Source organism: Gymnodraco acuticeps, unplaced genomic scaffold, assembly GCF_902827175.1.
Source record: "Gymnodraco acuticeps unplaced genomic scaffold, fGymAcu1.1, whole genome shotgun sequence".
NCBI classification, from domain to species: Eukaryota; Metazoa; Chordata; class Actinopteri; order Perciformes; family Bathydraconidae; genus Gymnodraco; species Gymnodraco acuticeps.
In genome coordinates, this window is record NW_022989947.1 from 2851123 (window position 1) to 2954548 (window position 103426).

General features: G+C 39.7%; 7 protein-coding genes and 4 non-coding genes across 14 annotated transcripts; 8 read left to right on the forward strand and 3 right to left on the reverse strand.

Moving 5' to 3' along the window:
* The first annotated feature begins 13183 nt into the window (after positions 1 to 13183).
* On the forward strand, positions 13184 to 34482 carry cratb (carnitine O-acetyltransferase b). 2 transcript variants are annotated; one of them, XM_034210318.1, is made up of 15 exons: positions 13184 to 13816; positions 14747 to 14968; positions 15481 to 15599; positions 16032 to 16085; positions 16459 to 16624; positions 17492 to 17666; positions 17798 to 17888; positions 18980 to 19067; positions 19143 to 19243; positions 30514 to 30633; positions 30872 to 30994; positions 32134 to 32269; positions 32381 to 32443; positions 32529 to 32666; positions 33570 to 34482. In XM_034210318.1, exons 1-15 carry the CDS (start codon positions 13766 to 13768, stop codon positions 33771 to 33773), a joined length of 1851 nt encoding a protein of 616 aa, XP_034066209.1. In that variant the 5' UTR covers positions 13184 to 13765; the 3' UTR covers positions 33774 to 34482. The 2 variants fall into 2 exon arrangements, with proteins under 2 accessions (XP_034066209.1, XP_034066210.1); XM_034210319.1 differs by lacking the exons at positions 13184 to 13816; positions 14747 to 14968; positions 15481 to 15599 and adding an exon at positions 15638 to 15937 and having other exon boundaries at positions 15983 to 16085.
* A 577-nt stretch (positions 34483 to 35059) lies between these two features.
* Positions 35060 to 41873, forward strand: ppt2b (palmitoyl-protein thioesterase 2b). Its single transcript, XM_034210320.1, has 8 exons — positions 35060 to 35519; positions 36462 to 36615; positions 37514 to 37609; positions 38157 to 38264; positions 38382 to 38465; positions 38854 to 38938; positions 39434 to 39488; positions 39860 to 41873. The coding sequence occupies exons 1-8, from the start codon at positions 35331 to 35333 to the stop codon at positions 40001 to 40003; spliced, it is 915 nt and encodes a 304-aa protein (XP_034066211.1). The 5' UTR covers positions 35060 to 35330; the 3' UTR covers positions 40004 to 41873.
* Positions 41874 to 42635: 762 nt separating this feature from the next.
* Positions 42636 to 46611, forward strand: rps5 (ribosomal protein S5). Its single transcript, XM_034210403.1, has 6 exons — positions 42636 to 42848; positions 43709 to 43812; positions 44138 to 44347; positions 44921 to 45049; positions 45721 to 45819; positions 46499 to 46611. Coding segments are annotated over exons 1-6 (612 nt in total). The 5' UTR covers positions 42636 to 42847; the 3' UTR covers positions 46568 to 46611.
* LOC117542697 lies at positions 43923 to 44054 on the forward strand. The gene has a single exon (XR_004568473.1). It is a non-coding gene; the product is annotated as a small nucleolar RNA SNORA3/SNORA45 family (small nucleolar RNA).
* On the forward strand, positions 44588 to 44718 carry LOC117542693. Its single transcript, XR_004568469.1, has one exon. It is a non-coding gene; the product is annotated as a small nucleolar RNA SNORA3/SNORA45 family (small nucleolar RNA).
* On the forward strand, positions 45521 to 45651 carry LOC117542696. The gene has a single exon (XR_004568472.1). It is a non-coding gene; the product is annotated as a small nucleolar RNA SNORA3/SNORA45 family (small nucleolar RNA).
* On the forward strand, positions 46180 to 46310 carry LOC117542695. The gene has a single exon (XR_004568471.1). It is a non-coding gene; the product is annotated as a small nucleolar RNA SNORA3/SNORA45 family (small nucleolar RNA).
* A 76-nt stretch (positions 46612 to 46687) lies between the features above and the next one.
* On the reverse strand, positions 46688 to 51774 carry ddah2 (dimethylarginine dimethylaminohydrolase 2). Its single transcript, XM_034210402.1, has 6 exons — positions 51641 to 51774; positions 50260 to 50711; positions 49307 to 49495; positions 48137 to 48256; positions 47529 to 47672; positions 46688 to 47328 (listed from the first exon to the last, which is right to left on the reverse strand). Exons 2-6 carry the CDS (start codon positions 50557 to 50559, stop codon positions 47209 to 47211), a joined length of 873 nt encoding a protein of 290 aa, XP_034066293.1. The 5' UTR covers positions 50560 to 50711; positions 51641 to 51774; the 3' UTR covers positions 46688 to 47208.
* A 4848-nt stretch (positions 51775 to 56622) lies between these two features.
* Positions 56623 to 64408, forward strand: LOC117542624 (prostate stem cell antigen-like). Its single transcript, XM_034210407.1, has 4 exons — positions 56623 to 56852; positions 57058 to 57117; positions 57847 to 57966; positions 63304 to 64408. The coding sequence occupies exons 1-4, from the start codon at positions 56801 to 56803 to the stop codon at positions 63513 to 63515; spliced, it is 444 nt and encodes a 147-aa protein (XP_034066298.1). The 5' UTR covers positions 56623 to 56800; the 3' UTR covers positions 63516 to 64408.
* A 174-nt stretch (positions 64409 to 64582) lies between these two features.
* clic1 (chloride intracellular channel 1) lies at positions 64583 to 72009 on the reverse strand. The gene is made up of 7 exons (XM_034210406.1): positions 71919 to 72009; positions 71609 to 71674; positions 69654 to 69763; positions 68833 to 68958; positions 67967 to 68073; positions 67446 to 67627; positions 64583 to 67316 (listed from the first exon to the last, which is right to left on the reverse strand). The coding sequence occupies exons 2-7, from the start codon at positions 71648 to 71650 to the stop codon at positions 67155 to 67157; spliced, it is 729 nt and encodes a 242-aa protein (XP_034066297.1). The 5' UTR covers positions 71651 to 71674; positions 71919 to 72009; the 3' UTR covers positions 64583 to 67154.
* A 7982-nt stretch (positions 72010 to 79991) lies between these two features.
* On the reverse strand, positions 79992 to 84362 carry LOC117542542 (protein Bouncer-like). Of its 3 annotated transcripts, none has more exons than XM_034210262.1 (4): positions 84311 to 84362; positions 83925 to 84016; positions 81032 to 81139; positions 79992 to 80403 (listed from the first exon to the last, which is right to left on the reverse strand). In XM_034210262.1, exons 1-4 carry the CDS (start codon positions 84349 to 84351, stop codon positions 80186 to 80188), a joined length of 459 nt encoding a protein of 152 aa, XP_034066153.1. In that variant the 5' UTR covers positions 84352 to 84362; the 3' UTR covers positions 79992 to 80185. The 3 variants fall into 3 exon arrangements, with proteins under 3 accessions (XP_034066153.1, XP_034066154.1, XP_034066155.1); XM_034210263.1 differs by having other exon boundaries at positions 84104 to 84328; XM_034210264.1 differs by lacking the exons at positions 83925 to 84016; positions 84311 to 84362 and adding an exon at positions 82285 to 82510.
* Between the last annotated feature and the right edge of the window lie 19064 nt (positions 84363 to 103426).

Below are 103426 nucleotides of genomic sequence, written 5' to 3' on the forward strand. Positions count from 1 at the left end.
CAGAGTTAGTTCAGAGGGCATCACCTGGTTGTCAAGCAGAATCCTCTCTCTATCTAGAGAACATCCCTTTTGATTGAGAAGTACAATCACAGACACCGACCTAAGCCAGTTAAAGCCTTATCACGCACGGCATCTTGATTCTTAGCCATACAATCCTAGAGTGATCTGCTTTGCCATTTGCATCTGAGGTCTGGTTATTTGCAGACTTTTTACTTTTACCCTATGATTAAAAAAAATAGGGTAAAAGTAAAAACAATTATACCAACTTATACATGTAATGGAAGCTTAAACATGTATTGGCAGCAACAATACCTCCATATTTCCTGAGGTTTATAGGTTATATTCTGTCACTCAAAACCTAAGAAAGAAAGTGAAAGCAAACTGCTTGTTGCTTTGTTTTCCAGAATGAGGGTAACTATGAATGCAAACAACAGAAAAGTGTTAAATAAAGCACCCCTTAGTTTGTTTAAGTCAGATCAATGTTCCTTCCATTATTTTTTTGCGTTTTGCCTACATAACATCACATGCTTGTCTGTGTGGATTGGTTCATGCAAAGACCAGTATTTTTAAATGAATCTTAATGAGTCACAGTTCAGATTTGGACTTTCTATTTCCTCCTTTTTAACTTTTACCTGAATGCAATCCTTGTTTGCGGATGAGTGGATGAGGAACTCTTATGTAACAGAGGGAGCAGAGCGGAAATATAATTTTGTTCTGTTCTTTCTTAAACCACCTTGTGTTGATGAATCCAACTGTATTCATGTGTTACTGCACCTGAAGAATGATAGTGTTTTTTAATTGATATTTTTCCTTTTAACAGTGGTTAAACTGCTGGTTAGTTCAGTCTAGAACTGAGTGTGTTGTGTTTCCTTGTTCCCTTGTACCAGTTCTACCAATTTTGTTGAGTCAGCTCTCCCTTCCTCAGACAAATCTGTCTTTGTATCTACATGGCTGCTTCCTAGAGGTGTTTGGTTTGTTAGACTGCAGTCTTGGCAAAGGATTTTTTGACCACACTGACCCTCACCAGTATTGACGCCAGGCTGCCAACTCTTAGTTGGGGAAGAATGTAAAGAGAAAGAAGTGAAACAGCATTATGCTAAAATAACTTTAGGTCTCAAGAAAATTACAGTTTGACAGTCATACTGCGAGGAATTGAAGGCGTTGGAATGCTTCTCATTGGGTCTAACCAAAACTCCCTGTCACACTGTATTTTTTTGCTCACTTCCTCTTTCTAATTTCTTTACTTCCTCCAAACGAGACTCAGAAAGACACGAGGAAGTGATTATGGTGTTCACTTTTAAATGGCAAAATGCAACACAGATACTAAGCCTATGTCAACACAAGAGTCAAACTAGAATTAGTGTGGTTCTCTGCAAACTAATATCTCTTGACTGGCCTTTCATTGTGACCTCTAATTCAATAAACAAACATGTGTCTCTAAGCACAGGCCTCTTTAGCGGCAGTGAACACGTTACGGCGTTGAATCCCTGACCACCTGTCGCTCTCTCGGTGATGTCCTTCACACTGTTTGACATTAGGCCTCCTCCTCTCCCCCATCCACGCCATCATGTCACAGAGGGGGGTGACCTGCCTGCTCCTCACCTTCCTCCTCCTTTGAGTTTGTATGTTTTTTATTTTCTTGGACTTTCTTTACATCAAAGTCGTCCTTTGCTCTCTTGATTCAGGCTCCTCAATTATGGCTTTTTTTCTTGTTGGAAATGTAAGAAACGTTCACATTTCTGTCACAATCTTATCATCGTCTGCATTTAGTTTATTTCAAGCAATCGTGTGCATGCTTTTGAAAGGATTTTAATGTTTTTTTCTTAATCTAAAAAGGCATGGATCAGTCCTATTTTTAAAATGTTTTCTGAACAGATGGAAAGTTCAACTTAAAGCATTACTAAACACGCAGTATTGAACCTATAAACAGTGGTGGCCAAACGTATACCAACTTCCTGCTATGGAAAATGTCCTTGTTATGTATATACTCTCTCAGGCTTCTGTCTCTCACCCGGTGCCTCTGCTGTCCTGCTGTGTTAGCCCTAGTTAATCGGGTTCAGGGAGGGAGGATTAGCCTGCTGTGCCTTAGCATGATTTGACCAGCCTCACTAATGCAGAGCTATTATCTGCACTCTTCTGCAGACAGCCGCTGTCAGGATGAAGCAGCGGAAACTTGTGTAGTGTGGATTCTGTAGGCTTCATCCAGATCATGTCTGCACCTCTGGGTGTGTTTACAACTGTACACGCCGAGTACACGAATGCGTGTGCTATGCTTTACTCAGACCAATGGGTCACCATTGGTCTGTGTCCTGTTTACACCACGCTGACCTTTGAGTAAACATACGCTGGCAAGGACAAGCTAAACATATCCTTTATCTCCTTTCCTTACAAACAAGGTGTAACTCGGTTTTCTCTCAGTCTGTTCCTAAAGAATCAATAAGTTAGTGCATGAAGTCCAAGTCAGTAAGTACTCTACTGAGAGAGTATTGATTCTGTGCTAAGCCTCTTGCTGTCAGTTAACATTACAATGACAGATTACTAACATCTCACAGACGCAGGCTGAGACTCTCCTCAGCGCCTGTGTTCACACTCTTTTCCTTACTTCACAACGTTATAACTTTATTCTCATGTTATCATATTTTATCTGCAGCTCAAATTTCAAGGGTTCTGATGTGTCAGATGACAGTCAGTGTTGGTAAAGAACGAATACCGCCTTTTGCTGCTGCAAAACCTGACAAACCATAATATAAACACAAAACATGCTAAATCAATGTTGTATTCTAAGGAAAAATGCTATGTCTAAATGGTTTATGCAATGTTGTGAATATTGTGTGAATGGATGTTGGATGTCCTGCTAGCTGTTGACATAAATGTAAAATAAAAGAATCCCCTTTACTTTTGTCGACAGGGAAATGTGTGTTTTGACGAGGACCAGCTGGAGCAGGTGTATGAGTACCCATCAGAGACCTCCATGCTGGCCTGCACACCCTACCCTCAGGACCCATGGAGGATGGAGAAGCAGCAGGGAGAAGAGGTGCAGGAGGAGGAGGCTGAGATGGAAGAAATAGCAATCGTATCCAAAAGCACGAGGAACGTGGGGATGGTAACAGGAGGGGCTCTTAGAGTGGGTCAGTGTCAACCCCTTCTCAAAAAACACAACGTGTAATGAGTGGGGTTATGGGTTTAAAAAAAAATGTTTGGTCTCACTGTGAAACTCTCCATGGGTTTGGACTTTACTCCGGCTAAAAAAGCCATTTATTTCACTGTGTCGAACTTTCCTTAAATGATATGTCTGGCAATATTTTACTGCATAACCTTCTTATTGTCCACAAATCCCTGACGTGTTCTTTAAAAAGCCTACAAAGAACGTTGGCATTGTATTTTTACTTCAAGTCACTACTAGAACAAATATGTATTAATCTGATGCTTAAATGAATCCTCAGCTATATTGAGCTATTTTTTCAAGCTTGAGTAAAGTTAGCTAGAAACTACAGCACTGTGCTGTTTTAATTAATTACGGACCTGTTTCAAAGATAAAAACAGAACAAGTGTGATGTATTTTTAGAGACTCAATGGATCAGAGATAATGAATTGGCTTAAAACTGAATGCCACAGATTGACTATGGAGATACTAAAAGCACTAGCAAGAGAAAGTGAGAGCTAGTAAGCTTGCTATATATTAGCTAGCATAATATCACTGAGCAAGTTTGCTAGCTTAATTGCTATCACTGTTTTTTCAATACATGTGTTTGTACTATTGACTTTGTCTCATATCTGTCTACAATTTTACTTTTGTGGAGCAGTTCAGACTCTGACAGAGAAGGTTAAACTCGGTGCAATGCAGCTAAAGAGTTTCCCCTATTTTAGACTATGTGGTTCTCCATTACCTTAAAAAACATTGTGAGGTCCCTGCAAAAAGAGCCTGCTATTTGCTAATGGCACAACATTTAAAATAAAAGGTCACCAAGGTTGAAAAAATAGTTAAGCAAAGGTCCACTGATTGTCACATTGGAGTAAATATTTTGAGCTGTGAAATGTTGTTGACTTTAATCATGGTGTTGTAAACTCTTTTTGGGATTTGTTGTCAATAAGAAAAAATCTGGATAATCTCATGCTTTGATAAACAAAGTTAGAAATGTAGGCAATAAAAACAAATAACGAACATTTATACACATTTTTTTAATGCCGAAATGGTAGATTTGTTACAAAATGTATGTTATTACTGAGCGGTGGAAAGGTATGGTTGCATTTATAGTAGGCCTACCCCAGAGGCCATAAATGTCACAGCGGGTGAATGGGAAAATAAAGTAATAATAATAATCATTAATTCACCTTATTTACCTTCCATCTCGGTACTCGCCAAAATTCCCCATTTTACAAGATCACCAACAGTTTGAATGTTGTTTGTTTTGTTGATCTGTATTGTTGAAGCAATTGTTTATAATCCTTGTGGTGTTTTTATCTAGCATCAGAATGAATGAGAATAAATGTAATGTCTTCAGTTCGACTCCTGCATCGAAATATAGGAAAACATAATTTACTGGGGACATTGTTTCATCTGGTTTTATGTCCTGAGAAATATGGGGAAAAGTGTATGTCTGAGTATGGTACATTATAAACAACCATCAGGTGTGCTCTGATGGGTATTAAAAGATCACTTGTCCATGCAATATAAAAATATTTTATTTTTTAGTTAATATATTTCATAGCTTATTTTATGTTAACTCATTTATATATTTGTCTGCCTCGGCATAGAGGAGTGATGTTTGTATCATCTGGTTTAATGTGCCTGCTGGATTCGCCCATACAGATGATATGAAGATCAGATAGATGTTTTATTTTTCTTGTCTGAAGCCTCCTGTTGAATGTTGCAGGGTCGGTGCAATGTGTTAGAGAGTTAGAGGTGTGTGTATTTTTGGTTTAATTGAGCCTTACTGTTTCCAATGACAACTCAGGTTCATCAACAACAGTTTAGTTCATGAGTATGGATATAAATAAAGGTAATATTTGTTAACATTCGTCTTGTAGGAGAGGAGAGAGCTGTGTGAGTGAAAGTCCCTGAGAGGAAGTTGTGTTGAGTTGAGAACATTTATAAAAAATAACTAACATATTACAGCTGCTATCTGATGTTTGGCTGTACTATGTTTATAAAACAATATATTGTAAAAGAAGATGCAAAATTCTGAGCAAAATGTTTTTTCTATGATGGTTGGAGAAGCTGGCTTCAAGAGAAGCTGGCTTCAAGAGAAGAAAAAACAAATACATATTTCTGAAAACATTTTCGTCTCCTCTTTTATTCATAAAATGTCAAATCCACTGAAAAATAAGTATTCATTTAGGTTTTTGATTAAAATAAGGCTTTTCCTTGTTTCTTTTCCAGTACCAGACTGGATAGTGCAGTCATCTGAAATACATGCTATGATTATAATGAGATTCATTAAAAGCATGAAAATAAATTGTCAAGTCAATTTAACAACATAAGAAATAAAAAACAATAAAAAATAAAAAAAAGCTTTAAAAAATATATGCAAATGTAGCGACACCATGTGGAGGGATGCGATGGGACTTCCGGCTCTTTTTAGTGAGCCGGATCATTTGGCTCGGCTCACCAAGAAGAGCCGGTTCTTTCGGCTCCCAAATGGCTCTTCATTTTACCACATAATACCTTTTATAATTCAATCAAATGTAGCCCTGTTTGGACTAATGATTTATATGTGTACGCATATATCATTTAAATTATTCAATAGGCCTACATCCTTTGTTCTGAAGTATTCAAAAGTAAAAAATTACATTTTTAAATATAAATGATTGTGGCCATTGCGTTTACAGACCCTTGTAACTCTCTGATACCACCCAATGAATGCACTGACTTGCTTGTAAATCCGTGGATCTACCGTCCAATTGTTTTTCTTTATTAAACACGTAAACGGAAGAGCGTCTGAGAGGCCTGCATAGCTGGTCTATCCTTCAGCACACTGACACACTCTGCCACTCTTGTTGGCCTCTTATAAAGCTGCTGTCTTTTAAATATGATTATTTCTCTGCTCCTAGTTCGTTCCTCTCAGATTTTTCCTTCGGTCCCAGTCATTGCATGTCAGTCAATAGAGCTTTGAAAAATGTGTCCAATTCAACTAAATGTTTTTTTGTGAGTGAAGGCCAGAGCTAAATTATAGATTGTTTGATTGTGTAATTACAAGGTGAGAGAAAATAAATCCACATCGAAACGTATTTTATTTCCTTTTCCATGTTATACTTATACTTACTTGCATTATAACATTTGCATGTTGAACTACATGATATCTTCCCCAGCCTCAAGGAAATACAATAAAATAAATGGATTCATAATTTTTTTAAAATGATACAAATGTATAAATTAATAATGTTGTGTGCAAACATTTCAAATTTAAATATAAAATGAAAAATAAGTTTACTTTTGAAATGATTTCTCACAAAAACCTTTCTAAATTATAGTAAACTATTAAAAAGGTTTTGGTCAATAAACGTTTTTCTGCCTAAAATAGTTGAAATTGAACGTAAACTATATCAAACACCACATCCATGGCAATTAACCCATTTTTGCCCGCTATTTAAATTGACTTTGGTTAGTTAATACAGATATTGATATTATATATATATATACATAGGCTATATAATTGATGCAATCTTTCTGAACACTTTTTTTTTATTAAATACTGCAAATGAAGAATATTTGTAATGTTCTGCACAGAGAGTGCCTTAACTTCTACAGCAGTTGAAAATATTTGTGGAAGGATACATTCTTCATGAGCTTCAATGGCTCTCTAGATAAAGGGCGTTTTATGGTTGCTTGTGTTATCCTCAGATAGTGGTTTGTTTAAATAACTAGTGACATTTGAATAAATATTACAAAAAAGGGCTCCAAAAAAGGCATATATATATATATAACCTGGCCGGCTTAACCCGTCTGTAATTCTTCAAGCACCACAAGAGTTTATAAAGTACAATTCTGGACCATTGATTGTGTCATTTCTCCAAACACATACAGTAAAAATGCTTGTTTTGAAGCCTTAAAATGGTGCAGGAAAAGGACTTTACATTGTATTATACTTAAAGACAGGACTATTCAGTTAAGAGAAGAGAAAAAGGAAAGCAAATTGTTATAATGGGTGATGTGACATTAATCAAATCAAATCAAGTTTGATTTATATAGCACATTTATAAACGATTTTTGGTCGAGCCAAAGTGCTGTACATATAATAAAAATAGCCTAGAGACACTTTACAGCAAATACAACAGCACAGATTGTTCAGAATATCAGTATGAGAAAAACGACACCCTCTGTCCTTAGACCCTCTGTCCTTAGACCCTCTGTCCTCAGACCCTCTGTCCTTAGACCCTCTGTCCTCAGACCCGTCCTTAGACCCTCTGTCCTTAGACCCTCTGTCCTCAGACCCTCTGTCCTTAGACCCTCTGTCCTTAGACCCTCACATCGTACAAGGAAACACTTCCAGAGAAAACCCACAGTTTAAAGGGAACATGGGAGAAACCTCAGGGAGAGCAACAGAGGAGGGATCCCTCTCCCAGGACAGACAGACGTGCAATAGATGCCGTGTGTAAATCCAAGAGATAATACATTTTACAGCATATAGACCGAATGTTAGGAAATGCATGTGTCTGTAATAAGAAGATGAATCCATGAGGATGTCAGCTACAACAAGATTAATGACATACATAATATGAGGTCCTTGGCACTGTGTGATCATGGGGCTTCACCCTTACAGCATCAGGACAATATCACATGGAGTCAGACACTGGAAGTGTGCTGGAGGCGTTGACTGGGACTGATGGAAGGATGAGGCTGATGAGAATGAAGAATCTGCGAGGAACTAGCGGCTGAGAAATAATCATATATTAAAAGACAGCAGCATCATAAGAGGCCAACAAGAGTGACAGTGTGTCATTGTGCAGTCTACCATCCTCTTAAAATACTCTGTCCAACAATATCAGTCTCATGAAGAAAGGTTTTTTAACGCTTATTCAAAATAGCAGATAAACATGCATTCTTGTTCTCAGGAGGGGACATTGACAGAGGATTACTGGAAAAGTACACAGTAAGTACTTCATAGTACTTGTGGGGGTAGTTTCAGTAGTACTGAGTCCAACAGGATCAATCTCACGAATAACTAATGGCAACAAAAAAGAATTCCCTCATCAAACTTAGCAGAAGTGGCTTGATTTTGTTCTCAGCAGGGGACTTTGACAGAGTATTCCTCAAAAAATACACAGTAAAAGTACTTCAATGTATTGTAAGTAGGCTAATACAAAGTCAAACAGTATCAATTTCATGAAGAACTAATGGTAAAATTATATTTTTATCACTCATCAAAGATAGCAGAAAAACATGCATTATGGAGGGAACTTTGCCAGAGGATTACTCACTAAGTACACAGTAAAGTACTTCATTTTATTTCTGGTAGAAGTCAAACTAGAACCGAGTCCAACAGTGTCAGTTTCCTTAAGAATTTGTGGTAATAAATATTTGTATCACTCGTCAAATATAGCAGGAATGAAGAAGAGTATGGAAGCAAACAAGAGACAGAAGTATTTGAATTTTATTAGACACCGAATTTATAGCATTGAAAATAATTACTTTGAAAATCATGAATCTGAATTTGTTTTGCTCCGAATTTATCTATGTGAAATAAAAATGTAAAAATTCAAGTTAAAAAAATTCGAATGTTCAAATTCAGATCCTAAAAATTCAAGTGAAAAAAATTCGACGTCAAATATTTCGGTGTTTAAAATTCGATGTAAAAAAATTCGGTGTGTAAAATTCGACGTCAAAAATTGCGATGCAGCATCATCCGGGCTACTCAGACAGGATAAGCAATCGAGCCCTAATGCAATCAAACCGACTTCTGGCCTATCAGAGCCAAGCGGCAAACCCCGGGACAGTGCGGTGAAGCCCAATGCTGCAAACTGTAGGCGATGGATACAGATGGGAGCAATTCCCGTAGACCCTTTGTTAAAATGTCCAACTTAACATCAGAAAATGAACATGTTTCTAGCCTAGATCTACAAAAACATATTCTGTATATAGTTAGATTCCCCCTTCATGACAACGGGACTGCTGCTCCTAGCTCCGTTAGCTCCGTGATGCTACAGCGGCTCAGCTCATGAGGAGAACACTACTTGAACTCGGCCGTGTTTGTTGTGTTGGCTCCTGGTGGACTATTCGTCATGCAAATATAGGATTTATCTGCGGTTGAAACAGACCGTCCATGAATGCAGTTTCTTCGGTAAGTCAACCCTGCGTACTTTATGTTATGTTACTGGTGTTTTTATTAAGCTAACGTTAATGAATGTTTAGAGTTGGGTTAGCATTTGAGCAATCGTAGCTCCATCTGTGATAACGATGCTATGCGTAGCATCCAAGAGTGTAAAACATTAAGTGGGATGCTACTGTATACCAAAAGGCTTCTGTGCGAGGTTGCTAAAATAAGGTAATCCTTGTACGTTAGATAGTTAGTTTGCTAGTTAGGTTACTGTATGCATTGTTAAGGTTCGTTTAAATTCGCTATGCTCTACTATAGCATAAAATAGACTAGCTAACGTCAACGTATTTTTGAAGAGAGGCTTAGTGTATATTAAATCAACCTCACAATGAAATATGTGTATCTTTAAAATATGAACGTCACATTTCAAGATGGTCCAGAAATAACGCTCCCTTAGATATTATAATATGGTTTGTTGAACTGGAGTTATTTATTGCAGCTAACCGCCTATCCGACGAACGACCCAAACATTGTTGTTTTTAATATTATTACCAATGCCTCTTTTAATTGTATTATCATCACACTTGAGAAACAGCCTCATCGTGGCTGTAGAACAGAACATGTAACTTAATTCCTGCATTTAAGGACGATGAATAGCGTAGTCCAGGGGTGCCCAACCAGTCGATCGCGATCGACCGGTCGATCGCGGGAGATTCCCAGTCGATCGCGAGATGTGTCTAAAAATAGAACAACAATATTCTGTTTTATCGTTAATGTCCTGTAACATAATCTTCCTGTGGCAGAATAATGCACTTGAACGCATCAAAGCTTTGTGATTGGCCGGCGTGACCCCATGTGTCGGGGCGTGGCTGGTGAACAGTGGGCAGTGCACTAGTTCGCTAACGTTGTCCGTAGGAGTGACAGTCCGCACACACACAAGACCGCAATTATGGCAGAAGCAAAACATATATAATTTTCACTCCGAGTGGGAGGATGATTATTTTTGTATCTATTCCAATTCAAAGTCCATCTGTCTCATCTGCAATGTGAGCGTGGCTTTATCGAAGAAGGGTAATTTAGGAGCGGCATTTCAAAACAGTGCACAAACGCTAAGAGACGGAATTCCCTCCTAATTCTGCCCTACGCTCCAAAAGGGGAGGGGCCTGAAAGGACTGCTAAATGCACAGCAGTCCATTTTCACCAGGCCCAACAACAAGAGCAAGGCTGCTACCATAGCATCTTATCGTGTCAGTCACGTTCTTGCGAAACACATGAAGTCTTTCATTTAAGACGGCGAAGTTGTGAAAGAAGCATTCCTGGAGGCTGCCGATGCGTAATAAAAATAACAGTAGCATTTCAACAGGTTTTTGATATGATAAACACTCAAGTTAGATACCGTTATTAATCAGCTGTAAGTTTGAGTTTGTTTGAACTTATTCATTATAATTATTGTACAAAATGGTATAATAATGCAAACTTAAATTGATTATAGTCTATTATCAATTCAGGTTAAGAAACTAGTGTTGCTTGCATCCTATTTTAAAGGCATTTCTTTTTATAATCTACTAAAATGCAACAAAAAAAGGGTTTGATTCTATTCATTTTGTCTTTTTTATTGCACTGTTGCAGCAGATTCCTGTGTAGCTTCAGATCTGAGTTGTCTTATTAGTAAGCCTAATTTATACTTTTGTAGCAACACTATTTTTTATATAATGGCAAAGAAAGGGTTCAGAGTCTTTTCTTCTTTTCCTGTGTCATATGTGGCAGCACTGTTCAATGTTTTTTGAAAACATTACCCACTGTAGTATGTGACGTGTGAATAAACTCCAACTCTGTATCAACAACACTGTTGTGTAACTTCAGTTAAATACTTGTATGTGTGTAGATTAGAAAGAGGTAAGATAAAGGATCTGCAGTATTTTATGAAGTGTTAATCGTACAAAGGTCAGTTTTATACAAGTAGAAGTGTGTATTTACCTGGTAGTAGGCTGTCAGTAATGGCTACGCCTCTCTATTTGGACTGGTAGATCTCGGCAGACTGGCAACTTTAAAAGTAGCTCTCGGTTCAAAAAAGGTTGGGCACCCCTGGCGTAGTCAATGCTTTAGTGACAAGGAAATGATTTGTTTAAATATTAGATATGACGTTATCTGTGACTTCAGTGGAAATTAAGCTTATCCATTGCATTGCATTTGTTCAATAGGTTTGTGTGTTACCCTCACGTGTGTGATACATATGAATATGGCATATGAAAACAAATTAATTTGACTGACTCATGAAAACCTCGTCCAAAGTAACAGTAAAATAAAAAGGACCTACACAATAATACTCAATCAAACTGATACAGTATAAGGACTGTGATATCCAGCCATTTCTTAAGTATAACAATAAGATTATGACCTGTTTTTAAAAGAAGATAAAAAGTTGTTTGCATGGAAAGAAGTCTGTAACCCATGCATGTAACTTTACATCTGTTTGTTCAAAGTGTCCTCAAGGTGATCCAGACAGGCTGGACCAGAGGAGGAGAGACAGATCTGGAGTCCTAACAGCAGAGAACTTCAGCACGGATTCCAAGGTACACCTTTTTCATACTTTACAAAGAATGCATAAAGTAATGACTCCAATACACTGATATACATGCCATTAAACATGGTTGAATACTAGATCACCCACACATCAGTGATGTTGAGTGGACTTTCTTAGCAAAAGGTTACATTTACATTTTACCAAGCAACATCACATAGTGAGAGCTGCGACCCTTTGTCTTTCAGTGAGACAACCGAACAGAGCAAGCTTCTACAGTTGCACTAAGTTTTGATAACAGTTAAATATTATTTTAATAATACATTTATTTCAATGTTGATGAATTTAGAACGGTTGATTCATAATCTGATTATCTTTGTAGTACACTGTTGGATTTAAAAAACACATTCAAATACAAAAATCATTATATTTATGAACAAACAAACACACCTCTTTCTTAAATAACACACTTGCTCTGCAATAATATGTTTCTTGATATTTCTGTTAGGAAAGGACACGCCTGAGAGACAGGACTGCTTCACCATGTTCTCTTTCTCTGAGGGTCCAGAAGAACATCCAAGAGGGAAAGGAGAAGCTGATGTGATGAAAAACATTCAGATACATGATTTTCAAAGTAATTATTTTCAATGCTATAAATTCGGTGTCTAATAAAATTCAAATACTTCTGTCTCTTGTTTGCTTCCATAGAAGAGCAGCTGATTTGAAAAAACAAACTCGAGAGGCGGCTGAGTGACCGCAGTGCAGAACCGCTGTATAGTTGAAATCTCTTAACAATGTTGTCCATTTTAGACAGAGGCTTATTATATTTACAGCCCTTAATAACATTCATTTTCTGGGCTCAATATGTGTCTTGGCCGTTTTCGTTGTGATCGCTAAATTCCCCTTGTTTATAATAATCACCGTTCCTTCAGCAGGATACTGCAGTGATTTCAAGTGTGATTTTAGCAAACGAGTGCTTTTGTTTTGAAATCACTTCCGTGAGTTTCGCCCCGCCCCTCGCTCAAAATGCAAAATGGCCTCTCAGACGCTCTTCCGTTTACGTGTTTAATAAAGAAAAACAAATGGACGGTAGATACACGGATTCTTGTAGAACCACGCTACACAAAGCAGATAGCAACACCTGTAAAAACTTAAGCATAGACATTTAAAAAAAGGGGATACTGTATCGACATTTTAAAATTGTATTTAATTAAAGAAAAAGCCCTAACAAAACAGCAGGGCTCTGTTTCAGTATTAACTAAAGAAAAAAAGACAGCAACATGCAGCTGACATCACATATTTGCTGAGCCTAAAGATAATCATAAATAAATAACATGGTGAAAATAAATATATTGCAATGCTCAAAACAGCAGCATCCGACCGTCTCTATCATAAAAAAACATAATACAAATAAACGTATTGCAATGTGCAAAACAGCAGCATCCAACCGTCTCTAATCCTTGGATATTAGGCTACATGTCACTGCATGCATGCACGGAGCACCCGTAGCGCGGAGATCATGATATCATTCTGTCTTGTTGTATTACTTAACAACAACAAAAACACCCAAACAATTGCTCGTTCGCGGGCGCGAGCCGGCTCCCGTCGTTCACTTAAAAGAGCCGGCTCTTTGAGCCGTTCGTGACTCGGTGACGTAGATGTTTACAGCAACATTTTCACGTCAACACGTGTGCAGACTTGCAGCGTCAGTTCAGCTCAGTACGTGCATCTTTGCATGTTCGCAGTTTGAAGATACAACACTTTTCTTTTTACCACATGCATACATGCGCTGATGTTGTCAAACTAGGATCCATCGAGCGACGACTCTCTTCTGCGTCCACCATGAAGAAGAAGTAGGAGGAGGGATTTCTTCTTCTTGACTTTGACGACCTGACTGTGGAAACTGTGCAGAAAGTTATCAGAATATAAATTTAAAGCTGCCTATTGTGACACAGATGCAACAAGGGGTGGATTTCTGATTTAAGGAACCATGATTTGGAGGAAAATCCAACCAGGAACCTGCAGAGCATGGCTGTCTCGGGTGAGTCGTTTTCTGTTTTGAGAGTTAACTTAAAGAGTCATACTGTTTACATATTGGTTTATAGCTTTTAATGCAGTGTTATTAGTCGAAAAGGAGGCCGCTAATCATGTTTCTACTGTCATAACTTATACACTTCCTATTTTGATACGCCCCCTAGTCCTGCCCTGCTGTTATTGGCATTAAATCAAACCTTCATGGAAGTCATTGCACTGTGCTGACATGCAGTGAAACTGTACCAAAACGTTGGTTACTCTTATAACGTCACTATTTGGGCGTGTGCACTGAACAGCCATATCCTTAACACCCCTCCCCCCCTCATATGATATGATACGATACATATACATTTTGTAAAATATAAAGGTATTTTACCAAAATATTATAACAACAATAAATACAATGGAAAATATTACCTGAAATGTACACATGAGTGTTGCAAAGTTGAGTTGTTATACTATGTCATATTTATTTATTATTTTTATAAAACGTCTTAGAAAGGATATACTCCTTCTCCTTTGTAAGATTAGTTGATGGCCAGAAAGATAATCACCAACTATTCTGATAGTCTATTTACTATTTCAATATTTTTCCATTCAAACATTTCCATAAATTCTCTAAAAAAGGGAGATTTCCTGCTTTTCCCTTTTTGTACATCTTAATAAACTGAATATAATTGGGTGTTCGACTGACAAAATTAAACTTAGGGACATCACGTTGGACTTTCAAAAACTGGGATGGACATTTATCAGTATTCCCTGACCAAACAATAAATGATGATGAAAATAAGTGTTAGTTGCAGCCCTACTTCACTATAAAATCCATTCTTAGTGTCAAGCTCTGCACATTCTGTCATCATTGTGTACAGTGAAGCTCAAACATTAAAAAGATGGAACAAGAAGAAAAACAATCTTTAAACTTCTCCCTTTCTTCCAGGTTTCTTTGAGGCAGGAGCTGTGTTTCTCCTCAGTGCCCCCGCAGCCGGTGCCCCCTCTGGTCCAGACGCTGCAGAGTTACCTCAGGAGCCTGGAGCCCCTGCTGCCCCCCGATGAGCTCAGCCACACCCGCAGGATAGTGCAGGAGTTTGGCAGGCCCGGGGGCCTTGGTGCATGGCTGCAGGCAGGACTGGAGAAGAGAGCCAGACGCACAAAGAACTGGGTCTGTGTCCGCTGGTATCAGTGTGGGAAATGTGACAGATGTCAGGGACGGATATGGGTGTTTTTAATAAAGCACAGATAGAGCAACAGTGGTGTGTTTGAAGCACTCACAGGCAGATTTAACATCACTGCTAGGTATCAATATCAGGCTAAAGCAGTGGTGCCAAAAAGCAAAACAGCACCTTTCCTTCCACTCTTGTAGAAAGGTAGCTCTGACCCCAAACAACCACAAATAATCAATTCCAGTTTGTTTTTGTCATTGTAAGCAAAGTAACGCAATTATACATTGGACAATAGAAAAAGCACAAATTCACAACAAAAACGACATGCATCCGCCAAAAACCCTGCACAAAAATACTTATATTTCAATGCTTAAAATGTATTCAAAATGTAATATCTTTCAACTGTGATTTCTTCTTTGAAAAAAATCTGTTCCACCCAGATTCATGGAAACCTTTTACAAGAGTTAAATGTCAGTCCTATTTATGTGTGTGTGGCCTCTCTCCCCTGTAGATCTCTCCATTGTGGGTGCAGTGGGCGTACTTGGAGAGCAGGCAGCCACTGCCAGTGCATTCAAACCCGGCCATCTCTCTGCCCAGGAGAGATTATAACGGCTGGAGGAGCCAGCTAGTGTGAGTCAATGATATCATACACACACTACAGACACACTGATGAAGCAGTGTACTGCTTTTATAGAAAACTAAGATAGTGATACTTTCTGAAAGCAATTGTATTGTTTGTTGTTACATCATTGTTTCGAACTTCCCGTATTTGTCATTGCTGGAGGTTCATAAATTAAAATATCCCCCCAAAAACAATAAAATATAATAAATAAGGGTGTGCTGTGATGTCTTTGTTTCCAGTAAAAACACTGGGTCATGATGTTGCCCTTAAAAACGCATGTGTATAAGTAATCTCCAAAATGTAATTTGACTCCTCGAGCGTATGTTAATGAATGACTGTTTGTGTTGTAAATTAATTAATTTCCATCTGCATGTTAAAAAGAGATCACGTAATGTTACTGTGTTACATAATACAAACGCAACCATTCTGTCTCCATTTAGGTTTGCATCTAAACTCATTGCAGCAGTTCTAGACTTTAAGGCCATAATCAACACGTAAGTATGACATATTCAAAAAGTAATTAGTCATTTTCATGTTTTAAAGGTATTCTGATGAATAAATCGCCAAATGTACAAACACAATACCGATTCTCCACTGCATATCAAAGAAAAATAGTTTTTCACTCCACAAATTTTTACTTCAAAGCTGTAGTAAATTTGCAGATGGACATTTTACATAGCATTCACAAGCTATAACATCCATTTGTAGAGTTTTAGTCTGGTATGGGCTAATCTATAAAGTGTTGACTACACAACACAGAGAAGTGATCAGATACTTTGTATCTACAGTACAGATGGAAACATATAGCTTTTGTACTCATTATATCATACAAACATTAAGATGGATGTGTGTGCTTCTCTGTTTCAGCGGCCAGCTGCCATTGGAGCACTCGCGAGGGAAGCCTCTGTGCATGGAGCTCTACCCGCTCCTCTTCTCCTCCTGCAGGATCCCCGGCCCCAAACACGACCACATCGCTCACCATGGGCGCGCCCGACGCTCGCCGACACACATCACAGTGGTCAGGAACTACCAGGTGGGATGAAGCAGTCTGATTTAAAAATGTTTTGCTCTTTTAGTCTCTCTGATCTTTATCATCCTTATTGGATTGTAAATCATACCACAGTGCAGACATGTTGAGTCTTGTGTTATCACACCTCTGTTTGTTTTCTTTTTTATTATTTTGATTCCTTGTCTCAACCAATTACAAATGTGCAGATCATTGGGAATCACTTTAGTTTTGGCAGCAGGTCAGAGAAAGGAAACCAAACCAATCTGAACGCAGTGCTTTTAAAGCCTCATTCTCACTACCTTTAATTTACCATCTCTTTTCTATATATGAGATAAAGTTAGTTTTCATGCTAATAATGTTATTATAATAATGTAAAAATCTGCCTGTAATTGTCTTTTTAATAATTAGTAATTTTGCTGATTTTCCAGCTAACTCTATCTTGGTTAATTTTTAAATAACTACTGATAAAGGCCACAATTCATTTATTTATTTTGGCATTTTTGTAATGCACTTTTCCCACTTTTATTGAACATGTTGCACTGCAATTTTTCTTGGGATGAATTGGGAATGAATTTGATCTTATCATATCTTTATATGTTATTATTATTGAATAGTTTTCGGTCCATTTTCTGAGGATTGGCTGATCGATTAACAGAATAATTGTTGGTGCTGTTAGTGTAGTATTTGTGTTGGAAGCAGACAAAGACAAAGAAAAAAGTCCCAGAGCTTAAATAATCACAAAAAATGTGCTAACTGAGAACACAGCCCTCCTTGAGACGGTCTGTATCTTGGAAAACATTGCGTAGTGAAAGCTTAACCAATCCAACATTTCTCAATAAATCATTCATAGAAGACAGGCGTAACAAAGATGGCCTCCTGTTTTTCTTCTAGTTCTTCCAGCTGGAGGTTTACAACAGCGACGGCTCTCGGATGACGGAGAGTCAGATCCACGGACAGCTGCTGAGGATCCGCTCTCAGTCCTGGAAGACGGACAAAGAGCCGATGGGCATCCTGACCAGCGAGCACCGTCACACCTGGGGACAGGCCTACGACCGGCTGCTGAGAGGTACATCAGAGCTACATGCAGACCTAGAAAAGGGTGTATGAGGCCTTTACTGTGCATGTCACTGAATAAACCGAGACATTTATAAATACTAAGTTATTACTGTCTTTTTATTTCTTCCTTTTATGACTCAGATAAACTAAACAAGGAATCAGTGCGGCTGATAGAGACAGGACTTTTCTCTCTGTGTCTGGATTCTCCCGTCATGAGGATATCGGATGAAAAGTATGGTCACACACACACACACACACACACACACACACACACACACACTGACACGAACAAGCTGCATCTCTAACTCTTTCAGTCTGCTACCTCTGTTTCGTCCCCACTCAGGTATTTGTGTTGAGCAATCCTGTGTGTTTGTTAAGATACCATTGTGTGTTGACATCAGGTTCTTAAGCAACAGCGTACATTTGTCATTTCCTTTATTTGAAACGTTGGAGCAGTCGCTACTTATGTGCAGCTTTATAACTAAAGACATTTACATACTCAGGTTTAATGTCTGCAAAAAAAGAAATATTTCAAGGCCTTTAGACTTGTAGTGGTGGAAGAAGTACTCCGGTCCTTATAGTTAGTCCTCTTTTTTCTTCTTTTACCTTCATTTTAAGCAGGATTATTCCAATTTTGAGGCTCCAATGTTGTAATAAGTGATTAAAACAGACTTTAAAGGTGGGGTAGGTAAGTTTGAGAAACCGGCTCGAGATACACTTTTTGTTATATTGCATGGAATGCTCTTAACATCCCGATAGCAATGAATATCTTAAGTGCTTTGACAAAAAATCCATAACAAAATGTCATCTGTGGAAGCTGTAGTACTGTAAAAAGCACGACGAATCATTTTAGCCGGCCCGGCTAAAATAACTGGATGGCCTACCTGCCTGTCAGCCTTCCATCTGTGCACAAACTTATCTCGTGCCCTCATTGGTCATGTGCGCGTTCGTGTGTGTTGGAGGAGGGGCTCTGTAAGGAAGTGGCAGATTTTTTCCGGCTGTGTATTTTCAAATTCTAGCGCACTCGAGCTGGTTTCTCCAAAATTACCTACCCCACCTTTAAGATTAAAGCAATATTTATTTTACTAAATAATAGTATAAGAAATTTATTATATAAGAAACATGCAACAGACAACAAACAAACATACAAAACCATCATCAGAAATACCATTATCTGAACTTAACAAAAATAGAAATAGTCATTTAAAAGTATTCATGAATTGTACTAAAGCACAGTACTTGCCTAAATGTACTTACCACCAGTGACTTTTGATTATTTTGTTTCTTTGTGTCCATCTTGTTTTTTCCAACTTTGATTGACAGGTATGCCAGTCGCAAGGCAGCACAGATTCTGCACGGAGGTGGGACGTTCTCAAACAGCGGCAACCGCTGGTTTGATAAAACTCTGCAGGTGAGCAGCAGCAGTATTCACGTATGACAAGAAAAGCTTACATATTGATACAGCAGTCTGACTGTGTCTCAACAGTTTGTGGTGGGCGAGGACGGCTCGTGGGGTCTTCTGTATGAACCAGCCACAGCCGAGGGTCCGCCCATAGCAGAACTGCTGCATCACATCCTCGATTACTGGTGAGATAACATGAGACGAGACGAGATAATATCCTGTTCTCACTACTGTTTACTTAGTGGTATTATCTCTTTATTGTGTATTAAGTAAGTTACTTAGTTAAATGTATCTATATATATAGCGCTTACCATGCTGGACCATATTAAATGAAGACAATAGGCGCTTTCACACCGGAGTACTTTTCCCAGTAGAGTTCCGATATAGTTCCGAAAATGTGCGTTCACACCAAAAAAATCCGGAACTAGAACTTAGTTCATGAGAACCTTTCCACCCCCTTTTCAGTCCTAGAAGAGCAGGTACTTTCATGGGAGAAAAAGGTTCCCATTTCTGATTGGCTGGGCGGATTGCAAACCACGCCCCGTAAAACTCCCAAAAAGTTTTGTGAAGCCGCCATTTTATTTTCCTCGCATTAGCATTAGCCCAGCGCACAAACGCAGAGAGACTAACTTATGGCAACACAAAAGAAAACATGGGAGCGGTGGAAATGAGGAGGTGTCGGCGTTCTGGCGATTTACTCGGAAGGCGCAGCTTCTACTGAAGCCAGTCCCCAACTCCGGGGACTTCCGGCCGGGGACTTCGGGTGGCAGTATACGCCGTGAAGTTGTTTGCGGCCTGCCAGTAAACCCAAAGCAGAAGAAGAAGAAGAAGAAGAAGAAGTGACGTCAGCGGCATCATTTGACTAATCTTCCCTCACGGCCCCTACACACGGCGGCGTGCGTTGAAGCTTGCCGGCGGGCATGTCTGACACTCGACCAACAACCAATCACATGAATCTCCCGCCCCAGACACACAAGCAGCGGTTTGATTGGCTAGAGCTTGTACTGGCCTATGTTTAGAGTCGGCGAGGTCCTGATAATTTATTCCGGTAAATTACTCTGACCTACTAATTGACCTGACCGAAGTTATTGAGTCTATGTAAGTTTACTGCTTGGCTCAGATCCACCAACGTCAGCAAGATCTCACCTCTATTAACTCCCCGAAGAACCAGGTTCAATTAACTGCTGTTTCAATTCAGACAACTCTTTTTTAATCTGTTTAAGGGATCCCGAAGGATTTTGATATCAGTAAATGGAGTGTGCTCCTACCTAAGTGTGTGTGGCAGGGTGCAGTCTTACCTTTTAAGCAGGAGAGGAGAGCACAGGTGTCTTTTAAGTTATCCCAGTCCAAAAAGGTGGGATCAGTTTATTTGAAGAAAAATAGGTCCAAACTAATACAGGGTTTTTACCTTCTCTCTTTACAACATTATAATCATACTAAAAAAATGGTGCTGTGATCATGTTCAAATATGAAACTTTAATTCACAGTCTTACATTTATTACCAAAATGTTTAATTTCAACTGCCCAATTCAGTTGTGACATTTTAAAAATCTCCCGACAGAATTTAGAGGTATTTCCTCATAAAAAGACCGGTGACAATAAAAAGCGCATTCAACTTTTCATTCACCAAATCAATTCACATCAGGTTCATACCTTTTCTCCGACACAGACGGCGGGTACTAACATTCAAAAACACACACCTATCTCCCGCAGGTATTTCGGAGGAAGATCCTCACGGTGGCGGTTACTAATTACGAACACACTCCTATCTGACACAGATGGCGGGTACTAACATCCACAAACACATACCTATCTCCCGCAGGTATTTCGGAGGAAGATCCTCACGGTGGCGGTTACTAATCACAAACACATCTCCCATCAAATCATTCCACTCAGCATTCCAACCAAGAAATTCACTCAGCATTCAAAGAAATTCACTCAGCATTTCAACCAAATTCACTCAGCATTTCAACCAACAAATTCAGGAGATATTTACCAAGTTTGAGAGAACCTTACCGAGAGCTATTAACCCAGCTCTGAAGGACAAAGCCTACCGGGAGAGAGTTTACCAGGGGAAACCCCCCCTCTCTCTCGCGCTCTCTCAAAAAACCAGTCTCTTTATGCTCAAAAAACCGGATCGAAACCCCAAAAAACAAACACCTCCTCTATTCCCAACCAACATATTCTATTGGCTATGGCCTAAGACACACCTTCCCATGTTTGTGTAGAAAACAGGACATGAACAGACATATTCTATGGCTATCATAACCAACTTTTTGAGGTCTCAATGTTTTTCTCCTTCAGTCAGGAGCCCCCCTCCCTGTGAACTGCTGTCAGAGGAGAGGGAGAAAATGGCCTACTCTCTTATCAGAGACACCCATAATTCTTATAGGCCTTACACTCAACTTAACAAACCACTTGGTTTTGTTTATACTGTAACTATAGAAAAACCTAAAATATGAAGCATTTTCATTGTGGGTTATACAAGAATATAATTGATTATATTTGATTATAACTAACTTTCGTTTTAAGTATTAAACATACTATGAAAACTCTCAACACCCTCTTTTCAAAACGCAAAGTTATCAAATAGCAACAGATAAAATTGTAAGCATACATATTCAAAAACCATCAAGAAGCATTCTCATTATGGGTTTATACAAGAATATGATTGATCATATATGATTTATAATTAACTTTCGTTTTAAGTATTCACTTCATATGGAGATCTCAACACCCTCTTTTTAAAACGCAAAGTTATCAAATAGCAACAGATAAAATCGTAAAAACACATACATATTACATCCGTAAAACTTCAAGCATCAATATCATGAAAAGTTCTTCAGTATGTGTAATCAGGACGACCTTTTGATGAACCTGGTGTGAAAAACACCGAAAACATGGTACCTCACTGGAATGTTCTCGAGCGAGGGGCCCATCTGTTGTTCCAGTGTACACTCCTAAATCCATGTTGCTATCTGATGTAAATCCTTGACCCTGACCATGGAGGGGTTGCAGTTTTTCGCTGGACGACATCTCCAAACGAAAGGCCAGATAACTCGGTCGACATTTGTTATGGATTTTTTAGACCTCGTCAATAATCGCTCATGACTTTGTGACAAGGTCAATGAGGCCCCACACAATGATAGCACAAACGAGGAACCAGAGGCATATGAAACAGCTTAGCTGGCACTCGCTCATGACATCCTGTGTGTGCAGTGTGAGATTAGGTGTATGTGGTGCCAGTGTGGTGCTCGTGGTGACTTGGCACGTCACTTGTTGTCGTCTTCCGTTGGTGACTGGGACATGTCACTTGTTGTCGTCTTCCGTTGGTGACTAGGACACGTCACTTGTTGTCGTCTGTTTCTACCGTCTCTCCTGGCCTGTGACTACGACCTTGAAGTGGCTGACATGGACCCACGTGGCTCTCTCGGTGACCTTGACCACTGTCTGGGTGATGAGGAGCACCTGGTAGGGACCTTGCCAACGGTTGGATTTCCAGCTCTTTCTCCGGAAGTCCTTGACCAGCACCAAGTCGCCGGGTTGGAGATGGTGAAGTGGACCAGTGGCAGGGGGTAGGTGGGGTTGCTGCTACCTGGCGTCTGATATCTGACCATGCAGTTATCAGGTAGTCGTCATCCTTTTCTGGGAAATCCACTGCGATCTGAGTGGCTCAGCGGGTAGAGATGCAGCCTGTCCCACAGAGCTGGAAGAAACATCATCCTCCACAGGGGTACAGGTGACTCAGCCGCTGATCCATGCTGCACAGGTTTCCTGGGTCCAGGACTTGGCTTCACTTGAGGCACTGTGACTGAAGTTTCCCCGCTAGGCAGGTTCAAATCCTCTTGGTAGATTGCTGAGGTATTAATCTCAACAATATAGCTAAAATCAAGTATAAATCATTTCTCTGATTCATAAAAAGTTGTTTCAGTTAAAAAAATAAACAACTTCCCCAAGGGTTTTCTCAAGGGGGTCATATGTATTCCATATTGCTCTGGAATTTCTATATACAGCAAGGTGATTGTTTCTCCTCTTACTCAGTTGGCCTCTAACGGCAGAAAGCACTGGGCCATAATTTACTCTTATCAGTTTAACAACCTGACAGTCCTACATCTCCATGCTGTGTGAGAACCAGCAAAAAAGAAGGAGAGATGTGCTAAAAAAAAAATCAAATTTAAATGAATACTCTTTTAGGGTGTAAGCGTATATCAATTAAAATAACTGAAAAGAAAACTAATAGTGTAAAGTTAAAAAACAATGAGAAAAATAATATAAAGGTTATTTTCCATTTCCTCTTTGATACTGAGGTATTCTTCATTCAAGCTCTAATGATCCATATGCTAATAGACAGAGTTTCGTCTTGCCATCTTTCTTTGCATAATTCAATTAAGATTCTAACAGTTCTACTGCTAAATCCTTTGCATTTGAGCTATTGCTTGTTACTCAGATTTAAATTCCCTCTTTTGCTCTATCGAATATCCCTTGGTACAGAATTTACCAAGACAAATTCTAACTTATTGTGGGAAGATCCCAGAAAAAGCCATCCTCTCCTGTGGAAGAAAGCACATTAACTGCCACGTGTGTGTGTGCAAAACATGTCATGTGATGTGAGACTGATAGCATCAACAGTGGATAGGTAGGCCGCAGTCATATTCCTATCTGGATTCTAAACTCAGTTGGCTCGGGTGAACCGGTTCTCTCTTCTGGAGTGAAACTACGTTCCCAGAGATTGACTTCACTGTATCCAACCCTTCTGATTTAGTTTTAAGCTAACCCTTCTCTGGACTTCGCCCCTCTCTGGTCACCCATACACGATTTCTGAACTTAAACGGAAAAGGTGTGATAGTTAGATATGACCTGACCTTTGCCCTAGGTAGCTTTTCCATACATATAGGAATATATTCAGCCTTGTCAAATTGATTGGAATGTCCCAATTTGTTTTACAGTTTTTTATACTCCACTCTTTGGCTGCTCTAATGCCTGATACTTCTATGGTAAAGACCAGATCGGTGTGATTCCCTTTATCCTGCAAGGGTGACAAAACTTTCTCATTTTTAAAGTGAGTGACATTATCCATTCCTATTCTCTCAGTTTTAGGAAAAAATACTTATATGTTCCGCCATTTTAGCAGACACTGTGTTCCAGTTGCTCTGGTCAGAGGATAAACATGTTTATGACTCCCTCCATTATCAAAGGTCACAAGGAAATACTTATTCCCACTGGGAGTGCGGGTCAGAAAAGGACCTGCTATGTCAGCACTAAAAATGGTTAGTGGTTCTTCCTCTATTATTTTAAGATGCTCAGGATGAACTTTCTTAAACCCATCCACCTCTACACATTGAAGACATGTTGACCATGTGTGTTGTAAGTGCAATCGCAGTTTCGGTAAGAGGATTTTATGGTGGAGACACTATTTTCTCATCCGAAATAGGCCCACATGGCCTAAACTGCTGTGTAATTCACGCACAACCTAAGGAGCTTCTTCAGGTGGTACGTGAATGCTTCCACCCTTTTTCCATATTCTAGGGAATATGGCAGTCAGGTGGTTAACTCGTCCCGTGCTGTAAGCAAGGTAAAACTTCTCTATTACCCTGATAGTCAAAATTCGATCTTATCTGTATGGCTACGGACATGATTCCACTCTACATGCCTGCCTTTAACTCTGCAATAAGACCCTCAATAGATGGGCATGTGTCAGCGCTTCACCTTTCACATTTATGAACTGCCTTTGTTCCCAATTATTAAGCTCTTTTTTACCCGCTTTGTAACAATAATCACTATCAGTAACAATATGGATGTGTGTTATTTTACCTTTTTTAGCAAAAAGAAGTCCCTAAACAATGGCATTTGCCTCAGCAGTTTGTGCTGTTCCTGGTATTGTACCCCTTTGCTTGCAAAGTACTTCACCTGAATTCGTTTTTATTATAAAGGCCCAAGTGGCTGCTTGGTCACCTTTTCGCAAACTCCCCTCTGTCAACAATGTTATCTTTGGAGCAGCGGTTTCCTGTAAAGGTGTCATTATTTCCCTTTGTGGCTTACTTCCTGATGTCCTTTACACTCCACATCTGGATCAGACATCATTTTCCATTTTCCCCATCTACTCATCATTGCTTTTGCTCCCTGAACAGTTTGTTTAGTAGCTTCAGATATTGAAAAATAAAGAGTGTATATGCACATTTTGGTACCTTGAGACATTTCCCTCAGGGCTGGATAAAATCTGAATGCAAGTGCAAGATGCTTCTCTTCAGGAGAGAATTCTTCCTCTGTTCCTGATCAAGTCATGGACATGAATAACACAGATTTTCTATCACCCTGGTTCCTTATCTCCACACCTCCTCCTAAATCATTCGTGGCTAGATGAACTTCTCAAGCTTTCTTCATATCTCGCGTTGGTAGTTTCTGAGAATGGGTCTCAACATACTCTTTTGGTTTTTGATATTGATATTATTGTTCTGGTGTTAAGATCATTTTTTGAATCTCCCTCTTTTCTTAACAACTGGAGCTATGTCTATTTTAGATCCGACTTGGTTAAGAGTTGAGATGTTCATTGGTGAGAGGAACACTATTTCCCTTGTGCTGGGGTGGGGGATGGGTAGCCTACTTTTGGGAGAGTTCCTTAAAATCTCCAGATCTTCCTCTGTGCTGAGGCCATAAAACTTTTAATGGTCTTTCGTGGTCTGCTCAGATTTTCTTCCCCTCCAGAGGTCACGCCTGTCTCTGACCCTGTGTGCAGCACCTTAGGAGCAGAGAAAGGAGGAGATTTTTTTTCCAAAAGTGTAAGCTCCATTCATGAGCAAAATAGCACCACATTTTACTCTCCCTGACTTGTCTTTAAAGCGTTCTTTAAGGCTTGAATTGAGTCTTCTGTTGTGTAACGGAAAATCCCATTCCCAAAAAGGGGTCAAAAGCAAATAGTTTAGTTGATTTTGGTAAAGTATTTGAGCTTTAGCTTCGCAAAAAACGTTCGCATATTAGTTTTGAAGATATTGTTGGGGCTTGATATCTGCTGATAGTTCCCACATAGGTTTTTTCTTAAAAGTACATGCAAAACAACCGGTATTTGTGGGTCATCTGATCACCACATTGCCTTCTGACAGTTTAATAGTCCTTATCATATTATCACTCTGTGCTTGCATGCTAGGACCTATTCTCTTTGCCAGAGCTACTGCTATTTCTCCTGCATGTTTTAGCTTCCTATTAGCAGGGTTCATTAACCTGGTTTGTTGATCCAGTTTTAGGATTTTCAATATTTGACATTATTTATTTCGAACATTCCTTTTCCCTGAATATCATGTCTAACAATGTGTTTTCTTCCAGGAGTAGTAGATGAGATACTCATAAATGGCATTTGTGAGCTTTTATCCCTGTATGGTGGAGGTAGGGTCTCAGACATTATACCACCTGCTTGTTGCTCTCTGTCCAAACGGTAGTCTGACAGGAAACGTATTTTGGTCGCGGTACGCCCGTGGGTCTGGGCTAAGCTGACCAGGGCGGGCAGAAGCTCCGGATTTTGCTTCTGTGTATCCCTCCCTGTGTGGTTGGCTCCGAGTCATTAAAAACTGCGTTCTAACCTCATCCGCCATTTATTTTTTTTACATTTTTTTAAATTTTATTTAAGGGTTTACGTTCACTCTTTTATACACATGCAAGTTCCTAGGCTATTACTCACACCGGAGGATCAGTTCCGACTATACCGTCACTTGGTTCTAGGTTACTCTTTCTGGATTCAGCTAGTACATGCGGATACCTCAGTTAAGAGTGTTATGTATCGAGCTTCGAGTTTTTTCAACAGCATAGGTACCTTTAGACCTATGTTTATCTTTATTAAATCTCCCATTAACTCTTCCCCACGTTATGTTTTAACGCAAAAGTTCAAACCGCAGCTCTTTGTCAAGTCCTACCTATAAGTTTCAAAGTAATTGGACAGGTACCGAGCAGTGCTCCTACGGCTGACTTCACTACCACCAAACCTGTATTTAAAAGGACCACAGGGGCTTCTCAATTTGGCTAGGGGAAGAAGAACCTACTTTAGCTTCTTTAACAGACAGCAATATCCGATATAATATAACCCTCAGTCCGGTGCAATAGTATCAACTTAAATTACTACACTTTTAGGTTAAAATATATATTTCTAGGATTCGGGTAGGTATTTTAACAAGACTTTCAGCCTGTATTTAGCTGATTTGTACTCATCGACTTTTTTCACTAGGTCGTTTTGGTTCTTGTATTTTGACTCTGTAAAAGTATTACTTTTCACAGAGCCCCACGTTGGGCGCCATGTTTAGAGTCGGCGAGGTCCTGATAATTTATTCCGGTAAATTACTCTGACCTACTAATTGACCTGACCGAAGTTATTGAGTCTATGTAAGTTTACTGCTTGGCTCAGATCCACCAACGTCAGCAAGATCTCACCTCTATTAACTCCCCGAAGAACCAGGTTCAATTAACTGCTGTTTCAATTCAGACAACTCTTTTTTAATCTGTTTAAGGGATCCCGAAGGATTTTGATATCAGTAAATGGAGTGTGCTCCTACCTAAGTGTGTGTGGCAGGGTGCAGTCTTACCTTTTAAGCAGGAGAGGAGAGCACAGGTGTCTTTTAAGTTATCCCAGTCCAAAAAGGTGGGATCAGTTTATTTGAAGAAAAATAGGTCCAAACTAATACAGGGTTTTTACCTTCTCTCTTTACAACATTATAATCATACTAAAAAAATGGTGCTGTGATCATGTTCAAATATGAAACTTTAATTCACAGTCTTACATTTATTACCAAAATGTTTAATTTCAACTGCCCAATTCAGTTGTGACATTTTAAAAATCTCCCGATAGAATTTAGAGGTATTTCCTCATAAAAAGACCGGTGACAATAAAAAGCGCATTCAACTTTTCATTCACCAAATCAATTCACATCAGGTTCATACCTTTTCTCCGACACAGACGGCGGGTACTAACATTCAAAAACACACACCTATCTCCCGCAGGTATTTCGGAGGAAGATCCTCACGGTGGCGGTTACTAATTACGAACACACTCCTATCTGACACAGATGGCGGGTACTAAAATCCACAAACACATACCTATCTCCCGCAGGTATTTCGGACGAAGATCCTCACGGTGGCGGTTACTAATCACAAACACATCTCCCATCAAATCATTCCACTCAGCATTCCAACCAAGAAATTCACTCAGCATTCAAAGAAATTCACTCAGCATTTCAACCAACAAATTCAGGAGATATTTACCAAGTTTGAGAGAACCTTACCGAGAGCTATTAACCCAGCTTTGAAGGACAAAGCCTACCGGGAGAGAGTTTACCAGGGGAAACCCCCCTCTCTCTCGCGCTCTCTCAAAAAACCAGTCTCTTTATGCTCAAAAAACCGGATCGAAACCCCAAAAAACAAACACCTCCTCTATTCCCAACCAACATCTTCTATTGGCTATGGCCTAAGACACACCTTCCCATGTTTGTGTAGAAAACAGGACATGAACAGACATATTCTATGGCTATCATAACCAACTTTTTGAGGTCTCAATGTTTTTCTCCTTCAGTCAGGAGCCCCCCTCCCTGTGAACTGCTGTCAGAGGAGAGGGGAAAAACGGCCTACTCTCTTATCAGAGACACCCATAATTCTTATAGGCCTTACACTCAACTTAACAAACCACTTGGTTTTGTTTATACTGTAACTATAGAAAAACCTAAAATATGAAGCATTTTCATTGTGGGTTATACAAGAATATAATTGATTATATTTGATTATAACTAACTTTCGTTTTAAGTATTAAACATACTATGAAAACTCTCAACACCTATGATTCGATTGGCTGACGCTTCCGTCGAAGCTTCAAAAGTAGAACATTGCTCTACTTTTGAAGCATTAGGCGTAGGCTACATGTTTTACTTAATGCAGTTCGGCGAAGCGTGATGTCACCCCATTCAAAGTGAATGGGAAGAAGCGTTGAAGCTTCAACGCACGCCGCCATGTGGGGCCGTCAGGGACTTATAGAGAGGCGAAGTCCCGCCCTTCTACTTCCGCCCCATGGGACCTTATTTCGGAAAAATTATGTATTGAAGTCAATGGGGAGAGAAAGATTATCTCTCGATCCCGTTTGAATTATGCCACGAATTACACATATGATGTTTGTCAATCTTAAAAAATTATTTCCATGTCAAAAAAGTCAGTTTGTCGTAAAACTGTTGAAATATAAGACTATGAAAAATACGCAACTAGAAAGACTACAAATTCCAGGGTCGCCTAATGGCGCATTTCCACTGCAGCGGGTAGCCCCGTTTAAGCGTCCTTAATCGTCCTCAAGTGGCCAGGCCAGTTTTTGGTGGCCTTTCCATATAGCCTAGTACCGGCTAGCGGGTACTTTTTCCCTCTTTTTCCGGCCCCATAAAATCGTAGTTCTATCAGGCCAGGGCTGAACTAGTGACGTCAACACTCTCGACTGCTGATTGGTCAGAGAGAATCGTCACAAGATCGCACGCGAGATCATCCCTAGCGTCGCATATATATCTAGAAGCAAGCTTGCAGCATTTTTATACACAGCATTTTTTGACGTTCCTACATCTCATTGGGGATGATAAAATCCAGCGGAACAACTCGAAATGTGAAAGTGTTCCAGGATGTCTCTGCACAGATGCCCCGCCTACACTGCGTTGCTACCCCAGGTCCTAAACTATAATGGAAATGCACCACGGCCTCGGACGGCCAGCGAGGCAGCCCGAGGCCTGAGCGAGGACCCTTAGGGACGCGTAAACGGGGCTACCCCGCTGCAGTGGAAATGTGCCATAAGTGATGTCATTAACGTTACATATTACACTCGTGTTACTCAACCTAACTAACCTTGTAAAGCCGGTCCCGCATGCTGGCTCGGAACCGACTAATTCCCTTTTGTGTGTGTACAGTTCTCAACATGCCCAGACTTGTAGTGATTTTCACCTCTTTTAATACTTTTCGCCTCATTCTGAAAGAAAGAGGTGAAATGTGCGGTCTCGTGTGAACGGACACGTTTCTGGTCCCTGTTGCGTGTGGACGGAAGACTTTTTTGATAACGATTGCGGTCCCTTTGCGTTATCGTCCTCGTGTGGCTCCAGCCTTATTCCGGTGTGAACGCGATCTGCTCTTTAGTTCATCAGAACTAAAGAGTTCTGATGAACTAAGTACGGCAAAGTTCTTGGTGTGAAAGCGCCTTATGCTGACATGAAAGTACTGTCCATATGTCTTATGGTTTTTGAGGCCCAATTGTAATGCATTTCCTTAAAAAGTGTATTTAAAGAATCCTTTAAAAGCTGCTGCTAAAATTCTTATTAAAGGGTGCTTAATAACTCCAAACAACACTCACAAAGATTACCTGTGTTACTGAATAAAAGTACCCTGATTTAATCATAATATGTTATAATAAAATCCTACAAAGCTTTACATCATGCACACTTGTATGTTTTCTTGACTGTAGTGAGAAGCCAGACCCAAAGAGAGCACCGCTGGTTCCTCTACCGATGCCCAAGAAGCTTTACTTTAACATAGACCAAGAAATCAAGAGGGACATAGAGCATGCCAAGCAGAACCTCGATATGTAAGTTTCACACTATAAATGTAGAGTTCACGATGAGTGCTTGTGATGATAAGAGAAGAATGCCCTCACTACTCAGCGTAGGCTACATGTTTGCTTTGTCTTGAAAAACTAACAAAGCTGATGTGACCTTAGCCCCAGAGGTGTAAACACATTTATCAGGAAAGGAAGCTGTCATTGACCTTTGAGATCAAGGCCTTTCCTATAAGTCTGTTTGTAATGTTTTTGAAATCTCCTGCAGACTAATCAACGACCTTGACGTGAACGTGTTCAACTTCAAAAAGTTTGGCAAGGAGCTTCCTAAACAGCACAGCCTGAGTCCAAACTCCTTCATCCAGGTCGCCCTGCAGCTCGCCTACTACAGGTCCACCACATGACACACTAACACACATACACCACTAACTTTACAGATTTAAAATATAGCAACAAAGCTTTACTTTTATTTTTTATTGTCCCTAAAGGGCAGGTTGTTTTTCCCAGGTCCGCTGCAACTCTGACTACTTTTAAATCCAGTCTGAAGACTTTTATTTTTGCCGCTGCTTTTAATTGAACTATTCACATCTTAGACTGCACTGTGACTTTTATCCATGTATTTTTTCTTTTAATGTTTATTTTATTATCTTTGCTTTTTAATGACTGATTTTAAATGCCATTTTCTTAATGTCACTTTGAATTGCCTTGTGTTGAAAGGTGCTATATAAATAAACTTGCCTTGCCTCATTCATAAGAAAATTAACACAATATAAACATTGTGCAAAATAGTATAAAATCAAGTCGAATCAAGTTAGTGATTTATATGTATAACTTAAACAATAAAGGTTGACCAGGGTGATTCACTGAGAAATTAAAATACAGTTAATGAGTGAACACAACTCAGAAGAAATTAAAATCTGTTAGCATGAGGAAGTTTCTCAGGAGTTTTAGTCATATTTGAACACACAGGAGACAATATAACTATTTTTAGATCCAGTGTGACTAACACTTATCCATTTATAGCTCTGAAAAAAATTCAGAGACCACTCAAATGTTCCCTTGAATCTCAATCTCTACATGTATGGCAGCCATTCGATCCAATGTCTGTTGAATTCCAACACAGAGAAATGTTGTCAGTAGTTTATTGAATAAAATAAAATAAATCATAGAAAAGTTGTTCCTTTTAACTTAAGAACATGCATCATATTTTAAAATTTTCTTCAGTATCAAGCACATTTGCGTAAAGTTGTCTGTTAAAACGTGGCTGTGTGGCAAACAGAACTGCTACTAGCTAATTCAGCATCCTTTTCAATTTAGGCCAAAGAAATGGGCTTCAATTGTAGCACAAATCTAACCGAATCAATGGCAACAGTATACTTCCTGCTTGTATCCAACAAACTTTTATGGAAACTGCAGTGTCAAAACGTAGCCGATTGTTTGCCCTGTAGCGTACAATGTTGATGAACAAATATTGAATTGAACAGTGCTATTAGGTTTTACTCCATTAACTCCTTTCCTTTTTGTTTTTAGAGTCCACAATGAGGTCTGTGCTGCCTGTGATATCGCCTCTCAGAGGATGTTTAAAGGAGGAAGAACCGAGTATATCCGCTCGCCCACAAACCAGACGCTCAAGTTCATTCAGGCCTTCGATGATCCATCTGTCTCGGTGAGAAACACCATAGAATTGATCCCCTGTGGCTAACACAGCATTTATTTCAGCATGTCTTTCAGGTGTGGAGAGATGTAATCATAGCGTGTTTAATTTCTTGTGTTGCAGCACGAAGCAAAGCTACAGCTGTTCAGAGAAGCTGTTGATGCCTACACAGCTCTGACTCATCAGGTGAGTGACAAGTCAACTTTCATTTGTCATTTGATATTAACTGATAAACACTTCTCTCTGAAATCTCTTTATCGGCTCTGTTCAGGTACTTAATGGACACGGCATAGACAACCACCTGCTGGGGCTCAAGCTGCAGGCCATCGAGGAAGGACTGAGCGTCCCCAAAATCTTCATGGACACCGCTTACGGCCTGGCAACACACTGGAAACTCCGGACCGGACAGGTATGTTTCTGTGTGTACAAGTGTGGCTTTGCTGGTCTGTTTTATGGAAGTAATTGACAGTCATGTAGCACAAGAGGAATTTGTCTTTGTTTTATGACACAGTGAAAATATACGAGAGAACTTTCAGCAGGTGAATCAGCAGTTTTTCTGTTATGCGACATGTGATGTTCTCTTAATGTGGCATATTTACTGCCACAAAATGTAATTTAGGAGTTTCCAGCAATCACTCTGCTGATGTTCTGTGCAGAAGCTTGTGTTGTCTTTATGGCTCTATTTTTACATGTTGTGTTATTACCCCTTTACAATATAACTAGCTGCTTCATAATGGGAGTTATCTTGCTTTTCTTTTCCCTGGTGATTAATTAATCAGTCAACACTACTTCCTTTTCACACTTTTCTCAGTCTCTAGCCGTTAATATACATAGAACAAAGATTAATGAGTCAGCATTAGATCAATAGATTAATTAGTAAAAGATGAATAACGGCAGTAGTTGCCAGATGTTTTGATATTAATGAAAGACATTTAGGTATGTTTTGATATGTTTATTTTTTTTTTTAAATGGCCAAATTTGAGATGAGTTTTGTCTTTATATCATGTATTGTATGTGCCATTTAATGTCATGTCAACTGCGGGGGGAAGAGAAATCTCTATGAAATGTTCCTCAATATTAGCAAGCACTATTTTAGCCATTGCTTGCTTGAATAATATTCACAAGGGCTGGATAATGAGGTTATCAAGAAAAGAAAGGAAAGGAACAACTACTTTCATGATTAATTTGCTCAATACTCAAATTAATTAAGTATTTGAAATCCAGAAGACAATGCTGTGAGATATTTGTTCATCTCTAACTCTCTTTCTTTTGGTACATGAGCTCACGTGCATCCTCCCTCTTGCTCCTTCAGGTGCCTGCGAACACAGACAGCGTGATGTGTTTCGGGCCCCTCGTTCCTGACGGTTATGCCATTTGCTACAACCCTCAAGCAGACCACGTACACTTCTCCATCACCGCCTTCAACTGCTGTGAGGAAACACATGCGGAAACATTGGCTCTCATCCTGAAGGACACTCTGTGTCAGCTACAGGAGCTACTGCAGCCTACTGTGTAGAGCTGCTCCTGTCCTCCAACCTCTCTAACCTGGGAAAATAAAGAAAATGTTATTATCAATGTTGTTGTCTTCATACGGCTTGTTTTGAATGTTATCTTGTACATGTAATGCTTCACTGGAGCGGTTAAATCTGAGCTAATTTTGAAGGCAGAAAACTGTCTCTGGGGTGCTTTTGATGCTTTTTTTCATGAAGCAATAAATCACTTTCCTTTTCTTGCAAGAGCTGACCAAGCAGCCTACATTATGCTCTCCAGCGAAAGCACTTAAAGGTCATCTAATGCTCCATTATGTGAAACCAAAACAAAGTCAACGTGACACTCAGTCATTGATCAGAACAAGCCAAAACGTGTCTGTAGAAACTGACTGCACTCCCAAGTCATGAGATGACCTGTAGGCTTTCTAGTACCCTCTATTGTGAATAAATATGTTCCAGCTGTTGCACATCAGCTTTAATAGATACATGTTTTTGGAAACCCTTTATTGTCGTATTAACCTGTCTGTTTGAAATGGACCAAAAGCCAGAAATCTGGTTCTATATGTTGACAATGCAAAGAAGTATCAGCTTTTGCCTACTTTGGAGCAACCTGATCTTCAGGATGTATTTACTTTATGCTGAAATGAATGTAAAGAGGCTTTGGCACTCCCCCTTGCTACGACCTATTGTTCTACTCTCAACCTGCAGGACTGGTTAATAAAGCCTGTGATCACATGGTTTTGCATTTTGAATGATTTGTGTGAATGTGTGTGAGAGAGTGAGAGAGTGAGAGTACAGTGATTGGCAAAGGTGCAGCTGTGTTTGTTTCAAAAGTCTGCTTGTCGTACAGTGTCTGGTGCGACTTCTCAGGCCGCTGACCCGCTGAGATAGGGAACAAGCAACACCTATTTGATGTGCTGTTTCAATAATCCTGTTCTACTTTGGACATTAAAGTTCATTTCAAATTAAGAAAACATTAGGGAAATCCAGTAGGCCTACATGAATTGTACATGTGCAAAGGAGACAACAATGATGTGGGATTTGCAGTAAACAGAAATGTGAGAACCAACACTCATCCCTTTCTTGTTCTGCTATGCAAGTGGACAGTATTAGTACAACATTATTAAAGAAAGACACATATTTGTGATGGAAAATGAATATCTGAACAACGACATTTATAATTTTTCATTTAAAACAAATTGTTTACCTTTTTAGTAACATACTGTAGGGGAGTGTTATGTGCCCACGCTGCTGATTGGACGAGCTGAAACCGGAAATGACGTTACAGCGGCCGCATCACGTTTAATTTAAACCGGAACAAACAAAAGGAACCAAAGCAATACGATGCAGCTGGTTTTTTAAGGAATATACAACTAGTGTAAAGCAGGATTATTCAAGGTACTGATGAGCGACATTTTTGCTCTTTTTTTTTACCGCAGCTTGGGCAAAAAATGGAAATGAAGATGATAGCAAAACACTAGCAAAAACATCAAGATTTTATGTTTTTATGTACATTTGAAAGTAATCAATTTTATTTTTAACACGACTCAAGCGATTTTTTAAAAAAACAGTTTTGGGGTAAAATGAAGGACTCCCTTCCCGCTTTGTCAAGCCGAAGGGTGAGGAGGATCAGCGGGGCGGCTGGGCTGCTCTACCCGCTGCTCGGTGCCTGTCTCTGGGCTGCAGCGGTCGGGTACAAGCCGGTGATCATCGTGCACGGTTTATTCGACAGCTCAGGGGATTTTAAAGACTTACAGCGGTTCATAAACGAGGTGAGTGGTCGCAATGAACAGTGAGTCGCTACATTTGGCTCCTTTTTATCTATTTTTAGTATATTTATACTTTATAACATGACTGGTACATTTTGTTTTTTCAGGGGTTGACCTTATACTTTATATACTTCAGGCCTTGTTATATCACTGCCTTATCAGTACAACGTGTAGGCCTACCTAAAACATGCAATCTTCTGTAACATTGATCAGTTTTTATAATAAGAGTAGAATAATAAAATGTATTGTAATGCAATATATTGCAATATTCTAATTGCAATAACACGGGAAATTGAGTGATCAGTAGGCTACTATAATAAAGGTTTGGTGCACTGAAATGTATTATTATAGAGGTACATTTGCTATTTCTGTTTAATAGGACGATATTACCTGTAGTTTGCACTGTACTAAACAAAAAACTTTCTTGAGCTAATGTGCGCTGTTTGGATTATAAAATATGATGATTAGGCTAGTAGTACATTTTAAGATAGCGGTGGATGTGGTGCCATTTTAATTATGAAGGTTGATTAGGTTAAACCAAGATTAACTTCCTCTTTTTCACATCTGCTGTTAGACTGGAACCAGACTAAACATATTTCTGAAGGCAAATCAAGACCCTAGTTTGTCTTTGGCAAATCAAGACCCTAGTTTGTCTGCTTTAGAAAGCCTGTACTGCCCAATGAATATTTAAAGCACATCCTTTCCATTTGGTATACCTCAACAACCCTGTGGACCTTTTATAACAAATGGAGTTGAGTCATTTGATTGCCCTTTGTATCGAGTCATGTGATTGCCCCATTAGATACAATCAGATTATGTGAGAATGGCTTTATTGCTTATATTAATTGATATCAAACTCAATTTTCAAGACAGTTTACACAAATAGTGATCCATTAATACGTCTACAAGTGCAGTTGTGAAATGTTCCTCTTCTTTCTCCTGCAGTCTCATCCTGGCACAAATGTTTCCGTCATCGACTTGTTTGACAGAAGTGCCAGCCTGCAGCCCATGTGGAAACAGGTGGAGGGATTCAAGGAAGCTATTCACCCAATAATGCAAAATGCAGAAGATGGGGTCCATTTTATCTGCTACTCTCAAGGTCTGTGAGTGCATGTCTGCAAATGAAATACATGAACTTCAATGTGGTATTCTCTTAAAATTATAAAACAGTCTTTGTGCCAATCTTGCTATAAGTTTCCTCATTGTATTTCACTCTTTTATTTAAAAGATGGGGCTTTACAAGGGATTTTTTTCTCAACTCCTGAGATTTCACTTTCAGTCTGGAGTTGGAAATTCCCAACCTGCAGTGTGTTATTTAAACTGCCAAATGTTCCTGTTGGTAAAAACCTATATATACAGTCTATGGTAAAAACCAGGGGAATATATGTGAATGCCCATGACATTTCCTTTGCCCAACAGTGAATTTCTCATGTGGAAATTATACAACCTGTTACCACACATATTTATGTAAAGAAGTTTAGATTTTACCTTAAAAAATGTTTTTCTTTTATAGATTTAAAGGTTGTGCTTTACTGAAAATGTACTGAAACTGAAACTTATCATCAGAAACAAGGATATTAAAAGAGTAGTGTGCAATCTTGATTAGATTAAAAATAAAACAACTAGTTAATAAATACATAATGTTTTACTTTGTCTTATCTGATAGTCAATTTAGCACCTTTTTGTCGGTTTGTTGGTCAAAACAAGGCACTCCGTTTTGTTTATTCAAGTACAACTTAAATACACATATTAAGAATAATATATATAAAAAAAGTCATTAATTTTGAAATAGTAAGCCCAAAGGAAACTTATAATGAATAAAAGTGTAGGCTGAAGTCGTAGCATATTATTGTGTATAATTCATTTGTATGTACAATTATCATAAAAAATATACACTGGAAAAGAAAATATATAATCAAAAACATGATGTGTGTACATTAAATATCCAAAATGTGTAAACAAATGTTCATGTACAGACTTGTGTGTCATTTTCACAGGTGGACTTATTTGCAGAGGGATCCTCTCGACTCTCAACGACCACAACGTCCAGTCTTTCATCTCTCTGTCCTCGCCGCAGGCCGGGCAGTATGGAGGTGAGTTCTACTTTAAAGGCTGAACACATGATAAGCAACTATAATCAATAGTTGTTATAACAATTCATCAAATGACAATGTGTAATCACGGTGAATCTGTGATTTTTAGAGGGGCAACACTCCTAGTAAATATCCCCTGATGTTAGCTTCTCTCTCTGTTATAAACCCATTAGAGGGGATTTCAGCTCTTGTTTGAGCTTCACTGTTTCTGTTCACCCTGAATGCTCATTGTGTTGTTTACGACTGCAGCAGCCAGCAAAGACATCTTTAACAACCCATGTTGGTTAGCTGGTGTAAATAGTGGAGCATTTAGCAGTTAAAGAGACAAATATTTCACTCAAAAGTTGGTAGTCAAACAAAAAAAAACAGCTAAAAGACAAAGAAGATTAGAAAGATTACTACTCAGAAGAGACTATGTTTCAATGTTATGTTGTTAACCTGTTACCGCCCCAAATTGGCAAAAAATCAGTTATTCCAGATTTAACATGTTAAGGACTGTTCCATAACTCGTTAAGCGTGTGTCTCATCATGCTCTTTGTCTCATCAGACACCGACTACTTGAGGTACCTCTTCCCACAGTTTGTGAAGTCCAACCTCTTCCACCTCTGCTACACATCGGTAGGTCAGAGGATCTCCATCTGCAACTACTGGAACGGTGAGAATTATTTATATTCTGGATCTTGTCAAACTCAGAAAAGGATATGAGATTAAGTGTAAGAAAGCTTCATAAATAAGTGTTTTGACATCCTGGTTGTTTGTCCTCTTCCTCCAGACCCCCACCACAGAGACATGTATGTGAACAGCAGTGATTATTTGGCTCTGCTCAACAGCGAGCGATCAAATCCAAATTCAACAGGTCAGCAAATTCTTTGAGGGTAAAACTCATCCAAAAGTTGAATGAATGTAACCATCAGTGGATGTTGCTTTATTGTTATGATGCAACAGTAGGTTTGAGCTCATAGCTACAAAAAAGTAGACGGATGTCGGTAAATGTTATCTAAACTTGCATTTTGTTTCAGTTAGTCTATCCTTTGACAGTAAAAACGTTGACTATCCAGGTCTTACAATTGTAATCCCTTTTATTACATTTATTTATAATAAACAAATCATTTATATATTTAATAAATGATATCATACACAGTACGTAGTAGAGTTAATGGCAGAGCTTACAGTATATACTGGATTGCTATATGTTGTGCAGCCATACATAATTAAGTGTACTAAAGTGTACCTCTCTATCTCAGAGTGGAAGAAGAACTTCCTGAAAATAAAAAAGCTGGTGCTGGTTGGAGGACCGGACGATGGAGTCATCACTCCCTGGCAGTCGAGGTAAGTTCGTCCTCTGTCGCAAACATTTTATAACGCTTTTCATCCGCTTTATGATTTCATGTAATGCTCTTTCTTGCAGACAAAAATGTTTTACAGTATTCTCCAGTTATTGGTGACAAAGTACACATAGCCAAGGAGTCATTCTTAGCCATTTCAAAGTTTTATATTGAAAGGTTGGGTGTCATTTTTTGCATTCAAATGCTTTAACATTACTTAGCACATACACTTAAGGCGCCCAGTAACAGTAACTTCACCCCAGTGCAGAAATGCAGATAAAAATACCAGAGTATCATTGATACCCTTTATGAAAGCCTTGTTGTTGTTCACCAAATCCTTTTTTCCCGTTGTCATATGACATGTTTCACGCTCACTTCACACGTCTCTGCTTTGAAAATGTTGCTTTTGTTGTTGAAAAATTGTGTTGGCTGATCAGATGACTCTCATGTGATGCTCACACTTGATCTTTTCTCTCTCTCTGTGCCTCATGGACTTTAGTCAGTTCGGATTTTTTGACGACAACGACACGGTCGTTGAGATGCAGCACCAGGATGTGAGTGAAAGAATCATTCCACAGAAACACATTAACAACAGACTATATTTGATTGTATTGCCCCTTGTGAACACTACTAATACCCTAACATTATTGTATATTGTTTCTATCCATATTTATTTATTGTGTCATGCACAAGCAAACATATAGGTCAAAGATATCTAAAAAACAAATATTGACCTGACAAGCAGACACCATATATACATTTCCAACTAAATAACTTCTTTATAGAAAGTTTCAAAGATTTTAAATTGTTCTCCAACCTAAATAAGCTGTTAGAAATAACAGACATTTTACAAAATAAATCCCTGAAATCTCCATATAAATACAAAGTTGCCATAAATCATATTGCTTGTTTTTTCCTGTTTCAGGTGTATTTAAGGGATGTTTTTGGCCTGAAGACGCTTGGGGCTCGTGGAGATCTGATCATCTGTTCTGTTCCCGGCGTGGAACACGTGTATTGGCACTCAAATGAGACTGTGTTCCACCTGTGCATGGAGAAGTGGCTGGTGTAGAACAAAACACTCACACACAGATACACACAAACAGAGATACACACCCTGCAGGTTAAGGAGCTCTTCATTTCCACCATGTGTGAAACTCTGCCTCTACTGTAAACTATGAAGCATGTCATCTCAATGTTTGGATTACAGATTCAAGAAATTACTCCGTAATTGTAGTGTTTGCTGGCGAAGTTTGGACTATAGGTTCTGAACTATAGTTTCTGAACTATTTAAGTTACATAAAAGGGAATCTCCACTACTTTGCTTTCTTGCAGCGTATCAGATAAGAAGATTTATATCACTCTCATGACCATAAGTCCTCGAACTCATTTAATGTTTGTAAATTTGAGGAGGTAAATAGGGGCCTTGTAAGTTTAGAATAGTCTAGAATAGAAATTAAATTATTATTTTAACAGTGTTAAATCGTCCATCTGCACCCTGCAGATGCTTATTGTTTCTCATGTAAACGGCGTTGAGGAAGTACAACATTATTTAACCTTGATGTTTAAGAACGTGTGGGAATACTGGTGTCTGTACAGTGTATATGAAACTTCAGCCAGCTGCTTGGTTTTCATCAACATGTAAAACTACATATTTTAATTATTTATTATTAACCGTTCTGCTGTCAAACAAATCCAGCATTTCCATGTGTGCTAAAGGTATTTTCTCAGAAAATAAAAAGGCCCAAACTTTAAGAAGCAACCAATTTGAAGGCTCCTATAAACTTGGTAGAGGTTAAACTAGCCATTATGTTATTACACTCTGCAACAGTAAAGCAAATCAACATAAAAGAGGACTGCAGCAGTTTTGATTTGCATTTCAGAAAGGGACTTTCAGAAGGGTCATGTATCAATGCTGCAGATGAGACATGTTTACAGTTTTTACAGGCTCAGTAGTCCCTCATGACTGCAAAAAAACGGTGGAGTGCCCCTTTATTTCGAATAAATAAATACACAGAATATATCCATTTGTGTGTTTGATCACACATACCTCAAAACAACCCACAACTCAACAGTGCCTGATCGACGTTCTGTCATTGTGTCTACATGTACAGACTCACTGTCCTGCTCATCTTGTGATGCAGTAATTTATATATTTGTATTCCTCCATTTTATATATGTGTAAATCTGACCGTGAATATCATATATGCTATCGTTATCATGCAATGCTTTAGAGATTTCATAGATTAAGCCTTACCTTTTCCCCTCATGCCTCTGTGTTTTGTGTCCCATACCGAAGTGCTACAACACACTGCCTTTAATGATGGTGCTTAGGATGAAGAGGGGTGGATGAGGAGTGGCCAGAGAAGGGGCAGTGCTATATTAGTGTTTACTTGTCCACCAGACTATTGTCCATGGCGCTCTTTACATCCCATCCCATTTAGATATCTCAGGCGTTTTACCTACATGTTTGTTGGAGAAGGGATTTCTATTAACTGTTTGCATTTTATTGGATGTTATGTACAAAATAGGTGTTGCTCAAAAGGAAAAAAGCAATGCAAATATCGATTGTGTGATAGAACAAAAAGTGGATTTTATTGAGTAAAGTATTCATTGCACAAGGTTTAACCAGATAAAAAGAAGGGAATTGATTAACTGTTTTTAAAGTTGTTAGCTTTGCAGTATTATTTTGATGGCTGCATCCTTTGTTTCATGCCTGCTTGTACAAGTTAGTTAACCTAGCTGCATACATTAAGTATTTAAGGGATGTCCTTTCTCTGGTCAAGTTTTATTGCTTTAAAAATGTAAATGTGGTTGTGGACAGTTTTTTTAACATTTAAACAGAAACTACTATTTTGACTCGGTCCTACAATTTCTACAGTATTTGGAAAATGAAAATGTGTCCAATGTCAATTCCTCAATAAAAGGCAATTTGTAAGGTCTCTTTTTGTTTTATTTTTTACAACAAAAAGTATTTGTCTAATAAGTTCAGGAAACCCTAAAATATTTAAACCAGCACACAACTGCTCCTAGTACTACGATGGGTTACATGCAGAGGTCAAATGTCACTGTGTGCTTTCTAAAAAAAACGAAATAAATACAAATAGGGCAGACGATCCAGTTGTATTTATTTCGTTTTTTTTAGAAAGGGGCAGGTCATATAAGATTGTATTCTTCTCCCTGCTCCTTTTCGCTCAATGGTGTGTTTACAGAGACATGTTTTGTTGGCAATTATTGTACATTTGGGTATGCGGGACAAATAAAATGAAATGTGTGACCATTAAAGAGGGGTCATCCTCCAATTCTATCTCTATTCTTAGTTTAATTATTAAATAAAATATAAATATATTTATTTGATTTTTAAAGCCAAACTATGTATATCTGGATCTGCTTATGTAGTTTTTAGGTGTGACAAAGGTCAACCTACTTTGTAAAATATTTGTATTTGGATGAATGGAAGAGTGAACAGATTAAAGCAAATAGATACATCAATAATTTTCTTGGAAAAAAAAATCACTTTATATTTTCAATATATCCAAAACACAAAAAAAGGACAACATACATTTGAGAACATGAAACAAACCAAAGCAAAACTTTTTTCTTTCCATCCTCATTTGCATAACATTGCTCACTCACGTGTTATGAGTCAAATGGACTATCGACCTGTGCAATGTCAGCTTAAACATGTTATCAACTTATTTATATTCTTAACAAGTAGGCTTGTAGTTTCCAAGTACTTGTATTTGAGAAGTCTTTATTGCCCTCTTGTTAGTTGCTTTCTTAGAAACAAAAAATACAATTCCCTGCATGCTCTGCGCACCGGAAGTAACCCTCCATTTCACCGGATATCTGCACGCGGCGCCTCGAAAAGGCCCTTTTCCGTCTCTGAGAAGTGTGGTACAGAACGGCAGACACAAGTGAGTAAAGAATTCACATTTCTCTCCTTCCATTCGTCTTTAAAAATAGTTTTATCTGTTAAGTAGACAAGATGCTTACTCCTGTTGCCTAAACAATAAGAAATACACGTCAAAGTTTTGCCATTCTGATGTTTTATTTGCACTAAGAGTTTTGCTACGAGCACACAACGCTGAGCGTTAGCATGTGGCTAGCTTCTTAGCACATGTGGATGCGGCATGTTGATCAGCCACATTGATAGACCTCACATTCAGTACTCTATTTATATTAATACTGCAATAGTGTAAAAACGTGACACATTATCCTTCAGTAGAAAATATCACCCATGTATATCCTTATAAAATGACGCAATTTGTCAAGTGTCCGCTAGCTTGTTAGCTGACGGCAAGCTAACGTTACGTTAATTAAGGAGAACCAGGCTTAATCTCGGGCCCTGATGTGAAAATGTGGCTGTCCTTTTTAAGAAGCTTCTTCCATTACAACTTCACATTCGCGTATCATTGTTAAAGCTACATAGTTAAGTAGTTTATTTTGCTACGTATGTAACCCCGTGAAGGTAAACATTTAAACGGAGTAAGCTTTGCAACGTAACGTTAGCGCTAGATCAATTTAATTTATACGGTGTAATGCGACAATAACATTTGTCTTTATAATGTGGTCAATATCAACCCTGCATGTTACCATTTGTGATTGGGAGCATATCCATGTTCCCAAGATGGATGTCCTAGAACGATTACAATTCGCCAGTCCTGTGTAAAATGTAATAGGTGAACACTAAGGGTCACAAATAGAGCAATGTGCTTTGTTTTACCTTTACAGCAATAATTGACCACCGTCGTGTTTCTTTTGACCTTTTCCTTAGTGACTGAGTGGGAAACTGCCCCAGCTGTGGCTGAGTCCCCAGAGATCAAACTCTTCGGCAAGTGGAGCACCGACGATGTCCAGATCAATGACATCTCCCTGCAGGTATATAGTGAAGTGAAAGTAGCTGTTATATAGAAACATGATTATAAGGCAACTAAAATTGTTTCAATATTCACGATGTATAGAACGCTATGTTTGTATATGATTGTTAAAGCGAGGCTAGAGTCACGCCTGGATACACCCGTTGTCCTGGTGTGCTAGAGTGCTCGTAGAGGAAATTGTCTTTGCTTATTCATTGGCTGTAGTCTCTTGTGGCCCAGTCAATCACCAACTCAGACACACTAAGTCTTCATACATGCTGTACGTTAATAAAGCCTGGGTAAAATCTGCACAGACCGTGTTTAAATCGCCTCCTTTTTTACTACAGGATTACATTGCTGTGAAAGAGAAGTATGCCAAGTACCTGCCTCACTCTGGAGGACGTTATGCGGCCAAACGTTTCCGTAAGGCCCAATGCCCCATTGTGGAGCGTCTGACCAACTCCATGATGATGCACGGCCGCAACAACGGCAAGAAACTGATGACATGTCGCATCGTCAAGCACGCCTTCGAGATCATCCATCTGCTGACAGGAGAGGTATGCATGGAGTGTGCAGCATAATTAAGGCTGATTTAAACTAATATTTGGGAGGCGGCAATAGAGCAACTGGTGAACAGTGATGCTAGTTTAAAGTCTCCACAGATTAAATTGGTTGTCCAACTCCAGCATCCCATCATGGCAGATTGAAATAAATGTTTGCTGGAGACTGTAGAGGAACCTCAGATTATGTTTTACTTCATGCTTCATTTACTGTAGTTTTTTGTATTTTGTGCATAAAGCGAGGCTAGAGTCACGCCTGGACACACCCGTTGTCCTGGTGTGCTAGAGTGCTCGTAGAGGAAATATCTTTGCTTATTCATTGGCTGTAGTCTGTTGTGGCCCAGTCAATCACCAACAAAGATACATTACACTACCGACCAGTGTTTAATTCACCAAATGTAATTCATCAGACAATAATGTCTCTTTTTTTATCCCATATTAATTAAAAACTATAAATGTAACACACAGAACATGCAGCTAGCAGACCTTGAGGAACTACATTTGAAGAAAAAACTACTTTTGTGTCAGGTTTCATATAAATTAAGTTAAAACTGAAAATGTTGTCCACAGAACCCCCTCCAGGTCCTGGTGAACGCCATCATCAACAGTGGTCCACGTGAGGACTCTACCCGTATTGGGCGTGCTGGTACCGTCAGGAGGCAGGCTGTTGACGTGTCACCCCTCCGCAGGGTCAACCAGGTAAACCCACTCAAATATACTATTTAAAATAAAACAAACATTGGTTTTCTTAAAGGCTTTGATTTAAATATGAAAATGGAATCACCCCAGAAAATGAAAGAGCTTGTGCTTTACATACCTAGAAAATGTGCTTTTTTTGCATTCTTCCTTCTAATGACACACACGTTAGACAAATGACAATTTCACCTTTCATTTATTTAGAGCTTACGTGGCAGGAGTTGTACAGTCCATAAAGAAAATGAATACTGCTGTAAAAGTGGGCCAATAACTTCCATTAATGAGAAAAGGAAGCCCATTGGATGTTCCATTGCTACTGCAGTGTAACCATGAAGCTGTTGTGCAAAATATCTCCCAATTTTTATATTTCTCTCAGCTCATCACTACATAGCTACAAATCCAAGGCTGCACCCAATGTTTTTCTTTTCTGAAAGTGGCTGTTTGCTGTAATAACTGTTTGTATTTTGTGCATAAAGCGAGGCTAGAGTCACGCCTGGACACACCCGTTGTCCTGGTGTGCTAGAGTGCTCGTAGAGGAAATATCTTTGCTTATTCATTGGCTGTAGTCTGTTGTGACCCAGTCAATCACCAACAAAGATACATTACACTACCGACCAGCGTTAAATTCATCAAATGTAATTTGTCAGCCACTAATGTCTCTACTCGTCCTGTAGGCTATCTGGCTGCTGTGCACAGGCGCAAGAGAAGCTGCCTTCAGGAACATCAAGACCATTGCAGAGTGCCTGGCTGATGAGCTGATCAATGCCGCGAAGGTAACGGTTTATTCACTTATAGCATGCTCACTATCTGATTGAAGTGCTGTGTGTAATAGCTGTTGAAGAGAACTTGATATCATTCCTATTATTGCACGCTTCTGATGCTTGTGCATTGATTTGTAAGTAGCGTTGAAGCAGTACCTTAACACAATGCAGTCTGTAGTTCTGATTACGGCTGATTTAAACTCATATTTGGAGGCTGCAATAGAGCAAATGGTGACCAGTGATCAAAGTCTCCGTCCAACTCCAAAATCCCATCATGGCAGATTGAAATAAATGTTTGCTGTAGAGGAACCTCAGATTATGTTTGACTTCATGTTTAATTTTCTGTAATAACTGTTTGTATTTTGTGCATAAAGCGAGGCTAGAGTCACGCCTGGATACACCCGTTGTCCTGGTGTGCTAGAGTGCTCGTAGAGGAAATATCTTTGCTTATTCATTGGCTGTAGTCTCTTGTGGCCCAGTCAATCACCAACAAAGATACATTACACTACCGACCAGCGTTAAATTCACCAAACAATAATGTTTCTCTTGTTTATCTCATATGGGGTGTTTAAAATTTAAAGAAAGTGTCTTTTATTTTTGCCTGACATTTCACTTCCATTTCTGGTCTTCAGTTTGTATATTGTCCTGTGACTGCATGTTAAACTAAGCAGCCCTCTTCTCCTAATTTCAGGGTTCGTCTAACTCCTACGCCATCAAGAAGAAGGACGAGTTGGAGAGAGTTGCCAAGTCCAACCGTTAACATGTTTTCTTTCTACCAAAACAAATAAATTTGAAGAAATTCCATTGATGTCACAAATCCTTTCTTTTACGCACTTCCACACTTGTTTCGCTTATTGGACAGTGAAGTTAAATGACAATAGACAGTTTGTCAGAATAATTTTATTGGCATCTCTACACACAAGAAAGCTGAACCAATTCAAACTGGTTCCATTAGCAGCTACAGATTATTCAGCACGTAGAGTCACATCTGGCTAAATGTATTTGTACCACAGGATCGGCAAGTCTTAAACAATGAATATAGGTTCCTCATTCAACCTGTAAGTATACAGGTCATTCTAATTATCAAAACAAGGTATTGGAAAACTGAACTTTAAGACATTTGACTGGTTTTCCATTATACATTTTATTCTGTTTCATTAAATATGATTGACTGCTCAGTGGACTCAAGTTGAATGTAGTGGTTAAACCAGGGTGATGTGCTGTTTGTACAGCTGTGCTGGAAATCAGTTAGCAGATGTTACATTTGGATCTCATACAAATACTGTGAGTCAGTGTTTTCCCCTAGAAATAAATAGACAAGAATGTTAGTCTGGAAAGTGTTTCTGTGACTTCGCTCCAATGAACACGTGTACAACTAATGTACTGATGGTTAGTGTGTTTTCAGAAATAAGTGTGCTTTCTGTTGACGAGGAGGCAGAGCGAGGACAGAGACGCTCCCAGTTTGGAGGCCTCGCTGCAGGCAGTAGGCAGGAGGGTGTAGTCCTGGAGCTTCTGGAAGGCCTGCAGAGAGGAGGGAGGACACAACTTACTCATAGGACCGAGTGATTCGGGGAAGAAGTTGCTGGCTAGCGAGAGGGGCTTAGGCTGGAGATTATCTTTTGCCCAAAAGTATAGCGACTACCCAAGCTTTCATTGAACAAAGACTGTTCTTTTTAAACTTAGGCCTGCATTAAGAAAAGAAGCTCCTCAGCTGTACTCACAGAGGCGCTGTCAGGACATTCCTCTGCAGGCCGGTGGAGCAGGAAGTCATGTTTAGACGGCCCTTTGATGTAGATGCAGTTTGCTGCCGAGTCCTCTGGAACAGTGAGCACTTCATAATGGTGATCAGTCAGCTGTTCCATCATCTGGAGACAAACACACACTTATTATTACCATGTGCACCGCCCTGACTGCTCCCAGCATTACACACAGGCTCCAGTGATGTTATTAATATGACCTCAGCAGTAAGGGTATACATCGAGTGTGCACTTCACATAGGGACAGAAGAGAAACACACTATCATAGAAAACAGGGATGATATTGAGTAGATAGATGTTTAACTTTCTGTGACCTTATTTAACTGCAAATAGTTACAAAATGTATGTTGGGATTTTGCTTGGAATTATCCTTTTTCATATCATGTTTTGTTACACCTTAAATTAAATGTATTAGCCGCAGTGTTATTGAAACAGACCATAACTTTAAGGTTAAAAGTCATATTTTTGGAAAATTCCCTTATACAACCGGAAAATAAAACCAGTCAAACAATTCCTCATAAGACAATGTATGGCAATTTACTCGTCAACACCAAATACACATGCACACTTACCCGGAGTGTCTTCTTGGCCCCATCACTGTTGCTGATGATGATTGTGTTTGGCCCCCCCATAGAGCAGATGTTTCTCAGTCGGGCTCCACCGCACACAGGGACAGTGGACACAGCAAAGTCCTGCTCAGATGGAAGTTGAAAGGTTAAGTTCAGATGATAAGATAGACATCAAAAGAGACATGTTCTCTTATCTAGTGAGGGCACTTCTGTCTCAGCAGGAAAAGTACTTGTACATTTGCTATCTTTACACAAAGCGGCCAGCTGTGTGATTCTGGCGCTTCCTGTGCAGGATCAGAGGCAGTCGTGCAGGTGCTACCTCTTAGTCTAGTCCTTTAGTAGGGCTTAATGCACTTACATTTAATCAAGAGAAACATAGGCTACTCAAGGCTACAAGGTGTTTTGATCAAATGTCTGTAAACATCTGGTTTTTGGAATATGAAGTGACACGAGAGGGTGTTGAAGTCCTCAGTTTAAAAAACGCAAACTGAATGTCTTAATCAAACTTTATGGTAATCCTTCAGTCAAAAGCTGAAGTGGACGACTAACAGACCAAAGATAATTGAATAAAGCTGTACTGTCACTACCACTTAGTGTTAATATCACAATAACAACTATGCAACAATACATATCTAAAAAGCCCTTTAAAGCATTAAATGTTTGTTTTATGGAAATTGAACCGCATGAAAACGCTAGAGTAGAAATGTTAAATCAAAATGCATTGAAGGTAAATAGTCGGCTGGTCTTCCTCTTTCATCCTCCATTCTGACCAGGAGTCCTACAACGTATGTTAATTCAAAAAAAAAAAAAGACACACACACATTTAACATGAATGCCAAGTGTGTGTGTGTTTTTAGGAGGAGCAGAAGTACGGAAAATGCACTTAAGAGAAGTGGAGGATCAATATTAACGGAAGGGTTCTGTAAAGCATTAGGGGCTTGATTGTGTGGTCATTATTTGGCCGATGGAACAACGTCATTCATCACAGTTTATAGACCTTTAATCCCCAAACACAACGCAGCAAACGGCCACCTGCTCACTCTGGCAGCTGGATTCAGTGTCTGGAGTGTTTTTTGTTTGTTTAACACTCTTTATTACTACAGTCTGAAAACATACCCTCTGTTGCTTCACATAGAGATTCAGTCCTTACTATATTTTCTCCGCTCCACTTACCCTGAAAGTGTCTGCCAGCACCTCCGCCCCTCTGTGGTTGGTGTGTGAGGAGATGCCGACAAAGAACTCCCTCCCTGTGAAGAGGACGTCGCTGCCCTCCAGCGTCGCCCCTCCAGAGTCCCCCTCCTCGGCCCCCATCTCCACCACGGTCAGGTTCAGCTCTGACACCACCTTCCTCACCGCCTCCGCCTGGAGAAATGAAGAGGAAAGAGAAATATTCAGACTCAACTACATTTTGTATGATCATTTGACTATGTTTTTCTGGATCAACATAAGTTCCCATGTTTCCTTGAAAACATTTGTACTATTTAATACACTCGAAAAATACTTAAATGCCTAACAAGTTCCAAAGAACAGTACACTAAAGGAACCATTTCTTAACAAACTGCAATTCACTACATTGTGTTGTAATTATTACAGTATTATCATAATGTTAGAATAACAGAGGTTTGTCAGGGTATAGCCTATAGAGGGTTAGATGCACAGGAAAGTGTCCTCATATATTTTGGTTATAATGCAGGTGGCTAATGGGAAATCTCTATTTAATCCACTATTGGGACGCAATTCAGGTCTTTAAGCTGAACTTGCTCAAATATTACAGAACTATAATCGGTGACAAAGTGACATCATTCTCGTATTTATTCCCATTTTAGAAATGACAGATCCCGTTAATGAAGTGTCGACGGAATCTCTGACATCTAAGTTATAAGATAGTTTAGCTGCCAAAATGAATCTAACAAATGTATATGGTTATTTTACCATATTTGAATAATGCACCATTAAATGCAACTACATGTCATGGTGAACAAGTGAAGTCTCTATAGTCTCCCTCTAGTACCACACTGATATGACCTGAAACAAATGGCCACTGCTGTTTATCCCACAAAGCAAGATTAAGTGCATTCTGAGAGGATTAGGGTGCAGACAGGGCTTGTTCTTCTCCACCGTGTTACCTCGCTGCGTCTCTGCTGTTTAAAGGGCCTGGTGATGAGCGCAGTGTCTCCCTGGATGACGGCCACATCCTCTATCCTCCAGCTCTCTGGCAGCTCGGGGTCGGAGGGGATCTCGATCAGCTGCAGACCCACCTTCTGCCTCAGGGCTCCTGTCAGGCAGCCGAACTGACGCTGAGCCTTGGCCAGCTCCACCGAGGTCTCTCCATTCTTACGGCTGTCTCCCCCTGCCTTCCCAAAGGTCTCTGGGATGCCCCGCACCACGGCGTGGGTGAAGCGGCCATATGGGCACATGTTTGCCATGCTTTAAATAAACTTAGAACTCTAAGTATTTCCAGGAAGTTTGTTGCCAGAAGCCAAAGTTGTCACACTTTTCACCCCTTCTTCTGTACTAGTACTCCACCAGCTACTTCTCCGTCTGTAGATGCCAGGAAGTGGAAACAGAGGATCCCAGCCTAACACAGACAGAGATGGAAATATTAACAAATGCAATGGAACAAGGGCCTTCTTTGGGAAATATTTCAAGGCTGCACAAGTCAATATCTATAACACTATCCAATGATTCAAATGAAGTGTGGCAATAAAGAATTCATAATGAGAATTTGTTATTGTTAATCTGTAAGAGGAGGACTCAGTATCACTGGTAAAACATTCAAGGGCAGCTGAAATAACAAACAGAGATACAACAGCTGAACATGGACAGGAGGAGCATTGTTACAACAAAACTCTATTTAGTACCCCTGCAACATGCTGCTAAGCCTTTCCATGTTTGGGCAGGGGGTTGGAACTGGGACAATTGCCCTTTCATCATCTTCCCTGTAACTCACAGCAGGCACCCACTGAGAGGCTGCACATGGGACTCCCACACAGGATGCTTCCTAAATCTGCATCATAACTTATGCAACAAGTGCTGGACTTGGATATGCATCTTATTTTGTAATAATAACAGCTTAAGGAGTATATTATGAATACTTAATGGAAATGTTAGGCTATTCAATCCCAGTTAAGAGTGCCTAAACTAAGGATATGTTAAGCCTGTGTTAGTCTACCTACTATTGAGATTAGTGTTAGGCTACTTTGCGGAACAGTATTTTATTGATATGATTTGCCATATTTAGGAGGCTACACTCATTTCTGTTTTGGTACTAAATAAAATCAATGTTTCTAACTACGCAGTTCTGAGTTATCCAGCTGCAAAATGAATATGGACCTCCTCAGCCCAGAAGAAAACATCTTGAGTGTTGAAGGAGTGCACCGCCCAGCAGTTCACTGCTCCTTCTCAAATACTTCTGATGATGTTACACATCTTTTTAAAGAGCAAACTATCCACAACACTGCCAGAAGTTGCACAAATAACAAACACAGGTATATTGTTGTATCTTACCTGTTTGGAGTGTCGCAGCTTCCACGCTCGGCCGTGTTTTATTCTGTTAGTTTTAATTTCCAAACCGACCCAGTTCCCGTTACTCTGCCTTGTCTTTCTCTGCCGACCAACTACAGGTCAGGTCAAGATGGCGACTATCAACACGCACCGTTCCGGTTACGTTTTCAAAATAAGATGGCTACAAGGTTGTTATATTGATGTTTTAGTTAATTATATCATTATTATCAGAACAAAATACTCTACATAAATGTTGCTGTGAATAATTTAAAATGTGCACTGCAATTCAAAATTATTTTTACTTCATTCAACATACGAACAGGAATCTCTAAACTTGTGTTTACATGTTTTGATACAATTGTAAAATAATTATGGTTTGGCTTTCTATCACATCATAGCTTTTATGTTTTATGTTACTGTATACTATAAATGTGTTATTTTAAGGAGAAAAAGAGAGATAGGGCTATGTTGTGTCAACATTTCAACTAATTTTCCATAGGGTTGGTAATTGAAACAAAAAATCTCACTTTATCAAAAGTAGCCAATGTAATACAACTTTTAAACAATGGTGGTCCAGCCTAAATTAAATCATTAAAATGCGTTTTTTCTTTGAGGGAAAATTAAACTATTATTCTTTCAAAGCAACATCGCCTAACTTCCGGTCTTCTTCACGTAGCCTATTTTAGTTGCGCTTGATGCAGCAGCTCTACCTCCCATTCATCTAGCACCCCCCATCCCCCACACGTCCTGTCCGGATTCAATCAGCGCTGATTTCAGTCACCACAGCTGCTGTTGTATCGGCTGTCAATACTGTTGAGTGTAGCTACACATTAAGGTAATCGATAACGGTGAGCAAAAGATCCATAGCGCCTGTTAGTCAACTTTATAATTACTCTTTTAGATAGGCCTATTCTGTGGTAGGCTATCTCCAAGTTCATTAACCTCTTCTCTCGGATTTAATTACTTTGATTTTAAGGTTTATACAACTAAAGTGGGATTTTATACATGTATATAAATAGAATAGAAACAAAACGGTGTCACAAATAAGGGTTTACATGACAATTAAACAATTACCGTCAATATAATTAGCACTAGCTGGACAATTTGGTTAATGGAAATCTAACTCATTAGCATTGTTTAGGACTCAACTATCACCACCAATAACAATTATTCAGTATCCACTAATCTGCACATTTCTTACATTAATCAAAGTCAAAAGTAATATATTTAAATGTCTTGTTTTGTCATTTAAACACCTCTAACATTTTCACATTAGCTGGCTCATACATTAACAGTTTATGTCCCTCAGATGAAATCCCTACTTTGGCTAGCCTTAGTATAAACCAACTCTGACACCCTTTACTGTATCACTGAATTAATTGGAACAGATTGGAACGGTTCTAGAAGATTTTCTAGGATTAAGGACCCATATTTAATATTCTCCTCTTAATCCTGGAGAATTGTTTGTGTAAAGTTAGATGCTGTATCATCAGATACTGCTTTTAGATTTTATGCTGAATTTTTGAAGGCAAATTGACTGTGTGCTTTAAATCAAATGATTATTTTTTACCTCTCCCAATTTTCTTTAAATTAATGACGTTAACCTCATCTGGTTCACATTTCTTTAAATCATCACAGATTAAATGCTTATATTCTGTATTACTTAGCCATTGCGACTGTGTGTCGCGACAACAAATAATCTGGCTTTTCCATGTGGGTCAAATTGTGTTGGAAACTGTTGACTTGTTTGTCAGACACTGAGTAGTCTTTTTTTAATCAAACTTTGGGAATTTATATTCTTAGGTCAGTGCAGTGTAAATATGCATAAACATGTTTTTGATTCAATGAGCTGCACACTATCCCCTTCTATTGAATAGATTGAGTCACTGCAGCAAAGGGTTGTTCAAAAGACAGTCGGAGAAACAGAGGCAACTCGTGACGAAAGAAGGACAAATTATACGTGAGTATTTCTGTACACAGAGGAGGAGAAAGAGACAGGAAATGTGAGGTTGATGTAATAGTGGATGGGGGATGGAGGATGGAAGGCAGAGGGCACAGACAGGATTAAAGAACACCATCTGTCCACTGAGATCCTTCAGCCAGCACACAAAACATCCCAGGCCAAAATAGCACCAGCAGTCTTGCTACACTGTGTGCAAAAACAGTCCGATATACACCCATTCAGTTAAATATTGATGAAACCTCGTCCTCAGAAAACCATCTCCTCTAACACAGCAGACAAATACATTGTATTTGTTAAGGATTGGGTCATAGAGGCAATACCCAACAGTTATTTGTGCTGAAGTTAATAATATGAACTCACACAGACACCCCAGTTGAGACCCCGTCAGTTTTGTATTTGTTTCCCCTCAATACTCAATTAATTTCATTGTCAGTTAATGTTTTGGGATTTTGTTCCCACATTGTGTTGGAAGTTTTGGACAATGCAGCTACAGTTTTAATTTTTTTTTCTTTTTTTCTTCTTTATTTATATGGGGTCACATTATATTAAAAGTACAGTTTTTCAAATCATATATTTTTAGAGACCCGAAAATGACAAATGAAATAGCAAACAAAATTAGTTTTAAAAAAAACGAAAAAGTACACAGGGGTTGTTTGAAATGGCAAATGTCTACACATGTACATATGCATACATATCAACATACATATATACACACACACACACACACACACACACACACACACACACACACACACACACACACACACACACACACACACACACACACATACATACATACATACATGTGTCCATACATACACACCTATACATATACATTCAATCGGTGTATAGAAACACAGTCAAACAAGGGATGGTCATCTTTGGGATTTGTAAATTCTCCATTTTTCCCATATTTCCTCAAATGTGTTTTCCTGAAGCCTCATTGAGATGGTGATTCTTTCCATAACATCCATTTCATGGATTTTGTCGTACCAGAGAAGGGATGTCCGCTTTGAGCCATTTTCTAGTTATTACTTTGTTTGCTGAAACAGTAAGAATTCCAAATAACTGTTTTGTTTTGAGGTTTGTGGGAATTGAATGTACCAGCCCAAATAGAAATTCGTCCCAGTTTAATATGATTTTTTTCCTGTAGTACCATTTCCATTTCTAAATGGAACTTTTGCCAAAAGGTTACTATTAAAGGGCAAGCCCAAAACAAATGGTAGTGATGTGCTAACTGAGAACCACATTTCCTCCTTAAATAATTGTTCAACTCGTATTATCATATATATCTGAGCTCTAAATAAATAAAATCTCTTTTATCTAACAGAAGTGATCATATTTAAGATTTCCATTTGCAGGACCCCTTCAGAAAGTGAATCCAAAGTCAACACCACAGGCTAAAGAGACAACCCAAACTCTATTCAAACATTAATTTCTTTATCAACAAACACAGGTACGAAAGTCATAAATCCTTAAATACTTTCATGATTTATATCCAGCTTATCATTTCCACATAAAACATTCAGACTGAAAATAAAAACCCTGATTTACAAGAGAAATTAAGGAAAATGCTTTGTAAATACTTTTTGTTCTGCACCTATAGCAGGAGTCTGTGGTGTGACACTAATCGACTGGTAAACAGCTTATTCAGTCTGAGCCTGCTCGACTCACTCCATCACAAGACTGCTGTCAGCAGACCGTCCGACCCTCATGTCTTCCATTACGCCCTAAAGTATAATTCAGTTAAACTGCTCACTCTCCACTGAGTCTCTGTCACGCTCTCGTTCTCTCTCTGCTTTCTTTCTCTTTCGGAGATGCTGACTCCATTTACAGTGTGCTGACTTTAGTGCCTTCTGTCTCTTCCGACTGCTTAGCTGCTGTCTCATACACAACACATAAACCCCTAACCAAATATATATCAAGTCAAAAAATCTTACAAGATCATAGAGAACAACACTGTAGCCAGAGTTGTAAAAATACTGAGATTATACCTAAAATGTAGCCCCTGCCCCAACAAAACTCTTAGCGTTGTAATAGAGTAAAAGTACATTTTAATAATCCTCTAATAAATCATAATTCTCGCAGACTTTCTATTTGATATTCTTTTGTGTTTGTTTAGCACATTTACATCTGTCCCTAACCCATGCTAAAACCCTTATATGTCAAACTAAACAAAGTCTAAAGCTACAAGGAACCCAAAACACAAGTCAATTACCAAATAGATATAAACTGAAATTACCACCTCCTGGTTGTATGCACAGCCAACCAGTCATGATGCAGTTTACGTCCATGTCTGTCGAAAATGTGTTGACTTTGAAACTGTCATAATCCCCGTAAAATTCTTAAAATATGTCCCAGAACTAGTTTTCTGAGGTAACATTGAGCTTGACCTTTGACCCCCACATTTGAACCACTTTTTACTTGAGTCCAAGTGGAAGTTTTTGCCACATTTGAAATAAAGTTGTTTCTAAGATATTGTGACAATGAAAATGGGATGAACAAAGTTATGGACAACCTGAAAAAATAAAGCATTAAAAAAAACACAAAACTTGTATAGTTTAGATATGGAACATATTGTTTCACGAAAGATAAACACAAACACAGCAGAAATACATAAGAAACATCGGTACTGTAAATAAACCTTCTCAATTATACTTGTTTTGGTCTATTTCTTAGTCTGTCAAATTGCCCGGGTAGATTGCATTTACTATTCCAGGAGGAAAATAATCATGTCAAAGCCAAATCTTCCTTCTTGTGTCATCATAGCATATAAACTCTCTTTGTTATTAAAACCCGCAATTCACATTAATATTACTGAGGACATTTCTTTGGTGTGTCTTCACTTGAAGCTCCTTTTCTGTGAGGTCAGCTGATCCTAACAACCACTCTAAAGGAAATCAGAAGTTTTAGGGAGGAGTCACTGAGTAACAGGGGGCAAAACGTACAAGGCAGGACCAAGAGTGACATAAAGAGAGAACAGCTTTACTTAAAATACAGTGGAAGAAAAAGAAAGAAAAAGACGAGGGTGTGGGTTTAGACTTCACAGACAAAAATTAATTCAATTTAGGAATGTGTTGTGGGACGTATCGGATCAGCAGTACGTTTGAATAGAGAGCTGTAACGTCCCAAGAGGGGCTTTTGGATCTGCTTGAATATTTATCTGAAAATAGTTTGAAAGACTTCTTACTGAAAGCATCATGTCTTGTTTACAACTCGGGATCGTACTCCTCTTCTGTCTACCTTTAGCAGGTATGTATTTACAAGTCAAACTATTACAAGATGACATTTAAACACTTATGTTATGTTATTATATAATGTGTTAACAGTGACTTACAACTGAATTGTGTATATCTTCTTGAGGCAAAACAGGATTCAATAGGTACATCTAGGAGAAAACCGACATGTATTTAAGTTGAGAGAAAAACTTTGGAAAAACAGTGCTTTTTTCTTGCAGCAACCACATCGCTTCACTTTGCAAGTGTGGGTCAACCTCATCACACCACTGATGGCGCAGGTAAACAGAGACTCACACAAAAGTTGGTGAGGAGGAGCAATAATAGCAGTTCCTAATGCACATAGCTATCTCCTCATCCACATCAGTTGTTTTATTTCTTCTGAATAGGCCAAATTCATACAAATGTCTCTTCAGAGTCTCATGGATATGATAGATGTGATTATTTGCTAAAATCACGAGTATGTCCTTATTGCTTAATCCGATTGCAGAGGATAATTTGATTAGAGCATCCACTGCAGGCATAATTCACGGCAAGCCTTTCGTACTCCAGGAAGACTAGATGATGCCATTAGCTTATATTTTACACTCTTTTCAAAGAAACTACGAAAATACGGGGCGGCATTCAGGGTGAGATGAGGTTTATCCAACCATGCAAATTGATGCTATGTGGTACTTTAAGAAAAAAACAACAACACTACTTTTCAATGTTATATTATCCAAGATGTTTTAGGATTCCCTCTGAGAGAAGTGTGCATCAAACAGAAAAAAGTTAATCATCAGTCAACGATCCTACAGTGGCATTGCAGCAAGCACTGACTAGTAGCATACCTTACACTGTAATAAACTGTTACTTTTGTGAACTGTCCTGTTCAGTACATAACTTTGTCACATTTCTTTAATAACAAAAGGAAAGCATTCATATCAAAACTGTTATAGACTCAATCAATAATTGTTGATGAGATCAGTCTCAGAATAAACTTATAACATTGTTCCTGTTGTTTCCCTCAGCCTGTTTGACCTGTTACACCTGTATGTTCCCGGCCATCTCTCCTCTGGACTGCTTCAAGTTCCCTCAGGAGTGTCCGGCTGGGCAGCGCTGCCTGTCCAGTACTGCCACAGGAAGACGAGGTAAGATCCTGTGTGTGTGTGTTTATTTCTGTGTCTGTACATGACATCATATCTAATAATCTAGGTCAGGAGGATCACAAATTGGAAGACAAAGCCTCATTGTTGGGAACAGATTTCTGAAATTCACAGTGCAGTCTGTGCATATGTCTGTGTCAATATACAGTGCATCAGGACAGTTGTTTTGGATTTGAAGAGAATCGTGGTTATTAAGTTAAGTGCTGACTATCATCTATAATTGAAGGTGTTTCACACCCACATCTTAAGAACTGTGTAGAAACTGTAGTCATTTTTGTGGTTGAATCCCTACACTGCCCTCCCAATGTAGGCAGAGGGTGCTAAAAGCTGAATTGAAATCTCTTATAGTGGTTTTGTTTTAAATCCTGTGCACCACGTCTGTTTATGAGAAGCAGCCACATTTAGTTACCTGCATAATTTGTCTGAGGAAAACCGAGGAAACTTTCCAATCTATAATAAAACCTGTGTAAAATAACAGTTTTAAGTCAATCAACCAGATAAATCCTTAAATCATCTCTTTCAGAGCCAAACATCATTGTCCACATATACAGTAAGATGTTTGTATGTTGCAGCAAAGGATACTAGAATAAAAATGTTTTTTAAGGCCTTCTTTCAGGCATGATCCTGTCTCAACACAGGTGTAAAAACAAAACAACACTGTGACTCAATAGATCAGATCTCAGCACAGTTTCTCATCCAGCCGGTTGTCAGTTCACTTTGCCTGTGATGCCATCAAATCATCTCTAAAAATAGCTCTCTGGGCTCTGTGGGTGGGGCCAAGCGTTCACTGTGTCTCATCGGAGGATACAGCTCTGTTTCTTTTACATGCACCTTAACCAGTAAATACAGGGCTGCATTTGATTGTGAGCCCTCTGTGGGACAGTGGCGATTTAACAGCCTTAGCTTTTAGTTGTTTACCTCCTTGTTCCTCCAAAGTATGACCCAAAAATCATTTGATGTCACTATAACTTTAAGGTGTAAAATGTGGTCGATAAGAAACACTGCCAAAACGTACTGACATTCCCTTGTGATTATTTTGTCAATAGCATCAATGTTGTACAAAATCTTTTGTAGTATTCAGTACAATATATATTACATTACATTACATTACATTACATTGCATTTAGCTGACGCTTTTATCCAAAGCGACTTACAATAAGTACATTCGACCAGGAAGACACAACCTTGAAGAAAACAGAATCATATAAGTACATCAGGTTTCATAGAGCCAAACATTTCAAGTGCTACTCCACTGGCTTTAGGTAAGCCAGTCCTATATTAGTATAAAAGTGCTTCGTTAATAGTTCTAACGCTCGAAGTGGAGTCGAAAGAGTTGAGTTTTCAGTTTGCGCCGGAAGATGTGCAAGCTATCTGCCGTCCTGATGTCAATGGGGAGCTCATTCCACCATCTTGGAGCCAGGACAGCAAACCCACGTGTTTTCGCCGATGGGAACTTGGGTCCCCCTCGCAGCGAGGGCGCAACGAGTCGTTTGGCTGATGCAGAGCGTAGTGCACGCGCTGGGGTGTACGGTTTAACCATGTCCTGGATGTAGGAAGGGCCAGATCCATTCGCAGCATGGTAAGCAAGTACCAGTGTCTTGAAGTGGATTCTAGCAGTTACCGGAAGCCAGTGAAGGGAGCGGAGGAGCGGAGTGGTGTGGGAGAATTTAGGAAGGTTGAAGACCAGACGAGCCGCTGCATTCTGGATGAGCTGCAGAGGTCGGATGGCACATGCAGGTAGACCAGCCAGGAGGGAGTTGCAGTAGTCTAGGCGTGAGATGACGAGAGCCTGGACCAGAACCTGAGTCGCTTTCTGAGTCAACTGGGGACATATCTTCCTGATGTTGTAAAGCGTGTATCTGCAGCAACGGGTTGTAGCAGCGATGTTTGCAGTGAAGGACAGGTTGTTATCTAGGGTCACACCCAGATTCCTTGCAGTCTGAGTCGGGGAAACAACTGAGGTGCCAATGTTGATTGTTAGGTCAAGAGTGGGACAATCTTTTCCCGGGAGGAAGAGCAGCTCAGTCTTGTCAAGGTTGAGCTTGAGGTGGTGAGCAGACATCCACTGAGAGATGTCAGCTAGACAAGCAGAGATGCGTGCAACGACCTGGGTCTCTGAGCGGGGAAAGGACAGAATTAATTGGGTGTCATCAGCGTAGCAGTGGTAAGAAAAACCATGCGGGCTAATGACTGATCCGAGCGAGTTTGTGTACACGGAGAAGAGGAGGGGACCAAGAACAGAGCCCTGAGGGACCCCCGTAGTTAATTGACAAGGGTCGGACTCAGACCCTCTCCAAGTCACCCTGTAGGTACGGTCTTTCAGGTATGAGGTGAGGAGGGAAAGTGCAGAGCCTGAAACTCCAAGTTTTTGGAGAGTGCGAAGGAGGATCTGATGATTCACCGTGTCGAATGCGGCAGACAGGTCCAATAGGATGATGACAGAGGAGAGGGATGCAGTTTTGGCAGTGTGCAGTTCCTCCGTGACAGCAATGAGAGCAGTTTCTGTGGAGTGACCTGCCTTGAAACCAGACTGGTGCGGATCCAGAAGGTTGTTCTGATTGAGATAACAGGAGAGTTGTTTAAAGACAGCACGTTCAAGTGATTTAGACAGGAACGGGAGGAGAGAGACATGCCTGTAGTTTATAACATCAGACGGGTTGAGAGTGGGTTTCTTTAGGAGAGGGTTTACTCTTGCCTCCTTGAGACTGTTTGGAAAGTGACCAGAAGTTAGAGAAGTGTTGATGAAATGGGTGAGAAACGGTAGAATATCAGGAGCGATAGTCTGAAGGAGGTTTGAAGGGATAGGGTCCAGAGGACAGGTGGTAGGGTGGGCAGAGGTAATGAGGGTAAGAACCTCACTTGGAGAGAGAGGGGAAAAGGAGGTAAGTGTGTTGGTGGAAGGAGGGTCTGGTGACCCAGCGGTGAGTAAAGGTGAGTCAGAAAAAGAAGAGCGAATATCATCAACCTTTTTTTCAAAGTGGGTAACAAAGTCACTTGACAGAAGTGAGGAGGGGGGAGGAGCTTTTGGAGGGTCCAAGAGGGTGGAGAAGATGGAAAATAGTTTTTTAGGATTGGAATAGGAAGATTGGATCTTATCTTGAAAGAAAGTGCTTTTTGCCTGAGAGATCGAAGCAGAGAAAGAGGAGAGGAGAGCTTGATAGGTTAGGAGGTCGTCACGGTGTTTGGATTTCCACCATTTCCGCTCTGCTGCCCTAAGGACGGTTCTATTAGCACGCAGTGCATCATTTAGCCAGGGAGCAGGAGGGGACTGACGAGCCTGCCGAGATGTGAGAGGACAGAGCGAGTCCAGAGTGGATGAGAGAGTAGAGAGGAGAGTTTCTGCAGCAGAGTTTGGAGGCAGGAGATGGAACGAATCAGAGGAAGGGAGGGCTGAGAGCACCGACGAGGCAAAGGTAGGGGGGGAGAGGGAGCGAAGGTTACGGCGGACAAGTGCAGGATGGGAAGAGATTAGTTTGTTATGTTTGGAAAGGGATAGAGAGAATGAAATGAAGAAGTGATCGGATGTGTGGAGCGGGTTTACAGAGAGGTTAGAAGTAGAGCAGTTCCTTGAGAATATGAGATCAAGGACATTGCCAGCTTTATGAGTCGGTGGGGACGGAGACAGTGAGAAAGCAAAGGCGGTTAACAGAGATGTTAGTTCATCTATCTTCCCCGTCTGGAGGTTGAAGTCTCCGAGAAGTACAGCGGGAGGGCCAGTTTCAGGGATGAGTGAGAGGAAATTATCTAATTCCTCCAAGAAGTCCCCCAAGGCGCCTGGTGGACGGTAGAGAACAACAATGGTTAACTGTATAGGATGGGTTACTGTGACGGCATGGAATTCAAAGGTGGAAGGAGTGAAGTTAGGTAGCTTGAAGAGGGAAAAGCTCCATTTGGGAGATAGCAGGAGACCAGTGCCACCTCCTCTGCCAGTGGGTCTGGGTGTATGGGAGAAGGAATATGCAGTGGAGAGAGCTGTTGGGGTGGATGTGTTGGATGGAGTAATCCAGGTCTCAGTGAGAGCAAGGAAATCCAGAGACTGCAGGGAGGCGTAGCCAGAGATGAAGTCAGCCTTAGTAACAGCTGACTGGCAGTTCCACAGGCCACCTGCAACTAGCTGTTGGATCTCAGTGGAGCACGTGGGATAGACGAGAGCAGGCCGGTTATATCGATTAGGAGATACACAGGGCCAGTGATAATTGCGAGAAGACACATGAACAGGAATGGAGAAAATACACATGATTATAGCATGAAGGGCTAGAAAACTAAAGAAAAGATAAATAAGACACCAGCTCAATCAGAGTAGGATTTGCCTCCTCTTTGCCTCCCTCGTGACTCCCGCAAGACTCCAATGTCTTTGTCAGTCTTACTCCCGCAGGACTCCAATGTCTTTGTCAGTCTTCGGCTGTCTGACGCTGAAGCTGACGCTCAAGGAAAGAGCTACCCAAAAATGGACGCCTGATTGCTCAGTTCACAGTTAACTATCTACAGCTGATGGGCGACAATAGACTGGCCGTGCCTATATTAATGCAGGCTTGAGTGCTGAGACCTGTAAAGCAGGTTTCGCCTGAGCAGATCTGAGATTTAAAATCTCTCAAACGCGATTTAGCCGTTAAAGCTACAATAACAATTTATACAGAGTCGAATAAATGAAACAGAGAAGTCTAATTAAACAAGAATATAACTTACAGTGGTTGCTGCGTCAATAGGTAATGTCGTTACCGGGTCCAGATGCACACAGATATATATTTGTAATCAGTATACCTAGACAATTTGAGTCGTAAAAACTCATTCTGTCTACACACCTTATTCATATGTATCACTACTGAATTTGAAATTCACATTACACCAAGCATAAAAATGCATTACTTTTAACACCATCCACTTCCCTCTTTTTGAAATACATATACATGTTCATACTGTATATTCCAGCACTTGTTTTCAGATCTTAGAATATCTCTAAAATAAAAACTGAAAATCAATTTGATTGAATGTATTCAGACGAAAAATGTAAAGTAGCAGTGTTATAAGATGGGAAACTTAACACTGTAGACAATGGACTTTTCTTAATCAATTCATACATTTAGCAATATATTCAATATGTCATTTATTAGGAAAAGTATGTTTTTGAAATACAAGCAGATTAATTAAAAGGAAGGTTTAAAAATACAATTATGCAATAGAATCAATTTAGTCATATTTAATGTAATAATTTATTTTTTAGTGGTAGTTCTCTTTCTCCTTTGATTTGTTGGAATCATTTTGTATTATCTCCCCATCACTAAATGCACCACCAATCATAAAGTCCTCTCTTTTCTTTCGTAGGCTCTCTAGAAGTGACGATGTACGAGAAGAGCTGTGCGGTCCCGGCCCAGTGTGGAGTGAGTGGACAGAAGTACGCCTCTGGACTCTACTTCAACTACACCAACGTCTGCTGCGACAGCGACCTGTGCAACGCCGCCGGGACATTTACTGCCCTCAGCTGGAGAGGAGCGGCTCTCTGCCTGCTGCCCGCACTCTGCCTGCTGCTGGCCTGAACAACAGGGGGAGGGTGTGTGTGTGTGTGTGTGTGTGTGTGTGTGTGTGTGTGTGTGTGTGTGTGTGTGTGTGTGTGGTGTGTGTGTGTGTGTGTGTGTGTGTGTGTGTGTGTGTGTGTGTGTGTGTGTGTGTGTGTGTGTGTGTGTGTGTGTGTGTGTGTGTGTGTGTGTGTGTGTGTCACCCCTGGGCACTGAATATCAAGGCATAAAGGTCCTGGAAAATATGTACTCAGTAGTGGAGTGTAAGGAAGTACATATACTCTTGAACAGCATTTAGGTACTTGTACTTTACTTGGGTATTTCCATTTTATGCTTATTTAAACATTAACTCCACTACATTTTAGAAGCAAATATAGAATTCTCCAAAATATATAAATTAATAATAAATTAAGATGCATTATTAGAGATTAAACGAACCCCTTTAATAAAGCTCCACCTGCATCATCTGGAAATAGGCTATGTTGCATTATGAGTACATATAATTCTGGTAAGTATGATGCTAATACTTTTTGTGATTTTACTTAAATACATTTTGATTGCAGGACTTCTACTGGTAACAGAGTATTTGTAAACTGTGGTATTACTATATCTTTCTTAAGTTAAAGTTTTGTTTACTTCTGAATAATAGTTCTTTATTTACTTCTCACCGCATCTAGTGGTTTATGATCACTCACCTCTTTATCATCTTTATTTACACTTGATAAGTTTGATGATTTGTCAGACTGTTGTTTCCTTACATTAAACTAATACAACTTTAAGTCTTTACATTTTGAAAACAACTATTTGGTGAAACTCAAAATATTTGCGATGTTTTGAATGTGAGAATATCCTTTGTATGTAACTCCAAATGACTTTTAGAACTGAATCATTTAACTAATAAAACACTGAAGAGATGCTTTCTTCTTATTTGTGCTCAATTTAATATCCACTCAATATCGCTTTGAGTGTAGGCCTGCTGCTTGTGTGGAACTGAAAAAGCTGTTGTGTGCATCTTATGAACGTCTTCTTCTTGACTTCACGTGGTTACCCCACATAATGGATTTAAAAAAAGAAACATCAGTCAAATGTGAATTTTTCAACAAGATAGTTATTTATTGGGATTTTAATAAATGCGTCTTGTAAAGGGCTTCGAACATCCAAATACATTGCAGTTGTGTTACTAGTTTGATTGTTTTCATTGATTATTTGAATCTACTGGTTTAGTTTCCACGCCATTTTCTTAAGACTTTTAAGTGCATCCTCTTTTGGCTACATGATATGTAAAAGGACAACACTAAAGGTTAACAGGGTTGCAGGGGAATGTATGAAACAAACAGTGGCAAAATATGACTCTCAAAACAAAGTAAAAGTGAGAACAAACCAGTTAAAGTAACATTTTAATGAAATCGAATCAAGTCCCAAGGTAAGAAGTGAAAAGCTCCTCAATACTAATACAATAATACATGAGCACTGAAATTATTCAGACACTATCCCTTTAAACGTTGGTCCACTTTTAGAAAGTTTCAGTCAATATCAAATATACACTTTAATCTCTTTGATCAACACTTGTCCTCAATAACACCTCAAGGAAGAATGTAATTAAAATCATATCGAAAAATACTCTGCTCATACTAAAACATAATAAAAGTCTGTGTATAAGATTGTCTTTTTAATCGTCTTAAATTGCACTTAGGTTATATTTTATTTTTAAGAGCTTCACTCTAATCCCAGAGAGATGATGAGGTCACAACAGACCTACGGTGTAAATCTTAATTACAAACATCCCCCATGTTCATTTGCATAGATGCAATTAAGTTAATAAAGTTGTCTACTCTACGCAAGCTGCCGTTATATTCGGATGAGACGTGTGGTTATTGTTTCCAGTTCTTCCAAGCAGATCCATTTCAAGTCACTTTAACAAAAATGATTTCAGACTAGCAAGAGTAGATTTATTCTATTCTACAAATTATAACAAAATGTTCTTGTTGCCTCCAGATTCTCCACTCTGAGACTTTTCTGCTGAAAATATAGACTAGTGCAAGTGTGTATTATTACGCGGCTAAAAATAGTCCCCTGCAAATACACACTCTTAAATGAATGGCTTAAGATTCATAGACTGGGTCGGATAATTCATAAAAAACGTTTATATTGGACTAATTGACAATAAGAAAAACCTTTACTTTCAATTAACAATGGACGGCAATCTAAGTGCATTTTCAATTTTAAACATTGAGCATGTTTACATTTAACTTCCTTGTCTTCCCCTGATGAGAAACATGTAACAGCACGGGTCTGGTTCCCAAGGCGACCAGAGGAGGCAGTACAAGTGATTTTATTGCAGCACATTAGCAGTAAACGGCTTCTTCATCCACACTTTCAAACACCAACAACCTGATCTTTTTCTTTTATATAACACTAAAAAGGATTCTTCATAAAAAAAGAGGGCATCAACGGATCGCAAACAAGCTCGGTAATCTTGAATAATCCTTCCCACCCACTGTGGGGGGGCAGAAAGGGGAAGCCCGGGTCTATTGAAAGAGTTTCCTGTGTAACTGTTCTCAGCTCTGCCTCCCTAAAGCGAGACCCGGTCTGCAGGCCGCCGAGGAAAAGCACCCCACTTCCTCTCTGAAGTGAAGAATAAGAAAGTGTAGATTTAAAAAATACATTTGTAATCCTCAAGTATAAAAGGCCTTGTTCCCTCAGGAATGAATGAATACATCCATTCTTAATAATCTAAAATAAAGGCAAACCCCAAAAGAGAAATTGGCACTGGTACACATTTTGACCTAAAAAAAGAAAACCACTTCCTTAATACTAAGACTGAAAAGAAGAGTTGAAGCATTTTGTTTGAGGCTGGCAATTTGATATGGTAGGCAGCTTTGTGTCTGCTAAAAGATATACAAAGAAATACATCATCAGTAAGGGAACGAGAGACAACTTTACAGTCTGTATCTACTGATGGTGAAACTGGACACAAGACAGGCTGTAGTTTTAAATGTGTGTGTGTGTGTGTGTGTGTGTGTGTGTGTGTGTGTGTGTGTGTGTGTGTGTGTGTGTGTGTGTGTGTGTGTGTGTGACCTGCAAACAACATGATCAATCGATAAAATCCTAAACAAGGTTACTGTGAAGGAAATGTAAATTCTGCCACAGTGCTTTTTTTGTGCTTGTGTTTGTTTTAACCTCAGCTTATCTGCCTCCAGCGCTTCCTTGTTTACCTCATGGTGACAATAATTAACCAGCTATATTGACTAACATTATACAAAGGTGATATCAACAGGGTTCCCAATCAATACATCTGGCCCAGTTCACTAACATTCAAGGACCCAACAACTGAAGGAATTGGCCTATTTACTAATGTTGAGTAAATAAATAACAAAGGACGTTTTTTCTACGCAAAATATATGGTGTCAATAGCTCATGTCTATTTATGTCTATTCTCAAAAGTTTTTTAGATTTTTTTTTTCTTCTTAAAATTCACAAATGTTCAAGGATTTAAAAAAGGCCCCATGTAACTATTTAGTATATTTTAAAGCTGTAAAAAAGTGAACAAACAGATCGACCAGGTTGCTTCAGAGTGTGTGTGCAAGTGTGTGTTTTTGTGCTTGTGTATTCTATGTAATCTATGCATGTGTTATATGACTTGTGCCTCCTGGTGTGCTCCTACTTGAGAGCTTTAGCTACAGAGGAGTAGGCGATGTGGATCTCGTCGTCGATTGGGCAGGTGGAGGCAAACTCCTCCCTGATGTACGCTGCGTTCAGGTACCTCCAGAGGTTTGTCAGGGACTGGGGGATGTTGAAGTTTCGGTATTTTAAACACACCACCTGGAGAGAGAATAAGAGACACAATCAACAAAACATGGTGGACCCAAGTCTTCAGTTTAAGCGCAAAAACAACATAATAATCTACTCTTCCCAGGCCCCCGCGCTGCACAGCTTAGAGCAGGAGATTACCTTCATGATGTGGAGCTTAGGCAGCAAGTTGCAGTCAGACAGAGTAAGCTGTTGGCCGTCCAGGAAGGGGCGGGACGAAGAAGTGAGCTCATCGGCGCTATTCTCGTCAATTTCATCAGGAAGTGGGGAGCCGAGGTAGTCGTCCAGCTTCTTCAGAGCCTTCAGCAGGCCTTTCTCCAAGTCTGAGCACACACAGAACATATTCAGATATCTGCAAAACCAAGTCTTTTGAACAGAGTTGAATTTATTTATTTTTTTGAAAGGCTTGAATGGAACAACACTGCCATTTCCAATGAGATCACAACACAGAGAGCAGCTGGCAACCTGTTTCAACTGTGGCAGAAACGCTCAGACTGTAATGGTATTAACTCCCTGCTGGTTTTCTGTCCTTCAGAGAAAGACAGAAGAAGCTCAGCAGAAAATACCTTGGATAACAACCGAGTCTTTTAAAAGGTCCAGGTTACATTTGAATTCAAACTAAAGTTAAGTGAAGTTCTCATTTTGAAGTATCAGTTACTTACTTTCGTTGGTCTGAGGGTTTGAGTTCTTGACGTAAGCTGAGAATTTGGAGAAAACATCCATGCCTGCTGTGTTGGACTCTGGGTTACGGGCAACCAGACGGGGATACCTAAACAGAGGGATTGGTGAGGGTTAATATCGTCATCACAAACATTCATTCACTCAAATGTAATGCGAGTGTATTTAATGTTAATCTAGACCAGAAGATTTAAACAGAATGACACAAAACCAAATGAAGTCAAAGTAAGAGGCAAGCTATACGAGTGCTGCAACTAACAATAACATTAAAATGTGGCTTTCATTATTTATCATAAAATATATGGACATAATGAAAAATAGCCTTGGAAATGTCCTTAAGACCAAGATGATATTTTGAGATAAGGCAGCAACTAAAACATGTTTTCTAGATTTAACGATGAGTTGTTTTGGTGTATAACATGTTTATCAGAGTTTCTCAAAGTGAAGTCTTTAATGTCTTGTTTTTTTTGTTAAAAACCCAAATAAATTCAGTTCTATAGGATATAAAACAGAGAACAACGGGAAATGTATATTTTGGGGAGGCTGAAAAACTGATTTTCTGGCATTTTTTGCACACAAAATCACTTATTATCAAACAGTTAGCAATTATTTTTCTGATGTCCGTTTAAGCTCCACATAAACGTGTTTTTGTTCAAAGATATTTCATTTAGGATCCCAGAAGACAAAGAAGAAAAAGCAGCAATTTCTCAGTTTTGAGAAGCTGAAGACAGGACATATTTGTAAGGAAATGACTGAAATTATGTTTAATTTTGTGTCAATCAACTAACTTTCTCAGGTCTGAAAAGAGCAAAATATAGCATTTTGTAAAACAGATATATGAAGTGATTACTTTGGAGGGCTGAGGTTTTCCTCCAGAAACTCCTCGATCTTGTTGGTGTCCGTTTTGACCTCGCTGCCGTACAACAGGAAGGGAGGCTGGGCACCTGGAGCCAAATCCTTCAAGATGTCCGGCTTCCTGACAGGTGGAAGGAAATAAACAAAACATCAAAAACAGCCAAACAGAAATCCAAGAAAAGAGATGGAGGATTAAACAGCAGGAGAGAGGTATAAGGATAGTGGGGGAAAAGCTCTAAACACAACAGCTGTCATGCAAATCAAAGTCAGTGTAGCTTTATGTCGTTAATCACTCAATATCTGAACAAAATGCCCTCTTGTTGTTTTATATCACACACACACACACACACACACACACACACACACACACACACACACACACACACCACACCACACACACACACCACACCACACACACACACTACACACACACACACACACACACACACACACACACACACACACACACACACACACACACACACACACACACACACTACACACACACACACACACACACACACACACACACACACACACACACACACACACACACACACACACACACACACACACACACACACACACACACACACACACACACACACCACCCCACACACACACACACACACACACACACACACACACACACACACACAACACACACACACACACACACACACACACACACACACACTACACACACACACACACACACACACACATCACACACACACACACACACACACACACAACCACACACACACACACACACACACACACACACACACACACACACACACACACAGTGTTTACCTCTTCATATCCACTGTTGTCACATCGAAGGTGACTCCTTTCAGCCACAGCACCATGAAGAGGCGCTGGGAGAACGGACAGTTGCCGATGCTCTGACCATCGCTCCCTGCCTGGGACACAAAAACAAATAAATGTGATCCATTTTTATTACATTTCATTTAGCTGACGCTTCTATCTAAAGAGACTAAGAATAAGTGCAATAAACCATAAATATTCCATGTCAGAACAAAAAGAAAAGTGCTGATATATTACCTCAAATAGGTCAGACCATTGTTTCAAATAGGCTTCGAGTGTTGTAGTATGTAGTGTCAATTAATTGATTAAAGACAGAAAGTTTAGAAAAATGTCTATTAGTGATTCCCAAAGGCAGAGAGGACATCCTTAATGTCTTGTTTTGCCCTTAACTCACAGATATTCAGTTGACTGTCATAGAAAAATAACTGAAAATAGTAAAAAAAAATTACTTAAACCAATTATTTAATAATCTAAATAGTTGCTTATCATCATTAATAGTAGACTAGTGCCCTTTGTGTTGAGGCACATACTGGGACCTTTTACTTTGAATAAACTACTACGTTGTTAACATCAATCACTGATATAATGTTTTAAAGCAAAAATTACAAAACGCTCTGGATCCATTGTTGCTTTTCTTAGTCTCATATGATAATGAAGATTTTTATGATTAGGTCGGTAAGAATAAGAATTTAACTTAAAAATCACAATTCCCCTAAGCTCAACCTGAAGTCTTCAAATGTCTCTCTTTTAATCATCACGTAGAATAAGAGAAGCACAACATCCTCATTATTGAGAAGCTTGAATTGTGTCAGTTTTTGTTTAAAAGTGACCTCATTAATTAATTGATTGTCAAAACAGTTGACCATTAATGAATCGATTTAAAGACTAAGCGTTTCAACTCTATATGATAGCAAAATGAAATAACTAACATTTTGTAGACCAAATAATGAACATCGCCATTCAGTTGATATACAAATCAGTCAGGAACTATAACAATTAATAAAAACGTCACTTTCAAGCAGATATGACACATTTTCTCGAGTAGTTCCTTTTTATCTTTTAAAACATTTAGAGGCTTTGCTTTTGGATTGCTGCTTTGGAGAAAATAAGCTATTGAGAGGATGTGACCCTATAAAACGAACTCAAATTGAATAGACCTAAGATTCATTTCTGTATTTACGTAGAGCTTGTATGCTGCTCAGGAAATGATCATACAGTCTGAAAATGTTCCCTGCGTGGCTGCAGGAAGACATATTTTATGTTCAGTCATTAAGGCTTTGTCCTGTGGTGTGAACAGTCAGTTTCAAACAGTAAGGCGCTGCTTTCTGCTATACTGTGGCCAATGTGAAACTATACTTCCTGTTCATTAAGGTTATTAACATTGAAGAGGCTGACTAGAAACTAGCTTTCAGAGAAGTTACAACAGCATCTTTGACCCCTGAAGGGAAAAAAGCGTAGAGGGAGGTGTTCACATGTTCATACAGAGAGATCTTTATTTAAACATGTGGGACCATGAAGGGAAGCCATATTTGTTGTATTAAGAGTTTTTGACTCAAAGGAAGTGGCATTAGCCTGCCATACTTACTAAATATAGATGAAAGTCGTCAGCCCATTGGGTTAACGAGCATTTAATTAGATTAGCTTTACTGTCATGTATAACCCCGGTGTGTCAGCAGAGGTCTGACTGACATGAATATTAAAACAAGAGGCTGTATTATGATTTAAACGACCAAGGTGACTTTATGTCTACTCATACGAGCACTAAGGGATATCGTATCAGCTTTTGATAACAATACACTGAGCATGCAGATTATAAAATAAGATACGACACTTCAAAGACACCGTTTCTGGAGCCCGTTAAATACATAAATGTCACATGTTGTCGCCGTGTCAAAACTTACTGTATTCTTTAGGGGGCAGGGTGTCATTCAATCACTTACCTTCACGAAAAGTTCAACTTTGGTCTGATTCGCGTCGCTCATATTCACCTGCTGATGCACGAAACCCTTTAAAAGAAGAACCGCGGACACGAAGAAGTGGTTAAAATAAGGCAGCAGTTACATTTCCTAAACGAGAAACAAAAACTCGGGCAGCCAAGCCCATCTTCCGCTACAAAGCCTAGTCAGTAAAGGACACATTTAAACATTGTAGCTAACACGAACGCAGCGTAAACGTTACACAAACCTAACTTTAGCTGGTCTAAAGCATAAAATAACACATTTCAGATAATTTTAAGTGTGCAGGGGCTACCTAGAAAGTGTTTAAAGTTAGTTGTCGCCTTTAGTTGTGTGTGTGTGTGTGTGTGGTTTCTCCTCCCAGTTCCTCTCTCTCTCTCTCTCTCTCTCTCTCTCTCTCCTCTCTCTCTCTCTCTCTCTCTCTCTCTCTCTCTCTCTCTCTCTCTCTCTCTCTCTCTCTCTCTCTCATCACCATTTCCTGCTGCTGCGTGAAAGGCAGAGCTCCACAGAGAGGCGTTCAAGAGCGACAACGACAAAAGTGGCTCTGAAGTCAATAAGAAATAAGAAGAGAGTAAAAATAGGAAAATATATAATTATTAAATGCAATAACATATACTAAGCACAGAATGGAAATGTAAGGTAGAATAAACTAGAAACGCACACGCACTGGGTAAGTGGTGGCAGTTATGGATGTATGGACCTGTATGCTTTGTGACTATTTACATTTGCTTCAAGAAATGTCTCAATTGGCTTATGTGTTTTGTAATATATTTTAATAGCTTTTAATGCCATGATGACTTTCTGCATTGTCATTATTCAGAAAAAAACGTTTATATATAGCCTACACGGTATAATCTCTTACGTCTCATGTCCATAAATACCTGAACTATTAAAAATAATTGTGTATCAGACCACTTTGTCTTAGGTAAATACAGGTTTAAAAAAAAAAAAAAAACATAATAAGAGCGGGTCTTCTAATGAAAATATAGCTAAGAAAGTCATATGGAATTTAAATATGCGATAGATGTCGGTCAAGCACTTTTAGGAAGACATTCGTAGTTCAATGTTTTATTTTAGCTGGATGTTTATGTATCAGGCAGCCATGACTGATCACAGATAAATTAGCCAGTGTAACAAATGCTTATGGTAAAATCACTTCTCAATTCAACACACTTGTGTTGTGAACTGCAATATAATAAAGGGCCAGTAGAGGGAGGTATGGAGCTTCACTTTGCTTTCTGCTCTCAGAGGAAAAACGAAAATGTTAAAGGTCCCATGTCATGGCCATTTCCACTGATCATAATTCCATTGTTGTGGTCTACTAGAATAGATTTATACTGTGCAATTTTCCAAACTCACATTGGTTTCGCATACAGCATCTCTGTAAAGTATGTGTATTCAGCAGTATTCACTCTCTCCACTAAACGGCTCGTTGCAGCTCGTTGCAGCTCTTGTCCCCCCCTCCCTGTGAGCACAGGGTGCTCCGATTGGTCGGGACCAGAGCCCTAGAGAGATAAGAGTTACGACACTCCCATAGACCTCCGTTGTAAAAAATGGCGGCGCCTACTTCCGGGGTATGGACATCGAAATAGTTCAAAAATATTGTCATTTGGGCGTTGAACCTCATTCACTTACATTACGGCGCGTCGATTAGTTCCAGAGGTAAGTTGCTGAAATATCGAACTCTTTTGAATTGTCAACTGTCTATATTGTATCAGAGGCCCTTTATGATGCTTATACTGGTCTTCATTTGTATATGCACAGCGTAATTATCTATATGTTATCTTGGTTGTTACAACCAATTTAGCTAGCATTGCCTGCTAGTTAGCTAGCGCGACTTCGTCAGCTTTGAAGGTAAGATTTCAGTAATGAATCGCTAGCAGCTTATATATCAATGATGCTGGGTAACTAACAAGCAGGATTTAGATTGATTATGTGTTTTTATTGTTATTTTGGTTTTTATCTGCTGAACCTGACCGTGTCAGCCATCCTTTGTCGACTTTGTCTGTATGATATGACTTAACTGCTAGCACTAGTAGAAATGAGGTGGCGTTTGTGATAAATATTTCATTTAATATTTCATTGAATTTTGGGATATACTAACATTTCATTATGTGACATGTTGACTGTACTTTTTTTTTGTTGGTACTGTTCCGTGTTAACTCATCTGTACTGTACAACTAGCCTAGCGCTACTTTTTAATGCTTGATGGCATGCTAGGATAGATTCCTTTGTATTGTAATATACACACTAGTTTAATGATTGTTCTTCAAAGGTATTATTCAGTCTTAAACAAATAATAGCCTACTGAATAGGCTACTCTACAGCAGTGAATGAAGGATGAGTCTTTTAGGCTCATCCTTCATTCCTTCATGCATCCAAAATGTTTATTTTTAACAAAATAAACACTTAAAAAAAAAAAATTAGCACTTTTTTTTTTCACCCACAGTGACAGCGCGCAGAGCATATTGGAACTCTACAGGTGTTGGGACAGAGTTCCTCAGACGAATGGACGAAAATGTGTTTTCCAGGCAGTCTTGAGTGAAGCGGCTTGTGAGAACAAATTTGTGCCCTTGTCTCAACAGGTCATGCTGGACCTCCAGGATTGTTGTTGTGGCCATCACCAGTCCTGTCTGGACTGGTTTCCAGCTGCCCTTGGGACCGATCTTCAGGCCCCGAAACAGATGGATGGAGTCCCGGAGGAAGCTGATGGCCTTATCATACTCCTCCATCTTGAAATGACTTAGGGCAGTAACAGTGTTGCGTGACGACATGAGGTCAAACTTTTTGGTGTCCAATGTTCAGTCACTGTATTGGTAAGCAACAATTTGTTTTGGCCAAAATGTGTTATTCACACTCCTGACTCCAGTTTGATGTGCTGCATTCTCCTCTGAGTGGTCCTGATTTCAGGCAGAGGTCATGGCTTGGAAGGTTTTATATTCTGTAGTGTCTCAACAGAACCTAATATGAATTGCTTTATTGTCTCGTCGCTGGATCACCTCCCCCTGGCAAAGTGGCCTCGTTATTGTTGACAAACCTGTTTTTGTTGCTGGTTCAACAGGAGCTTCTGTAAATAGTTTTGTAAATAGTTTGAATATTTATCATAGTAATCATTTTCAGTCTCCCACTCTCTCAATTTAATTTATCGTTTATTTGCCCCACCATGTTTTGTTGTCCAAGGGCACTAATTTGGTCTGTGTTGAAGATTGTTTTACACTTTAGATTAATTAAAATTGTGTTTTTTGGCTGAATTAATCTTTTTCTGTTGAACCCTAACCCTCTTTGTTCTCCTTCTCATTCATTTGACTTTGTTTTGTTCTAACACACATCCCACATCACATCACTTTTTCCATACACTGTTCTTAATACTTGTTCACACATTTGTTCGTCCCTTTACTTTGTTCTTCCTGTTGTTCTTGTTCAAACACATATATCAATTGTTCATCCACTGTTGTGGTAAAATGATATTCATAGTCTTAACATGATCCTGCTACCCATGCTAACATGAACACAAACGTTTCCCTCCAAAAATGTAAAACGTATCTAAGTAATAGGCTACCAAGCTTTCCGTTGTCACCCTGCCTCTCCAAATGCAAAACTGTCAATAAAAAGTATGCAATAATACAATTACAGCTGAAAAAGTACTTGGGTGTGTGTGTTTTTTTAATATATATATATTTACCATTCAATAACGCAATCGCTGCTGTCTGTCCCATAGAAGAACATGACAGCGCAGCGCAACTATACTACGGACGTGACTGCCCTGGCAGTGACAGCAACATAGCCTGCTTGTTCCCCTCAAAATATCGTTAAATAACGAAACTTATAAATAGTGCCAATCCATACAAAGTGTAACCACATCATGTAAATATGAAAGCAATCTTTAAAAAATAACAGCGTTGGTTTAATCTGACTATTTTGACCATGTTTGTGCTGTTTTTGCCATAGAGAAGCATTGCAACGGAAGTGCGTTTTGAACTATCCCGGCATACATAAACCACGTGACCGGCTGGCGGCGACATCAAAGAGTGTCGTAACTCTTATCTCTCTAGGGCTCTGGTCGGGACGTTGTGAATCGCGCTGAGCTCCGTGGAGGTGTTGTTTAGCGATACACAGCCAAACTCACCCTGAGCACACACAAAGTCACAGCCGAAGTAAAAACAATAAGTGTGGCTTGATATTGAGTAAGAAAAAGGTTGATAAACGCTGTGAGAATGGGTCTGCAGAGAGAATTTCGTTGCGATCCCAACTGTCTGTTATCAGCCTGCAGCCAGGGAGGAGAAATCAGCAGAACTGCCTGCACTAGTGTGTGAGGAAGTCCGTGGATTGGTCAATTTGGACCAATCAGCGGGGGCTTAACGTAACGGCTCCGCGGACGTAACGTAACGGCTCCACGGATTGGTCCATTTCGTTCCGGGGACGATATGACATCATGATGTACCCGGAAGAATCAAATGGACAGTGACGTATCTCCAACGAGGCGTTTTGGGAGGTATTTTCTGTTTTAGAGTTTTACTCGCTACATGGTGTACATGGTTTTGACTCTGCACACCATATACATGCATACAAACCTTCATAACACACAAGGGGATGGGTAATAACCGGAAAAGCATGACATGTCACCTTTAAAAAGAGCTTTGTCCACAATGTCCACATACAAGATCTTCAGTGCTGACAGGGGCGGATCTACCGGGGTGGCATGGGGTGGCAACTGCCACCCTAAACAATAGCCTTGCCACCCCAGCTGCCACCCCAGTTGGCATCTTTGTTTTTGAAAGAAAAGTTGTGGCTCATCGGACATTTATGAGAGAAAGTCTCTAATGTCCGAGTGCAAGTGAATGCAGCACAAGATGCACGTCATGTAACCCCTCCCCCGGTCCTGGCGCGAGAGTGGAAATATGATTGGTGGCGAATTCACTTGAACGGGGGGACGGCGCAAAACGAGAAGCATTCGGACCCAAGCACTGAAGGAATGAGGTAGTTGCGATCTACAATGACAGAGACTGTCAGTTTGGCTGTACTCAGCATTGAATCAAAACGCACTACAGCTGTTGATCTTAATACGTTTGTGAGGCGTTTTGCTGAACAAAATAGTAATCGCCGCATTCAGCTTTAATAGACATGCCAACTTGATGCTCTGCTCACGGATGACTCGATGAGAATAACAAACTGTTAAGATAATGACCTTGTATGCGTGTATATATTTTTTTCTTTGAGGGGGTCTGCCCCCAAAAAACAGTTTTAAGTCCTGAGAAAGTAAAATAAGACGGTGTGTAAAACTACACTGCCCAGCCAACAGAAAGTAACCACTTTGATTTAACTAGGCCAGTAGGTAAGGACCTTCCACTGGATAATAACTGCAGCGATGTTTTAGCTGAATACACGTTTTTTTAACCCTAACTGATGCAGTTAGTCACTTCTTTAATGTTTGTTCTTTCTGATGTAAAGTCAAGGTTGTAACTGTATATCAATAATGATATAATTACTTGTTTTCAAATTTGAAGGAGGGCGAGCAAGCATCTTGATGAACATTCATCATTAACTCCTCCAAAAAATATAGTTTATTAAATGAATATGTGAATCATAACAGTTCTTCACTATATCTGTAAAGCGTCTTTGAGCACCTGTAAAAGCGCTAACAAATTAAATCTATTATTATTTATTAACAGTGATTGACAGCTGATAGGAATAATATGATTGTTAATAGTATCATATTCATTCAGACAAACATCAATGAGACAGTTAATTAATGTACTTATTGCAGCAGTCTGCATAGATTTGGTACTCCTACTGGTCTAAGAGTGAGACAAACTCATTCAGTTATTGTTCAGTTAAAATTCATTAAATTACATCTGCCACCTTGTAAGGCTTTACTGATGTGCCACAATAATATCACCTATGTGATTGAGTTAAAATATTAATATTGTGGCTTTCCAAGTTAACATTGATTGTAGGGGTGTAACGGTTCACAAACATTTCGGTTCAGTACGTACCTCGGTTTTAGGTCACGGTTCGGTTCGGTTCGTTACGTTTTCGGTACAGCAGAAACAATTATCACAAAACATAAAATATTTTTTTAAAATTATTATTAAACTGTGACTAATGTATTCAAATAAATACAAAATATAGTAAAATAAACATTAAGGTGCAGCATTTCGATGAACTGAAATAATCTGTATTTGAACTGTACTAGTACCTAAGCAGCCAGCTTGACATTAGGACTTGCTTGTCATTGTATTTTCATGTTGTTTAAAGAAAGATGAACTTGTCCACATTGCTTGCTGAAATGGCAGATCTGCTGGCACTAACCATGTCTCCTGCTGTGGAGAACACCCTCGCTAGGGACAGTGGCAGCAGATACAGCCAGGTAGCGCTTTGCTAACATGGCAACATAAGGATATTTGGTGTTTGTAATAGCTTTGGCTCGGTCTGAACTTTCTGCGAGTGGTGGAGGCTTAAATGCTAGTGGGAGTTGGGTTTGCACTTCAGTCATTTTCTTTTGGTACCGGTGATATTCACATTCGGGTGATGCCTTTTCAAATGAGTGTGATGTATTGCCAGCCGCGTAACCAATGTTAGTTGAACAATGCCGACAAACAGCTTTGGTTCAGTCCACCTGTCTTTGTCCGTCATCCTTGTACGTAACTGCGAAACCAAAATGTTCCAAAACCGGAGACTTCAATGATGCTGGAGGATTTTCGAGCTCAACTTTATCTGCGTTCGCCATTTCGACAGTTCCTCAAATTACTGACTACATATGAACGCATCCCTGTGACCAGCTCTCATAGTATGCCTCTCATCCAATGAAATGACTTGCTCGCTCTATGATATATACCTGAGATTATTTCCAGAAAGTTGTTCATGTTCTCAATTTTTTACGTTTAACGCTATATTCGTTCGGTACCGAACCGAAGGGCCCGTACCGAATAATTTCAGTACGGGTACCGTTACACCCCTAATTGATTGATATGATTGCGATTTAAATCAGCATATACTTCTGTCAGGGGATGCCACCCCTCAAAATCTCCTGCCACCCTCTTGCCACCCCATGCATATTTGTCTAGATCCGCCCCACTGTGCAGTATTAGTTTTGCTTCTTTATTTTATTGATTTCTTTGTAAAACTTCTTCTTTGGTCAAAAAGGAAAATGTTCCACTCTCGCTGAGTGAAACGCAGTTTCACAATCGAATAAAGAAAAACCTTCTGTAATAAGAGGTTGTTGTTTCCCAAGGCCATCTTCCGAATTATTCTATATCACTGAAATTTGATGTATCATTTTTGTCTTCATTTATTTTTTACCAACACCTGATGTGATGAAGGAAAATTGCAACGTATTACAACATTTAAAGAATGTTTTTAGCTCTAAGATTTCGACATGAAAGGGCCCTCATATGCTCACTTCCAGGTTCATATTTGTATTTTGTGCCTCTACTGTGACATGATTACATGCCTTAATGTTCAAAAAAGCTTTATGTTTCTCATACTGCTTGTGTTGCTGCACCTCTTTCCCCCCTCTGCCTGAAACCAGAGCCCAGTCTGCTCTGATTGGTTAGCTGGCCGGCTCTGTTGTGATTGGTCGACAACTTAGAGATGTCACACCCTTTAGCCTGTACAATGTGTTTGAGCGCTAGCCAATATAGGAGCGAGTGTTACATAGTGATGTGGAGCTCTAGCCAACAACCAACGATTTAATGAAGCATGTGTCCTCATAAACCAGTATTTTCTTGAAGTATCAGCCCTGTCAGACAAAGACAACTAAAGACAAAGGAGCCTTGAAGGAGTCTAGTGGGCGCAAATCCAAATTTAAGTTGGCCAATTTTCTGTTTTCTCGTTCTACTTACACAAATCGCTTTGTCACAGGCGTCCTGGGGAACTGCCAGTCTGCTACTAAGTCTGCTAAGACAAGGTTAATTTCTGGCTACGCCTTCCATCAATCCCTGGATTTCCTTACAGTCAGTGAGACTTGGATCACACCAGACAAATCCACACACCCAGACCCACTGGTCTTCTTAACTCCCAATTGAGTTTTTCCACATTTTCTCCTTCTTTTTAAGTTAACGCTGTTATTGTTGTCCTCTACCGTCCTATTGGGGGATTTTCTTGTGGAACTAGATCCTTGACACTTGACACTGGTCTGCAGCTTGTACTTCTTGGTGACTAAATCACCTCAAAAGAGAAGCTGTCTGATTTACTACTCCTGCTAAAATCATTTTTTGAATAACTGTCTCCATCCCCGCCTACTCATATAACTGGCAACCTCCTCGAGCTTATGTCACACTGCTCTACCTCTGACTTCTCTTTACCCCACTTCACACCTCTGATCACCTATTTCCTCAAATACTGTTTCAATGATGACAACACAAAAAAAACATATCATAGTGATGCTTTTTATTGATGCTTCATAGGTTGGAAAATGATCTTTTGAATACATAGTAGATAGGACAAATCAAAGTAAATAATAAAGTATTCTGATTTATAATGATCACTTCATATCATAATAAGTGCAAAAAGTGAACATATCTTCTCAGGGGACTGCTGTAGAAACAAACAGGTAATGTACAACTACAACAAGCCCCACAGAGAGGACAGCATGGCGGCAGAGAGGGCTGCAGTCACAGACAGCTGGACAGACGCAGCTCCGTTACACAGGTTAAATGCACAACACTGGAGGAACGCAGTGAATCCTTCACCGAGCAAGTTGCTGTCCAGTAGTGTCCCACACAGAGTGCTGCTCAGGCAGCCGCGTTTGTGCAGGGATACCTGTTCTGTCCCATTGAACCCTGGGAGAAATGGAAACCAGAAGACAATGTCAGCAAATAAAATAAAAAAGCAAATCTACTTGTTAAAGGGGCAAAAGGGGCATTTTTTACTCTTATATTGATATAACGTAAATGTTGATTGCACAATGTAAACATTTCACTATTAGATTTGATTGGTATTTATATTCGTTCCCTAACTTTCAACACATTTTGTCTGCTTCCAGGTCACAACCGCCCAAAAAATTATTTACGCCGCAAATATGTGTGCGACAGATTAAGAACATTTGATAACCAATTTGTGTGTCATTCATTACATTACATTGCATTTAGCTGACGCTTTTATCCAAAGCGACGTACAATAAGTGCGTTCGACCAACAAAATACAAACTTGAAGAAAACAGAATCATATAAGTACATCAGGTTTCATAGAGCTAAAACATTTCAAGTGCTACTCAACTGGCTTTAGATAAGCCAGTCCTTTATTAGTATATAAGTGCTTTGTTAATAGTTCTATTGCTCGAAGTGGAGTCGAAAGAGATGAGTTTTCATTCATGATTTTGATGCTTATTTATTATGTTTAGTTTTACGACATACTGTAGAAACATTTCAACGTTGTGTATTCATAGTATATTCAGAGTGTTTTCCTTACTTAGTTCCCCTTGAAAGCAGAGCTCATTTGCAGCACATTGGATGTCCTTTCCAGAGAGACAGGTCGCAGATGTGCCAATAGGGCACTGACGGCAGGTAAGGCATTGTGCTGTTTAATGAAAAGAAGAAGACATGTGTTAATCAGATACACAGCAGTAACTTGCTCAGCAACATCGTTTTATGTTTCTTATCTTTATAGATAAGATTATAGTTCCTCCACCAGCACCGCATTGAAAGAGGCTGGTTTGTGTTTAAACATTCCAAAGTGTAAAATTACAATCTGTGCTGAGGTGATATTTCATTTTTATTTAGCCTTTATTTATACAGGTCAAATCTAATTGAGACACAGGGTCTCATTCTCAAGAGAGACCTGATCAGTGGTAACAATACCACACAAAGTTACAGACAGACAGATAGATTTCTTGGAGTCTTTAGAGGTGATGGTATTTGGATAACATCTGGAGGGAGCCAAGCTAGCTGTTTCCTCCTGTTACCACTCTTTGTGCTAAGCTAACTGCAACATGGCAAGTTTAACTGGAGAGTTAACTCTCAGCAAGTAAGCATATTTAAACCAATTTCTTCAAATTAACATCTACTCCAACCGATAAACTCTTGCTTTTGTTCTTAAGTTTGAGTTTTTTACAGGTCTGAATTGTATTGATCTAATTGAAAAAATCATCACTGTGAGTGGGGCCAGTTTTAAAATGCAAAATGTGACCATAATTGACTATTAGTGAATCACTGCTTTTAATTAGTAGCTAAGGTTTGCATTGTTGTATTTTAGACAAGTAAATAAACAAGCATTGATTTTCCTTCTTTACTACAACAACTTAAACATATACTCATATACATTCAGGGAGGTGTATCTTTATGTTGCCTTTAAATCAATGTTACTGCTAATATGTCTTATAAAACATAAGCAGGAGTACTTTGCTAGATCTGTGGTAATTAGTGCTGGACCAGACACTTGTACCACACTGAGTCTAATTAAGCTGCAATGCAGTGAAATCACCTGGGACTTAGTCATGAAGGGCCATTAAAAAAAGTGTTTTTCTTAGTTTGTCTCAAGTAATGAGACACAGTACACGTTATTTATTTATACTATAGTTATCATTCAATGACTATGTTGGATTGTGCTAACAAAGACTTGAAAATAACACTAAGTTGGTACAGAGGTCAGAATAAAAAACATGTTTCGAATAGATAAAGGAATAAAGGCAGCAGTCGTAAAACTTGTAGTTATTCTCAACTAACCTGCGGCGATGATGGCGCTCAGCACAATCCCTGCTGTCCAAACACTTTTCATACTTGAGGTTTAAAAGAAGAACAAATTCCTTTTTAAAGAATGAAGCTAACGGTCTTAACACCTGTGTTAGTCAAGTGAGTTACATCAAGGTAATGAGAAGATTTAATTAAGACTCACTGAAGAGGTTATGTGCAAGAATGTTGTTTATCTTGTTTTGTGTTCCTGCTGCATTTCATTACAAAAAAATGACTTCCTGTCAGGGAATAATTCTGTATACATGTTTACCTTTTGCCCTCTGACGCAGATGCCCAACCTTGGGCAGCCGCTATCTCCCTTAAGGAGGGGCTGCCCAAGCATTTTGTTGTTGTTGCCAGTTTATGATCGGGCAACTTCGGTCAGAGATAGTTATTGTTGTGGGACACCTGGAACACATCCTTCTCGGGGTGCAGATGACCCCGAGCGACAACAAATGGGATTCAGTGTCCTCAGCTGTTTAGTCTATCTATTGAAGAATGTTGATTATTACACTCTGAAGTTAAAACCTCGAGCTACAGGAGGGTTCTTCAGAATTGATTGTGGCATCTCAACCGTGTGGTTAACTCGTGGCCCGTGACATGTCTTGTGAATTCTCAGTCAGTGTTTGCCATCAAAGCTCCAGCTCTCCTCGTGTCTCTCTGAGTCCTGACTCCGATTGCTTCAGAAGTTTCCCCCACACTTCCAACATCGAATGCACAACATTTTATTAAAGTACAACTTTGAACCATAGAGACGACAACAATCACAAAAAGAGTGTGTCCAAAGTTAATCAAGTTTGTCGATTATAGCTATTAGTTCATGAGTGCATACAGAGAAAACCCAGTCATGAATAGGATCTCTTTTGTTTCCTAAAGGTCTTTTGTACCACAAACGGTAATTAGGTCGCCCGAAGCAGCAGTGAGACGGATGAGGGATTGATGTGGCTCCTGGTGATGGTGTATCCTGCAGTCAGGAAGGATTGGAGGGAGGACACGTAGATCAGAGGGTGATAGACTAGTGATATTTCTGAAGATAGGCTCTTTATAGAGTCTGAGGAGCATTTTTGGACAAAAGATCTCAACTATATTATGTATTAGCACTGTAAGGCAAGCAAACAAGACACATGAAGTGTATTAACCTACATTTTGAAGGTCTAGATTTGATTGATATCTAAATGTTGTCCAGGTCACATCTGCCCAAAAAGAATTTACACTGCAAATATGCAAAATAGAACATGTGATTGTGTTCAACTATTTTACATGACGAAAACCTGTCGGCAGAAGGCTTCAAGCCTTTTAAAATGAACTCTGTTGATTTTTGGAAAATGTGTTTACATCAACTCTACAATGACTTATTTTGTTTTGAACTATTGATTGTATTAAGAGTCTATCAGACTTTGCACAATCACTTTTAAAAACTGTAGTTGTTTAACCTTGTTATGTGATTTCAATCCAATCTCTGTGAAAATGTTGTAAACATCAATTGGAAAAATTAAGAAAATGTGATAACCAATTGAAACAATTAGCCGTGTTGCAGTCATGATTTTGCCGCTTTATGATATTTTATTTTATGACGTGCTGTAGTTACATTTGAACCTTGTGTATTCAAAGTATATTAAGAGTGTTTTCCTTACGTTTTTTGCATTTGCACCACATTGGAGGTCCTTTCCAGAGAGACAGGTCCCAGATATGCCAACAGGGCACTGACGGCAGGTCAGGCATTGTGCTGTTCAATGAAAAGAAGAAGATGACATGTGTTAATCAGATACACAGAACAGTAACTCGCTCAACAACATAGTTTCATGTTTCTTACCTTTACAGATAAGAGAACAGTTCCTGCACCAGCACCGCATTGAACAAAGCTGATTTGTTTAATTTGTGAAAAAAATACAGTCTGTGATGCAGTCACTTCCTGGATTCTTTAGAGTTGATGGTAGTTGGATTACATTTCAAGATTCAAAGATTTTATTGTCATATGCACAAAGCTACAGTGTAGAAATGGCAATGACATTCTTCTGACCTTAGCTCCTCCAACAATGCAACATATCTAATCAAATACATCCATCCATCCATCCATCTTCTTCCGCTTATCCGTGGTCGGGTCGCGGGGGTAGCAGTTCCAGCAGAGAGCCCCAAACTTTCTTTTCCCTGGCGACATCAACCAGCTCTGACTGGGGGATCCCAAGGCGCTCCCAGGCCAGCGAAGAGATATAATCCCTCCACCTGGTCTACCCCTTGGTCTCTTCCCAGCTGGACGTGCCTGGAACACCTCCCTAGGGAGGCGCCCAGGTGGCATCCTAACTAGGTGCCCGAACCACCTCAACTGGCTCCTTTCGACGCGAAGGAGGAGCGGCTCAACTCCGAGTCCCTCCCTGATGACCGAACTTCTCACCTTATCCCTAAGGGAGACACCAGCCACCCTGCGGAGAAAACCCATCTCGGCCGCTTGTATCAAATACAAAAATACAAAATCAAAAGTTGTGCAAAAAGTCTATATACATGTCAATAGAATATGGGATTTTTAAAAGAACAGAATAGGAAATTAAATAATGTAAATAAAGACAAAATTAAATACGGTTTATTGTTCTTAAGTTTGAGTTTTGACAGGTCTGAATATTAATGATCTAATTGAAAAGTTTAATCATTCTTTGACTATTCTGGGGCCAGTTTTAAAATACTAAATTTGACATCCAAAGTTCTTGACGGATCCATAATTGACCAATTATTTCATTTCTGCTTTTAATTACTAGCTAAGGTTTGCATTGTTGCATTTTAGTGAGTAAATAAACAAACATTGATTTATCCTTCTTTAGATGTTTCTGCTCCTAATTCTTATAAAACAAAAGCAGGAATACTCTGCTAGATCTGTGGTAATTAGTGCTGGACCAGACACTTGTACCACACTGAATCTAATTAAGTTGCAATGCAGTGAATCCACCTGGGACTTAGTCATGAAGGGCCATTAAAAAAAGTGTTTTTCTTAGTTTTTCTCAAGTAATGAGAAACAGTACAAGCTATTTATTTATACTATAGTTACCATTCAATTACTATTTTAGATTCCATGCTTTCCAAACGCTCTTCATACCTTGAGGTTTAAAAGAAGAATAAATTCCTTTTTAAAGAATGAATCTAGTGGTCTTAATACCTGTGTTAGTCAAGTGAACTTAGATAAAGGTAATGAAAATATTTCATGAAAACGTACTGAAGAGGATATGTGCAAGAATGTTGTTCATCTTATTTTATGTTCCTGCTGCGTGACAAATACGTTATTTTTCCCCAAAACTCATACAATCACAGCCTGGAGGAAATATTTTATTACAGTACAACGTTGAACCATGGATGGATATGGCTCCGTATTAGCGGTCTGTGCTACAGCAGGCCCTGGTGATGGTGTATCCCACAGTCAGGAGGGATAGGAGGGGGGGTCAAGTAGATCAGAGGGTGATCAACCAGTGGGATAGGGTATGCTTATGCCCCGGCCACACGAGGACGAAAACGGCCGTTTGCGTTACTGTTTAGTGTCATATAGACCATTCGGCCACACGAGGACGACCGAATACGGCACTAAACGACTGAGGAAACGACAACGGGTCCCAAGGTGGATAGAACGGCATACGCAACGCTCTGGGGGGTCAAACGTCTCCGTGTGTGCGCCCGATACGAACATGTTCTGATAGTGATTGCGCAATAGCCCCGCCGCTCCCCACCTCTGTTGCTCACCTCCGCGTACCCCGCGCCATTGCTGATGTGTTTCGCCACCAACAACAACAACAATGGCGGATCGCAGAGTTGCTATCGTGCTCCGGACGCTACTGACTATGCTACAGTTCTTTGTGCAACATCTACAGCAGACTTACACATCCGGGGGGGAACTTACTCGCTGCTTTTGTGGATATGTACTGCAGCTTCAGCGATCATTTTCTGATAATGATTGCGCAATAGCCCCGCCTCTCCCCACCTCTGCTGCTCACCCCCGCGTCAAAGTAAACTGCACACTGAATTCAGATTATTTATCTTTCTCTCGATATGGACATAAACGCGAGTGAAGTCTAATCTGACAGGACGGAGACACCTCTCAAACTACCTAAACTAGTTATAAATATGTTTATTTTTACTGTCGGCCGGGTCACTCATTACTGGATCAGCTGCTGCATGAAACAGACACTGATGCTGTCCAAAGAGAGGGTGGAAAAAGAGAGGCTCCGTGTATTTTTATTATTATATTATATAGAGTCGTTATTCATTTGTTTTAAAGCTCAATAAATAACTAAGAAGACCTTTGACCGGCAAATTTATAATTTTGTCGGAAGGTTTAAACTTTAATACACGTTGACTGGCGAAAAACTCTGCCCGGTTCCCTCGGCCCCCACCGCGGGGAATAAACAGAAGGGCAACCGTGACAACCATGCTTCTTCGCTGCTTTTGTGGAGGAAGTTACAGCGCCACGTACAGGCTCCTGCATATGTACTGCAGCTTATCCAGCGGTTGGAGCTAAACGGAGCGGTCTCGTGTGGGCAGACACTATCCGGATAACTATTGCGTGTGGACAAAAAGCTTGTTTGCGATTGCGTTAATCCTATGCGTTTAGCCGTTTTCGTCCTCGTGTGGCCGGGGTCTTAGTTGAATGAACCCGGTTCCAAATATATATCTAGAGTTTTTGTGCATGAAGATATAGAGATAGCTTTGTCACAACGGTGCGGTAATGCGACTGCAATGCCAGTCCTGCTGCTCAGATATTCTCGACTCGAGATCAAGAACCAGAGATATTTGATACTTTGGGGTAAGGACTCATTCTATACTCACAGTGGACAGTCCATTGGTTTCCTGCTAGTAACCATGGCCTCATATTTGGAGGTGCTGGCCCTCATCCTAGCTGCTTCACACTCGGCTATTAACCGTACGAAGGAGAGATGAAGGTCGCAGACCGATCGCAATCAGAACCACTTAATTTGGAAAAGGCAGCGATGCAATCCTTAGCCCACCGAACCACAGCATCACTCCCCCACGACTACGCCTTGAAATCACAGACAGGATTGGTGACAATAAGCAGTTATTTATGGAGGCTAACCCTCGCCAGAAACAAGTCCTACTTACTTCCTAGGACACGGACACAGCTCTCCCTTTGGGCGTACAAAGATTGGATGGCCTGAGAAGTGACCCCCTCACCCCATACTCCTGCAGCACCTCACACTAGGGACCGGGAACCTGGTCAAACGCCTTCTTCAAATCTACGAAACACATTTAAACCGGAGGAGCATACTCCCTGGCCCCCTTCAGGATCCTTGCAAGAGTGAAAAGCTGCTCCATCGTTCCACGACCAGGCCGTATTGTTCCTCATCAATCTGAGGTTCAACTATCGACCGGACCCTCCTTCCCGGCACCTAAGAGTAAACCTTCCCTGGGAGGCTAAGTAGTGCGATGCCTCCCTCATTGGCACACACCCTCTGACCTCCTTTCTGAACAGGGGAACAACTTTGGTGCCGGCCGAAAGTCTCTCTTTCAAGGCTTCTCTGAACTCCACCCACACCCGCTGCTTTCATTCTGCAACGTACCTGAAACTGACTCCGAGGTCGTTTTTTTTCGACATTTATGTTTACGAACTGAAATTATGAAAGAAAATGACAAGGTAGTACAACATATTTTTACCTTTAACATTCATTCAATAAAAACACTGACTGGTAATTCTGTTTTTTATTTCCTAATTTTCAAAATAATATATGTTTACAGGTTGCTGCTGAAGCTTTTGTTTAGTCAGAAAACTCACATGTTTCTTTGATATGTTTATTAGAAGCAGCATATCTGAGTTTGGCGCTCGGGCCTCATCACTCCACAGATTTACATAGAACATTGAGTGATGATTAAATAACTTTTCCCAGAGCCTACAGGTGGATGCTGGGATGGAGGCTCGGGTGGTGGTGGGGCAGCAACGTGGAAGTAGCAGCAGCAGCATTGGTGATGTAGCGGCAGGCAGATCTGGCAGCTTAAATAGAGCTCCAGGTTTAGGAGAGTTTGGTTGGTTGGTTAGTAAGGGACGAGGCGCGTCAGTGTAAATGTATCATTGTTTGTTGACTGCCAGAACTAGCTCGCAGGCTTCGCCCCACATAATCAGGTTGTGGTGTATTGGTATTTAGTCAGTGCACTTGACCAGAGCCAGCCCGACCCATTAAGCAACATAAGTGGCCGCTTAGGGCCCCGCAGCCACTAAGGGCCCCGCAGCCACTAAGGGCCCCGCAGCCACTAAGGGCCCCGCAGCCACTGACGGAGCGTCCACACAGCAGCGTGCGTTGACGCTTGGAGGTGGGCATATCTGAAGCTTGGGGATTTTTTGCGAGCAACACGACCAACAACCAATCACATGAATCTCCCGCCCCCGACATACAAAGCAATAGCAATGTTAAAACGAAGTAAACTGGATATAAAATCCCCAAACAGGCGAAAACCTACCAGTTTCACCCACTGTCTCTGCCTCCTCCTTCCATGCCTCGCTCCTCCGGTTTGTATCCCGGTAGATGAACAGAGACTGATCATACAGCACCGGGTGATTCACTACCGCTACAATGAATTTCCCCTCAATTTTTTTGAATATGAGGAAATGACCTGCGTAGTCTCTCCCAGAATACACGCGGTTTGATTGGCTAGCGATTGTACTGGCAGATTTGAATAAACGGGATTTCATTGGCTGACGCCTCCGTCGAGGCGTCAAAAGTTGAACATTGCTCAACTTTTGACGCCAGCTACGCCAGCAACGCTCCACGTCGCTTCCCAAAATGCATTTCGGCTAAAAGTGACGTCACCCCATTAAAAGTGAATGGGCAGAAGCGTTGGAAGCTTCAACGCACGCCGCTGTGTGGACGGGCCGTAAGGGCCCCGCAGCCACTAAGGGCCCCGCAGCCCCTAAGGGCCCCCTAGCAACGAAAAAAAAAGGAAATGTTTTTTATCTCAGTACACCCTCGCCGTGATAAGTATGTTTAATTAATTTTGTTAATATGCCTAGATTGCCTACTCTCAAAGTCATGTATTATATTATTTAGTCTATCATATAATACATTAACCGTGCTTTACCTGAGCCTCATCATGAGACTAGAGGACGGTAGGAATGTAATTTCCCGTGTTCAGTGAATGCAACAGAGGCAAGGCACCAGACCAACCAGGGAGTTGAATGGAAATAAACATTTGTCTTATTGGCTGACAGGTACCTATCCTGTGAGCTGTGACAATGTTTAAAATAAACTGTCAGTCGGACTCAGAGTTTTTGAACATTTGTTCTTAAAAAAGATGACAATTCTCAAGTGGTGGCTCACACAACAACAGTCACCACTTGAGCCAGGTAAACAAGGTATGTAAATGTCAGTAAACTTCCAAGTTATGCGAACATGTAAGCAAAGCATAAATTAGAGCTACGTTGATGTTACTTTGAATCGCGGGGGTAAGCTAAACCGTTAGCAAGTAGCTATAGCTAGCCAGATATATTAAATAAACAATTTGTCATACAATCTAAATGTTATGTTTTTTAGCGTTACCTGGTGATTTCAAAGAAAGCTCTGTTGACTTACTGTTCGATATGAAGCTAGAAGTGTTTCATAGTTAGCTTAGCTAAGCATCAACCTAGCACTGAAATATATGGATGTTATGTGACAGTATTTCTGAGAAAAAGTCAGCTGAAATGGTGGCATAGTTTTCACTGCTTTACGTGTCGACAGCATGTTTGAACGTATTTGTAGCAGTAAATGTGGCTGTTTGGCCACTGACGTTGCCGTAACAACACCTGAATTTAAATGTGCAACCTCTTTTTGTGACAGATTTTTGCATGAAATTATAATTCTTCTGAATGATATTCCTATTGACAGCTAGTTTCTGTGTGAACATTATGAGATGGACAGCCAGAGAGAATAAATGAAAAACAGTTATGAAATACTATATGACAAAACAAGAATATAGTTTAAAAGGGGAGTGATTTGTAAAATATCCATAAAGAAAAATCAGTTTACAGTTCTGTTTCATATGGGTGTCGAGAGATGTATCCATAGATTTCTTAATTTTGCTCTCAAAGTGCACCAGATTGATGCTTTTAACTTCAATATTTAAAAAACAATCTTCAATTCAATTCAATTCAAAACCTTTATTTATCCAGGTAAAATCCCATTGAGATCAATGATCTCTTTTTCAAGGGAGACCTGCAGCAGTAGGTTCCACAAGAAGACATAAACAACAGAACAACAAAAGGACATCATACAGCAAAATGTACAGGGATTACAATTTACATATTTAACCACAAGTACAGGTACCAACAGCATCTGATTTTGTAGCATCCAACCGAGCTTTAAAAACATGTAGTGGTACTAGCTTGGTAATTTTCCATTCTTTTTGCAGACTGTTCCATGTTAGTGGAGCTGCACATCTAAAAGCTTTCTTCCCTAAGACAGTCCTATCACTTGGCACATTTAATAAAACCACAGCATGCGATCTCAGGCAATAAGTACTTTCAATTCGCAGAGAGATCAGGGAGCAGATATAAGATGGTAGTTTATCCAACATGGCTTTGTAAATGAAAAAGTACCAGTGACTGAGCCTCCGTACAGTAAGTGATGGCATAACCGCCTATAATTTCCATAAAACCAAGACAAAAATAAGACCATGCGGTTTCTACATCAGCACACAGATCGATTTTTCCCCAATCAAACCCAAACAGATTATGTACAAAACCCTGCTCCACAAATTGTTTGATGTCTCTCTTGATGATAATACGAGGTTTAACCTTTTGGACCTTAGTGTCCCTAATTGTGGCTACAACACAGTGGTCACTCAGATCATTCGCAAATACTCCCACAGCTGAGTATTTATAGGGAACATTAGTTAAAATGAGATCAATTAGGGAGGATTTATTTGGGGACTTAATATTAGGGCGAGTAGGACTGTCAACAATCTGAGTAACATTTAAAGAGATACAAAGGTTTTTAAAATCCTCTGACACTGCAGTTAACCAGTCCCAGTTAAAATCTCCAAGTAGCACTATTTCCTTGTAGTCTAGTTGCGATAAAATATTTGCTAGCGAAGACAAGGAGTCTTTGACAGCTGAGGGGGGTCTGTAACAGCCCACGACCATGACCTGTTGACCCTTTGCCACTTCTATATTTAAGGCTAAAAATTCAAATTGCTTACTGATAGATTTGGAAACTACAGCGGTTACACTGAACTTATTCTTAACATAAATGGCAACGCCACCACCTTTATTAGGCCGGTCGGTACGATACACATTAAAACCATTTAAGGCAATGTCAGAGGCCAAAATAGATTTATTTAGCCACGTCTCTGATAAAACAATGACGTCAGCATCAGTCGAGCTCGCCCAGATACGGACAAAATCTAGTTTACCTAACAGACTGCGCACATTCAAGTGGATGAAACCCAACCCAGATCTAGCTTTAAAATCAGCAGGAGTAGCGATCTGACTACTACTACTGGGCGGACCAGGGTTAGGTTGTACATTTCCTGACAGTAATAACAACAAAAAAACCAGGCATCTTTTCCTCTTAAGCGACACACATACATTGTCATCTACTTTAGAATCACCGGAAAAGTCTGCGAGAGTGTGATTAGAGCTTAAGAAGCAGTCCTGAAGAACCATCATCGCAGGAAAACATATTTTGTTGAGCAGATTGACTGTGACAAGGCAACCGGTAATTGTTTTCTTCCCGGGGGAGCATGCCCCGGGACCCCCCTAGACTAGAGGATGTTAGGTCCACGGTGTTTACATGCTTATTTATACAATATGTGTGCTTATGCTAACATCATAAGACAAAAGTTGGTTCTGTATTGTGTGTAGTGAGAATGCGCTAGAGTGAGGGGGGCCCCCAAGCCAAAGCTCGCTTAGGGCCCCCAAAAGTCTAGGGCCGGCCCTGCACTTGACTGTGTCCTTGCCTTTGAAAGACTTGAAAGTCAAGTGGTGGAACAGGAGTAACTAGATCACATGTAGACTGTAGCTGGGCTGTGTTCACAACATTTCCCAGATACGCCATACAAACATGCCAATAGTACAAGCAAACCTAGTGTTTCTGTAACCTTAATTAATTAAGTATTTTCTATTGTGCATCTATTAGTTGCATACAATTAAAAATAAACTACGCTAAATTACTGGGAACAAAATAACTGTAGCTTGTTAAATTCCCCAAGGTTGGTTAAATCAGCAAACCGGCCCTACAATTTTTTTTACCATACATTCAAAAACCCAGGATTGGCCCTCTATCATTTTTGAACTGCAACCAAGCAAATTATCTCTTTATATTTGGGGCGCTCTGAAGTCTGTGCAAAGATAGAAAAGGTTTAACCAGGGCCGTCCACTGTCCAACACGAGGCCCCACGCAAAGTTATATGATGAGGCCCTCTGTTTCGCGAGCGTCGACAGGGCCCCCCCCTGTCGACGCTCGCGAAACAGAGGTGCTAGTGGAGCCTTGCAGCGGCGAAACCGTGGCGCTCCACACTAACTGCAGCGCATAGGTGCGCCGCATTTTCGGCTCAGTTGAGGCACCCTCCGCAAGATGAGGCCCCCTCCGCAAGGTGAGGCCCCACACAGTCTGCACGATCGGCCTGTAGGGAGGGACGGCCCTGGGTTTAACCTTCAAAAAGGTTTTGACTGCTGCACAAACATCTTGTTGCCAGAAGGGGGGGATATTACTCTGACTAAAACTTCAGGCCGGGACTACTTCATAAAGTAATAAAAGTATTGACTGAATTTTAAGTTGAGCAGATAAAATCTGAACCTCAAATGTGAAAAAACTATGTCAAATAAGAAATAGCTGACTTTCTATTGGTTTAACAATATCAACAATTTCCCAAATTGGGATCAATAAAGTACCATCTTATCTTATCCTATTTCAAATATAGTTTTTTTGTGTTTTCATGCGTTAAGCCATTTTGCCACGCACATGTGAAGAACCAATATTTACGTCATTTTTACACCAGAATCAGAATGTTTTATGTTATGAAGCAACTTTTGGCCCTAAAATGTGATTCACTGGAGAAAAAAGAATTCCTGTATTTTGGAAATGTTCCGCCTAATTGTCCTGCTCAAACCAAACATTTTTTTATAAAGAGTAAAACTCTAAAATTACCAATTAAACTTTTGTGGCAGGTGAATTCAAACTTTTGAATAGAAGAGTCTCTTTCCCACTTGGGCTTTTCAATAAAGATAGTCTTTATTTAATTATGAGGACACCAGTAAAAAGAAAATGGCATGATGATGCTTTTTAATGAAGCTTCGGTTTGAAATATTATCTTTGAATATATATAGTACAAAGGAGTGGACACATTAATGTTAATAATAAGATAATAATAAGAAACAGGTCATGTAAAACTACAACTACCACAAGCCCCACAGAGAGGACAGCACGGCGGCACAGAGGGCTGCAGTCACAGACAGCTGGACAGACGCAGCTCCGTTACACAGGTTAGTCGTGCAACACTGGAAGCTGCTGGTGTATCCTGCTCCCAGGATGCTGCCGGACAACGTCTTCCCACACAGATCCAAGTCCACACAGCCGCGGATGTGTAGGGTAAGAGTTCCTGTCGCATTGAACTCTGGGAGAAATGGAAACCAGAAGACGATGACAGCAAATTAAAATCAAATCTACTTGTTAAAGTGGCAAAATACACGTGTTGTGCTCTCTTATGAAGTAAAGGTTGATTGCACACTGTAATAATGTCACTATTTGCGTTCAAGCCTCACTTTCACAAAAAATAGGGCTTAATTTACACTGCATTATGTGGTGTACAAAATGTGATTGTGTCCAGCTCTTTTGGACTGAAAGTAGCAAGCACTCTATCCAAAAGTCCCATTCATTCTTGGAGCAGACACAAATCAATGCACATGATGAAAACTTCTTGGCAGAGGGGTTATAGCTTTTAATATTGTTCATGCTATTCATTTTTGGAAATGTTTACATTAACTCTACATTACTTCTGTTGTCCTTGAGCTATTGTTGTAATCATCTAAAGTGCCATGGCAAATCCAGAAATTAAGAAAATGTGATGAAATCCAAAGCCTTTTAAACTATTTTGTCATGTAGCAGCTGCAGTCAATATTTTGATGCTAAGTTATTATGTTTAGTTTTATTATTACATGTTATAGTTACATTCCAACCCTTGTTAATTCACAGTAGGCCTATTATGTTTTCCTTACGTGCTTCCCCACGAAAGCAGCCCTCAGTCCCATTATTACATACAGTGTCGCTTCCAAACAGACATGTCCCAAAAACACCAACAGGGCACTGACGGCAGGTCAGGCATTGTGCTGTTCAATGAAAAGAAGAAGACGGCATGTGAAATCAGATACAGTACAGTAACTCGCTCAACAACATATCCTCAACATTTCTTATCTACACAGAGGTCAACTGTTCATGTGCTAGATTATAGTTCCTCAACCAGCACTGCATTGAACAAAGCTAGTTTGTTTAATATGTATAAAATCAAAAGTGTAAAAATACAATCCGTACTGCAGGAGTCTTCAAAGGTGCATGCTAGCTGTTTTGGTCATACGATTAAGCACCAACAGACCTGAAATGTGTTGATCCTTTTGGTATTAAAAATACAAATAACTGTGTGAGGATTCTGGTGTCAGTAATAATATGCTTTAAAACTGCTTTTAATTTCTCTGCTGTGTTTGAGGCAGAACAAATAAAGCTTTATGTATCCTTGTTTATTGCCACAACATCTTGAACAGGGACTCTTATGAAACATAATCAGGACCAGACCAGACACTTATACCCGACTGACTGAATATAATTGAGCTGCAGTGCAGTGAAATCCCCTGAGACCTAATCATAAAAAGGCCTTACAAGCAACGGTTAAAGCTATTTATTTAGACTAGTTATCATTAAATTACAATGTACGATTAACATAGACATGAAAATCACACTTAGTTGGTACAGTCAGTCAACGCTCAGTTTAAAAGACATTTTTCAACTAAGGAATAAAGGCAGCAGTCATACAACCTGTAGTTATTCTCAACTAACCTGCGACGATGATGGCACTCAGCACAATCCCTGCTGTCCAAACGCTCTTCATACTTGAGGTTTAAAAAAGCAACAATTAGCTCTAAAAAATAAGTGCTGAATGGTCTAAATACCTGTTTCAATCAAGTGAGTTTTAGTAGACTTAATGAGAAGACTTTGTTAAGACTGACAGAAAAGGTAAGGAGCAAGAATGTGGTTCATCTTGTTTGGAGTTCCTGTGTGAAGAGGGAGTTGTTTTAAACAGAAACTCAGCTTGGAAGAAAAACTCACAAACAATACATTTGAGCGTGAACAACTTTATTATTAACTTTCAACATGCAGAAAAAGGTTTCAAGCAGATAAAATATAATTTTGTAGTGGCCGAAGTCTGTCAATGTTCATGAGAATAGGACATGGACAGCAAGAACTTTATTACAGTACAATTTTAAACCAGAGACTACAACAATGGGTTTTATACCAATAAAGGAGTGTATCCAAAGTAGGTCAATTACATTATTTCATGCGTGCATACAGAGAAAACACCCAGTCATGAATAGGATCTCTTTTGTTTCGTTTAAAGGCTCCACGTGCTCCAAATGGCCATTAGGGCGGTGCCCAAAGCAGCAGTGAGAGGGATGTGGATGGATGTGGCCCCGTTACAGCGGTCTTTGCTGCAGCAGGCCCTGGTGATGGTGTATCCTGCCGTCAGGAGGGTTCCCGATTCAGTTTTGTTGCAGAGAGATAAGGGCATGCAGCCTTGATGGTGCAGGGATATGAACTGACTGATGTTGAAAGCTGAGGGAGGAAAAGTAGATCAGAGTGTGAGGTTCAAATTAATAACTCAGTGAAGAAGCAACAAGTCAAAGACTGTTACTTAAAGGTCCCCTATTATACTATTGTATTATCTATCAATACATTATAGGTCTCAGATATATACAAAACATGTCTCTGAAGTGTTTGGCTCGAAATACCAAACAGATCATGCATTGTAGCATCCCATAATCCCCTCTGTTTAAGCCCTGTTTCAAAAGTGCTAATTCTGGGTCTGTTACTTTAGATCAGGGGTGGGGAACCTTTTTCCTCTCAAGGGTCATTTTCAATTTTTTCAACATTCTCCGAGGGCCGTACAAATGATTGACCTCTGCTTAAAAAAACAAAAATCACAGCCCATTCATTTCACCTTTCTTTCATGCTGTGCAAAGAAAAAGCAACCTCTTAATCCAGATATTTCACCATAACTCGCGCATGCATGCACGTGCACGGTGTGGCATGACCTCCAAAACAGAAAGATATGGACCCAAGATGTGTGGGGGGGGGGAGGGGGGGGGGGTCTAACCTACTCTAGGGGGGTCGGGGAGATTTTTTGTTTTTAATGTTGAAGTTAAAAGCATCTATCTGCTGCACTTTGAGAGCAACATGAAGAGATCTGGATACATCTCTCAACACCCATATGAAAAAGAACTGTAAGAACTGTTTTTCTTTATGGATATTTTACAAATCACACCCCTTTCAAACTCTATTCTTGTTTATTAATAACAACTTTTTTTTTACTGTCATATGGTATTTTATACCTGTTTACTTTATTCTCTTGTTTTTTATAACTATAATGATCATATAAAGATGTGCCTTTACCTCACTGGTTGTAGAAAAAGCTTCTTATATTCGTTAGCATAGCTAGCTAACCAGATGCTAATAACAACAAAGTTATTGACTGTATGATCAGTATGACAGATCGCCACTGGGCTTACAACTAAAGACACAGACACGCAAAAACTGCGGCATGTGTACGGCTCTTTAGCTGAAGTGCCCGAGCCGCGTTCTGGTGCTCTCCGTCAGAACTGCACCCCAGTCAGACGAGACATACACGTTATACACGTTAGGCTCGTGTTGTGTTCAAGGTCCCTGACCTTGGCCAGGAAAAACAGGCACTCGCTTGTTTAATTATTTTGCGGTCTAGATTTCTTTAATTATTTTCTTTTTTGCGTGTGTTTATAAATTACCTCGAGGGCCGTACCAAATAGTCTCGCGGGCCGTATGCGCCCCGGAGGTTCCCCACCCCTGCTTTAGATGAAAATAAGGAGCCACTCCCCACGCCCCTCTGCGAGATATTTAGAGATTCAGGTGATACGGTGGGGGTTGGTTATTGGCTAATGGTTACACAAGCCAAAAAACCGTTATGACATCATAAAGGGGCCAAAACCTGATCAGCTCATTTTTTATATAAAAGGATCAGGACAAAAAGAGAGCGAATCTTTTTTCCTGAAACTTTCAGAATCTCTTTACACAGAGGGGACACATGTTTATGTATAAAAGACATGAAAAAGTGGATTTTGCACAATAGGTGACCTTTAAAGAGAACAAGCAATGATTCAGATCGGATTGTTATTAGCGTTGCATATCTGTGAGCAGCATTGTGACATTGTAGCTGAGCAGCCTGACATTAGACTTATTTGTATTTTAGGTAACTTTATCTGTAACCAAGCATTATACAAAAACAATCATAATCTGCAGAGAACTGTTGACTACTGCAGCTGCTAAGTAAAAGTTAACTGGAATTCAAAGTACATACTACATGTAGTAAAGAAGTTATAAATTAAGTGGCAGAAAATGGAAATCCTAAAGTATGATTTAGGTACCCGTAAAATGTACTCAGCTGCTTTCTACCACCATATCATGTGTATATCTATCTGTACTAGTCTAACCCAAGACAGCGTGTAATTAACGTTTCACCCTGTGGGTGGCATTAGAGAGTTTATAATGTTTGCTTTGGGCATGGCAGGTGCTCAGTTGTGCCATAGAAACATCAACAATGGCTTAAGAGAACATGTTGTTAAAGAAGAAGACTGACTCACCCAAACATGTTCCTCAAGACAAAGCAGTAAGACTATATTATATATTCATCTTGCTATCTTCCTCAAAGGGCTTAGGAGTGATTTGTACTGCTGCCCATTATGATTGGAACCCATTTTAATACAAATTAAATGCATGTGACATGTAGGGATAATATTTTCCAAAGCATGATGTCAATTTTTAGTCCAACATTTTGTGAAATATCTTCATTCACTTTATTGCTGAGAGTAAGATAAATATTAGACAGATCTCCATCACCATGTTTTGCTCTTGTCAATATTGTAAACAAGATTCATTTTTTAAATGGGAACCGTTTCTTCTGAAGAAGTGACATTAAACTAAATGTTTGGTGTATTTTTCAAGGAATTATCCTTTTACATGATTAACAGTGAACCAGTCTGTATTCAGATCTACATCATAACCTTTATTTGTTTTTTCCAAGTAGCCTTGTAAAATCTACATGTAACTTTTCCTTTTTTTACAAAGATAATCCTCCTGTATGCTACATCCAAGTGATTGTGAAAAAACGCCATAATCCAAATAAAAAATTGGTTTCTAATTGATACATAAACTCACCAGCCAAGAAAGGTAAACAAATCAGTTTCCAATAGATTGTTTTGAGGAAGGGCTGCAGTAAATGTATAAATGTCAATCGTCTCAATCATGCAAAACCAAGTCATGCCTCAAGATGGAGCAGCAAGTCATTGTTAATTGTTGATGTCCGGTCACACCTCAATCTGTACAGCCAGAACAAGTTTTTCATCTTCTGCAGTGTCTCACAGTGTGCGAATAATAGTGTTTACTGAGGCGGGATACTCCCATCACATGATCCCTGAGTTGTTGCTCACCAAGATCTGCTGAGAAGCAGCTGGGCTGACTGTCGGTGCAGTTCTCCGTGGAGCTATACAGACATCTCCCTTTGAAGCCCATTCTGCAGGTGTGACAGATCAGAGACTCACCTGGGAGCCACAGAGAAAGAGAGACAGTGATAGAGAAGGGAGTGTTATTAGGCAAGGCAAGGCAAGTTTATTTATATAGCACTTTTCAACACAAGGCAATTCAAAGTGCTTTACAAAAAATGAAAGACATTAAGAAAAAGGCATTTAAAATCAGTCATTAAAAAGAAAAGCTAATAAAATAAACATTAAAAGAAAAAATACATGGATAAAAGTTTCAGTGCAGTCTAAGATATGAATAGTTCAATTAAACATTAAAAGAAAAAGTACATGGATAAAAGTTACAGTGCAGTCTAAGATATGAATAGTTCAATTAAAAGCAGCGACAAAAAGAAAAGTCTTCAGCCTGGATTTAAAAGTAGTCAGAGTTGCAGCGGACCTGCAGGTTTCTGGGAGTTTGTTCCAGATATTTGGAGCATAATAACTGAACGCTGCTTTACCATGTTTAGTTCTGACTCTGGGGACAGTAAGCTGACCAGTCCCTGAAGACCTGAGAGATCTGGATGGTTCATAATTTAGCAGGAAGTCGGAAATGTATTTTGGGCCTAAACCATTCAGTGCTTTATAAACCAGCAGCAGTATTTTGAAATCTATTCTTTGACACACAGGAAGCCAGTGTAAAGACTTCAGAACAGGAGTGATGTGATCCACTTTCTTAGTGTTAGTGAGGACTCGAGCAGCAGCGTTCTGAATCAGCTGCAGCTTCCTAATAGATTTTTTAGTGAGACCTGTGAAGACACCATTGCAGTAGTCGAGTCTACTGAAGATAAAAGCATGGACAAGTTTTTCCAAATCCTGCTGTGACATTAGTCTTTTAATCCTAGATATATTCTTTAGGTGATAGTAGGCTGATTTAGTAACTGTTTTAATGTGACCGTTGAAACTCAGGTCAGAGTCCATGACTACACCTAGATTTCTGGCTTTATCTGTTGTTTTGAACATTGCACACTGAAGCTCAGCGCTAACTTTTATACGTTCTGACTTGGCTCCAAAAACCATTACCTCAGTTTTATCTTTGTTTAATTGGAGAAAGTTCTGACACATCCAGTCATTGATTTGTTCAATGCACTTACTCAGTGTTTGAATTGGAGCATAGTCTCCTGGTGAAATTGTTACGTAAATGTGTGTGTCATCTGCATAGCTATGGTAACTTATTTTGTTGTTTTTCATTATCTGAGCCAGCGGTAGCATGTATATGTTAAAGAGAAGAGGCCCCAAGATGGAGCCTTGAGAAACCCCACATGTCATATTTGTCAACTCAGATGTGTATTTACCTATAGAAACAAAGTTGTTTCTGTCCTTTAAGTAGGATTCAAACCAATTTAGAACTGTTTACGAAAGTCCCACCCAGTTTTCCAGTCGGTCTAGTAATATGCTGTGGTCAACAGTGTCAAACACAGCACTGAGATCTAATAATACTAACACTGAAGTTCTGCCACTGTCTGTGTTTAAGTGGATGTCATTAAAGACCTTTACAAGAGCAGTCTCAGTGCTGTGGTTTGGACGAAAGCCTGACTGGAACACATCAAAACAGCTATTTAAATGCAAGAAATTACTCAACTGTTGAAAAACAACTTTTTCAATGATTTTACCTAGAAATGGGAGGTTTGATATGGGCCTGTAATTGTTCATTACTGAAGCATCTAGATTATTCTTTTTTAAGAGCGGTTTAATGACTGCAGTTTTCAGGGCCTGTGGAAAAATACCTGAGTGAAGAGATTTGTTTACTATATGAAGTAGATCTGAGGCCATGCAAGGCAAAACATCTTTAAAAGATCCTGTTGGAATAATATCAAGGCAGCAGGAGGAGGATTTCAGAAGTTGTATAATGTCCTCTAGGTTTTTATCATTAATCTGATGGAATTGTGTCATGATGTTTGAATTGATGTTAAGTGGACACAGAGACAAAACATTTGCTGTTCCTGATGCAGAGGCACTGACTGCTTGTCTGATTTTCTGAATTTTGTCAGTGAAAAAGGAGGCAAAATCATTGCACGCCCTGGTGGATAGAAATTCAGAGGCTACTGACACTGGGGGGTTAGTTAGTCTGTCGACGGTAGCAAACAAGGCACGTGCATTGTTTTTGTTTTTGGTAATGATGTCAGAGAAGAACGATTGTCGTGCGTTTTTCAATTCCAAATTATAAAGGCCAAGTCTCTCTTTATAGATTTCAAAGTGAACCTGGAGATTTGTTTTTCGCCACCTGCGTTCAGCTTTTCGACATTCTCTTTTTTCTGTTTTCACGCTCATGGCCTTTCTCCATGGAGATATTTTCTTGCCAGACACTTCCTTTACCTTAGTTGGAGCAATGGCATCTATAACATTTTTTATTTTTGAATTAAAATGATCTACTAGCTCATTTACTGAGATGTTAGCAGGGGCAAGTGTGGAAGAAAAATTCTGAGTAAACATTTCCCTAGTATTTTCAGTTAAATATCGCTTTGTGGTTACCTCTTTTTGAACATTTTTGTGAACAAAAATAGAGCTCTCAAAGAAAACACAGGAATGGTCAGAGAGTGCAACATCAGTCACCACAACCTTAGAGATATTCAGACCCTTTGAGATAATTAAGTCCAGAGTGTGCCCCTTATTGTGCGTGGGCTCCGTCACATGCTGAGTCAGTCCATAGCTATCAAGAACACAAAACAGTTCTTTAGCCCCTCTGTCCTGGGGGTTGTCAACATCGATGTTAAAATCACCAACAATGACTAGACGGTCAAAGTCAATACACACTATAGACAGCAGTTCAGTAAAGTCATCAAAAAAGCTTGCACAGTATTTGAGTGGTCTATAGATATTTAGGAACAGAGCTCGAGAGGAGCATTTCAGCTAAAGGGCCACATATTCAAAAGAATCAAAGTTTCCATACGATGTCTTCCTGCATTGAAGGGAATCATTGAACAGAATAGCAACTCCACCCCCTTTCTTATGCATTCTTTCCTGACTCATAAAACTAAAGTTGGGAGGGGTTGATTCGATAAGAACAGCTGCACTGTTATTTTGTTCAATCCAAGTTTCTGTTAAAAACATAAAATCGAGATTGTGCTCAGTGATAAAATCATTGATTAAAAATGTTTTTCCTGCCATAGACCTGACATTTAATAAAGCTAGTTTAAGTTTGTTAAACACACTATCAGTCATGTTTTTTGTAACAAGCTGTGGCTGACATGGAATCACTGCTAAATTAGATAAACTCACACAAACGTTTGAGCGCTTCCTGTATCTAAGATGATTCACCGCTCTTAATCTATTACCTATCAACACAGATATCGGCAAAGCTATAGGCAGGCAGGGCCCCGGCATGTCCTGGAAAGAGTTGAGAGTGCCATACGCCCTTGAGCCTGGACCCAGCAAATATCAGTTTGCAGCGTTTAGTACACACACATCCTTATCAGGCTTCGGAGACTGCAGATGCCCTCTCGAAGGGAGGGGGGGCGGCCGACGCAGGCACGGTGATGGAGACGTGGGAGATGGTGCGGGGGTAGAGGACATGCTGCCAGGGGGGGGAGGTGGTTGACGCAGGCACGGCGATGAAGAGACGGCGCGCGTCTGGACTATATGTTTGCTCGTTCAGGATGTACGAACATTGTCACAGATAGTTTTTTGATTAATGAGACATTGTCAATGTATCAAAAATGTTTCTTTTTTATAAAGAAATAAAAAGAGGAAAGAGTTTCCCCACACTGTATGAGCATAGCAGGAGTTTCCAGTTATTTGTGGCTTTCGGTTTTCAGCCTAAGGCCTCATAGTTTGCATATCAGAAATACTAAAGTCATGCGTACTCAGAACAAAAGAAAAATGTTTAAGAACATGAGAGTATTTAGAAAATCAACACAGTCTACCAAATTAACTATGCCATCATTTCGTACAAAACATATTTCCTGATCAGCAGTTCTTATTCACTTTTACAGGAGCATGTTGTATTTGCTGAAACGAGTAATGCTCTGGGAGGACATACATTTGAAAGCTTTCTATACACTCTTTGGCATTCATTGTATCCTGGTAGAGATAAACGGTTATGCCATCACTTACTGTACGGAGGCTCAGTCACTGGTACTTTTTCATTTACAAAGCCATGTTGGATAAACTACCATCTTATATCTGCTCCCTGATCTCTCTGCGAATTGAAAGTACTTATTGCCTGAGATCGCATGCTGTGGTTTTATTAAATGTGCCAAGTGCTAGGACTGTCTTAGGGAAGAAAGCTTTTAGATGTGCAGCTCCACTAACATGGAACAGTCTGCAAAAAGAATGGAAAATTACCAAGCTAGTACCACTACATGTTTTTAAAGCTCGGTTGGATGCTACAAAATCAGATGCTGTTGGTACCTGTACTTGTGGTTA

Excerpts from the sequence above, each read along its gene's own strand:
- clic1 (XM_034210406.1), bottom strand. The coding sequence starts at position 71,650 with ATGAGCGACGCGAATCAGACCAAAGTTGAACTTTTCGTGAAG. Across the intron at positions 68,959-69,653 it reads ACAACAGTGGATATGAAGAG|GAAGCCGGACATCTTGAAGG; the intron begins GTAAACACTGTG and ends TCCACCTGTCAG. Across the intron at positions 68,074-68,832 it reads GAAAACCTCAGCCCTCCAAA|GTATCCCCGTCTGGTTGCCC; the intron begins GTAATCACTTCA and ends CCCTCTGTTTAG.
- cratb (XM_034210318.1), top strand. The coding sequence starts at position 13,766 with ATGATTTGGAGGAAAATCCAACCAGGAACCTGCAGAGCATGGCTGTCT. Across the intron at positions 19,244-30,513 it reads CATCACATCCTCGATTACTG|TGAGAAGCCAGACCCAAAGA; the intron begins GTGAGATAACAT and ends TCTTGACTGTAG. Across the intron at positions 30,995-32,133 it reads CTGCAGCTCGCCTACTACAG|AGTCCACAATGAGGTCTGTG; the intron begins GTCCACCACATG and ends TTTTGTTTTTAG.
- LOC117542624 (XM_034210407.1), top strand. The coding sequence starts at position 56,801 with ATGTCTTGTTTACAACTCGGGATCGTACTCCTCTTCTGTCTACCTTTA. Across the intron at positions 56,853-57,057 it reads CTTCTGTCTACCTTTAGCAG|CAACCACATCGCTTCACTTT; the intron begins GTATGTATTTAC and ends TTTTTCTTGCAG. Across the intron at positions 57,967-63,303 it reads TACTGCCACAGGAAGACGAG|GCTCTCTAGAAGTGACGATG; the intron begins GTAAGATCCTGT and ends TTTCTTTCGTAG.
- LOC117542542 (XM_034210262.1), bottom strand. The coding sequence starts at position 84,351 with ATGTATTTGATTAGATATGTTGCATTGTTGGAGGAGCTAAG. Across the intron at positions 84,017-84,310 it reads GCATTGTTGGAGGAGCTAAG|CACAATGCCTGACCTGCCGT; the intron begins GTCAGAAGAATG and ends TTCATTGAACAG. Across the intron at positions 80,404-81,031 it reads CTGCTTTCAAGGGGAACTAA|GGTTCAATGGGACAGAACAG; the intron begins GTAAGGAAAACA and ends CATTTCTCCCAG.
- ppt2b (XM_034210320.1), top strand. The coding sequence starts at position 35,331 with ATGAAGGACTCCCTTCCCGCTTTGTCAAGCCGAAGGGTGAGGAGGATC. Across the intron at positions 38,265-38,381 it reads CATCTGCAACTACTGGAACG|ACCCCCACCACAGAGACATG; the intron begins GTGAGAATTATT and ends CTCTTCCTCCAG. Across the intron at positions 39,489-39,859 it reads TTGAGATGCAGCACCAGGAT|GTGTATTTAAGGGATGTTTT; the intron begins GTGAGTGAAAGA and ends TTCCTGTTTCAG.
- ddah2 (XM_034210402.1), bottom strand. The coding sequence starts at position 50,559 with ATGGCAAACATGTGCCCATATGGCCGCTTCACCCACGCCGTGGTGCGG. Across the intron at positions 47,673-48,136 it reads GGGCCAAGAAGACACTCCGG|ATGATGGAACAGCTGACTGA; the intron begins GTAAGTGTGCAT and ends GTTTGTCTCCAG. Across the intron at positions 47,329-47,528 it reads AATGTCCTGACAGCGCCTCT|GCCTTCCAGAAGCTCCAGGA; the intron begins GTGAGTACAGCT and ends TCCTCTCTGCAG.
- rps5 (XM_034210403.1), top strand. Across the intron at positions 44,348-44,920 it reads TCCATCTGCTGACAGGAGAG|AACCCCCTCCAGGTCCTGGT; the intron begins GTATGCATGGAG and ends TGTTGTCCACAG. Across the intron at positions 45,050-45,720 it reads CCCTCCGCAGGGTCAACCAG|GCTATCTGGCTGCTGTGCAC; the intron begins GTAAACCCACTC and ends CTCGTCCTGTAG.